We start from the raw sequence: 144179 nt of genomic DNA, 5'->3' as shown, positions 1-144179 counted from the left end.
TTATACAAAGGGCCCTTGAATAGAAATATTAATTGTTAAAGCCCTATAGAAAAATGTCTGATAATTTGAACTCTTTAAGAAAGCTATCCACATTGAATGTTGCCACAATTTGTCTTTATTTACTCAATAGGGAGATAGAGGTTGGGCAACGGGGGAGTAAAACACACTGTCTAGGTGAATTCTGCTTCAGGGAAATGAGATTTTCAAGACTCTAAATTCATAAAGTGGCTTATTTAAAATTAGAACCTGATTGATTGCATTTTAAACGAATTTTCAATTTGGACAAATACGCTTTATGTTTCTTTCAAATATCAGCTCTTTTGTTCATTTAAAATTACTAAATTGACATATTTTTCATAATACATCTTGATGTTTCCAGTTTGAAACGTGAAATGAATGATCTCTTTTTATCAGGGCTGGAGGCGGAGGATAAAGATACCCAAACGTTAGGCTTCTTCTGGCTGCTGTCCCACCCCATCATCTCTAACATCAGCTACTCCCTCTACCCTCAGGACCTTTTCTCCCCTCTTAAAAACCCACAAAGAAGTTAATGGCTGCAAAGTCTCGCAGAACTCACGAACGATACTCACAGTTAAGTGGTTGATTGGGGAAGTAGGTTACAACTCAGGATCCGGATCAACTTGGAAATAACAGGACAACTCAGGAGACAGGATACAGTTTCTCAGTCAGAACCACTTCCAACTAAGACAGCTCTCGGCTCATTGTCCCATGCCTGCAGCTAGGCCCTTGTCTCTGGCCTCCTGCCCCAGGTGACACTCTGGCCTACCACAACCAGGCTCTGATGTCTCTTGCCCCAGCTTCTGGCCGTCTCTGGCCTTTTTTGGTGTTACAGCTCCTTCTTCTCAGTTTCCATGTCTCTCTCTAAAAACGTCTATTGGTAAGCTGCTTATATAGCAAGCTCCTTATCAATTTCAATGTGAACCCCTGCCCAGCAAGGCCACAAACTAACCAATCCCCTCAATAAACCCAAAGTCACTCACTTTGTGTAATAATCGGCGAATCTCAGAAAGGGTCTTATGAACCTTATTTGCATAGGAAATTAACCAGTTCCTTGCAAGATTGTGGCCCAGCCAATTATTTTGGCACAATTATAAACCCAAGGCCAGACAAACCCATTGCATTGCAAACACGAAATTTTCTGAGCCCTGGTTTACTCCCTCACATGCTGTCCACAGGTTAAAGGCTAAGTAGAGCAAAAGGAGACACACACTGCAGGGCGCTTTCCAACTGAAATGTGACTTGTCCCATTTGGTGAAAGACGCACACTTCCTTTTCCTCTCCAGTCAGAATGATTTTTTCCACAACAAATTTCCTGCTGGGAGAGTATTAGTGCTTATCTGCAGGAGCAGAACCAACCCATTTAGGCCACTTAAACAATGTAATATGCTTGTCACACCCAAAGTCTGTGAACCAGCTAATGATTTGCAGTTTAGAAAGATATGCCTGTTTGGATACCCAAGTTCTCAACTTCATCGTTTATTTATTTCGTCCAAGGCTGCTGTTCTTATTAGGAACCCTCAGTCCAACAAACAGGTGTTCAAGGGTAAAACAAAGCGCAAATAAGATTTGGGACCCAAGGAATCAGCATTTGCCTGGGCTGTCACTTATTTGATCTCAGTCTTGTAATGTTTGTTGTTGTTAGTTTGTTGTTGGGTGCCATCGAGTCGGTTCTGACTCATAGCGACCCTATGCACAACAGAACGAAACACTGCCCAGTCCTGCGCCATCCTTACAATCATTGTTATGCTTGAGCCCATTGTTGCAGCCACTGTGTCAATCCACCTTGTTGGGGGTCTTCCTTTTTTCCGCTGACCCTGTACTTTGCCAAGCACGATGTCCTTCTCCAGGGACTGATCCCTCCCTGATCCCTCTTGAGAACATGTCCAAAGTATGTAAGACGCAGTCTCGCCATCCTTGCTTCTAAGGAGCATTCTGGTTCTACTTCTTCCAAGACAGATTTGTTCATTCTTCTGGCAGTCCATGGTATATTCAATATTCTTCACCAACACCACAATTCCAAGGCGTCAACTCTTCTTCCGTCTTCCTGAATCATTGTCCAGCTTTCTCATGCATATGATGCAATTGAAAATACCATGGCTTGGATCAGGCTCACCTTAGTCTTCAAGGTGGCATCTTTGCTCTTCAACACTTTGAAGAGATCCTTTGCAGCAGATTTGCCCAATGCAATGCGACTTTTGATGTCTTGACTTCTGCTTCCATGGCTGTTGACTGTGGATCCAAGTAGAATGAAATCCTTGACAACCTCAATCTTTTCTCCGTTTATCATGATGTTGCTCATTGGTCCAGTTGTAAGGATTTTTGTTTTCTTTATGTTGAGGTGCAATCCATACTGAAGGCTGTGGTCTTTGATCTTCATTAGTAAGTGCTTCAAGTCCATTTCACTTTCAGCAAGCAAGGTTGTGTCATCTGCATAATGCAGGTTGTTAATGAGTCTTCCTTCAATCCTGATGCCCCATTCTTCTTCATATAGTCCAGCTTCTCGGATTATTTGTTCAGCATACAGATTGAATAGGTATGGTGAAAGAATACAACCCTGATGTACACCTTTCCTGACTTTAAACCAATCAGTATCCCCTTGTTCTGTCCAAACAACTGCCTCTTGATCTATGTAAAGTTTCCTCATGAGCACAATTAAGTGTTCTGGAATTCCCATTCTTCACAATGTTATCCACAATTTGTTATGATCCACACAGTCAAATGCCTTTGCATAGTCAATAAAACACAGGGAAACATCTTTCTGGTATTCTCTGCTTTCAGCCAGGATCCATCTGACATCAGCAATGATATCCCTGGTTCCACATCCTCTTCTGAAACTGACCTGAATTTCTGGCAGTTCCGTGTAAATATACTGCTGCAGCTGTTTTTGAATGATCTTCAGCAAAATTTTCCTCGCGTGTGATATTAACAATATTGTTCTATAATTTCCACAGTCGGTTGGATTACCTTTCCTGGGAATAGCCATAAATATGGATCTCTTCCAGTCAGTTAGCCAGGAAGCTGTCTTCCACATTTCTTGGCATAGACGAGTGAGCACCTCCAGCACTTCATCCGTTTGTTGAAACATCTCAGTTGATATTCCATCAATTCCCGGAGCCTTGTTTTTCGCCAATGCCTTCAGAGTAGCTTGGACTTCTTCCTTCAGTACCATCGGTTCCTGATCATATGCCACCTCTTGACATCATTGAACATTGACTAATTCTTTTTGGTATAACGACTCTGTGTATTCCTTCCATCTTCTTTTGATGCTTCCTGCGTCATTTAATATTTTCCCCATAGAATCCTTCACTATGGCAACTCAAGGCTTGAGTTTTTTCTTCAGTTCTTTTCAGCTTGAGAAACACCGAGCTTGTTCTTCCCTTTTGGTTTTCCATTTCCAGCTCTTTGCACATGTCATTATAATACTTTACTTTGTCTTCTCTAGCCGCCCTTTGAAATTTTCTGTTCAGTTCTTTTACTTCATCAATTCTTCCTTTTGCTTTAGCTGCTCGATGCTCGAGAGCAAGTTTCAGAGTCTCCTCCGACATCCATCTTGGCCTTTTCTTTCTTTCCTGTCTTTTCAGTAACCTCTCGCTTTCTTCATGGATGATGTCCTTGATGTCATTCCACAACTTGTCTGGTCTTTGGTCACCAGTGTTCAACGCATCAAATCTATTCTTCAGATGGTCTCTAAATTCAGGTGGGATATACTCAAGGTCATATTTTGGCTCTCGTGGACTTGCTCTTATTTTCTTCAGTTTTAGCTTGAACTTGCGTGTGAGCAATTGATGGTCTGTTCCACAGTCGGCCCCTGGACTTGTTCTGAGAGATGATATTGAGCTTTTCCATTGTCTCTTTCCACAGATGTAGTCAATTTGATTTCTGTGTTCCATCTGGCAAGGTCCATGTGTATAGTCACCATTTATGTTGAAAGAAGGTATTTGCAATGAAGAAGTCACTGGTCTTGCAAAATTCTATCATTCGATCTCTGGCATTGTTTCTATCATTGAGGCCATATTTTCCAACTACTGATCCTTCTTCTTCCTTTCCAACTTTTGCATTAAAATCACCAGTAATTATCAATACATCTTGATTGTGTGTTCGATCAATTTCAGACTGCAGCAACTGATAAAAATCTTCTATTTCTTCATCTTTGACCCTAGTGGTTGGTGTGTATATTTGAATAATAGTCTTATTAACTAGTCTTCCTTGTAGGCGTATGGATATTATCCTATCACTGACAGCGTTGTACTTCAGGATAGATTTGAAACATTCTTTTTAACGATGAATCCTCTTCAAATTGTCATTCCCAGTATAGTAGATTATATGACTGTCTGATTCAAAATGGCCAATAACCAGTCCATTTCAGTTCACTAATGCCTAGGATATTGATGTTTATGCGTTCCATTTCATTTTTGATGATTTCTAATTTTCCTAGATTCATACTTCGTACATTCCAGGTTCTGATTGTTAATGGATGTTTGCAGCCGTTTCTTCTCATTTTGAGTCGTGGTGCATCAGCAAATGAAGGTTCCGAAAGCTTTACTCCATCCACGTCATTAAGGTTGACTCTACTTTGAGGAGGCAGCTCTTCCCCAGTCATCTTTTGAATCATCTTTTGAGTCATCTTCCAACCTGGGGGGCTCATCTTCCAGCACTATATCAGACAATGTTCTGCCACTACTTGTAAGGTTTTCACCAGCTAATACTTTTCAGAAGTAGACTGCCGGGTCCTTCTTCCTAGCCTGTCTTAGTCTGGAAGCTCAGCTGAAACCTGTCCTCCATGGGTGACCCTGCTGGTATCTGAATACTGGTGGCATAGCTTCCAGCATCACAGCAGCGTGCAAGCCCCCACAGTATGACAAACTGACAGACACGTGGGGGTTTTAATGTTTATGTGCTTTCAGTATTTGAAGAGTCCTTGCAGTACGGCCTTGACCATCAGTTCACTGCAGTGTGACACAAAGACCTGGAGTATTTAGCAAAGATACACTCTAACTGCTCAGTGCTTGTATTAGGTTCCGGGGCTGCATAACAAAGTATCACAAAGTGGGTGGCTTACAATGACAGAAATTATTTATCACACTATTCTGGGGGCTAGAAGTCCAAATTCAAGATGTTGGCAGGCCCATGTTCTCTCCAAAGGCTCTAGAGGGAAGATCCTTCCTTGTCTTCCCCAGCTTCTGTAGCCCCATGTTCCCTGGCTTGCAGCACCATCATCACACAGCCGCCTTCCCTCTGTGTGTGTGTGTGTCTTTCCTCCTTCTACAGGACACCAGTCATATTGTATTAGGGCCCATCCTACTCAATTAGCACCACATGTTGACTAATAGGAGCCCCGGTGGCTCAGTCATTAAGAGCTGGGCTGCTAACCAAAAGGTCAGCAGTTAGAATCCACCTGTGGCTCCTTGGAAACCCTGTGGGACAGTTCTACTCTCTCCTATAGGGTCGCTATGAGTCGGAATCTACTTGACAGCAGTAGGTTCTTGGCTTTTTGATTGACTAATTATATCTGCAAAGACCCTATTTCCAAATAAGGTCACATGCACAGGTGGGAGGATTAGGACTTCAACATATCTTGTTGGGGGACGCAACTCAAACCATCACATTGTTGACAGGCACTCATGGGTTCGTGGCTGTGGTCCCGAAGAGCCCCCCCACCCCAATTCAGTGCTCTGTTTCTGTGCCTGCGATGTGCTCTCTCGGGTGGGGTAGGGATCTGGAGACGGAGGTGAAAGTGGAAGAACTCATAGCAGATGAGTCGGCCTAAGGAATCTTGCCTGCTTTGTGTAGCAAAAAGAACATTCTGTCCTTCAGGAGGGGAGACATTGACATCTTAAACAAAGAAGAAGAACTGTGATGGCTTCGTAAGTCGTCATTTCAGGAATTTGAAGGTAAGTGACTGTACACATATTTCTAGATGCAAAATGAGTCTGAGTAGTTTTAGCAGTTTTGCGCCTATGTTGACTTTTTGAAGCTCCCACAGATTCAAAATGCAGTCATTTTCCCAGGCACCCGGTTAGTGTATTGATCTAGTTAGACAAAAGAGCAGAGCTATGAAAGATTACTCTGACAGGTATTCCTTTCATCTTTGAACAGTAAGCCACCTTCAAAATCTGATTAAAACCCTTGGAAGCACATAAAACAGCTGCTAGTTTACCAGGAGCGCTGGGTGCAGGACCCGAGAGCTCGTCAGGGGACGGATGGGTGCTGCGGAGATGCGACCCTGGATTTCCTGGGTGCTGCGGAGATGCGACCCTGGATTTCCTGGGTGCTGCGGAGATGCGACCCTGGATTTCCTGGGTGCTGCGGAGATGCGACCCTGGATTTCCTGGGTGCTGCGGAGATGCGACCCTGGATTTCCTGGGTGCTGCGGAGATGCGACCCTGGATTTCCTGGGTGCTGCGGAGATGCGACCCTGGATTTCCTGGGTGCTGCGGAGATGCGACCCTGGATTTCCTGGGTGCTGCGGAGATGCGACCCTGGATTTCCTGGGTGCTGCGGAGATGCGACACTGGATTTCCGAGCTCAGTTCTTGAGTGCCTTTCCCTCCCTTGCCTTTTTGTAACCATTGTTTTGAAATACACATTTTTTTTTTTTTCCCTAATATTGAATTGTCTCTTCTGTCTGTCGTTCTAGATCACAGGCTCCTTTGGGTCCAGCACAGGTGGACCCAGGGGTCCCTGCCTCTCTGCAACAGAATAACTAGGCTGGGATTGTGTGGGTGGCTTGGGAGAGCACGGGGCGGCGGGGGGGGGGGGTGCAGGGGGAGGGGAGAGGGGGAAGGCCAGGCAGAGAAAGCGTGGCTTGGCCTTTCGGTAAAGGAAACTGAAAGCTGATGCAAATGACAGACCCATTCCCGAGGCCCTCTCCGCCATCCAGGCAAATCAGCCTTGTCACCATGGTCCACCTTCCCCCCACGCCAGCCTGGTGCATGACTCCTCTCCCCTTTGAGGCCATCCCAGATGTCACTTTTGACCTGATGTCACCAATTTCGTTTGGTGTAGGGAGACTTTCTGTTCAGGGGGCGCACCCTGTGATTTGAGGTAGAGAAACAACCAGTAAGCCTGTCCGTACTTGGCAAGGCACAGTCAGCCTGGATATTCTACAAGTGCTCTATACACGAAACTGCCCTGGAAGCTTCCACAAAACGCAATCTGGCTTGTCTGCACAGCTTAAGTGACAAACAGCAAACTGCAAGTATTTTTTTTTTTAATTGTGCTTTAAGTGAAAGTTTACAAACCAAGTCAGTCTCTCAAACAAAAATTTATGTACACCTTGCTATATACTCCTAATTGTTCTCCCCCTGATGAGACAGCACATTGCTCCTCTCCACCCTGTATTTCCGTGACCATTCAGCCAGCTTCTGTCTCCCTTGGCCTTCACATCTCCCCTCCAGACAGGAGCTACACACATAGTCTCATGTGTCTACTTGACCCAAGAAGCCTACTCCTTGCCAGTATCATTTTCTATCCCGTTGTCCAGTCTAATCCCTGTCTGAAGAGTTGGCTTTGGGAATGAATGGTTCCTGTCTTGAGCTAACAGAAGGTCTGGGGACCATGACCTCTGGGGTCCTTCTAGTCTCAGTCAGACCATTATGTCTGGTCTTTTTACAAGAATTTGAGGTCTGCATCCCACTGCTCTCCTGCTCCATCAGGGATTCTCTGTTGTGTTCCCTGGCAGGGCAGCCATTGGTGGTAGCCCAGCACCATCTAGTTCTTCTGGTCTCAGGCTGATGTAGTCTCTGGTTTATGTGGTCCTTTCTGTCTCTTGGGCTCATAATTACTTTGTGTCTTTGGTGTTCTTCATTCTCCTTTGCTCTAGGTGGGTTGAGACCCATTGATGCATCTTAGATGGTTGCTTGCTAGCATTTAAGGCCCCACTCACCAAAGTGGGATGCAGAATGGTTTCTTAATAGATTTTATGATGCCAACTGACCTAGATGTCCCCTGAAACCATGGTCCCCAAATCCCCATCCCTGCTACTCTGGTCTTCGAAGCATTTGGTTTATTCAGGGAACTTCTTTGCTTTTGGTTTAGTCCAGTTGTCAAACTGCACGTATTTGACTGTACAGTTTGATGACAGTTGGCTCATGCATGTACTTGGAAACCATTACCACAATTAAAATAATGAACATACATCCATCACCCCCAAAGTTTCCTCCTGGCCCCTTGTTATCCCTCCTCCCAGCCCCTCCCCACCCTCAGCCTCACACAGTTTGATTTTTTAGAATTTTATTGTGGTCAAATATATATAACATACAATTTATACCATTTTTAAGTGTACAATTCAGTGACATTAATTACAATCACCATGTTATGCAGCTATGACCACTGTATTTCTAAAACTTTCTGATCGCCCCAAACAAAAACCCTTTACCCACTGAGCAACTCCCTACTCCTCCCCTCCCCCAAGCCCCTGGCAACTGCTAATCAACTTTGGTCTCTATGCATTTGCCTATTCTAGATGGCTCCTGTAAGTGGGATTGCACAATGTTTGTCCTTCTGTGTCTGACTGATTTCACTCAAAGTCATATTTTCAAGGTTCACCCATGTCCTGGTGGACATGAAGGGAGGTGGTTTGGTTCCTTCCACTCTAACCGCGGTTCTGGATGTGTGTGGGATAACGGGAAAAGTAGGCCTGCTGGAAGGCTGTGGGTAGAAGGCTGTGGAGCAGGGAGTAGGGAGCAGGGAACGGTTCCCTGGAGAAGGAGGCAGGTGTGTCAAAGTGGGAACGCTTTCATGCAGAGGCTCTCAAGCTTAGCTACCTGGTGGAGCTATCAGGAGTTTTGAAAACACTGATGCGATGCGGGTCCCAGCTCTGGAGATTCTTATGCACTTAGTGCAGCCTGGGAGTCAGGAACTGTCTAAGTGACTTAGGCGATTTTAATATATAGCTGTCTTAGTTTCCTAGTGCTGTGGTAACAGAAATACCATTGGTGGTTGGCTTTAAATAAAAGAAAGTTAGGTTTCTCACCATTCTGGAAGCTAAAGGTCCAAATGAAGGTCTTGGTTGTGTCGATTCCTTCCGAAGTCCTCTCTCCTTGTTTCTGGTGTCTGCCAACGACCCTTGGTGTTCTTTTTTCACACGTCGTCTGTTTTCCCCCATGTTTGTTCTGCTCTTCGTATAACTCAGAAGTGATTAGGTTTAGGACACACGCTACACTACTCTGACCTCATTAACAGAACAAACCCCTATTTCCAAACAGGGTCACATACACAGATACAAGGGCCAGGAATTTAACATGTATTTTGGGGGGACATGATTCAATCCATAACAAGAGCCAAAGCTGAGAGCCCCTGCCCCTGTCTGGAGGGGAGGGGTGAGTCAGAGACAGCATGCCACCTGTTGCCTGGATTGGCTTTTGTCTCTGCCCCCATTGGGCTCGTGTGTGAGCCTTGTGCGTAGGTGGGGACTGAACGGGGGAGGACTGTTAAGTAGCAACCATTCCACCAGAAAGTCTCAGAAACGTTAGGTCCAAACAGCATTATTTGGGAAGAATCCCAACGCTGATATCAGTCTGTGACTCCTCTGTTCTGGGCACTGGATTAGGTGCTGGAACACAACAGAGAGGAGGATGCAAGGTTTGCAGCATGGAAGACAGGCCATTACTGTCTCATCCTGACTGCAGGAAGCAGTGCATCTGGTCTGGTTTTTAGAGGTTTTGGGGACTTCAGCTGAGAGCCCTGCCTCAGCATGGGGGTCCCAGCACCTGGGAGACAATGACAGCAGAATCATTGAGGAAACCCTGGTGGGGGTTTAGAGCTACAGCTACTAACCAAAAGGTCAGCAGTTCAAGTCTACCAGGTGCTGCCTAGAAACCCTACGGGGCAGTTCTACTCTGTTCTTTAGGGTCACTACCAGCTGGAACTGACTCAACGGCCACCAGGTGCTGCTTGGAAACCCTACGGGGCAGTTCTACTCTGTTCTTTAGGGTTACTACCAGCTGCAACTGACTCAACGGCCATGAGTTTTGGTTTTACCATCAGTGATAATTTGTTTCTCAAAAAATTAACTTTTTTTCCATTAGATGTTAGGGTTTTGTACTTTTTTCCCCTCAGAAGTTGTTCACTGAAATATTTGTTCTTAGGAGTGTAGGTTGAACATTATAAATAATATTATTAATTTTCAATGGAATACATTGTATAGCTACTGAAATTTTTCTATAAAATGATTGTACCAGGTTTCTGAATCAATTTGACTTAATAGTGTCAATGTGTTTTCAATTGCCATGATGCAGTGACTGAAAAAAACATTTAAACAAGGTCAGGCCTCCCTGACAAATTAAGGCTTGCTCACACCTGAGGATCCCAACTGTGACACAAAAACAAACTTCAGACATCTGGGCCTCCACTAGGGAACTGGGTTCAGTTGGGGTGGGATGAGAAGGGAATAGGGCCAAGTCAGTTTTAGAAAAGGATTGCAAAGTGAAATATGTGGGTAAAACAAATAAGAGATGTGACCCCAAATATAAATTTGGTGAATATGGGTTATATACAGTCAGGTAGTGCCAGATTAAAAAAATATGTTTAGAAAAGTTGAACTGTAAGTTGGTTGTTTGGAGCTTAGAAAGCATGTTCCCAAAGGAAAGCTGTTACAAATGTTGGGCAGATTCCCAGTAGCCCTCCTAAGCCCATTGAACCCCACTATAGGAGTCCCTGCGCTGTGTAAAAGGTTAATGCGTTCAGCTACTAGCCATACAGTTAGTTGGAGGTTTGAGTCCACACAGAGGTACCTTGGAAGAAAAGTCTATCTACCTCTGAAAAATCAATCATTGGAACCCCTGTGAGCACAGTTCCACTGACACACGTGGGGTGGTCATGAGTTGGAAATGATTCTACAGCAACTGGGTTGGTTTTTGGTTAATCACAGATTGATAAATCTTCGGCAGTGAGTTCAGAGAGCGTTTATTCCAAGCCCCTCACTTCCCACATAAGGAAACTGAGGTCCAGAGAGGGGAAGTGATTTGCCTTCTGTGCAGATCTATCCCCAGCTGTCTGAGTACAGTACAGACTAGGGCCACACTGCCTGTAATGTAGTGGTGTCAGTCCTCGGCTGACTTTAGGGAGAATAATGAGAATCGCCATCAGGCCCGGCCCAAAGCTGATTCCCATGAGGTGGAGGTCAGACATATCTCCACCCTCCAACCTTTTCTTAGCAATCCTGACCCCAGCTGTCCCTCCCACAGCACTCTACTTCTCTGCTGGGTTCGATAATTCATTGCAATGGCCACACAGAACTCACAGACCATACTCACTATTATGGGGTTTATTAGGGAAGTAACAGTTTACAGTCCAGGTTCAGGATCAACTTTGAAGTAATAGGAACAACTCAGGGGACAGGATACAGTCTGTCAATCAGGATCGCTTCCAAATTCTCAGCTCCTTCTCGGCTGTGCCAGCAGGCAGGCAGCCTCGCTCTCAGCCTCTGTCCTGCTTGGGCAGGAGTTACAGTTCTTCAGCCCTGCCAGTAAGTACCCGGAGGCACCCCATTCCACCAGGAAGTCTGCTGCCCTAAGGCACTCAGCTCTCTCACTCCGTGGTTCAGCAAGCCCTCCGTGGCCACCTTGCTCTGTGGGCTGAGAAGCCCACTGCAGCTCTCATGCGCCACTCTCCTGGTTCTTGCCACTCGCGCCGTCTTGTACCATCTCATGCTGTCTCCTGGGTTTAGGAGGTTCTCAGCACAGGACCGTGGGTCCAAAGGACACACTCTGCTCCCAGTTCTTGTTGATGGTAGTGAGGTCCCTCTCAATGTTTGTAGGATTGGCTCTTTTAAGCCTAGTGGGATGGCAAAACTGACCAATCCCACAGGCACTTTATTTGCATAGTCCCTGTCCAATCCCTGCAGGAGTTTTACACACCTTATTTGCATAGTCCCAGCCAATCATTTTGTGGGAGCTAAGAGACCACGGCTAGAAAGGCCATATAAAAGCCATTTACTGCACTGCACTTCTCAAACTTGAACATGCCCATGGTTCCCTGTGGAGACTCTTCTTCAGGGGGTCACAGGTGGGACCTGAGATTCGGCATGTTTAGCCAACTCCCAGGTGATGCTGAGGTTGCTGGTCCTCCACTCACATTTTGAGAAGCAGGAGGCTGGTGGATGCTGCCAGCCAGGGTTAGCCAACATGGGGATTCGGAAGCTGAATGATGCAGGCCCCCTTTTCATAGACATAAATATTCTCAGTAAGTAGAGGACACTACCAAACTTGATTGGGAACTAATCAAGTGTCTGTGTGCAGATTAAAAACAGTAGGAGTTGAAAGAAAGATGTCCATGAGCTAATTGTCCTTAAACAGCAAGAACTTCAGAGCTGTGCTTAAGCTTTTGATGACAGCTACAATTTGCTCTTTGAATGAGGGTACCTTAGTTTATTACAGACATTATTGCCTGTGAGCAACAATAATGAGCTAAAACTTCACATGTAGGTGCTAACAACACGCATCTTTGCAATAGTGAGAACTACCTGGTGAATTAACACTTCCCACTCCTTTCTAGTCTGGATGTCTTCTCTTTTTGTCACTAGGCACCAGAATTTAGCCAGGGTTGAGTAGAAGTAGAGACAAATCTTGTGTTTAAACCTCCCCGCGCCCCCCCCCCCCGCCCCGTTTACCTAGAAGTCCTATTCCTCTACTGCGGAGTTCAGTTGGCCTCCAGGAAGGAATACAGTTGGCCCTTCCCTCTCCCTACAGCACCTTGTGTTTTTCAGTGCTTTGCCTTTCTCCAGCCCCATTAAAACTTTTCTGTTGAGTGCCAGGTGACCTTGGGGCCTTCTGACCCAAGTAGTTGGCTACTGAATCTCTGTGGGGTTAATGGCCAATGTTATGGACTGAATTCTGTCCCCCAGAAAGCTATGTTGAAGTCCAAACCCGTAGGGTCTTTGAAGATGTTATCAGTTCATTTAAACTGGGGTCATACTGGAGCAGGGTGGGCCCTAACACAGCATGACTGTTTTTACAGAAAAAAGAGAGACGCAGAGACACACACAGGAGAGAAGCCATTGAAGATGTGTCTCCAGGTGAAGGAATGCCAAGAAACACCCAGAGGCTGTCAGAAGCTGGAGGAGACCAGGAAGGAGAGAGAGCATGGTCTTGCTGATGCCCTGAATTCGGACTTTGGGCCTCCAAAACTGTGAGACAATAAGTTTTTGTTTTTGTAAGCCCCCCGCTTTTTGGTATTTTGTTACGGTAACTCTAGGAGACTAAGGCAGCCAACAACGAGTTAACAGGGACCTTTGCTGGCTCCTTGGTTTCTGAAGCACATTTCCATTTCAGCAGAGGCTGTAGCCAAACACAGCTGCAGGTTATCGTTGTTTTCCTGCCTGCCAGCTCTGTGATTTCTGCAATATGTACTCAGTACTTTTATTCAAAGAAAGGCCCTTTCCTAAGCAACTGAAATTAGACTCCACTATGTAGGATCTGAGAGTCCTGGTGGTGCCAAAGCACTCAGCTGCTAACCGAAAGGTCGGTGGTTTGAACCTACCAGCTGCCCCTTGGAAGAAAGACGTGGCAGTCTGCTTCGGTGAAGATTACAGGCTTGAACCCTATGGAGCAGTTTTACTCTGTTTTACCAGGGACCCTATGAGTTGGAATCGACTTGACTGCAATGAGTTTGGTTTGGTTTGTATTTAGGTAGGATCTGGAAAAATGATGGCAAAATGTTCTTTATTTTAAAAATGTTATTAACTTACCGATAATGACAGGTGGCCACTGAGAAATCTTGTTAAAATAATAGGTGTTTAGGTATTTACAGTGATACATGCAAATGCTTAAACAACAAAATGCTGCTGCTCATATCAGAGCCGTCGTAGCACAGTGGTTAGCTCGGTGTTAACCAAAAGGTTTGGCAGTTCCAACCCACTCCTTGAACTGCCGACCTCTTGGTTAGCAGCCATAGCACTTAACCACTGCACCACCAGGGTTTCCTTTCATCACTGGGCACCAGAATTTAGCCAGGGTTGAGTAGAAGTAGAGACAAATCTTATGTTTAACCCCTTTGTTTACTCTATCTATAGGGTTGCTATGAGTTGAAATTTACTCGATGGCAATGGGTTTGACTGCTCATATCTTGATAAACTCTGAAGTGTCCTTCTAATTAGCCTCTTTTAGTCTTGCTCCCCTTTTGTATATACTCACACTTTGCCTGGGGAGCTTTATTACTCCCCCCCCCGCCACGAAGCCAAATAATACGATACAGCCATGCTGGGCGCACAAGGAGAGGGCGTCTGTCTGTGAATGTGTGTGTGTAGCTGCGTGTGGGGCATTAAAGAACTGATTCTTCATCTTCTAAAATAGGAAGTTAGCGGAAAATGTCTAAAGCGGAAATGCCACGGAACAGCAGTACAAGGACATTTATTCAGAAATGTGGAGCTAAATAGCATAGGAAACAATTTTCAAAGCTGAAAGTGCTGTCTCTGGGAAGACAGAAGCAAGAGTGGGAAGGTTGGGCAGGAACCTTCTCAGCATATGTCTTACAGTAATGGACTGGGTTTAATACTTTTACACTGGGTGTACCCCTGTAACCCGGAGAGGGTTCTTGTCCTGTCCTATTAGCCCATCGAAATAAGACGGATTTCACACCACCGGTTGTGATGGAAACAGAAAGTGGGAATTTATTGTCTGCACTGACAAGGAGCAACGCAGGGTCTAGGGACCATAAGGCCACATGCTAGCTGTCTGAGGGGGTTGGAGAGCTTTTTATTTCCAGTGGCGTCTGGGAGTCGGGTTTAGTGCCCAGAACTCTCCGCCCTTAGCCCTCCCTTGTCCGCCTTTGGAGGTTCAGATGTTGAGTCGTGTCAGTGATATTCAGGTCCAAGGACAGTCTGAGGACACAGCTCTTCAAGTCCCGCACACGCTCCAAAATCTTGGTCTCACATGCGCAGGATTCTGGCACCAAATTCAAACTGCAGTTAGGGCCACAGCGTGGTGGGGCCAAACAGCAGTCAGAAGCTGTGGCTTGGCTGGCTGGGATGGGGGGCAGGTGGGGAGCCGCGGCCAAGTGGGGGGAAGTCTTGGCAGAGGCTTCGCTACCTTGAGAAACATTACAATTAAATTTAAAAAGAATATGTACTATCCCCGAAAAACATTCCTTTTTTTTTTAATGAACACACACACACACACACACTCACACACAGACACACACACACACACACACACCCTGGTATGTAGACTGAAAAATCAAAGAATCAACCAGAAAAAAAAACAAGTCCCTTAAAGTAGAACGTTAATGGGGTCTGGTTAAGCAAAGAGACCAGTAAACCAGTTGCCATCAAGTCAGCCCTAACTCATGGTGACCCCCATGTAGAACTGTGCTCCTCAGGGTTTTCAGTGTTTTTGTAGGGGGGGGGTAGATGGCCAGGCCTTTCTTCCGAGGTGGACTCAAACCTCCAGCCTTTTGATTAACAGCAGAGTGCTTAGCCATTTGCACCACCCGGGAAACCTGAATGAAAAGACATGCGCTGAAAACACAGTTCCCAATTTCCTTCCTGCTGAGAGTCATTTTGCAATCAGTGTGCTTGTGCCCTGGGTCCTCGAGCCCGGTCTCGGTCTCGACTGTGCTTGGATTAACACTGTCCGTCAGACCAGAGTACACCTGCTTCTGCAGTGCTCAGGAAGACACCAGGCAGGGTTTATTTCTGGGAAGAATGAACCAAAGTAATACAGCTTTGATTATTTTCAGAGGAAACAGGGGAAAACATGCAAAATGCAAATACAATATTGTTTATGATACATTCAAACATTATTTCCCTAGTGTGAGCCCCTTTAAATATACTGCTTCAGGCAATGAGGCTCATATGGTTTTAAGCCCATATTACAACTGAGAGCTGAACCGAGGTCTGATCTGATCGTTGCTCTGCTACTGGGGAAGTTTAATGATAGTTAGAAATGCTTAGTGGTTCATTCATTTTGTCAGAATTGCAATTCCCAAGGTGACAAATTCTGCAGTAGAGTAGCATACAGAACACGGCAGGTCACGTCGGATGACGAGGAATCACGAGAGCAGCTAACACTCCATTTAAAAGAGACCTTTTGTGCTAAGGTTTGTTTTCCGTGGCTTTGAGTTCAAGGACAATTTATAAACGTTACAGCTGAAAAGTGCTCTTGAAGGTCATTTAGTAACATTCCCTCACTTTGTAGTTGAAAATATGATCCCAAGGAGATTGAGAATTGCTCAAGGTCGGTCAGTTATGTACGCATCCAGAAATACTCTTCATTGTGCATCTACTATGGAACAGGGAGCCCTGGTGGCAGCGCAGTGGTTAAGAGCTATGGCTGCTAACCAAAATCGGCAGTTCAAATCCACCAGCTGCTCCTTGAAAACCCTATGGGGCAGTTCTACTTTGTCTTATAGGGTCACTATGAGCCAGAATCGACTCGAGGGTAATGGATACGGGTACTATGTAACAGACACTGCGTTCAGTGCTGAGAATCAGGGAGAGAAGTGACAATTCCAGCCCCCAAGGAGCCACTCCCTGGAGGAGATGGTAGACAGCCGTAGCAACTACAGCACAGTGTGGGGAGGCTCTGACAGGCACATGTGCAGTGTGCCTACCCTGTGAGCACCAAGGCTTGGGCTCAGGCTTAGGCTGCAGCATGCTAAGTTGGTCTAGGAAGGCTTCCTGGAGGAGGTAATGCTTGAGTCAAGTCTTGAAGGACCAGGAGGAGCTGGGCTAATAAAGAAGGGGCTGGGAAGGACGGATCGGCATTTCAGGCTGAGGGAACAGCTTGTGCAAAGAGGTCCATACGTTTGAAAAAGCATGATGCATTTAAGCAACTATGAGTAAGGCCCCTAGAAGTCACATGGGAGAGAGGTAGCAGGGTCCCATTCATGTAGGGCTTTGACGCCAGTGCTAAGGAGTTTGGGTTTTGTCCTCAAGGTAACATGGTTAACCAGTGGTGGCGTTTAGGTGTTAAGATCTTTGAGTCACAATTAGATAGAAAAATAGCTGCCGTCAAGTCAACTTCAACTCACGGTGACTTTCTGTACAACAGAATGAAACATTGCCTGGTCCTGTGTCATCTTCATGATGTTCGAGTCAGTCATTGCAACTGTTGTACCAGTCGATCTCCCTGAGGTCTCCCTTACCCTCACTGGCCCTCTGCTTCATCCTGTGATGTCCTCCTCCAGCGACTGATCCCTTCTGATGTGTCTAAAGCAAGTAAGTCAGACGGTGTTCTCCGGTGATCCGTTAGGTTTTCACTGGCTACGTTCCGGACTTAGATCACGAGGCCTTTCTTCCTCTCGTCTTAGTCTAAAAGCTCAGCCGAAACGTGTCCACCATGGGTGGCACAGCTTTCTGCATCACAGCAACATGCATGCCACCACAGCACGATAAATTGACGGTAGTGGAGTCACGATTAGTTGGGTATTTTTAGAAAGATTAATGTGGCAGCATTTTGGATAGATTGGGGTGGGAATGGGAGCTGAAAGACGAACCTGCGTTAACCAAGAGGAGGAAGAATGAGGACATGACGGTGAAAAGGAGAAGAATGGAAAGACACTAAGTGAGTTCCTGGATTGGTCAGTAAAGTCAGCAGAGAAGGGAGTGGCCTGTGGTCACCCTTGGTCTCTGTGCCAGCCTGGCGTCTGCCCCTCAGATCCACTCCCACCTTGCTTCTCCCTCTCTGTGCCCTGGAGGCTGTGTCCATGGGCTCCCCTTGCCCTCCAGCTACAGGCTAGGCTTGGCCAGTGGGAGGCCTCAGCAGGAGATCTGGAAGTTGGATACTGGTGCTCCTGGCCCATTCCTGCCAGGCCAGCACTGGCTGCATGTATCCCTCTGCTGAGGGCGCCGCTCTTGGAGGGCAGCCTTTTTCTACAACTGTCCTCTCCACATTCCAGCAGCCCATGGGGTCTAGGGACAGTAACAGCTCTGCCTGCACCAACCCTTGGTACTTTTCTTAGGCCCTGCCCACACCTCCATAGTCCCTTTATTAAACTCTCCTCCAATTAGCCAGTTTGCACATGATACCTGTTTCAGCCAGGACCCTGACTGCTACAGCCGCTGGCTGGGTGACTGGAAGGAGGTAAGCTTAGTATTAGAGTTACTTTCCACCCATACCACCCGCCCACCCGAAAACCGTCACATCTTGTAGTTCAATCTCCTAAACTTCCTTCTCGCTCCACCCCACAGTCACTGGTCTAATTGAGGACTGCATTTTTAGGTGTTTTCCTTGCTACGTCCTCTTTCCCAGCCTCTATGCTAGCTCCTCTTCCCATCCACATCCCCCTCCCCCCACCTTGCTACCTGATGTTACCGGGTAGAAACACCAGGTTCTAACTCGGCATGACTCGTATTGACCAATAAACAAGAGACTAAGGTGGGACAACAGAAAAGGCACCTTTATTTCTTTATACAAGGAAATGGAGTCAGTCAGAGTTACTGCTGCCAGGACTGCTCGCCAAGGGCAGGCAGGTTGCTTTTAAAGGGGTTTGCACATAGGGAGTTACACCAGCAGCATTCTTAATCACACTACGCAGGTGCAATGGGGTTTACAGATAACCACCAAGGAAAAAAAAAATTTTTTTTTTTTTTTTTTTTAAAAAGCAGGATTCAAATGCAAAGCTGGGGGGGAGAATGGCGGGCAGAGCCCAGCAAAGGAAAGGATTTTTCAATACAACACTGTAGGGGAGGAAGCCAGGTAAAGAATACAGCACTGTGGGGGTTCTGTCTCATCCAGTCATCCTGTTCACTTCCTGGTCAAAAATCCTGACAGGCTTGTCAGCAGGACTTCTCACAGAAAATACCACCCAGGAACCAGTCGCTGTCAAGCAGACCCTGACTTATGGTGACCCCATGCGTGTCGGGGTAGAGCTGTGCTCCACAGGGTTTTCAGTGGCTGATTTTTCAGAAGTAGATTGCCAGGCCTTTCTTCTGAGGGACATCTGGGTGGACGCGAACCTCCGAACTTTTGGTTAGCAGCGAGCTCTTTAACTGTGTGCGCCACTCCCAGTGACTCATAGTCTCCATCTTCAGGGTAAATAAACTTCAGAAAAAAAGAGCAGGAAGATAGGGAAGGAAGCAGAGAGAGGAGAGATGCGGGCTCATTTTCCTTTCATGATTAAAGCAAAAATCATACAAAGCCAATAATAGAAATCGAATGAAGTTTATTTAATATACAATTTGCAAATCAGGGTAACATTTGGCTAAAAAACCAACCAAACCTGTTGCCATTAAGTCTATTCCGACTCATAGCTACACTACAGAACAGAGAACTGCCCCTTAGGGTTTCCAAGGCTACGGTCTTTACAAAAGCAGGCTGCCACATCTTTCTCCCTCAGAGTGGGCTGCTGGGTTCAAACTGTGACCTTTCCATTAGCAGCCGAGCACTTTAACCACTGCTTCACCAGGGCTCCTTCAACATTTGACTAAAGAGTCAAAAATGTTCCAAAGATGAGAGAACCTAGAAACACCTTGTATCAGATCCTACCAGTGAAAACAGACTGATAAATCTGCGATCAGGAAGGATTTTCATACAACATTGTCTTGAATGAAAATATTTACCCTAATAATTTACCCTAAATGTGGCTCCCAGTCTGACCCTTGGAGTCTGTTTCCTGAAACTGTTTGAATTCTTCAAAACAGCGCCAAGCCCAAAGGCAAAACAGTCTGACTAGCTTATCTAGACCATTGTTTGACTCAAAGGCGACCCCCAGGAACCAGTTTCTTCCAGGCTCAAGGTTCAAAAGGGTACCCAAGGGCAAATGGCCTGGGTGGGTCAATCCAACTCCATGGATGCAGAAATCTGGATTCCAGGAGGATGAAAACAAGTTTCTCAGGATCAAGAGTTGCCTTCAGGCAGCTTAAGGAAAAAGCACCTTTCCTGAGCTGTCTTTTCCTCCATCCAAAAGGTGAGAGCTCTCTCCTTTGCTTCCTCAGCAGAATAGATCATATAGGCCTCTGCTGCTCGGTGGGTCCCTGCCAAAACTGGCAAGCATGGAGCTTTTTGGGAGCAGAAGTGCCGCACCACCACCTGGCTGGCCCAGGCACACACCTGGAAAAGGGGCTCGCTCCTGCACAGGGAAACTGATACCAAGCAGAAGGGGCACCTCAGCATTTGCTTTTCCACTTTCCTGGATGTTTGCAGGTTTATTTAGACGCACTGGTGTTCACGCAGGCGCACATTTATTTAAAGCCAGAGATCATTGTTGGTTAGGCTTGGGGGCAGGAGTGTCACGTGGTCCCTGCCCAGGAGGTTTCCAATCTAAGTAAAAGAGACAAAATTCAATGAAAGAAAAAAAATATATCCCAGTAAATGAGATGGTGCTTTAAACCTCAGTGGGGGTGAAGTTATTGGCTTTTCTCTTTTTATTCATTCTTTTTTGCCTTCAGGGTAAGCTTCCAACACTACCCTGCCAGGAAAAAAGCTTTAAGTGTGAAATGCTATGTTAATACAAGTTGATGGTGTCCATTTTAATGGAACAAAGCAATTTTAAGTAGAAAAGGCCGCCAAGTATTGAGGTTGCTTTTGACTCAACCGCAATGACGGAGGCTCAGTCTCCTCTCCCTGGGGGGGCGGGGGGGGCATTCCAGGGTAGAGATGGGGTACAGGCTTTGTGCAGCTGGTTCTAGGTGCCCCTGGCTTGTGCCACCACCCGCTTGATCCTTGCTGCCTATTGCTGTGGGGAGCTGCGATTCCTGCCCTTGGGGGCTCCCACACCCTATTCTTCACCTTTGGAATTTCCAGTCCTCCCTCTGTGTTGCCCCTTCCCAGCAATGTGTTGCAGCTACAGTGTCGGCATGATTATATTGGCTCTTCAGAACGCAAGACACACATTCAGTTTATCCACGTCAACGGCGGGTGATTGAAGGGTATGAATTGTGCGTTTTCCATCCGTGTATCTCCAGTGCCCAGCCCATAAACCAGATCTGTTGCTGTGGAGTGTATTCCTACTCATGGAGACCCTGTGTGCGTCAGAGCAGAGCTGTACTCCACAGGGTTTCAATGGCTGATTTTTTGGAAGCAAATCATTAGTCCTTTCTTCCGAGGTGCCCCTGGGTAGACTCAAACCTCCAACCTTTAGCAGCTGAGCACGTTAACTATCTGTGCTACCCAGGACTCCAACCTCATGTGCTTACATTAGGCCAATTCTCAGATGATAAAGCTACGGCACAGAAATGACTTCTGAGAAAAGACAGCCATGTGAAGATGGAGCAGACTGGAGCGATGCTACCACAAACCAAGGAATTCTCGGGGCTTCCAAGGCCTCCACCCAGCACGTTGGCCTTGTGGTTAGTTCCCATCCAAGGATGCGTTGAATGCAGGACCAAACCTCGGAGTAAATAGCACCACCTTGGAATGCTGCACAAGAGGGGTTGTTCGGAAGGCTCTGGCTGATGCAATAGAGTTATGATGACCTCAGTAGTTATTTATTAAGTATATTAACCTAAGTATTTTTGACGCTATTGAAACACAACAAAGAAGCCCTGAAGGTTTACTCTAGACCCTTCCAGGAAGGCAAATAGGCCAAGCTCCCTCTACAGCACTCAGTGATGCGGAATACAGAAGACATTCTGAGTCTTACAAGAGATTGTCCACAAGGAGGGGTCCATTCTTATTCCAAACGAATTATCATTTTTATCCCCACAAACTCCTGGAAGTCTAGCCATGCCCAGGAGTTTAATTTCAACTGGTGGTTATGCCAACTGCTCGGGGTCACGAGCTCTAGAGTCTGTCTCCCAGACCAGTTGGGTTGCAGGCATTCTTTTCTTAGGTTGACAGATGAGGTTGAATGAAGGACATGCTTTCATTTATCCTGTTCCCTGTAATGCTACATGGAAGGCAGAATGTGAGCAGGTACCGGCCTGGGAAGGGCACAGATGGCTAGTGTGGTCTTGTCCAGGCATTTGGCAGAAGGATGATACACTAGCGTTTATGTGTCAATTTATATTCTTAAAGTGTTTTTGGATATAAGGTCCTAATTACCCCTTGCAACAACCCTGCAGGTAAAAAGTATTTTTACCCCATTTACAGGCAAGAAAACGGAGGCATGTAGAAATTTAGCGACTTATTGTAGCACGGCTTAAAAGTGGTGGAACTGACAAAACGGATCGAGGACCTAAATGTGAAAACTAAAACCATAATTCTTAGGAGAAAATGTAGGGGTGAGATTGTGGGACTTACAATTTAATGATAGACTATCGGTTAAGGCAACAGAAGTTCAAGTAGCAAAAAATAAAATAGACAGACGGGGCCTCATAAAAACTGAATACTTTTGTACAGTGGAGGACTTTGTCAACAAAGTGAAAAGACAAACTATACGCTGGGAGAAATTTTGGGGAAGCATATATCAGACAGGGGCGTAACAGCCAACATATGTATGAAACTTCTACAACTTAACGACAGCCAAACAACCAATCAAAGAATAGGCAAAGGACTTGGACAGTTCACCAAGGAGGATACTCAAACGGCCAAGAAGCACATGAACAGATTCCCTTCATCATTAGCCGTTGTTGTTGTTTTGTGCTGTTGCGGCAATTCCAACTCAGAGTGACCCTATACGACAGAGTAAAACTGCGAAGAAGGGTTTCCTAGGCGATAATATTTATGGGAGCAGATGGCCAGGTTTTTTCTCCTGTGGACTTTCTGGTTAGATTCAAATGACTGACCTTTCTGTTAGCAGCCAAGTGCTTAACCATTGCATCACCCGGGCTCCTTACATTAGTCTTACATTAAAAAAAAAAAACTCAAACCCGTTGCCATCGAGCTGATTCTGATTCATAGCAACCCTATAGGACAGAGTAGAATTGCCCCATAGGGTTTCCAAGGAGCAGCTGGTAGATCCAAACTGCCAATGTTTTGGTTAGCAGCTGAGCTCTCAACCACTATGCCACCAAGTCCCCAGCCTTACATTCACACACACACCCCCAGTGCCGTCGAGTCGATTCCGACTCACAGAGACCCTATAGGACAGAGTAGAACAGCCCCATAGAGTTTCCAAGGAGCGCCTGGCAGACTTGAACCGTCAACCCTCTGGTTAGCAGCTGTAGCCCTTAACCACTAGGCCACCAGGGTTTCTAGCCTTATATTCAGGAGATGCAAATCAAAACCACAATGAGATAGCACCTCACCCCCGTTAGAATGACAATGATCACAAAAAAACAGAGAACAGCAAGCGTTAGCAATGTTGTGGAGAAACTGGAACCCTCATCCATTGCTGTAAAACGGTACAGCCACAGTGGAAAACAGTTTGATGTTTCCTCAAAAAGTTGAACATAGAATTTGTTATATGACTCAGCAATTCCAATCCTACATATATACCCAGAAAAAGTGAAAGCAGGAATGAAAACAGAAACCTGAACACCATGCTCATTACAGCACTCGTCACAATAGCAGAAAGGTGGAAACAAGTGAGATGTCCATCAGCAGAGGAATGGATGAACAAAATGTGGTCTATACAAAAATACATTCATACATGCAATGGAATATCATGCAGTTGTAAAAAGAAATGAAGTTCTGACGCATGCCACAATGTGGATAAACCTTGAAAACATTATGCTGAGAAAAATAAGTCAGTCGCAAAAGGACACATACTGTATGATCTCACTTATATGAAAAAAAATATATGAAATAGAAACCAAAAATTATTAATGGTTACCAGGGGTAGGAGGGGGAGGGAGGAACGGGAGAGTTTTTGTTGGGCGCGTTGCTGCTTGTGGTGGAATATTTCGGAAAAGGACACATTGCATTGATCAAATCTGCTGCAAAAGACCTCTTTAAAGTGTTGAAAAGCAAAGATGTCACCCTGAAGACTAAGGTGCTCCTGACCCAAGCCATGTGTTTTCAGTTGCATCATATGCATGTGAAAGCTGGACAATGAATAAGGAAGACCGAAGAAGAATTGATGCCTTTGAATTGCGGTGTTGGCGGAGAATATTGAATATACCGTGGACTGCCAAAAGAACGAATAAATCTGCCTTGGAAAAAGTACAACCAGAATGGTCCTGAGAAGTAAGGATGGAGAGACTACGTCTTACATACATTGGACGTGTTATCAGGAGAGATCAGTTCCTGGAGAAGGACGTGCTTGGTAAAGTACAGGGTCAGCAAAAAAGAGGAAGACCCTCAACGAGATGGACTGTCACAGTGGCTGCAACAATGGGCTCAACAACAATTGTGAGCATGGTGCAGGACCGGGCAGTGTTTCATTCTGTTGTACATAGTTCGCTACGAGTCAGCTGACTCGACAGCACCTAACCACAACAACATTGGTTGCAGTGCAGTGAATCACTTTTGCTTGGCTTTCTCGCCATGGTCTTGTAAATCTCACCTAAGTGATTGGGTGGGACTGTGTGATAGGGTAATTGCACTGAGAAGCTCCTGGAACCTGGAGACAGAGAGAGAGAGATGTAACACTGAAGGCAGCGAGAAGCAGTGGCAAAGACCCGGCAGCAGGAGACAGTTTGGTGGGCCACCAAGAAAGAAAGCTGAGTGCGTTTGGGCAGACGCCAAGGGCCAGAGAGAAGTATGCCTGTGAGCACGCTTGAGAAGAGGCTGTCCTGATGGAAGAACTGTATCCTGAGCCTGAATTGTAACTGTTATTTCCTGAATAAACCCTGTAATCGTAAGTATTGTCTGTGAGTTCTGTGTGGCCACTGCCATGAATTATTAAATGCAGCAGAGAAGTAGAGAGTGCCGTGGAAGGGACAGTTGGTGTCAGAATTGGTAATGATGGCAGAGAGAGGAGGCATGTTTGACCTCTAACTCATAGGAATCAGCCTTGGGTTGTTAGTCTTGATGTTCCTTCCCCTTGTGAAGTTAGAGGTCAGATGTCACCCCCACACCATTTTTACAGTGGTGGACCGTTGTGACCCATAGGGTTTTCACTGGCTGATTTTCCAGAAGCAGATCACCAGGTCTTGATTCCTAGTCTCTCTTAGTCTGGAAACTTTGATGAGGCCTGTTCAGCCTCATAGCAACACGCAAACCTCCACTGACAAATGAGTGATGGCTGCGTATGAGGTGTATTGGCTGGGTCTCTCACATGGAATTTTAGAATTCTACCACCGAACCACCATTGCTCCATTTTTGAAACCCAAGCCCATTGCCATCGAGTCAATAATGACTCATAGTGACCCTACGGGATAGAGTAGAACTGCCCCATAGGGTTTCCAAAGAGCAGCTGGTAGATTCGAACTGCCGATCTTTTGGTTAGCAGCCAAGATCTTAACCACTGTGCCACCAGGGCTCCTTTGAAAGTATAGAGATTATGAATTTATATCCACAAACTTGTATATATGAGAATGTCTTTATTTGATGTATATTTGTTGAGCCTTCGCTGCATACTAGTTACTGTTTTAGCCTCAGAAGGTGGCTGGTCCTAGTGTGTCTTTGCCAAGCAGGGTGCAGGAGCCCTGAGGTTCTTCATGCTTCAGAAGTGGCTTCCTTGGGAGTCCTGACACCCCTGAGGTATCCCGAGAGTCCCTGGGAGTCCTGACATCCTGAGCAGGGATATTAGATCTCAGGCCCCTTCCCAATCTTGGAATCAGTCTTTCAATATCTTTCTCTCTGTACCCCCCAAAGATTTACAGCCTCCTCCAACATCCCACGCACCCCACCAAATAATCTCCTTGCTGCCCCTAACCAAATGCCACAGGGTACCATACTACACTATTAACACTGTTCAGAACTTTTTTTTTAAAAAAACTTAAAACAATCAGTGTTGTTCGAGGCACAGGTGAAGTGGTCTAATAGCTTAGGGGCAGCCTACCATTTCTACCCAGCATGGTTGGATACAGCCAACTTCGCAAGCCTTCGGCCTGTACTGGTTGCCTCCAGAGCAGCACTGAGGCACAGCGCACACTGGTAACTCTCCTTAGAGGGTGGGAGTGGCGGGGGGGGTGGTTCATGGCTGCTCCTGATGGACACTGGGATAGCATCTACGCTTGTATAGGGTCTACCCAGGCTTTCCTGCTGCTCCTGGTCCGTCAACTTCCCTGAGGGGGCTGAGGCAGGGGGTGACAGACACCACCTAGTGGTGGACAGCACTGGCCCCTGCAGGCAGGAACAAGCGTCTCTCCGGAGAGGGGAGAGGGGCTCACAGTCTGCGTGAACAGATGGGCAAGGGTCCAGAGTGCCAAGTGCCACATCCAGGGTAGGCCCAACCCTCACACTCATTTTACTCAGGGGAATGGGCTCAGGGGAATTGCCCAGGTTCAACCACAGGTGAGCAGTGGAGTGAGATTCAAGCCCAGCTTCAGCGGTGTTCATTGTAAACACTGTTTTTTGTTTGTTTGCTTTATTTACTAACTTGCTCCGCAATTCTTTCCTCACTAAGACTCCCTTCATCTCTAACACTCTGTGATTTCCTACTGTCACAGAAAAAATAAACTGCTAAGCGCTTTTCTTCTCTTTTTCTGGTTTGTGCAATAGAAAAGCCCAGAGGAGAAATGAAGCTGCAAAGAGAAGGAAAAACCCCAACAAGCTGGAAGATTACCAAGAAGAGCACTGCCCCAAGGACTAAGCGGAAAACGTTTTTGCATGCCCTTGCTCCTGCCCAGGCTGCTTCTCTGAGCTCCTGCAGAGCGTCTTAACGAGCCTTTTCTTTCTGGAGTGAAATCAAACATGCCAAAGGCTGAGTCTTCAGGCTGGAATATAACTTCTAAAACACGAAAGTCCTTTCTCTACCTGAGCAGCTCTGCCCATGCCACTGGGCTTTACTGGGTAGACTCTACAGGTTCCTGATTTCAAGTCTGAAGGTCTCTGCCCTCAAGGTTAGTCAGTGAACTGGAACAAACAGGGAGAAACAAAAAGTTGCTAAAGATGCGTGAAGCAAGTAAAAAGTATTAGACCCTCCTCTCCGAGGAGAATGCTCCAGTGTCGCTGGTGAAAGAAATCTTTTTCTTAAGCTCCATCAGCTTCTCCAAATTATGCCACATTTTGGTTTTCTTCATATTTTTTGACCATGACTGTCACTCACAATGATTGGCTTTTCCCTATATTAAAAACGACCTTTAGGGAGCAGGGTGCCAGCCCTGCCTTCCCAGGGTCTGAACAACAACTCTTCATCCGGCAATGGAGCCCTTAGCTGTTTCTTTTAATTTTATGTCTTTATTTGTAAGTAGAAAACATATTTGGTTAAAGCAAAAAAAAAAAAAAAAAAAAGATCTCCCCCCCCCTTGTAAATGAATGATTTCTTTTATAAGGATCAGCACAAGGCTGGTTCCTATGAGGCAGATGTTAAAGATGTCCCAGTGTCCAACTTTTCCAAGCTGCTGACCCACTCCAACATCTCTAACGTCAACTACTCCTCCTCCCCTCACTACTCCCCCCTCATCTCTGGGTTCAGTAACTCGCTGCAACATCTCACAGAACTCACGAAATGTACTTACAATTAAGGTTAGGGAAGTAACGGGGTACAACTCGGGATTGGGATCAACTTGGAAGTAACACAAATAACTCAGGATACAGTTCCTCGATCAGGACAGCTTCTTCTTGCCCGCTGCCTCTGGCCCCTGCTGGGGGCCTTCTTGGGCAAGTGTTCCGACTCTTAGCTCTGTGGCAAGCCCCACAGCAGCTGGTTTCCTGGTTCCTCCTGCCTCACACCGCTGTCTCTCGCTGTCTTCCCTCTCACAGCTCCTGTCTCTGTCTCTCCGTGTCTCCCTTTAAGCCTAGCAGGATAGCAAAACTGACCAATCCCCTTGTTAGGGCTTCATATACCTTATTTGCATAGCCTCACCCCACAAGGGTGCTATGCACCTTATTTATATTATTAGCAAGCTATCCAATCCCCTTAGTGGGCCACAAGCACTTCATTTGCATAGCCCCACCCAATCATTTGGTGGGAATTACAAAGACGGTGGCTAGAAGGGCCATATTAAGTAATTCACTGCACCACACCTAGCCACTCAGCTTTTCTAACCAGAGGAGACCAATGTTATTAGTATTTTGGTATCTTTCTAAAGGTACTTTATTTTACCCAAAGGGTGCCATACTACACTATTAACACTGTTCAGAACCTTTTTTTTTTTTAAATTAAAAACGTATTTTGCAGAATGTCCAAATAAAATGGTACATAAAAAGACTTCCCTTCTTTTGCCATGACATAGTCGTCAATTACACCATTCTGTAACTGGGCTTCTACTGATGGCTAGATTGTGTCCCTCTTAGACTGTTACAAACAATGCTGCCATGAGTAACTTTATGCACAAGTCGTTCAGCACAGGTGCACCTATACCTGTAGGGGAAGTGGCTAGAAATGGAATCACTGGGTCAAACAGTGTGTGTACTTGTAAATTTCCTGCATGTGTGGCTATCACCAGCTTACCCTCTTGAGGGTTGTACCAACTTACACTCCTACCAGATGTATGCAGACTGACTTTGTCATCATAGGATACCAACACACTGTAGTGTCAACTGTAAAAAAAATTTTGCTAGGCTTTTTGTTCAAAACCTTTACACAGTGTTGGCAAAGTGAAAGCCATTATTATTATTTACAGTGAGCAAACAGTAAACAGTAACAACAGATTCTCAAAGGGGAAATGCTTACCCTACCCCAAATTACCCACGTCTATTGTAGTTTTTTTATTCTTTTATAGCTGGGCAGGCACACCGTGGTTCAGGTCCGGGGCTGTGTTCACATCACCCCTGCCTCCAACTACCACCATCCGTCTGGGCCCTTCTAGGCCTCTGCTGCTGGCTCCCACTACGCTGCCCGGGGTGGGGGGAGGCGTGTTGCCTGGGGCACACTAAGGCCTCTGCCCTACACGGGCAAGTGTTACAACTCTTCAGGAGCAGGCAAAGCTCCTGCATGGAGGTACACAGCTCTGCCTCCATGGGCCGGCAGCCCTACTGCGGCTGCTGTCTCTCTCCACGGGCCAACCAGCCCACCGTCTCTCTGGGTCTAGAAGATCCTCAGTGCAGGGACCCCCGGTCCAAAGGACGTGCTCTTCTCCTTGGTAGTGAGGTCCCCCCAAACCTCTGTGGGATTGACCCTTATATAAGCCTAGCAGGATGGCAAAATATACCAATCCCCTAGCTGGACAGTAAGGGACCCAATCCTATTGGATGGATTTTTCAAGCCACTATTTGCAAAGTAAATTGACCAATCCCTTAGAAGATTGTGGCCCAGCAAATCATTTTGTGGGAGTTACAACACAATGGCTAGAAAAGCCATATAAAAGCAGTTACTTGCACCGTATCATGTTACTCAATATACTGTTAAAAATAAAAGCAAACAATGGTATGTTATTATTTATTAAAATTGAGACACATTCTTTTATCCTTGGGAACATGATAGAGCTGAGGGGCCAAGTGAGGAAGCAGCAGGGCCACAAAGGTGACTGGCATGTTAGGGAGTGTTGTGGATTGAATTGTGTCCCCTGAAAGAGATGAAGTCCTAACCCCGGTACCGTTTGAGTGTGACCTTGTTTGGAAATGTTGTCCTTAGGTGCAATCAAGTCGGTTCCAGCTCATAGTGACCCTATGTATAACAGAATGAAACACTGGGTCTTTGGAGGTGTTATCAGTTAACATGAGGTCATACTGGAGTAGGGTGGGCTCTAATCCTATATGAGTGGTGTCCTCATAAAAGAGGAGAAGAGACAGAGACAGATACAGAGAAAGAAGGCCACCTGATGATGGAGGCAGAGATTGGAGTCCTGCTGTGGCTGCACGCCAAGGAATGCCTGGGGCTACCAGAGCTGGGAGAGGAGAAAGGATCTTCCCCTTTAGCTGCCTGAGAGCATGGCCCTGCCCACACCCTGAAATCTGAAAGGTAGCCTTCAGGGCTGTGGGACAATGAATTTCTGTTCTTCTAAGGCACCCGTGTGTGGGGCCTTGCTATGGCAGCCCTAGGAGATGAAGACAGTGACCATGTAAACATTTTTTGAGGAAAATGGGAGCCAGGTTTCTTGCTGTCAGGGAAGGGATTTACTAATATTGGAAAGTGTGAAGGCTGAAAAGAATCTTGAGGCACTAGACTGAAATTGGAAGTATTGGCGTCAACTCCTCGGTTTGTTAATATGTATACATAGATACAAAAATAGCTGTAGAGTAGTGTGTATGTGTGTGGGGCGAGTGTGTCTGTGGATATCAGCATATACATATATTTCGTAGTCTGTCTGCTGAGGGCACCTGGGAGCAGTAGCACCGCAGTAGCAATGAACTCGGTGAGCATCCCAAACTTGGTTTCCAAATACCATTTTCCACTAAAAAGCACCAAAGCTCCTTAGGAAAATGACTAATCCAGGACTAAGCAACGCTTATACGATGGTTCTGGAGCGTTGTTTGTACCAGAACATATGAAGTGTTCAAAGAGTGAAGAAGACAAGTCAAAGGACACCGGACCCATCTGGAAGGGGCTCCCAGTAGCCAAGTCAGAACAATCTGAGCATCAAAATAAGTAATGACAGAAAAGGATAATCATCCATTCAATAAAATAGGAATCCATGAGTCCACCACTAATAAATAAATGGGGAGAAAGGAAACTCTTCCTTCTAGCAGAATGACAGCAAATTAATGTAGAAAGAGTGGTGGGAATAGAACGTCACTGTCTGAGAACCACCACAGTGAATGCTATGGCAGGTGGGGGACTTTTGATGAGAACCAGGATATTGGGGCAGGTTCAGAGCGTCTCCCCACAAAACATTTATTAACTACTGTTTTTTACTTAGGCATGGAGCCTTGGTGGCACAGTGGTTAAGAGCTCAGCTGCTAACCAAAAGGTCGGCAGTTCAAATCCACAAGTTGCTCCTAGGAAACTCTGTCCTATAGGGTCACTGTGAGTCTGAATTGACTTGATGGCAATGGGTTTTTTTTTTGGTATTTAGACATAAACAGACACCTCGTGGGATTGGTTTTCTGAGTTTGAAGGATCAGGACCATAGTCTTATGGGACAACTTGGCCAATTGATATAATATAGTTCATAAATTTTATGTTCTACATCCTAGTCTGGTGAGTAGTGTCTAGGGTCTTAAAAGCTTGCAAGTTGCCATCCAAGATACAACTATTGTTCTCTATTCTATTCATCTGGAACAAAAGAGATAGAAGGAAACCTAAGACACACAGGACTGTCTATACAAACCATGGCCTCATCTACCCTGAGACTAGAAGAACTAGATGGTGCCCAGCTACCACTACCAATAGCTCTGATCAGAGCCTTCCTTCCTTCCTTCTTCCCTCCCTCACTCTCTACCTCCCTCTTTCCTTCCTTCCATCTCCTTTAACCCTCTTTTCTTTCTAACTCTTCCTGGTCATCTGTTTAGGAGCCAGGAGCTCAAAATCAAACAAGACTGAATGAGTTTAGTACCTCCCAGGAACCCACAGAAAATAGAGACTAGATGAATTTGGAAGAAATTATTCAGATTAAAAAAAAACAAAAGACATATCTTCCTCAATGTACCAAAGTAATTATCCTTCATTCTCCACCAAAATTCTAACCCCTTCAGCCTGCAGTGCCCATCCCCCAGCTCAGACCCAAAGTGTGGGCGCTGTAATGTGGATAGGAGCACAACAGTTTCCCAACTGGACCCAGAGCAGTGAACCCACATGGGGAAGAAGTGGTGTCACGGTGGAGGTGCAATGCTCTCCCAACCCCAGCACACTCGCACAAAGGTTTAAGCGGAGCAGCCCTGATACTTCCTTGCTTTATAATTGGGCTTTTTTCAGAAGAATTGTTTGAAAAGGGGTACCCTGCTGATTTTTTAAGATGTAAATAACCTATTAGTTCCTTTCATTTTACACAGTTCACAGAGTAGGGTGTGGAGGGGTGGGGGAGGAATGAGACTGATGGAGAAACCACAGGGGCAGGTAAGCTTTAGCCAGGGGAGAAGGTGGAGTCTGGACAGGGACCTGGGCAGAAGGCCTGCTGGGCAGGGCCAGGGCAGGGAGCAGGGCTGCCCGCCAGGCTCCGTGCCAAGCCTGGATTCCCGGAACCCCCAAGGAGGGTATTCTCCCCACCTACGTTAGCGGCGGGGAGAGCAAGGGCGTCTCGCCGGAGGAGGCTGGAGACACCCCTGGAGAAGACCGGACTGGAGGTGGGGACCGAGGGGCGGTGACCCGCCTGGCGGGAGCGGCTGCGCGCGTACCTGGCAGGCTCGGGGAAGCCGGGGACCAGGTGCGGCCCTCGGGGCGGGCGGGGAGCTGGTCTCCTAGGTGATGCAGCCGCCCGCGCTGGCAGGGGCCGGGCCTTGGCGTGCCATTTCTGTGCCCACGGCCCCTGCCTCCGCGAGCGCTGGTGACCGAGGCATGGGGCCCGCGCTGTTCCCAGTGGCGCTGCTGCCCCTGCTGCTGGGGCCGGCGCCGGCCGGAGGCGCCCGGGACCGCGAGGTGCTGTGCGGAGGTGAGTGCCCGGGGCGGCGGGGGTCCGCCAGTCCCCTCCTCCTCCACACCGGACCGCACTCTCCCGCCGAGACGGGCTCCCCGCCATGCCCCCTGCCTGACCCAGTCCCTGCCAGGCTTCTGTCGCCCCGCCCTGCCCCCATTCTTTACCCCCACGAGAAGCCCTGCCGGCTTCCCGGCTCGGCCTGTGGGCCCTGGAGACCGACCAATGCTCACTCTTAGCCCTCAAGAGGGGTGGCCTTGCGGGAAGCTCTGTGGGGGTCTGGCTGGCCAGGGGGTCCAGGACAGGCACTCTTCTCATATGGCTGTGGGGCACAGGGCACCATTTAGTTACCATTGATTTAAATGCACGCACTCAGGCTTTCTTGATGTAAATCTGCTTTTTGGACTAACAGAATTTGTAGATGGTTTGGTTGTTTAGAGGCAAAAGGCAAACGGTGTTCTTTCAGCCATACCAGTTATAATGGTCCTAGGGAGCTGTGGTGGCACAGTGGTTAAGTGCTCAGCTGCTAACTGAAAGGTCCATGGTTCAAACCCACCCAGTGGCTCCTTGGGAGAAAAGACGGTGATCTGCTCCAATAAAGATTACAGCCTGGAAGATCCTACTCAGTCCTATAGGGTGGCTGTTAGTTGGAATCCACTCATTGGCACACAACAACAACGGTTACTAAGAGGAGTCCCTGGGTGGTGTATACAGTTAACAGCTTGGCTGCTAACGAAAAGGATGGATGTTTGAGTCTACACAGAGGCACCTTGGACGAAAGGCCTGGTGGTCTACTTTGAAAACCCTGTGGAGCACAGTTCTACTCTGACACGTGCGGGGTCGCCACAAGTCAGAGTCAGCTTGACAGCAACTAGTTTTTATTTACTAAGAGCCTTAAAAGATTCAGGGAGATTAGGGTGAAATGGGATAAGAATGAAATAAAAAATGGGTTGTCCTTCAGACTGTCCATTAGATTGTGGTAGGGAACTGGGCACATGCAAAGAAGAGGCTAAAAACTCGGACAGCAGCACCTGGATGCTGTGAGCTCTGGGGTCACCATTGAGAGACCAGGTGGGCAACAAGCAGCCTTGATGGAACACTTACTGTTTGTGCCTCAACATTCTTTGGCCTTCCACCAAGTGGCCATTGGGTCCTTGATTTGGAGGCAGGAGAGATTGTGTGAGTCAGCTGTGCCTGTTGGGGCAGCTGCAGGGCCAATTCTCTGCCCAGTCTAGGACCAGGGATGGGACGGGTGGGCCTACAGGAATACTGTGTGGAGCAGAGGGTCTGGGGACTGAGGGGAAGGTGGGACTGGGGACCCATGGAGACAATCTGAACCAAGTATCCATCCAATGGAGATGGTAAACAAACAAACAAAAAAAACCCCAAGCCTGTTGGCATCGAGTTGATGCTGACTCATAGTGACCTTATAGGACAGAGTGGAGCTACCCCCAAATGGTTTCCAAGGAACAGCTGCTAGATTCAAACTGCCAGCCTTTAGGTTAGCAGCCGAACACTTGCAGAGAGGGGACTATTGAGCTGGTGATGAGGAATGAGAGCTGGACTGAGCCACGGAGGAGGCGGGAAGGGGTGGTGATGGAACAGTGCGTGGAATCAGACCCTCTTTGCAGGGGGCTGTTGTCTCACTTGGAGTTGTCGTTTGACTGAACTGAAGAGGGCCTGGCTAGGGGGTGGCCCCAGCCCACTCAAACACATAATCATCTGACCCCCTGATATGGGGTGATTTGAGACAAAGCAAAAATCCTCCTGACCTGAAAGACAGCGCCTGTGACTCTCTACCTATGAGCATTCTCTGACTCAGGAGAGATGTTTGGCCTGCTTGCTGTGTGTGGGCAAGGCTGGGCGTGCCAGGAGTCAATGCCCCCAAGAACAGCCCTCAACCAACCATGGACAAAAATATATTCTCCTTTTTCCAACCTGGAGCCCGACAGCCAGTTCTTCATTCTGAAACATCAACTCCACAAAGTTGAAATGAAACATGTAACCCAGACTGGGAAACCCTGTAGCTCCTCCCAGGAGAGACAAAGACTAGCCCCCAGGTTCTCTGGGGCACAGCACGGTGCTGTGGGAATGAGACATGGGAGAGCGAATTTTGACAAAAAGAAGGAAGATCTGGAAAGGTCTAGAGGTATGGTTCTCAAAAACCCTTTTTGGCAATAGAAGCCTCTCATCCAAGTGAAACCTTACAAAAGAAGCCCAACATGCAAAGCAGATGAAAAGCAGGGCTGCGCTGGTCTTGTTCCTCAGTCCCCAGTGAGCTGTGTGCTGCAGGCCTGCGCTGGAAGACCCCAGGGGTGTGGGCAGGAAGCGGAGGACTCCTGCTTATGTTTATGTTATCTGAAAAAGAGACATAGTGTATGACAGTGTTTTATAACAGGTGTAAAAAATTGAAATATATACATACATGAGAGTGTTCAAAATTTGCTATTACTGATGAGTTTTGATCAAAAAAGTTTGAAGGCTATTTCTCTAGAGCTGCGGGTACACCAAACGGGTGTAAAAGCAAGGAGCTCTGAGAAGTGGGATGGGAAGTCGGATGGTGGAGAGGTGGAGAGGGTGGGCTGAAAAGAGAACCTGAGACAGCAAGAAAAGAGCGTGAGGGTGGATCACTGAGGACCCCTCTGCAGCATCACTCTTTCCCCGGTCAGCCCTCCCTCTCCTGGGGAGATCCTTCTTGCTTGCGGATTTTTCTCTCTCTTTTTTTTTCATTCTGTATTGCTCTTTTTAAATCTCTCTAAATGTTTCCTTCCATTTGAAGCAAACCCATTTAGGAAAACCTAGAAGGGGATGTCTCCTTCTGTTTTGTTAAATCCCAGTCTCTCTGGCACAAACAGTTCTGAGTTCTGACAGCAGATAAAATTGCAAGTTGGACAGCAATGTCGCTGCTCTGTGTCCTGAAGCAGTTCTAATTCTGCCTCACAAACAGGTAGAATACAGAAAACTTTACCTACCTGGGGGGAAAAGTTAGCAACCTACCTGCCCTCATTCTAGGAGTAATATTAGAAACAAAATGCATGAGATCAGCATTCTTTATCATTTTCCCAGTAATGATTGATTTTTTCCCTGAGAGACAGCTATTTGCAAAGCAGACGGCTCTGGACTTGGCTTCCCTTTCTGCATTATTGAGGTTGGCGACGTTAAAGCTGAGACCTTTCTGCTGAGTTAGGCTATTCTTAGCAGGTCCTATGAGAAGAGGCTAGTCTGGTTGCTAACTGAAATACTATCTAACATTTATCTAGCACTTGCTGTGTGTTTAGGTGCTTTACTACTTTAACTCTGTGTGCTAGTGCAGCCAACCTGCTGGGGCCCCGCTGATATTCCGCAGCACACACCTGCTTCCTAGTGCAAGCACCTGTGACGCTCTACCTGTGAGCATTCTGGGGCCTCAGGAGAGAAAATGTTTGGCCTGCTTGCTGTGTGTGGGCAAGGCTGGGCACACCAGGAATTAATGCCCCCAAGAACAGCCCTCAACCAACCATGGACAAAAGTTGGTAGCTAGATACCCCAGCTTACTCCCCCTCCCCCTACCTTGGATGGGATGAGTCTGAAACATACACAGGGGTCAGCAAATTTTCTTCGTAAAGGGTTCGCTAGTAAATATCTTAGGTTTTGCAGGCCATACAGTCTCTATTGCAGCTACTGAGCTCTGTCGTTGTAGCACAAAAGCGCCATAGATGCAAACGATTGGCTGTGCTAAGTTAACTTTTTTTTTTTTTTAAGTTCCAATGAAACTTGATTTACCAAAACATGCGGTGGGCTGGATTTGGCCCACGGGTGATAGGCTGTCTACCGCTGCTCTACAGTCACTCAGCGGTTCCTTGTTTGTTGCCCACGTTCATTAATCCTATTTTCCCTTCTCACCAGTCCGTTCTCCTAGCTTATCCTTTTTCTACTTTTTTGGAGAAACTCAACTTAAGACAGTAGATAGAATTATTATCCTCATTTTACAGATGAAAAAATTGAAGCAAAAGTTTTTTTGCCCAAGGTCACGCATACAGCTGTGAGTGGCAGCGCCCAGGTTCTAATCCAGGCGGTCTCGCTCCACAGTCTACATTCTTCACCAAGATGCTGTGTTGCATCTGTAATGATTCAGTCTCTAATGATTCCGTCTCTAATGATTCAGTCAACCAACAAACATGTGTACCTTTGAGCACCTCTAGGTGCCATGGAGATAGAAAACTTTAAATGGTTGAGGAGGGAAGTCGCAGACAAAGACGAGGTACACGAACAACACATTGACAATTGTCAGATAAATGGAGGAAACAAAAATGCTTGACATCAGAAGAGGGGAAAATCTGCCTCACCCACCCCAATGACTTCCATGTTGCCAAATCCAGTGAGCATGCTCCTGTCCTTGTTATACTTGACCTCTCAGCTGTAGCTGGCAGAGCTGACCACTCCTGACTTCTGCAAACACTCTGTTGGCTTCTTGGGTACCATGCTCTCCTGGTTTCTTGTAACTCACTGACTGTTCCATTTCTAATTGCTTTTGCTCGTTCTTCTGCTTCTGTCCGCTTCTAAGTGTTGGAAGGCTCAGGGCTACACCATGGATGAGCCCCTTCTTTTCTCCATTGTCTAGGTACAAGATCCCTGGCATAATCCCTCTAATGGTGCCTGGGCCCCTATAAGCAAAAGCTACGTTGGAGACTTTACTTCTTTGTTTACCAGACAGTCCTCTAGAGTAGTTGGAGCCTGTAGGCCTTAGCTCTAAAATTGGCTGATGCAATTTTACTGTAATACAGCTATTTGAAACCTGGGTTGTTTTTTTTTTTAAGATTTAGTGATTAAGTTTTGGCTGAGGTTACCCAGCTGGTGAAGATCAGGCCATGGTTGATAAGCTTGGGCAGCCCAACCCGGAACATCTGGCCACTCTGGCTGTGATTAAGCCCTTGCCCCTCTTGCCTGACCACTCTGGATAAAGGTCCGACTATACACAACTGGCCCCTGTGGGTGGTGGGGCAGTGACTCTGATGGCCTTTCTCTGGAGCGGCCTGAAGAAACAGAACCCATGGTTGACCCATGCTGTGCTGATCCCTGTAAGAAAATACTGTCTCTCCTTCCATGAGAAGGAATTCGACTTCCTGAGCTATCAGTACAACAGTCTGGAGGAACAGAAGTCATCCTTAAAGGTTGCTTAAGTTTTCATCAGTTCTCCACAAGCCTGTGTCTATGGGTAAAGATCCGCTCATTTAGAGGAGAAAGACTCTGCTCTACTCTACCCTGGAACACTTGAAGTAAGTCTTTCATCTGATTAACCCATCTATTTATTTACCTTAGGTGATCTAAGCCTCTTACATGCCAAGATGTATATCTCCTGCACAGTCTTGTTCCTTGAGTTTAGAATCCTATGTATAATTGACCACTTGCTATTTCCTCCTAGGTGTCTAATATCATCTTAACTATTATATGTCCAAAATGGGACTGTCCACTATCCCCGCCTGCACAGTAAGCTTCCCCCCACAAGTCTTCCCCATCTCATTCAATGGCACTACCTTCTCAGTGGCAGAAGCAAAGAACTAGGCATCATCTTTGATTCTTTCCACTGCTTCCCCCCTCCCCCAAATTCACCCCATCACCAAGCCCTGATGAGAAGTTCTACCTCCAAGAAATATCTGAGGTCCATCCTCTTCTCTTTAACTCTGCGACCACAACTTAGTTGAAGCCACCTTTACCTCTTGCCAGGATATAAAAAATGGCATGTGACAGAGTCTGACCTCCTATAACTTTATAAGGGGAGGAGAATCAAGATCAACAGCCCAAGGCTGATTCCTATAAAGCGGAGGTCAGACATGCCTCCTTTCTCCACCATCTTTCCCAATTCTGACACCAAATGTCCTTCCTACTTCTCTGCTGGGTTCGATAATTCATTGCAATGGCCACACAGAACTCGTAGACAATACTGAGGATTATGGGGTTTATTTCAGAAGTAACAGTTACAATTCAGGCTCAGGAACTACTCAGGATACAGTTCTTTCATTGGGGCAGCCTCTTTTCAGCTGTGCTTGCAGGCACATCCCTCTCTGGCCCTAGGCCTCTCTGTCCTGCTCAGGCAAGTGTTACAAAGCTGTTTTAGCTCCTGTCAGTAAGTCCTCAGAGGCACCCCAGGCACTCAGCTTTCTTGCTCCATGGGCCAGGAAGCCCACTGTGTGGTCTCCTGCCATTGCTTCTCACAGTCTTTAGAGTTGCAGCTCTCTCTCTCTCTTAGTCTCCTGACTCCAGGAGAATCTCAGCACAGGGATCCTGGGTCCAAAGGATGCATTCTTTGCTCCTGGCCATTCTTCCTTGGTGGTGGTAGGATCCTCTCTCTGCTCTGGGATTGGCCCTCTTTTAAGGCAAAACTGACCAATCCCCTTGGTGGGCCACAATTACCCTATCACACAACCCCACCCCGTCACTTGGGTGGGAGTTACAAGACCATGGTGAGAAATGCCACACGGCACATGACTACTGCCTTAGTCCTTAATCAGTCTCCCACTTCCTTTCTTGCATCCTTCCAGTCCATTCTCCACACAACAGTCAGAGAGTGACTTTTTTTAAAACCTAAATCAAACCTTTTACTCTCATTCTTAAAAATCTGCATTGGCTTACTATTGCTCTTAGGATTAAAATCAACCCCTTACTATAGTCTGTAAGACCCTGTGTGATCTGGCTCTGGCTACTATTTTGACCTCATTTCCCACACCTTTTGCTCTAGCAGGCTCCTGCCTAGGCCCAAGGCAAGCACCCCTGAGCCCTTGCTCACTGGTCTCTAGATGAGTGGATCTCCTTTCAGTGCCCTGGATGATCTAGCACTTTTTTGCCACAGGGTCTCTGTTCTGCCCTTCTGCTAGAATGTTCTCCTCTCTCTTCCTATTCTCATCTTTCAGGTCTCAGCTCAAATATTACCTACTCAGAGAGACCTTTTGTGGGAGAGACTCTGATTGTCACTCTTCTCTTTTTCCTTTCGGTAAGTAAACCCTTACCTCTACCCAAATTTTCCAGGGTGCATGCCATCCAGCTAAAGGCTACGTTTTCCAGCCTCCTTTGCCATTGGCTTGCTCATGTGGTATGTGGGAAATGATACCCTAAGTTTTCAGTCACCTTCTTAAAAAGGAAGCTGCTTGCCTTCCAATTCCTCTTCCCCCTTTCTTCTGGCTGGAAACGGCACAACCAGTGCAGCCATGTTGAGTGGCGGAGCTGCCCCACCTGCCCTGGAGCACTCAAGTCTGAACTCTGACCCTCTGAAAGCTGTTTCCGTCTTATGTAAGCCTTTTCATCTCGAGTCTTTTTGTTACCACTGCCTAGCAGTACCTAAAGTAATATGAATATACCTTCCATGATTATCTTTTCCAAAGGTTTCCCTAATCATTATCTCCAAACCTTTTTAATCGCTTCAAAGCAATTACTGCGGTGTGCTATGATCTTCTTTATTTACTAGTTTACTAGCATCAGAGCTCCGTGTAAGTATAAGCAGGAACTTTGCCTTGGTCACCACCATGTTCTCAGTGCCTTTACATTGGAGTGTAGTACATGGTAGGCTCCAGAGAAATGGGTGTTGAATGCATGAATGAGCACAATGGCCAGAGGAGGCTTTGTGGGGGCAAGGAGATGGGAATGGGCCTTGGAGAGAGCACCTGAGGCTGTGGGGACCTCTGCCTCCTGGAGCAAGGGCCCTCACTGAACGGCCGCGAGGCCCTGAAGTGAGTTGGGCTGAAGCTGTCTTCAGGTGAGTCCAACAGGGACGGTCAGAAGGAACAAACTGCTCAGTTCAGGATTCCCCCAGCCAGTGCCCACCAACCAGTCTGTCGGCAGTGAGCTGAGATGTGCGATGACTGATTTGCCCACCATTGACAGGTCTCCTCTCACAGCGGACTCTCAGTGCCTAGCCCTGTGCCTGGCATGCAGTGAGCAGTACCATTGTGGAATATTGATCGAATAGCATTAGTAGTGCAGACTATAGAGCGTAAATGGAAATCTTGACATCAAAGCCAGAAGGAATTAAGCACCAGTGCTGTGAGTCTTTGATGAGAGTCCACCGGGGCTTGAGCTTCCTTTGGGAGGAAGCCGGCCCCAGGCAGGGGCTTTTCTCCCTGCTGCCACAGGCCCCTGAGGGTCCTGCTCTTTGTGGCCCCGTGTGCCTCCAGGGGCAGGTGTGGGCAGGTGCACCTTGGCCGAACCTGGTCCCCACAGAGGGCTCCTGCCAACACTGGCCTCCCGGCCCCACAGTCTCACTTTTAGACCCTGCTTCTGGCTGAGACTTCTTTCTGACTACTCTGCTTCTCTCTTGGATTCCAGATACATGTTTTTTTTTTTCTTTTTCTTCACAAAATCGCGCATGCTTGCTGTGGAAACACGTACCACTCCTCTCCGTCCTCTCCCCGCACCTGACTCCCCCACAGGAGGCAAACGTTTGATAGTCTCCTTGGGGCTGCGGCTGTGATGGCACAAGCACGTGTTTGTGCTACAGTCTGGTTTTGATTTGTTGTTTTGAATGCAAATTGTGCAACGAGCACAGAGCTCTTTAACTTGTTCTTTTACTGAAGGAGGCCTTGGAGGTATTCTCGGGGCAGTATTTGTGTACCTACCAAGCTTTGTACCCGTTTGCTTGTCTGCGGCTCCGTAGATGATTGTTGGCACACTTCTTAATCTACTCTGGGCATTATCAACTTTTTAATATTTGCCAACCTGAGAAGCAAAAATAGTAACTCATTTTTATTGGCATTTCATAAAATGTAAGAGTGAATATTTTTCCCCTGATTAACGACTACTGGTTATTTCTTATTCTAAGAATGGTCTGCCTTTGTTGGTTTTTCTATTAGGCTGTTTTCTTTATTTATAAAAGCTTCCTGTATAAAATTAAAATGGTGCTTCCCATATAACTGCAGATTTTCTTTGAGTTTCATTTATCTTTTGAGTTTGTCCATGGCGCTTTTTCTTTTCGATTTATTCTTGTTTTTAAAAAATTGTTTTATTGTAGTAAAATACCTGTAACAAAACATTTCCTGATTCAGCGTGTTTTGCATGTATAATTCAGTGACACTGGCTACATGCATCACGTTGTGTCACCATCACCCCTGTCTGTTAACAGTCACTCTACCACCATTGACAGAGACGCAGTGCTCCCTGGGTTGAGACCCCCCTTTCTCTCCCTCCCACCTCCAGCAAGCACTGACGGACTTTGGTCGCTACACATTCGCCTGTTTCATATAAGTGGGATATGTAATATTTGTCCTTTTGTCGCTGACTTATTTCCCTCAGCATGATGTTTTCAAGGTTTGTCCGTTACATACCAACCAACCAGCCCGTTGCCATTGAGTCGATTCCGACTCATAGCGACCCTATAGGACAGAGTAGAACTCCCCTATAGGGTTTCCAAGGAGCACCTGGTGGATTTGAACTGGACAGAGTAGAACTCCCCTATCGGGTTTCCAAGGAGCACCTGGTGGATTTGAACTGCCGACCTTTTTTGGTTAACAGCAGTAGCACTTCACCACTACGCCACCAGGGCTCCCATCCATGACATGACATAGCAAGTATTATTATGGCTGAGCGATCAGCCCATTGTAAGGATAGACCGCATTTTGTTTATCATTTGTCCCTTGATAGACTTCAGGCTGTTTTCGTCTTTTGGTTATTATGAATAGTGCTGCAGTGGACATTGGTGTATAATCTGCAAATTTTTTTTTAATAATTTTTATTGTGCTTTAAGTGAAAGTTTACAAATCAAGTTAGCCTCTCACACATAAACTTATATACACCTTACTCTGTACTCCCATTTACTCTCCCCCTAATGAGTCAGCCTGCTCCCTCCTTCCAGTCTCTCCTTTCGTGACCGTTTTGCCAGTTTCTAACCCGCTCTACCCTCCCATCCCCCCTCCAGACAGGAGATGCCAACACAGTCTCAAGTGTCCACCTGATACAAGTAGCTCACTCTTCATCAGCATCTCTCTCCAACCCATTGTCCAGTTCCTTCCATGTCTGATGAGTTGGCTTTGGGAATGGTTCCTGTCCTAGGCCAACAGAAGGTCTGGGGACCATGACCTCTGGGATTCTTCTAGTCTCAGTCAGACCATTAAGTCTGGTCTTTTTACGAGAATTTGGGGTCTGTTTTTTATCCCACTGTTCTCCTGCTCCCTCAGGGGCTCTCTGTTGTGCTCCCTGTCAGGGCAGTCATCAGTTGTGGCCGGGCACCATCTAGTTCTTCTGATCTCAGGATGATGTAAGTCTCTAGTTCATGTGGCCCTTTCTGGCTCTTGGGCTCATAGTTATCATGTGACCTTGGTGTTCTTCATTCTCCTTTGATCCAGGTGGGTTGAGACCAATTGATGCATCTTAGATGGCCACTTGTTAGCATTTAAGACCCCAGACGCCACACTTCAAAGTGGGATATAATCTGCAAATTTTTAATGCAATCAAATTTCAAATTTATTAATGTTTTTCTTTATGATTGTTTGGTTTCTTGCCATGCTTAGAAAGACCCCATTTGAAGATCATAAGAAATTTATATTGGATCCACCTGGAATTAATTTTGATGTAAAGCATTATGGTAGAAATCGAGGCAAAAATGTTCAATAAATGCTTGCTTATTATCATTATTACCGTTATTATTTTAAACTTTTCATCAATTTATGTATGTATTAGGGTTATTTCTGGGCTCTTTTCTGTTTTTTAAGGATATATTTCTCCACCAGTATTGTTGGTGCAAATGGCTAACGTGCTTAGCTGCTAACCAGAAGGCTGGAGACTCTTGCCCACCGAGGGGAGCCTACTTCTGAAAACTCAGCCATCGAAAACCCTGTGGAGCACAGTTCTGCTCTGACACACGTGGGGTTGCCACGAGTGGGAGGCGCTTCAACAGCAGCTAGTTTACCATACTATTTTACTTCTAGCTTTATATCTTACTATCCCTCATTATTCTTATATCTCGTATTCACGTTTGAATTATTTTATAAAATTCAAAAGAAAATTCTGTTACTCTTTTGATTGAGATCTCATTGAATATGTAGATCAATTTACAGAGAACTTACATCTTCACAATACTAAGTCTTCCTAGAACAAGATGCTCTATTCAAATCTGTTTAATACCTCCCAGTAGAGTTTAAAGTTTTTTGCATGTTTCTTAAGTTTCTTTCTAGCTAGTTTGTCTTTTTGTTATTGGTAGTGTTTATGAGACCTTTTTTCCCATCTGTGTTCTAATTGGTTATTATTTGCATATAGGAAAATTATTGTTTTGAATACATTTTGTAATCAGGCACTTTCCTGAACTCTGTAAATATTTCTGATAATTTTCCAGTTATCACCGAGGTGTCATCTGCAAATGATTACAAGTTTGCCCACTTACTTCTTTCCAATATTTATACCTTTTCTTATATCTTTTGTTCTGCTTCTCCAGCTGGACTGTTTTCCCTCTGGCTTGGATCCTAACTTTCACACCATCATCTAGCCATTTCTGCTGTGGCCCAGAGCTACTGGAGTTTCCAGGCTCACCCACAGACACCCTCCTGCCATGCCTGGCCCCACCCCTCACTGGCAGCTGTCCTCATTCTCTCTTTGAATAAACTGATGGCAGAGTAACTGGCCAGTGTGCCCCCACCAACCCGCCCGCATGCCCCATCAGAGCAGGGCAGCATCTGTGTGACTGCTAACATATCTTCAGGGACTCAGCATGCCTCTCTCAACTGGCATTGGATGGACACCGTTTGGGCCGTGGAGTGGTACCCATGGTGCCAGCCAGTGCGCCCGAATGCTGCTCATCTGCCCTCAGAATCCTCTTCCTGAGATGTCTCTCATAGTGAGCACGCTTCTACCCCAGACACAGCCCATAGTGTGTGTGTGTGCGTGTGTGAGAGAGAGAGAAATGGGTATTTATGGCTATGACCCCCTGGCCACAGCAGCATACAGAGTGGCATTGGTTCTTGTTGTCCCAGACCCACCTGTCTTTCCCTTAGTAACAGATCCCCTCTTAGGCTGGCAAAGGTGCTGCCTGGGACCCAGCCTGATCATTCCTGAAGCCTCTGCTTCGCAGCGGCTGTGCCAGCTGCTGCCTGAGGGAGGCCAGGTCATTGGCTACAGGGACCGCAGACCTTTGTGCCTGGTTTACATCAGCACTCACTTCCAGGGCCATCTTGGGCTATTTTTATTGCGCTATTTTTACCCCTTCTCTCACTGTCCTTGTCTGTTCGACTCCTTTGAAGAAGATGTAAAGATGGAAGAAGTAGTCAGAATTTTAGTAGGTGTGACCATGCAAACATGCTGAAAGGCTGCTCTTGTCCAAGGAGAAGGGTAACCGCGCTGGTGCTTCTCTTCAGGAAGCGTCTCTGGTGCCCTGCTGGTCTCGAGGATGCCGGTAACATTTAGACAGTCGCACCTTTTCTCTCTTTTCAATGCATTTCAGATTAGTAGACAGCACAGATTTTTATCTTCTTGTCCTGTCTCTGCCCTCCCCCCTTCTCTCCTCTCAACCCCAGTCACTGGTAGAGGGCATTTTTGTGGGCTCATTGTTAGCAGGCCTTCCAGTGCTGTGTCAGCCATCAGCACAATGGACCACATAGGCTATTGATTTAATGACAGCCATCACTGCTCGGAATTGATCTAATGTTTTCATTACACTAAAAATGCTTTAACAAGTTTATTCGGAATTAGCTGATGGTGAAGATCTGCTCAGGTCCCGATCATTTCCCTAAAGGAGGGTGGTTATGTGGTCCTTCCAGAATCAGAGGTACTCTCCCACATCGACTTGCGCAGCCTTATTCTGCATGGTGCCTTCCCTGAAGGAGACCAGAAGGGCTCAGAGTCTCAGCTCCAAGGCCCCTCCCCTTCATGGTCAGGCCTTTTGATGTAGAAGTACAAAGGAGTGCCCTTCACAGTATGGCTGTGGTGATAAGATAGGCTCCTTCTATTTCCAATTGTCCCTCTCCTCAGGGCCCTCCTTCTTTCTCCCCCTCCCCATTTCCCATGCAAAGTTACTGCTCCCTCAGCTGTCTCCTCCTGGTCTGCACTGGGAGCTCAGTCATTGCTGCCTAGTTTCCTGCCTCTTCCTGCCCTCAGCTTGTACCCTGACACTTCTGTGTCCCAGTGTCCTCACATGTAGTCTGGGCCATGCTGCTGGCTTCACAGGGGGCCGTGGGTTATTAAACGAGGTAAGGTGCGGACAGCCCTCACAGGGTGCCTGCTACGCTGAATGTGCTTAGGGAGACTCTCTCTCCCGGCTCAGCTCAGCCTTCCGATTGGGAGTTGTCACTGTCAGAGCGTCGTGGCCTGTTGGGCTGCCCTGGGCTTTGGGGCCCCAGCTATCACTTTGGTCTGACTGCCACCCTGCGTGTGAGAGCCAGGGTTCACCACCCCCGCTGCCCCGTTGGGCTCTGGGCCTTATTCTCCTGAGCCCTGGGTCCCACGGCCATCCAGTCCAGAGCACTGGGCTCCTGCTTTGATCCCTGCAGTGAACCATGTCAGTTGTTGGGGACTTAGTACCCCCATGAAAGGACTGGCTATAGAATTTGGGCAAAATGAAAACACAGGCCCTTGTTAAAAAATGAAGGGCCCTGGGTGGCACAATCAGTTTGTACTCAAAGGTTGGTGGTTTGAATCCGCCCAGTGGGCCATGAAAGAAGGCCCAGTGATCTGCTTCCATAAAGATTACAGCCAAGATAATCATATGGAACACTGTTCTCCTCTGTAACACATGAGGTCACCATGAGTCAGCATCGACTCCACGGCAAAGGACGTGGTTTGCTCAAAAAATTAGTGACAATTTCAAGACGATGATACCAGAGCATTAAACCAAGCCCAAGGTCCTTCACTGTGTGCCCGTGAGGCCTGGGCCTCTGCTTCTCCGCCTCGTCGGTCTGCACCCCAGGAACCGTAGTTCTGGGAGGAGATGGTCTGCATGACTGCACTTCTGACTGTCCCCTGCCTGGACTCACCAACGACATGCTACTTCTTGGGCCCCTTACACTTACCACTTGCCCAAGCCAGCTGTGGACCCGTGCCTTGCATGGGTCAACCTCCGCTGTGGTGGGTCCCTTCCACTGGGCGGGTCTAAAACCAAGCCTCAGCTGGTCCCTCTGCCAGCTCCATGGCATGGTGAACTGTGAGTTATGTTTTGTTGTTTTTGTTAAATTTTTATTCTTTCAGAATGGTGGTTCTCACTTTGTGAGTGTGTGTGTAACAGATAAAATTCACACGTGTCTCTGTTAGGATAGGCTGGACTATGCAGTAGAAACAAATAACTCCCCCAATCTTAGTGGGGTATAACAACAAATGTTTAGGCCCTACGCCTATTGAGGTGCGGTGCGGCCGTTCTAGTCTTTGTAACTCTCGCCAGATGACTGGGTGGGACTATGCAAATGAGGTGCTGTGGCCTATCGAGGGGATCAGATAACTTGCTAATAACGTAAATAAGGTGCATGGCACCCATGTAGGGGTGGGACCATGCAAATAAGGTGTATGGAACCCTGATGAGGGGAGTGGTCAGTTTTGCCATCCCAGAGGCAGGAAGAGAGGATCTCACTGCTACTAAGAAAAAAGGGCCAGAAGTGGAGTGTGTCCTCTAAACCCAGGATCCCTGTGCTCCTGGAATCAGGAGACTGAGAGAGAGAGCTGTAATACCCAAGACGATGGGAAGGGGCAGCAGAGAAACAGTAGCAGCAGAGGCACGAGCCCAGCAGGAGATGGCGCATTGGGCTTCCTGGCCCAAGGAGCAAGAAAGCTGAGCACCTCGGGCAGGAGGCTTGCTGGTAGAGTAGAATGCACCTAGGCACTTGATGGGGCTAGATTTGCCAGCCCACAGAGCTAGAGCTGAGTGCCTTTGGGCAGAGGCTCCTGGTGGAGTGGGGTGCCTCGGGGCACTTATCGGCAGAGCTAAAAGAGCTTTGTAACACTTGTCCGAGCAGGGCAGAGGCCAGACAGAGGGGCTACAGGCCAGAGAGAGACCTGCCTGCAGCACGGGTGATGGAAGAACGGTATCCTGAGCGTTCCCCAACCTGAACTGTAACCTGCTGCTTCCCCAATGAACCCCATAACTGTGAATATAGTCCATGAGTTCTGTGTGGCCATTGCAACGAATTATTGAACCCAGCGGAGAAGTAGAGGGTGGACAGTTGGTGCCAGAGCTGACAAAAAGGCTGCTGGGTAGAGGCATGTCTGACCTCTGCCTCGTAGGAATCAGCCTTGGGCTGCTGATGCTGATGATGGTTCTCCTTCCACCTTGTGAAGCTAGAGGTCGGAGGCCGCCGCCATGTCATTGTTCAACGTGGCTGGCTGCCACTCGGCTTCAAGCCTCCTCGCTCCGTGGCAGCCCTGATGGTCAGCAGGCAGGGGGAAGAGAGCTCTGGGGGAAACTGACGGGAAATCAAGTGCTGTAACCTGGGAATGATACACAGCACTTCTGCTCACTATGTACCAGCGGGACCAGGTGTTGGCCCCACCCAAGCACGGTGGCGCCTGACAGTGCCATCTCAGCGTGTGTCAGCAGAACGGAGGGTCGGGAGTACCTGTTGAGCAGCATTCATGACTTCCATAAGAGGGGCCACGTTTCTAAAGAAGTACCCAGGTCCAAGCACAGCGCCCAGCTGCCAGGTGTGATTAAAGGACATTCTTTTGGACATTGAGTTACACCCATCATTTATTTAAAGAAAATGAAATTATTTTGGCATCTTCCTGCATGTACATTTTCCCTGTGTTTTATATAGGCTCCTGGAGCTGAGAAAACAGCATCTAGCCTGAACCCCCAACCTCCAGGTTCTACGTTTTTCACTGATTTGGGCAGACATTACAAAAGGGAGACTTTCAAATGTGACCAGTGAAATGCCTGTGGGATTATGGGGCAGTTATGATATAATTGCATAAACCAATTCCCTTTTATGACCTTACTTTGCCATCTCTCATCCCCCATCCACACACTTTTTTTCATTTTTTTATCACTGTGTCAGTCAGCTGTTGCTGCCTAACAAACAACCACAATATCTCAATGCCATGTTTCTCACACATTTACCAGTTGACAGGGGATCTAGGCTGGGCTTACTAGGCAGCCCTGAGCTGCCACCTGCGTCCAGGTGGGCTCCATCTGTGCCTTATCCTCCTGTGACCAGGGGGCTATCTGGGGCATGACGTCTCATGGTGGCGGCAAAGGTGGAAGAGGGCAAGTGGAAATACATGATGCGAGAGGTTGGAAGTGCTGGTCCCTCCAGAGGCACCTTGGAAGAAAGACCTGGTGATCTGCTTCTAAAAATCGGCCACTGAAAGCTCCACGAAGCACCGTTCTTCTCTGGTGCACGTAGGGTCACCATAAGGCAAAGTTAACGGAAACCGGTTTGGGTTTTGTAAGGCCTAGGCTCAGAATTGGCAAGTTGTCCTTTCCACCTCTATTCCACTGGCATTTGGACTCGCGTGGCTGAGTGCAAAGTCCAGGGTGGTGGGAAGAACTGCAAGGTGCATGGCAAAGGGCACTGCCAGCGTAGTGAAAAACGGTGACAATTGGACAATAACCCAGTGTACTATACCATTCATTCTCTGTTTCTTTCAATTTCCTTCATATTTGGGGTTAGAATCTCCTCCCTGAGCCAAACTCAGCTGTCTTTCTCTGACAGCTGTACCAGGGTTCCCCAAGCATAACCAGGACGGCCTTTCCACCGCCTAGTGCTCAGGGGCCTTTTCCTCGGGTCCCAGGCTCATTCCCTCAGTGTTTACTCTCAGAGGAAGACGTATTTTACATATTTTTACCAAGGTTTGGCTTTGTGTTCTGAGAGTCTTGTACATCACTCGAGCAGTGAAGTTTACAGTGGTGATAAGAACTTGTAGGGTTTCCTGAGTCCTCTGCACTTGATTTTAAAATGTAAGCCATAAATGCCTGCTTCTCATGTATTTTTTCTCACCTTCTAATCTGTACTTAAATGCATAAAGATGGCATTTTAAAAACGGAGTTGCAATAATGGTTATTTATTCTGGTTAAAAAGCAAAAACTACCCAATTTTGGTGTTTTGGGTTTTTTTTTTTTTCAAGGATAGGTGGGCCCAGATTGTTGTTGGTGGTGGTTCCATACAGTTTTTTTTTTTTTTTTAAATGAAGAAAAAATTCTATTGTGGTTTAAAAAATTATATATCTATAACAACAAGCTTGCTATTTTAGTCATTTTTTAACTGTACAATTCAGTGACATTAATTACATCCAGCACTCTCCATTTGCAAAAGTTTCCTGTCACCCCAAACAGAAACCAGCCCACCTTCAGCAATAACTTCCATTCCCTTCTCCCCCGCCCCTGGGAACCACAGATAGATAAACTTCTGTCTCCATCCATCTGCCCCTCCTAGGTATTTTGTCTAAGGGGAAGCATACAATACCTGTCCTTTTGTGTCTGGTTTATTTCACTCAGCATACTGTTTCCAATGTCCATTCATGTCATTGCATGTGTCAGAACTTCATTCATCTTTATGGCTGAATAATATTCCGTAGCGTGGATAGGCCACCCTTTGTTTATCCATTCACGCATCGGTGGACACTTCGGTGGTTTCCACCTTTTGGCTGCTGTGGATAATGCTGCAATGAGCGCTGGTGTCCGTGAGGTCCTTGAAATAAGTGGTACGCACCATGCCAGGGCTGCTTTGGTTATTAAGCTGAGATGGTTGATCCAGTGGCCTGTATGGCTCTTTCATCTTTCACTGTTTGCCTTCTCCCTGTTCCTTCCCTCAGCCCTGCCTTAGTTTTTGACACCATTTGAGATAAGCCTGGGAATGTGTTGGGATTTGGCTCTGTTGTGACTTTTTGACCAGAAATGCCTCTTTTAGCCAGTCTCTGTGGCTGTGGCCGGGGAACTGTGAACACCTTCAGCGATGCTAATGCAAGAGCTGACAGGGAAATTGAGCGGTCTGCGGAAGAGTGAGGAAACCCAAGGCACGCAGGCCTGCGCAGGTGTGGCTGTGCCAGGACATATTAAAGTGTGCAGCACTCGTGAGGAAGCCAGCGTTCCACCAAACTGGTGAGCAGCCATCAGGGACTCGAGGGCTCTTCTCCCTTTATGGTGCTACAGGTGGGCCTCCTTCCACACAGGAAATCAAGAGAAGTTTATGTCACTGCTCTTGAAATGCTGGTTTCCTAACGCGCCAACAAGAGCGGTGTTCCCTCACACCTGAATGGGATTAGCTGATAAATGCTTACTCTTCCCCAGCTTCACCAGTGAGGAGCCAAAGGCCTTCCTGGAGGCAGCAGAGCCGTGATCTTAGTTGGAACAGACTCTGGCATCTTTTGACACTTTTTGGGAAATCATTTTCTCCCCAGAAAGAGAAAGTGTACGTGTCCACTAGAGTAGGTGAGATCCCTTCTGACGGGACAGAGGGGTCCCTGATAACTGCAGAGAGCACTGACTGCGGCAGCTGTGCTCACTGGCTGAGAGAGGAAGTCAGCTTGGGTTACTTCTTAATCTGTTTATTAGAACTCACGTAAGCTTTGCATTTAAGATTGTTTTCTATAATCTAAGCTTTTTCAATGGAAATGACTCAGGTGTTTGTGAGAGTTTGTACGAAACCTAGCATAAGATTAGTTTTGCTAATATGCTGTCACCGCTGGATACTTCGAGGAGTCCTTCGGTGGTACGGTTAACATGCTCAGCTGCTAACTGAAAGGTTGGAAGTTTGAGCTCACCCAGGTCACTACCTTTAATGACCTAATGGAAGTTTGAGTCCACCCAGAGGTGCCTGGGAAGAAAGGCCTGGTGATCTGCTTTCAAAAAAATCAGTCTTGAAAACCGTGTGGAGATCAGTTCTCCTCTGATACTCATGGGGTCGCCACGAGTCAGAGCTGATTCAACAGCAACCGACATTATACTGCAGAGATAGTCTTCAGGCCAACTACCCCATCCCTCAAAGGCTTACCTTAATACCCTCCTAGACAGAGGCATTTTGGTGAAATGAAGAAGTGCTCTTGAGACAGACCTGCTTTGGAATCTCGGCTTTGGAGTCCTGTATGACCTGAAGCAAGGCTTTTCTTTCTAAGCCTCAGTTTCCACATCCATAGAATGGGGGTTATAAAAATAGTGCTATCTGCATGTTAGAATTTAATAGGATGACACATAGGGGAGTGCTTAGCACAATACCTGGCAGGCAATCCCCCTGAAATAGAACCAAATCCCATTGTTGTTGCGTCGATTCTGACTCATAGTGAAACTCTAGGACAGAGTAGAATGGGCCCCATAGGGTGTCCAAGGAGCAGCTGGTGGATTCGAATTGCCAACCTTTTGGTTAACAGCCGAGCTCTTAATCACTATGCCACCAAGGCTCCAATGACCTTACAGGACAGAGTAAAACTGCCCTATAGGGTTTCCAAGGCTGTAAACTTTTTTTTTTAATTGTACTTTAGATGAAAGTTTACAGAGCAAATTAATTTCTCATTAAGCTATTAATACGCATATTGTTTTGTGACGTCGGTTGCCAACCCCATACATGTCAACACTCTCCCCCGTCTCGACCTTAGGTTCCCTGTTACCAGCTTTCCTGCCCCCTCCTGCCTTCTCATCCTTGGCCCTGAGCTGGTGTGCCCATTTAGGCTTGGTTTGTTTTATGGGCCTGTCTAATCTGGCTGAAGGGTGAGCCGCAGGAGTGACTTCAATACTGAGCTGAAAGAGTGTCCGGGGGCCATACCCAAGGCTGTAATCTTTATGGAGACAGGCTGGCACATCTTTCTCCATCAGAGCAACTGGTAGGTTCCGAGACCTGTAGGTGAGCAGCCGAGTGCTTAACCACTGAGCCACCAGGGCTCCATCTGGCAGGCAATAAGCACTACCAGGTGAAGGCTCTTGTTGCTGTGTGCGGCTCTCCATCTCCCCAGGAATGGGAGTAGGTTTGACTCTCCTTGATTATCTTTAATGACCTAATGGATAGTTTTAGCTGACAAGGACCCAAGGGGCAGGAGCCACACAAAATGGCGCTGCCCCATGCCTTGTAAAGAAATAGCTGTAAGTGATTAATAGCTTGTTTTGTGCTTTTTCCAGAATTTTCTTAAAGTTATCAAATTTTTATATAAGAGAAATTTAATATTCAAGGAATGAGGGGGAAAATTTTTTAAAAAGTACTCAAATGAGAATTGTGTGAATAAAAGAAAGAATAGAAGCAGGGTTTCAATGGTGTGCTGGTTGACTGGATTTCTGGTTACCTGAAGGCTGACCATGGCTAGTTTTTTGGTTATTAAAGTCTGCCTTTCAACCATGCTTTTGTCCACATTTCTCCCAGAGTAAATAGCGCTGGCTGATCATAATTATCTCTTCCCTTGGCGACCGAAGGCCATTAGTCTGAACATCAAAGATTACTGGATAAAACTGGAGGTAAATAAAATTATAGTATAACAAATATTCCCAGACAATCACCGCCATATCCTAATATTAGTTTGCTCTACTGCTTCCATTTCCTAAGACGATAGAAGGAAAATTCCTGCTGTGTGGGTTCTGAGTGGCCAGGGTTTGCTAATCATTTGTAAAATGTTATTTATGAGCTTTTTCTTTCCTGCCATCCATCCCTCATCCAGAGCACCTTAAAATTGTTACAGTGAGTTTTTGTTTTTACAGTGACTCTGATTTTAGACCTGGAAAAAATGTAATTTGGGTTAAAACTCAATGGGGAGTCCCTCACTGGGCTGGGTTGCCTTGGTGATGTGTTGGGGGGAGAATATGGCCTGATGGCACGGGTAAGAGCCTCTGGTTGTGTTTTGTCTCAGCACCAGCTGGTGGAACCTCCTCTTTCCAGCACTTCCCCACCCCACCTGCTGCCTCTCTGAATCACTGCCCAGCACTCTGAGTATCACAGAGTGAGGCGTTAACCTTTTATCTCTGGGCCAGGCATACCCTTGCTAACAGAACCCTGATTTTGTTCAGCTATACGGTGGCCAAGGGCTTCCTAGGACAGGTTGGACCTTTCCTAGCCCCAGAGGGAAATCATAATTGGTTTAAGCTAAACATAATAATTTTATTTCCAGTGATTGGGTTAGGCCAGGGCATGTGACATAGTTCTGGCCAACGAGAGTGAGAGGAAGCCAGTTGGGGCATCTGGGATTGTTTCCTCACAAATAGATGCTGACAGGGGAGGAAAGCCCTTTCATGACTCTGGGCGTCAGTGATTGAGGACCTGAAGCTGAGAACCATGAAGCCGTCTTGCAACCATGAGGGGAAAGCCAAGAGCACTGCAGGGAAGTAGAGGAGACTCAGGGTGTCACTGAGGTGCTGAATTAGCCAACAGAAGTTGCCAACCTGTGGACTTGTTGGTATGCGAAAATAAGCTTTGCCCCTTGTTGCTGAAGACAATAAGGACTTAAAAAGCAAGTAACAAAATCCTTAACTCAAAATGGCCTCAATAATAAGGAAAAAAAAATCATTATATCAAGTATTGTGTCAGGGAGTAAAGCAGCCCCATGCTGGTCTCAACAATGTCTTCAAAGACCCAGACTTGCCATTTTCTTCTCTGCCATTCCCTGTTTGTTGGCTTGAATCTTAGAAGAACTCCCTCGTGATTCCAGGATTGCCGCTGTATTTCCAGGTGTCAACTGCAGACAATAATGTCCAGAGGCAGGAATGAAGGACTGGAATGTTTCTGCATTGTCTCCATTTTGGAAAAGAGAGGAGAGCCTCCCGTCTAGGAGCCTGACAACAGGCTTCTCTTCGCGTCTCATTGGCCACAATAATGTGACATGCCCATACCAAACTAATCAGTTGTTAAGGGGAATGGAATTCATCTGATTGGATTAAACTGAGGAGGATCCCCGCCTGCTCTGACACACACGGCTGCCAAGAACTGAATTAATAAGCAGTGTTTTATTAATAAAGAAGAAAGTGAGGTGGGAATGGTGGTTGGGAGGCAACCAGTGGTGGTCACTACATTCTGCGTGTTTAATTCATTGCCAATCCTCCTAAATTTGTACCTTCTGAATAGCTCTTGGATTTGTCTACTTCTCTTCATCTCCTACTCCAAGCCACAGCCTCTCCTGCCTGGACTCTTGCAGTAGCCTATTGACCAGCTTACCTGCACACAGCTGGCTCCCTCTAATCTGTTCTTCTAATGGAGCCTAAGCGATCTTAAAAATGTAAATCTCCTCAAGTCTTACCTCATTTAAAATACTGCAGAGGCTTCCAGCTGACTTAAAATACTGACGCAATTTCTTGCCTCTGTCTACAAGGCTCTACTTGGTCCAAACCCTGTCCCCCTCTTCAGCCACATCACATACCACACTCCTCCCCTCCTTTTTCTCCAGTTATGCTGGCTATTTTTTAAAATTTTCTTTCAAACTCTTCTTGCATTTTTCTTTTTAAAATTGTGCTTTAGATGAAACTTTACAAATTAGTTTCTCATTCAACAATTTATACACAAATTGTTTTGTGACACTGGCTGCAATCCCTGCAATGTGTCCACACTCTCCCCTTCCACATTCCAATTCCCCGTTTCCATCCATCCAGTTTTCTGGTCCCTTCCTGCCTTCTCATCATTGCTTTTGGGCAGGTGTTGCCCTTTTGGTCTCACAGACATGATTGAACTAAAACACATTGCTCATGTGTGTTATTGTTTGTTTTATAGACCTGTCTAATCTTTGGCTAAAAAGTGGACTTCAGGTCTCCTTGCATTTTCCCACTACAGCGTCTTTACATACACTGTGCCGTCTCCCTAGATCCCTGTTCCCTCCCTTCTTCACCTGCTAACACCTACTCATCCTTCAGGTCTCACTTTCCTAGGGAAACCTTCCCTTCTTCTCTGACAGGGTCCAACCCACCTGTATCAGCTACCAACTGCTGTGTAGCCCACCCCCAAACTCTGTGGTTTAAAACACCAACTGATCAGTTCGTACCATTCTGTGGCCGATGTGTGGTTCTTCTGGAGGCCTCGCTGTGCTCGCCATGCAGCTATGGTCACGTAGCAGCCTGACGGAGCCAGGGCTCAAGGCTGGCCTCACTCATATGTCTGGGCCTTGATGCTGGCCTCGGCTTGCTCTCTTTCTCTGTGATCACCCATTGTTCAGGGGTCTGGTCTGGGTTTTCTACAGAGTGGGCAGAGCACTCCAAGAAGGAAATGGAGAAGCTGCAAGGCCTCATGGGACATGGCCTCTAGATCTTGCACATCACCTTCTACCTTGTTCTTTTGGTCAGAGCGAGTCAGAGGGCAGGCGAGACTCCGGGCTAGGGAAATGGGCTCCACCACGTAATGGGAAGAGAGACAAAATACCATGGTCCTTGTTTTGAATCTACATGCCATCCACACAGGTTCTCACAGCACTGTGAATTTCTCCTTTCCTCAAGTCATCACTGCTACGCTTTTATCTGTGTACTGCCTAAGTGACTGTTGCAAGGACTCTGAGCCCTGGTGGCCCAAGTGGTTAAGTGTTTGGCTGCCAATTAAAAGGTTATTGGTTCAAATCCACCCAGTGGCTCCATGGGAGAAAGACCTGGTAATCTGCTTCCTTGAAGATTACAGTCAGGAAAACTCTAAGGGGCAGTTCTAGTCTGTTACACAGGCTGCTATGAGCCTAAACTGACTCAATGGCACCTAACAACAACAATTGTATTTCCAGCGCCCTAATCCACTGCCCAGAGAATAATGTGTGTCAGAGTAGAACTGTGCTCCATAGGGGTTTTAATGGTTCATTTTCCAGAAGTAGATCACCAGGCCTTTTTTTTTGCAAAGCCATTCTGGGTAGACTCGAACCTCCAACCTTTAAGTAGCAGCTGAGCACGTTAACCACTTGCACTACCCAGGGACTCTGGCCAGAAAAAAGTAAGTGCTTAAATGTTTGTTGAATGATGGAACAAGTGAAATACAATTATGCCCTAGATGAACCTGAAAAGGCAGCTATATTGCAAGTGAAGATAGTTGATAAATTAAACATCTCTTGAACATTTTAAACAACGTGCAGGGACAGAAAAGTTAAAGAAATTGCCCTATAGCTACTTGAAGAATATCACATAACCATTTTTAAAAATTATGATGTTATGCAGCAACTTGGGAAAATACTTACAATATGCAATTGATTTAGAAAAAGAATACTTGATTTTATAACACTGTCTTCCCATTGCTCAAATACATCTTCTGTCTCCCCTCTTCCCGATGGCACATGCTGCTTTCTCCCCAGGACGGGTCTCTTGGTCTCAGCCTGGCTAACTCTTCTGTTCTCTGAGCTCCTGCTTAAACACCACTCCCTCAGGAAGGCTTTCTCTGAGGCCCAAATTACTGTACTCCTGTAACATTTTCTACTCCTGCTTTCCAGCACTCATCTCTCTTAGCTTGTTCGTGTTGTCTTCCCAGCTAGATTTTAAACTCCACGAGGGCAGGAGCTGTCTGTCTGCTCACTGTTGTGTCTCCAACATCTGGCACAGTGCCTGGCACAAAGTAAGGTGTGGAAGGCAGGGAGGGAGGAGGGAAAGAAGCTGTTCCATCTGGGGAGTGCTGAAGCTTGGATTCGATTCAAAGCCCAAGCTGCTTCCTGCCCTTGCTGGCAACAGACACTGGGGCTCAGCCCAGCTCTGCTGAGCATTGTGTGGTCATCATTGGCTCTCACATCTCTGTTAGAGGGTCCAGGTTGCTCCTGGGTCAACCTGGTCCTGAAGACGACCCCAGGGAATCTGCGCACAGCCAGGATCATGCACATTTCAAAACAAGTACAGTTTGTCTTTGGGTATCAGCCCATTTCTCACCCCTCCTAGCACCATTCAACGCTCTCACTGCACTTCTGCATGTCTCATGGCCAAAACGTTAAGAAAGACTTGGGCACTTCCACTGGCTTGAGGATGAGTGGGGTGGGCCAGTGGTGGTGACACCTCTCCCCAGGACATTTGCCTTGCTGGCTTCTCTCTATTGTGAGATTCAAGGCTTTTCTTCACTTAAAGGGATTCAGGCATGATCAAGCAGGAGACAGACATTTGTGTGTGGTGGGAATGGCATAGGGGCTCTGAATGCCATCACTGTAATACCTGGACCAGTGCCCAGCTCATCAAAATTGCTGAAAAATGGTTTCTTTTAGAAATGTTGAGAAAGAAGGTTTTCTTTGTTATGTTAATTAGATCATGCCCAGGCAGGGGTGGCTCTAAATCTAATCACTCCCGCCTTATAAAAAGAGCAGAGTGGACAGAGAGATACACATGTGGGGAAGAAGAGGCCACCTGAGGACTGTCTACAGGCCAAGGAACCAAGGAACGCTGGGGGCTACAGACAAGGGAGGAATCCACACAGCTGAGACTCTGATTTGGACTTCTAGCCTCCAGATCTGTGAGAAAATAAATTTTGGTTCTTTAAAGCAGCCCCCACTTGAGGCATCTGTGTCGCGGCAGCACCAGAACACTGAGACACCCCTTCTCTGTTGTCCAGCAGCACCTCGCCACAGAGGTGCAGGGAGATGGGAGAGCACTCAGGTCGGTCAAGGATGTGCATCTTATGAGCAGAGCAGTGGTTCTGTGTCATAAAGTCCTGTAGAGCCCTGGGTCCAGTCCAGACCCAACACAGAATCTCCACGACTATCACCCAGGCAGCTATATTTTCAGCAGCTCTCCAGGTGACTGTGATGGTCGCCTCAGCTTGTGGGCTAATGGACTTTAGCAGAAAGTCTGCATCATCTAAGGACCTGGGCGGCCGGGTTTCTCCAGCCACTACAGAAATCGAGAGCAATCTAGATGCCCAGCGAGTTGTCTTTAGTAGCTCTGTACTGCATTAGTTCCTTTTCATGAAAATGCCTTCTCTCATCTCTCCCAGTTAAATGCAAGCACCATTGACAGCATATACCATGACTTACACCTCTGTCATGTCCTTGTGCTTTTGTTCATAACCTTGAAAATAGAAAGGGCTCAAAATTAACCTCTAGTGAAATACAGCACCACGGGAGGCCTGTGCAGAAAGCAGTGGTGGACTGGTGAACGGCAGCACGCGGGACGGAGGCCGGGCGGGACGGAGGCCGGGCGGGACGGAGGCCGGGCGGGACGGAGGCCGGGCGGGACGGAGGCCGGGCGGGACGGAGGCCGGGCGGGACGGAGGCCGGGCGGGACGGAGGCCGGGCGGGACGGAGGCCGGGCGGGACGGAGGCCGGGCGGGAAGCCCTGATTTGTAACATTGGCTGATTTCTGTTGTGTAAACACGTCCACCTTGGCCCGGTTTCAGGCTGCCTGTGTGATATCTCAGGTAGCTGTGGTTCTGTGCTTGGCCAGTGCACCTCACGCACAGATACCACCTGTCTGTCATTGGAGGCACAGGTGTTGCTATGATGCTGACTAGGTTTCAGCAGGGCTTTTAGACCCAGATGGACTAAGAAGAAAGGCCTGGTGTTCTACTTCTGAAAATCAGGCAATGAAAACCGTATGGATCACAGTGGCCTGACCCACAGCCCGTCTTGGGGCGACACAGGACTGGGTTGTATTTTGTTCCATTGTACATGGGATCACGGACTTGATGGCAGCTAACAACAACATGTGGTGTCATGGGAGCCCCTGAGTGGTGCAAAGGGTTAATATGCTCAGCTGCTAACCGAAAGGTTGGAGGTTTGGGTCTACTCAGAGGTACCTCAAAAGAAAGATCTATCGATCTACTTCCAAAAAATCAGCCACTGAAAACCCTGTGGTGCAGAGTTCTACTCTGACGTACGTGGGTTGCTGTGAGTTTACTGGCTGTGTGATGTCACTAAACACCTGCACCGTCTCTTCTTGCAAGCCAGTTTGAGATGGCTTCAGCAGACGGCCTTTACTCCTACTGCCATCTTTTTGCCTTTCTAAATCTACCTCCAAGAGAGAGAGAAGGCGGGAGGAGGAAAGAGGGGTGGGCAGAGTGGAAAGGCTGGTGCAGGCCCAGCTGGGAGGAGGGCCTGCCCTCTGGCGGGGACGTGACCTGCCAATCTGCGCTGCAGCTCCACTCCTGCTGGCTGGTCTAATAAACTCTAAACTCCAGTGATTTAAGTGAAGGTTCCAGATTAACATTTAAATTAATGCTGGACTCGAAATCTGGAGACCCAGGTCGCTGATGTGACTCTGTTAACTTGCTCTGTGACCTGGGGCAGAAATGTGAAATTATCTTTTCTCGTAGAGCCACCCCTCCGTGGGGAAGTCAGGCAACGCAGGCCTGGAAGCCTTTGAACCCTGCGGTACTGGAGGCCCTCCCAGCATCTTGGGCCCCTGAGGAACCTGGCTTGACCATTCCAAGTGTGCGTCCTTCCCTGCCCTGGGGGGTGAGACTCCAGGCAGCTGATACCAGAGAGAAGGGCCAGGAACTTTCTTTGGAAGCCCCTGACCCCTCCTCAGCGCTGCAGCAGCTGAGGGTACCACGGGTGTCTCCGGGGGCCCCTGGGTGTTCTCTGCCTTCAGCCCTGTCACAGAATCAGACTGTGAGATGGAGTTTGGTGTGCAGTGTATTTATCAGGAAGCGTCCTTGCGGTCAGCCAACACCTGTGGAAGGGAGAGGAAGGAAGCAGGCTTGGGCACAGGGAGGACTCAACAGCCCCAGCTGACTCCACAAAGAAACTCTGGAGCTCAAATGGCCTGACAGAGCTGGCCCCACTAGGCCCCAACGGCCACCCTACACTAGACTAGCTCCCTCATTACCATGGCTGTCCGCAGGGCGTGGTCTCTGCAGCTGGGGGAGGTCTGACCACAGAGGGTCTTGGAAGTGGTGCTGGCAGCTGGGCAGTGTGCCCCTCAAAGGGCAATTGGGGCAGCACACAGCTGTGTCCACCACAGCCCTCCAGTTCATACTCCCTGCTTCTCTCTCCTGCTCCTTGCCATGCCCTTCTGTGGGTGCCATCTCCTTTCCCATACGATGGTGCCTGTGCTTGGGTCTTTCTGCCGCCACCCCTCCCACTTGCTCAGCACCTGCTGCAGGTCAGGGGGCTGGGGACTTCAGTGGATACAGCTACCAATGGGTCATTCAGGGGAGGCATCTTCGAGGAGCCCCCCCTTTGCCCTGCCTGTCTGGGTGCTCTGTAAGTGCTGGGACGGAGCTGAAAGGGACAGGACAGCAATACGTGAGACCACACAGCATCCAGGGGTGGAGAGCCCCCAGGGGCTCTGCAGCACACCCCAGAAGGGGTGCCACGCTGCCTTTGTCCAGTCTGGTGAGACGTAAGAGAGCCGGGAGTACCCAAACCATCTACCAGTCAAAGGGAGCAGTCGGGGACAGGTTCAGTCAGGCTGGCCTGGGACATGTGGATTTCAGGGTCTGGAGGAGAGTGGATGTAGATATCAGAAGATCCCAGGGGCCCTGGAGATTCAGGGTGTATTGCCAGGTCAAAGCCAGGTATTCCAAGAGTCCAGAGAGGGGAGAGAAGGAAGGAAAAAAGTGACTGAGGGCCTACCACATGCCGGGTATCTTACAGGCTTATTTGATCTTCACCCTGCTGGGAAGGGCACACATTCCCATGTTATGGAAGAGAAAGCTAAGTGTTAAGCCAGCTAAACAAAGCTAATAAAATGTAGAGGCAGGATTGGAAGCCAGGTCTCCACTCTACATTACACCCCACTGCCCTCTGTTCATGGCAGCGGGCGGGGGGCGGGGAGACATAACACTGTGAGTTTGTTGCTAGAGTGGAGAGTTACCAGCACCCCTGGCAACGCCCAGCTCACAGTTAATCTTCACACCCAGCCTGCTGTCACCTTACCAGCCAATACACTGTTCTTCTGAAACGGCCTTACAGCCCAGCAGCAGTGGGCCCTCCTCTGTGCTGACCAGTCACTCTTTGCTCCTGAGAGACTGTTTCCGTATGTCTTTCCTCTCAACACTAAAAAAAGTGGCCAGGGGTAAAAATGGCAAAATCCCATCCCTTCTTCCTGCCTCACCTGAGTCCGCGCTGGCTTGAATGCCTGCTCGGGGTTTTGGCTGTCCTCAGGATCCTAAATGGTCCCCATTCTCAGCATTACTACGGCCACCCTCGAAGTCTTCCCAAGGAGGGCTCCTCACCTGAGCCTGCTGGGCCATCTGACACGTGCCAAGTCCCCATAGGCTGTGCACTCTTGTATGCATGCTTCCCGTCAAGCCCCGGTCCCAAGGGGTGTGCTGGCCCCATCACGTCAGGATCTCCCCATTGAAGAGAATGAAATAGAACCTTCCTTCCAGATTCCTGTCCTGGAGACATAGGGTTACATTCATCCCTGAGTGCAGTAACTTAAAATAACAGTGCACGTCCACCACGCCTAGGCTGCCAGCAGTAGGATGCGGGGAGGGGAGAAGCAGGGGCAAAGGGCAGTGCCAGCTGTCTCTTGGGGAAGGTTCCCACAATACTTGGAGCTAGAACCACATTTCATGGCCATGCCAAGCTGCAAGGGAGCTGCAAACGCAGTGTTTGTTCTGGGTGGCCAAGAGCGTGCTGAAGTCATTTTATGATGGAAGAAGAGGAAGCTGGCTGTCGGAGGCAGCTTTACTGTCTCAGCCGCTACATTAAGTTCAGGTGCCTAAGTTCTGGGATGGGCAGGCCCAGAGACAAAGTCTTCAATGTCTCTGGCAACATGGCCAGCAAGCCTTCCATCTTCTACTGATGGAGGCCTCTGAGAGGCAGGCTCTTATGCGGAGACCTCGGGGATGCAGAAGGACTCAGCAGCACACACTGGGTTTATCATTTAATAATAACCAGTTGTGAGTCGGAATCAACTCGATGGCAGAGGGTTTTTTCTTTGCCATCACGTCGACCACAACTCACGACGACCCCATGTGTGTCAGAGTAGAACTGTGCTCTACAGGGTTTTTAATGGCTAATGTTTCAGAAGTGGACCGTCAGGCCTTTGTTCCGAAGCACCTCTGGGGGACTTGAACCACCAGCCTTTTGGTTAACAGCCGAGCACGTTAACCATTTGTACCGCTCAAGACTGCCATCACTTAGTAACAGTCATCAGCATAATAAATGACAGCACACATTTACTGAGAGCCACATTGCTAGTAAGGGGTAGTCAGGAAGAAGTCGGGTTTGTTTGGTTCTCAGGTCTGTATGCTGACCTGGTGGCTGACTTCTGCTTTCTCTGTGCACGTTGATGGGTGTGCGTCGCTTAACTCGTGAAACCTGGGGGAAGTGGCTTCCTCTCGCTAAGCCACACCTGTGAAGCGAGGCTAACGCTAGGCCTGCTGTCGCTGGGCTTAATGACATGTTATGATACGTAGACAGCACTTACTTCACCGCCTGGAAGGCAGCTCTGCAAGCATTCTACAAGGTTAGCTGTTATCATTACTGGGACTAACCTTTACTGTAAACGACACAGGCTATGACCTTGGCCATCACATTCGGATATGGAATCAGAAAAGAGCACTAAAAATGGTGTCAGATAGAGAGTTCTGAAATTCATATTCTGGACATTTAAAGATTACGCTGTTCCAAAAAAGAAACCCCAAAACACAGTGGCTAGAACAAGACAGACACTTTCCTGTGCCTCATCTAGTCCAATATGGGGGTGGGGCTTTGCTTCTTGGGGTCACTCAGGAAATCGGGTTCCTCCCATCTTGTTTCTCCAACACCCCTGAAGGCCTGTCATCATCTGCATGGTCGAAGTCAGGTCCCCAGCATCCTTACATTCTAGCCCACAGTCAGGGAAGGCCGGGGAGTCCAAAACTGGTTTTTCCTTTTAAGCAAATGAGACTGATGCTGGAAGCACCACTTCCATTTTTACTGTGAGAATTGTCACTGTGGCCACACCTCATCTAGTCTCCCCACCACGCCTGTCTGTCGCACTGTGGGGGCTTGCGTGTTCCCGTGATGCTACAAGCTATGCCACCGGTGTTTCAAATACCAGCAGGGTCACCTATGGTGGACAGTTTTCGGCGGAGCTTCCAGATAAGATGGACTAGGAAGAAAGGCCTGGCAATCTACTTCCTAAAATTAGCCTGTGGAAACCCCCTGGGTCACAACAGAACATTATCTGATAGAGTGCTAGAAGATGAACTATGTAGGTTGGAAGAGACTACACAACAGCAACAACAATGGGCTCAAAAATGCCAACAATCGTGAAGATGGGACAGGACTGGACAGTGTTTCGTTCAGTTGTATGTGGGGTCACTATGAGCTGGAGTCAACTTGACAGCAACTAACAACAACAACATGCTAATCTCCAGCTTGTTGCCTCCTGCCTGAGAAGAGACGAATGGATTTTAGGGGGTACAGTCAGCTTCACAGCCCGTAAGAAATGAATTTCAAAGGGTGCCCTTAAATTTTAAATTTAGCAAAAATGTATCTTTGGGTACAGGGCCCAGTTTTTGACAGATGTTTTCCATAATGCAGAGGCCACTTGGGTATAATTGTTGTTGTTAGTTGTCATCGAGTTGACTCCAGCTCACGGTGACCCCACGTACAACGAAACCTTGCCCAGTTCTGCACCGTCGCCATGGGCATGGGTATGCTTGGGTCCACTTTTGCGGCTACGGCGTGTTTTGAGTGCTTTCCGTTCTAGGGGACTCATCTTCCAGCTCCACATTGGACAACGCTGTGTCGTTATCGTTAGCTGATTTTTTGGAAGCAGATCACCAGGCCTTTCTTCCGTCTTAGTCTGGAAGTGTCCCTGAAACCTGTCCACCATGGGTGATCCTGCCCGTATTGTAATACTGGTGGCATGGCTTCCGGCATCACAGCAGCACGTAAGCCACCACAGGATGATGTAATCAACGCAGACAGACTCAGAACATAGCTCTTTTTTTTTTACCACATTTTTTTTTCTTGTGCTTTAAGTGAAAGTTTACAAATCAAGTCAGTCTCTCATACAAAAATTTATATACACCTTTTTTTTTTTTTTTTTTGCTATATACTCCTAATTGCTCTCCCTCTAATGAGACAGCCCACTCCTTCCCTCCTCTCTCTCTTTTCCTGTCCATTCCGCCAGCTTCTGACCCCCTCTGCCCTCTCACCTCCCCTCCAGTCAGGAGATGCCCACATAGTCTCATGTGCTACTTGATCCAAGAAGCCCATTCTTTACCAGTATCATTTTCTATCCCATTGTCCAGTCCATCTTTTTATCCTTTAAAAAAACATATTTTAAATGAGAATGTAAAACATGGTTGCGGGTTTAAAAAATATACAAAGTACAAAAAGTGTATAAGAAGAGACATACTATCAGTGTGGCTATCTTCGAGAACTCTGCACGCTGTTGCTGGTGACCCAGCAGCCAGAGGACAGGAGTTCCTTCCCGTTTGTGGAGAGCGTAGAAGTTGCTGATGGTCAAGGCTAGAGACGGGGCTGAAGGGAGCCAGTTCCTCTGGCCTCTGCTCGCCTCCCTTTCTCCCACCCTGATACCAGCATGTTTTGTGTCCTGTTTAGCATGCAGGGCCCTGATGGATGAGGTGGAGTATGACGTCACCAAGGCTCGGCAGAAGAAGACCAAGGTGGGCTCCTTCCGAATAAATCCTGATGGGACGCAGGAGAGGAGAAAGGTAGCGGAAAAGAAATTATGTGCCAGTGTATAATTGCGGATATGGGCAATTACCAACCATTTATCCAAACAGCAGTTGGTCCTAATCTTCTAACCTTTCTCTTGTTCAGGGTATCAGCTCTAAATTGCTTCTGAGTCCTGGGGGACCCAAAGTAATGTTTAAGCTTGAAATTGAAGTATCTCTCCTAGCACCTAAATTTTGTCTTGTCGAGTCGGAAGACATTTCAGCACTATGGTTCATCAGGATAAAAATAGCGCTTCCGTGGTTCTTGGGCAAGGCCAGCAGGGGACCCAGGGTGGCAGCGGAGGGGGAGCTTACTAGGATTACTCAAAGGTCGAGTACCTCTCCCACAGATACCCCCGCCGTCTTCTCCGTGGCCAAGAGCTGCAGCGATTCCTATGACAAATGCAGGAGGCACGCAGCAGGAGCCCCATGTCCCCTGGGAGGCTCTGACTCAGCTAAGGGGAAAGAAGAAATGTTCTCTCTCCACGAAGACCACCCAAAGAGGGGCTCACACCCTGAGGGTCTGTATGTGGGTGGGGGTGGTAGCTACCCACCGATGCTGCAGGGATGGACTCTGAGAAGCCAGGAGGGGTGGGGACCAAACCTGAATGCTGGCTTCTGCCTCCAGCATTTCAGGAATCACCTTTCCTTGGGCACTCAGGTGCTAAATGGTGCAAATAGTTAATGCTCTCGGCTGCTAACCAAGAGGTTGGAAGTTTGAGTCCATTCAAAGGCACTTTCGCAGAAAGGCCTGGCAACCTACTTTGGAAAAATCAGCCATTGAAACCCCTATGGAGCGCAGTTCTACTCCGACACACACGGGGCCACTGTGAGTTGGAGTCACCTTGACAACAGCTAGTTTTGGTTTAAGCAAAATGTAATTAGAAAGTTGTTTCACAGTATCATCTAACTCGCTCAAAGCTAACTAGAAATCAGTCTTGGGTTTCTTGATGTTTCTTGTCCTAGCATAAACAAACAAACCCATTGCCATCGAGTGGATTCCAACTCATAGCAACCCTATAGGTCAGGGTAGAACTGCCCCATAGTGTTTCCAAGGAATGGCTGGTGGGTTCGAACTGCTGACGTTTTGGTTAGCAGCCATAGCTCACTATAGCTGTTAACCACTGTGCCATGAGGGCTCCGTCCGAGCATACTATACTCTGTTTTAGAGCAAACTGGCTCTAAAATAGTCAGCTGTCTGTACTTTTTTCCACCTTTTTCTGAAATGGTGTTTCCAGCCGTAGAGGGTGGTGGTAGGGGCAAAGAAAGACCCGCAGAGTATGCTGCGATGTGTTAGATTGCATGAGTGAGGTATTCGCTTAGAGAAACCACCAGTGTGGTTTATCCGTAACTTGTCTAAGTTTTGAGGGACTTCCTGAATGAGGGAGGAAGTTTTCAGGCCAGTAGATTTCATCCACAAGTCAGTGCATCTCCCACAGAAGACAAGTAGGAACTCAGTGTCTTCCTTGGAGTCATTGCCTCTCAAGGGTAAATACAAGCACAGACTTGTAAAGGTGCATCTTCCAGATAACTGAACAGAATGATCACGATAACTGGAGAGCAGCTGTGTGGGGTCACTGGCGGCCCTGCCGCAGATCTGACCATGGATCCGGAGATCCTGTGCGGTCACTTGATGCATGACCTGTGTCCTCTCCTGGAGCCAAGGGTGCAGTGCTGCCCCGGACCCCAGCCCCACAGGGGGTGGTACTGTCAGGCAGGGCTGGCAAAGCTGTGCCAGAGTGTGCGTGTGTTTGTGTGTCTGTGTGCACACGTGCCTTTGCTTCAAAATCAAATGGAAAGTTAATATTTTAATAGCTTAAAATAGGGGTTATCTCCTTGCAAATTCTATGCTGAGTGAAATAAATCACACACAAAATGACAAACATTATATGACCCCACTTATAGGAAATACCTAGAACAGGCAAAACGGCAGAGCCAGAAATTGGGTGGGAGGTTACCGAGGGTGGCAGGGGGAGGGAGGAGCGGCAGCACCTGCTTCCTGGGCACAGGTTTCTAGTCGGGCGATGGAAACGGTTTTGGAAGCAGATCGCAGCGATGCTTGCACAACATGGTGAATGTAATTAACGCCACTGAGCTGTATGCTTAAAGATGGTTAAAATCCCAAATGTTTTGATATATATACTTTACCACACACACAGACAAAAGGTATGGGTTATCTGATGCATTGTTCGTGCCCATGGAGCAGGAGAAGGGAGTTCCATCCGGTGAGGGAGAGGGTTAAAAGCAGAGGACTAAGAAGTGAAGGGCAGCAAAGTCCGGAAAGGCGAGGCACAGGTGGCAGAGCTGGCGGGGCCAGGGCTGTCCAAGCCATGGCACCAGGAAACTAAGGAGTCCCTGCTGTGTGACAGCTTTTAAATGATTTCTGACCCTGACCACGACCCTGCGAAATAACTCCTCTTTCTGTTGTACTGATAAGAACATTCACAGCAGGTAAGGGAGGAGCCTAAGGCCCCCCTGTGAATTAACGGCTCCGCTGGGATCTGGGCGCTGGGATCTGGGTAGTGCTAACGTGGGCTTTCATACTGCATCCTTTGGGTGCACATGTAGGTGCCCAGAATGTTGCCAGTCGCATAATTCCAAAATAAACATACATTCACCTGGAGAAAACGGTCCACCACTCTCACCTGCCTTTGGGTGTCACTGAGGATATTCCACTTGGAGGGTGTAGGCTAATGCTATTCAGCTATATGCATCCCTTCCCTAGTGGAGTCAGCTTATCTCTTTCCCCGAAGCATGCTGGGGGTGAATGCGGGATGGACTCGGGCTAAGGCGCTAGGCCAGGAGTGGCATGACTGGGCCAGCAGCCAAGGCCAAAAAATGCCTTAGCAACAAGAAGGAAAACATCTGGGCCTGGACATGAAGTCCCTGGGAACACTGACTGCCCAAGGATGTGGGAGAGAAACGATGAGCCTTGGTCCCAGTTGGAATGGTATATAAGCTTGGGTCCCTTACTAGGTGGTTGCGGAAAATGCTCCAGCCGGCTGCCACTGGAGAGCAGCTGCTTGACCGTGTAAGTCTCCCTGAAGGCATGAATCTGGGAAGGGCTCTCTGCCAGGACGCACAGTGAGGGTCCTTCCTTGCTGGGGCTGTCCCCCGACAGAGGGGATCAAGGTGAAATAACTTTCTCAATTCCAGCACCCGCACTTGCTCTGTAAAGCAATGTGAAGGAGACACTTCTGCTACCTTCACCCGTGGTACCTGAGTAATCTCGGGGAACAGCCCCCGTGACCTGCTTCCGGCCTGGGGATCCTTCCACCCCAGCTGTGGCCCAGTCGGAAGGGGCCGAGGCCTCCCTGCGGGAGCCGGCTCTCCTCCCTCGACGCTGGGCGCGGGGTCCCCACCGTGTTCACTGCCTGTGCCCCCCGGAGAAGGCTCCTTGGCAAACCCCCACTTTGCGGACTGTTCGGACTGTGGGCGCGTGGCTTTCTGCCTCTGGCTCGCTCTCAGCCATGTGACCCCAAGGCCGCCTGCGCTGTAAGGAACCCTGTGCGCTCCCCCGGGCCGCCCGGATGGTCTAACTTTCCTCCCACCAAGAGCCCCCCCAGCCCCGCCCCGCCCCGCGTTGTGACTCAGCCCCCTGGGCCGTGGGGGTCTTACTGGGCCTACCCGACCATTGATCCTACTGGGCCGAGGCAGGAGGGCAGGGGCTGGCAGCGTGCGCCCTGCGCCGACGTGCGGGGGGAGGCCCAGAACCATAGGCAGCGGTCATAATGGGTGTTAGCATCTGGGTCTGTTTCTTGTTTTCTGTGGGGCCGAGGGCCGGAATGCGTGCATGTAGCTTGGTGCTCAGCGGAGAACAAAGGGGTGTTTAGCTGCATACCAAATACCAAGGGGCACTTTGGGCAAACGCAGCCTGGCCCGCAGGAGCTCAAGAGCCCTTTCCTGAGACCCGGCCCAAGGACACGCTGGCCAAAGGACGGCAGTATTTATTTCCCTGCACCCCTTTCTTTTCTCTTGAAATTCTGCGCTTCTCTGAGGATGGAATGAAATGTCCATCATCATGCTGTTTTCTCTGTGAGGGGATAGAAGTTGCTGGGGTTACTGTTCCTCACGGAGGGGCGAGCGTCCGTTCTGAGAACCCCTGTGCTGAAGGCGAGGGACCCTCATGGAATGGAGTCACCTCTTAAGCTCGCTGTGGACTCTAGACGGCCAGCGTGCCGGGTGCTGGGGGGCCCTGCTCGCTGGGTGACTCTGTGCCTGATGCCTCGTAAGTCCCAGGGAGGAGCCCAGGTGGACAGGAGCGCAGGGTGGGGTCAGGTTCTCCAGGCCTTCCTCCCTTGGCGAGAAGAAGGTTTAAATGGGGCTCATGTTACACAGCGCATCCCCAGAGGGCTCCCCGGGGGGAGACCTGTTCTGTGCAGTGGTGCCAGCCTCACTGTCTCACCTGCATCAACGTGGGTTCCGAGACAAACGAGATGGCAGGGCAGGTGCCTGTCACCTTCTCCTAAAAGTCTCCCCAGCATGGCCTAGGTTCCTGGTCTCCATGTGCTGAAGAAGCATGTAATACGTGTATGAATCCTTGCAGAGTCCCTGGGTGGGGCAAACAGGTATCACACTCGGCTGTTAACTGAAAGTCTGGAGGTTAGAGGCCCTCTGAGGCACCTTGGAAGAAATGCCTGGCAACCTACTTCTGAAAAATCAGCTATTGAAAACCCTATGGAGCACAGTTCACTCTGGCACATAGATGCACCATGAGTTGGAGCTGACACTACAACTAGTATGAATCCTTGCACACACCCCTGTCCCATGCATGTCCCTTCAAACCAGCCATGACAAAGGCAGCTCACATGCACCATTCTTGTCCTCCTCTTGCGCTCCTCTCCTGTCTGGCCCTTTCCCTTCTTTCAATGACTCTTTACCTGTCCATCCTAGTAACTAAGCCCCTCTCAGCCAATCAGCCCTGGGGAAGTCCCTCCTGGGTGCTCAGAGACCCCCAGGGGAAGTGCTGACATGGTGCCTACACTCAGGGCTGGAGGATCAGAGTCCCATAGCTTCTGCCTCTTAGGGTAGAAGGTTTTCAGGCCGTTCTCCTCCCACAAGTTCCCACCTACTTGGCTTTACCCCTGACCCCTCTCCTCCCACTCCCACATGTTCCCACCTACATGGCTTTACCCCCGGGGCCCTCTCCTCTTGCGTGTTCCCACCTACTTGGCCTTACCCCTGGGCCCCACTTTGGCTTGGCCATTCCATCTTGTCATCTCTACCTGGCTCTGAGCCGCCTTGCCTTGGGGTTGCTTTTCCAGTCTTTTCTTCCTTGTCGCATGCCCCAGAGACTCCCCAGCCCAAGGTGCAGGGATGAGCACAGCCACCTGCTGAGTGCTAGCACGCAAGGACCGTGGGCAGAACTGGCCTTCAGGGAGACTGGGTAGGACTCAGATGGGGGAGGGTAGGTGTACAGGATGGGGGGTGAATAACTGTGGCAGGTGCCCTGAGCTTATTGCCCTGGGGCATCAGCACACTCCCACTGGCTTCCAGCTGCCACGCCTTGCTCTCTTGACAACTTTCTCTAACTTCTCAGGGGAGGGAATAAACTCCCTTTGCGAGCAGACCTGGGGGTGGGGTTCATAAACATCCCTTGGGTGGGAATGTCTTGAAGTGTGCCATTCACTGGTTTCCAGGGTGCCATGGTGCCCACAGTGCACAGTGGCCACCGGCTTGACCACGCCCTTGACTGGCTGCCTTCCCATCTCTGGAGCATTTCCCCTCCCCCACAGTGTTTCCTCACTCTCACACATAAACCACCCTGGGAGAACCCAAACCAGGACAGTAGCTGCAAGGTCCCACTCTTCCCTCTGTGGGTCTGACATGGTTTCCAAGTCACTGGTGATACTCCTGCCTCCTCTGAGCTGTGACTTTAGAGGCACCCACTCAACCATACATTTTCCCAAGCTGGAGAGCCCACACGCTGGTATCAGCAGTCACAGACTGGGAGTGGGCTTAGCACTGGGGGAGGCTCCATACAGGCCAGTTTCCTCTGAGTCCTGAGGGGCAAGGCCCTCAAAGCCAAACCTAGCCTCTTTCTCCTCACCTGGGGCTGGCCCTGCCGAGTGGGCTACAGGGGAGCAAGGAAAAGGGCCCAGTGGTACTGGAAATTGTTAGGAAATAAGTCTCATTGATTTTAATTGACATCATCCTCAAGGTAGCTTAGAGTCTGCAATATTGTCCACTTTATGTGACAGCCCATAAAAGTAGAGATGATGGAAGTAGCAGCTAGTTAGTGACACACAATGTGTGTGAACCTCAAATTCCCAGAGATTTACCACCTGGGTTTGTTGTAAATATCCTCCTTAGCCAAGGTTTTTGGTGCCGTTCTCATTTTTTTTTTTAAGAAGAAATTAAATTCTCAGGCTGCAACCTTTCGCTCAATGTTGCTTTATGAAATGCAGAATTCTTGTCCTCCGCTTTCAAAGATGGCTCCGGCCAGCGGGCGGGAACAGGCGCTCTGCTGAGCGCGCTCATTGCAGTCGAGGGCTCAGAGCCAGCGCCACGTGGTGCCCGGGTCTTTGGTGACAGGTGAGAAGCCATTCCTGTGGGCTGCCTTCCACGTGAATGTCCCGCTTGACATTTCCCCTGCGTTGTTACAAAGACCTGTCTGTTCAGCAAAATACTGCCAGCATTTCAGCACCAAGTATACTTCTTTTTTAAAATTTTTTAACAAATTGGATTAATGGCAGTTTTAGTAAAACAGCAACACAGCACCACACTATTAGCAGCCAGTTATTTTGTTTACATTTCAAGCAAGTATTTATTCACCTGTCCTAAAAACGATGAAAGCCAGACCTCCAGGAATGAGGGTATAAACTAATGGCTGTTCTGAAGACAGGATCCCATCTGGAGCTGAAATTTGGGCTCGTGTTGGCTTTTGCATATCCAAACTCTGAAATCTATCCACTGGGTACAGGATGGCCAGTTAGATGTGCTCGGTACCTAGTGGGAGCCCAGTAAACATTTGCCAAGTGGGAAATTAAAACGCCCGTCATGAAATGGGTTCCTTGCCTTGGTTAAGTGTGCAAAATATGCCAAGTTCTCTATAAAACCATAAAAGTTCAAACAGAAAAAGGACCGCCAATCAGTAACGATTATAATACCAATATCTTGTTTAGATTAGCACGTGATGCCTTTTGTTAAATTCTCCTAATAACTTTGGAAGGGAAATAGGGCCGCTTTAATCAGCTTCATTTAGAACTGCAGAGGGTGAGTCTCAAGAGCTTTTTATGACTCACCTTATTATGACAACTTGGTATTAATTTAATTTGCCGATAAGTATGTTTAGACAAATTCCAAGTCATTTGGATTTTACAGGGCTACCCCATACTGTTCCTTGCTGCACAGCCCTGGGAGGCTCTAGTATCCTGGAGTTGTGCAGTGTGCAACCTGAGTAATTGTGTGTGGGGACTCTGCTAACGAAAGGCAGGTGTAATCGGCCAGCAAGGCGGTCACCCAGCCAGTCTGCAGGTGGCAATCCATTAGTGGGTCATAAAACTGATTTAGTGCCTTGCAACCAGCATTTAGAAATATATATATAATATCAGAGTGCATTTTACATAAAAATAAAATATCGTTCTGTGAAACTTTTGCATGTAATGGGTTGCAATGTAAAAAATGGGTCATGTTCTAAAACCTTGAAAGCCAGCATAGCAGATGGCTGTCCCCAGCATGGGACTGTAGCCTAAAGATGTTTCACTTGGAAAGATTGTCAATACCCAAACACTGCTGCGGTCATTCCTATCTGACGCCCTAGGAAGAAGCAACAGGAGCTGCGAGACTAGTTATTACGGCAGTAAGAGCTTAGGGTTTGGTGGTCTATACATTTTACAAACCAGGAAACTGAGCCCCTGAGAAGCTGAGGGCAGAGCTGACGGCCCCACACCCTGCAGGTGTTCTCAGCCACCTAGTCCCTCAGCTCACCGTTGCTGCAGCACTCAGGGCTCATGCCTTCCTAACTGTGTGCTCTGGCGCAGTGGCCTGAGGTGTCCTGTCCTCCCGAGTCCATCAGTGCACCAGGTATGCAGGTCCGCTCGTGCAAGGTGTGGTGTAGAGTTGAGAAGGAATTCTTACCCCGAAGGGCTTCACACTCTGACCACAGAGACCTCCACCGGACCTGGCGTGAGTGCCACGTGACAGAGTGTAATTGTCCAATTGAGTGGCATGGACTTTAAGTGCCAAGGAGGCCAGAGGGGAAAGAGTGGGGCTGAGGTCATGGGGTAAGTGGGTTGTATTAGCAATAATTACAGGTACTATTCATCCAGGACTTTCTATATGCAGAAAATAGTGCTAAGAACTTTTCAACATCCTCATTTGATTCTCACAACAATGTAAGTAAACAGTGTGACTCTCCCCCTATGTTATAAATGGAAAAGCCAAAGCTTAGAGTCTCAGCTTAAGGCCACCCAGTAGTTGGTGGCAAAGCTGGGATCCAGACTCCAGTCTGTCAGCTCAAATGCCTGTGTTATTAATCACTCTGATAGAAACCACCTGGAAGGATGCAGCACCCATAAGTGGGGAAAGAGAGAAGAGAAGCTTGGGGAGACAGTTCAAGTGGAGGCAGGAATAATGCTTTAAATATAAATACTGCTCATCGCACGCATGTTACAGGCGGAAGCTTTCAGCTTCGATGGAAAAAAATATAATCAAAAGCAGCTTAGGCAATCGGAGCATTGATTATTTTATACAATAAGAAGTCTGGGCATAGAGTAGTTCTTGTTGTTGTTGTCACAGAGCCAGCTCCAACTCATGGCGACCGTTTGTACAGCACGATGAACCCTTGCCCAGGCCTGTGTCATCTTCATGATCATTGGAGTGTTTGAATCCGTTACTGCAGGGATTGCGTCAATCCGTCTCACTGAGAGTTTCCCTTATTTTCGCTGACCTTCTGCTTTACCAAATATGATGTCTTTGATTACATGAGTCGTTCTAGATCTCGTTATTTCAGCGGCACGTTGACATCATGAATGACCTGATTTTTGTCTTTCTGTTGTTCTTGGTGTGGTTGTCTTGGGCTGGTTCTCCTCATGTACCCAAGGAGGCTGCACGTGAACCCACCTGCCATGGGCAAGCAACAATGTTCAAAGCAGAAAAAGGGACGTCTTTGCACTGTGCTCCTTTTTAACAAGTAGAAAATTTGTTCACAAGTGCAGGAAAGCCTCGCATGCCCAAGACTAAACCAATCACTTGGCAAAGGGAATGAGCCTACTGTGACAGGCTCAGATCAACCCAGACTCACTCCCTGAGCACAGAGGGCAGATGTATAGGACCCTAGTTCTCTTCGAATGGTTGTTTGGTAGATGCCCACCAGATCTGCCGTAGTTTAGCATCCCCACGTTGGTGAGCGTGGAGGGGTCAGGAGAGGGTGCGACAGAGTCCTGAGAGTGGGTGAATGGACTGGGAAGAATAAGGTTTGACAGGGACAGTCTGGAGTACTTTCTTACATTTTTTAAAAAAGAATTTTTATTGTGCTTTAAGTGAAAGTTTACAAATCAAGTCAGTCTGTCACATATAAGCTTATATACACCTTACTCCATACTCCCACTTACCCTCCCCCTAATGAGTCAGCTCGCTCCCTCCTTCCAGTCCCTCCTTTCGTGACCATTTTGCCAGTTTCTAACCCTCTCTACCCTCCCATCTCCCCTCCAGACAGGAGATGCCAACACAGTCTCAAGTGTCCACCTGATACAAGTAGCTCACTCTTCCTCAGCATCTCTCTCCAACCCATTGTCCAGTCCCTTCCATGTCTGATAAGTTGTCTTTGGGAATGGTTCCTGTCCTAGGCCAACAGAAGGTTTGGGGACCATGACCTCTGGGATTCTTCTAGTCTCAGTCAGACCATTAAGTCTGGTCTTTTTATGAAAATTTGGGGTCTGCATCCCACTGTTCTCCTGCTCCCTCAGGGGTTCTCTGTTGTGCTCCCTGACAGGGCAGTCATCGGTTGTGGCCGGGCACCATCTAGTTCTTCTGGTCTCAGGATGATGTAAGTCTCTAGTTCATGTGGCCCTTTCTGTCTCTTGGGCTCATAGTTATAGTGTGACCTTGGTGTTCTTCATTCTCCTTTGATCCAGGTGGGTTGAGACCAATAGATGCATCTTTGATGGCCACTTGTTAGCATTTAAGACCCCAGACGCCACACTTCAAAGTGGGATGCAGAATGTTTTTGTAATAGAATTTATTTTGCCAATTGACTTAGAAGTCCCCTTAAGCCATAGTCCCCAAACCCCTACCCTTGCTCTGCTGACCTTTGAAGCATTCAGTTTATCCCGGAAAGTTCTTTGCTTTTGGTCCAGTCCAGTTGAGCTGACCTTCCCTGTGTTGAGTATTGTCCTTCCCTTCACCTAAAGTAGTTCTTATCTACTAACTAATCAGTAAATAACCCTCTCCCACCCTCCCTCCCTCCCCCCTCTCGTAACCACAAAAGAATGTGTTCTTCTCAGTTTATACTATTTCTCAAGATCTTATAATAGTGGTCTTATACAATATTTGTCCTTTTGCATCTGACTAATTTCACTCAGCATAATGCCTTCCAGGTTCCTTCATGTTATGAAATGTTTCACAGATTCGTCACCATTCTTTATCGATGCGTAGTATTCCATTGTGTGAATATACCATAATTTATTTAACCATTCATCTGTTGATGGACACCTTGGTTGCTTCCAGCTTTTTGCTATGGTAAACAGTGCTGCAATAAACATGGGTGTGTATGTATCTGTTCGTGTAAAGGCTCTTATTTCTCTACGGTATGTTCCGAGGAGTGGGATTTCTGGGTTGTATGGTAGTTCTATTTCTAACTTTTTAAGAAAATGCCAGATAGATTTCCAAAGTGGTTGTACCATTTTACTTTCCCACCAGCAGTGTATAAGAGTTCCAATCTCTCTGCAGCCTCTCCAACATTTATTATTTTGTGTTTTTTGGATTAATGCCAGCCTTGTTGGAGTGAGATGGAATCTCATCGTAGTTTTAATTTGCATTTCTCTAATGGCTACTGATGGAGAGCATTTTCTCATGTATCTGTTAGCTGCCTGAATATCTTCTTTAGTGAAGTATGTGTTCATATCCTTTGCCCACTTCTTGATTGGGTTGTTTGTCTTTTTGTGGTTGAGTTTTAACAGAATCATATAGATTTTAGAGATCAGATGCTGGTCGGAGATGTCATAGCTGAAAATTCTTTCCCAGTCTGTAGGTGGTCTTTTTACTCTTTTGGTGAAGTCTTTAGATGAGCATAGGTGTTTGATTTTTAGGAGCTCCCAGTTATCCAGTTTCTCTTCGTCATTTTTAGTAATGTTTTGTATTCTATTTATGCCTTGTATTAGGGCTCCTAACATTGTCCCTATTTTTTCTTCCATGATCTTTTTTGTTTTCGTCTTTATGTTTAGGTCTTTGATCCACTTGGAGTTAGTTTTTGTGCATGGTTTGAGGTATGGGTCCTGTTTCATTTTTTTGCAAATGGATATCCAGTTATGCCAGCATCATTTGTTAAAAAGACTGTCTTTTCCCCAGTTAACTGACACTGGGCCTTTGTCAAATATCAGCTGCTCATATGTGGATGGATTTATATCTGGGTTCTCAATTCTGTTCCATTGGTCTATGTGCCTGTTGTTGTACCAGTACCAGGCTGTTTTGACTACTGTGGCTGTATAATATGTTCTAAAATCAGGTACAGTGAGGCCTCCCACTTTCTTCTTCTTTTTCAGTAATGCTTTACTTATCTGGGGCTTCTTTCCCTTCCATACGAAGTTGGTGATTTGTTTCTCCATCACATTAAAAAATGTCATTGGAATTTGGATCGAAAGTGCATTGTATGTATAGATGGCTTTTGGTAGAATAGACATTTTTACTATGTTAAGTCTTCCTATCCATTAGCAAGGTATGTTTTTCCACTTATGTAGGTCCCTTTTAGTTTCTTGCACTAGTACTTTGTAGTTTTCTTTGTATAGGTCTTTTACATCTTTGGTAAGATTTATTCCTAAGTATTTTATCTTCTTGGGGGCTACTGTGAATGGTATTGATTTGGTGATTTCCTCTTCGATGTTCTTTTTGTTGATGTAGAGGAATTCAAGTGATTTTTGTATGTTTATCTTATAACCTGAGACTCTGCTGAACTCTTCTATTAGTTTCAATAGTTTTCTGGAGGATTCCTTAGGGTGTTCTGTGTATAAGATCATGTCATCTGCAAATAGAGATAATTTTACTTCTTCCTTGCCAATCCGAATGCCCTTTATTTCTTTGTCTAGCCTAATTGCTCTGGCTAGGACCTCTAGCACAATGTTGAATAAGAGCGGTGATAAAGGGCATCCTTGTCTGGTTCCTGTTCTCAAGGGAAATGCTTTCAGGCTCTCTCCATTTAGAATGATGTTTGCTGTTGGCTTTGTATGGATGCCCTTTATTGTGTTGAGGAATTTTCCTTCAATTCCTATTTTGGTGAGAGTTTTTATCATAAATGGGTGTTGGACTTTGTCAAATGCCTTTTCTGCATCAATTGATAAGATCCTGTGGTTTTTGTCTTTTGTTTTATTTATATGGTGGATTACATTAATGGTTTTTCTAATATTAAACCAACCTTGCATACCTCGTATAAATCGCACTTGGTCGTGGTGGATTATTTTTTTGATATGTTGTTGAATTCTATTGCCTAGAATTTTGTTGAGGATTTTTGCATCTATGTTCATGAGGGATATAGGTCTGTAATTTTCTTTTTTTGTAGTGTCTTTACCTGGTTTTGGTATCAGGGATATGGTGGCTTCATAGAATGAGTTAGGTAGTATTCCATCGTTTTCTATGCTTTGAAATACCTTTAGTAGTAGTGGTGTTAACTCTTCTCTGAAAGTTTGGTAGAATTCTGCAGTGAAGCCATCCCGGCTGGGGCTTTTTTTTTGTTGGGAGTTTTTGGATTACCTTTTCAATCTCTTTTTTTGTTATGGGTCTATTTAGTTGTTCTACTTCTCATTGTGTTAGTTTAGGTAGGTAGTGTTTTTCTAGGAATTCATCCATTTCTTCTAGGTTTTCAAATTTGTTAGAGTACAATTTTTCATAATAATCGGATATGATTCTTTTAATTTCAGTTGGGTCTGTTGTGATATGGCGCATCTTGTCTCTTATTCAGGTTATTTGTTTCCTTTCCTGTATTTCTTTAGTCAGTCTGGCCAATGGTTTATCAATTTTATTAATTTTTTCAAAGAACCAGCTTTTGGCTTTGTTAATTCTTTCAATGGTTTTTCTGTTCTCTAATTCATTTAGTCCAGCTCTAATTTTTATTATTTGTTTTTTTCTGGTGCCTGATGGATTCTTTTGTTGCTCACTTTCTATTTGTTCAAGTTGTAGGGACAGTGCTCTGATTTTGGCTCTTTCTTCTTTTTGTATGTGTGCATATATCGATGTAAATTGACCTCTGAGCACTGCTTTTGCTATGTCCCAGAGGTTTTGATAGGCAGTGTTTTCATTCTCGTTGCATTCTGTGAATTTCTTTATTCCCTCCTTAATGTCTTCTATAACCCAGTCTTTTTTCAGCAGGGTATTGTTCATTTTCTAAGTATTTGATTTCTTTTCCCTGATTTTTCTGTTATTGATTTCCACTTTTATGGCCTTGTGGTCTGAGAAGATGCTTTGTAATATTTCGATGTTTTGGATTCTGCAAAGGTTTGTTTTATGACCTAATATGTGGTCTATTCTAGAGAGTGTTCCATGAGTACTAGAAAAAAAAGTATACTTTGCAGCAGTTGTGTGGAGTGTTCTGTATAAGTCTATGAGGTCAAGTTGTTTGATTGTATCAATTAGGTCTTCCGTGTCTCTGTTGAGCTTCTTACTGGAAGTCCTGTCCTTGTCCGAACGTGGTGTGTTGAAGTCTCCTACTATAATTGTGGAGATGTCTGTCTCACTTTTCAATTCTGTTAAAGTTTGTTTTATGTATCTTGCAGTCTTGTCATTGGGTGCATAAATATTTAATATGGTTATATCTTCCTGGTCAATTGTCCCTTTAATCATTATGTAGTGTCCTTTATCTTTTGTGGTGGATTTAACTTTAAAGTCTATTTTGTCAGAAATTAATATTGCTACTCATGCTCTTTTTTGCTTGTTGTTTGCTTGATTTTTTTTTCCATCCTTGGAGTTTTAGTTTGTGTCTCTAAGTCTAAGGTGTGTCTCTTGTAGGCAGCATATAGATGGATCACGTTTCTTTATCCAGTCTGAGACTCTCTGTCTCTTTATTGGTGCATTTAGTCCATTTACATTCAGCGTAATTATAGATAAGTATGAGTTTAGTGCTGTCATTTTGATGCCTTTTTGTGTGTGTTGACAATTTCATTTTTCCACTTACTTTTTTGTGCTGAGACGTTTTTCTTTGTAAATTGTGTGTTCCTCATTTTCATAGTAGTTGAATTTATGTTTGCTGAGTCGTTATGTGTTTCTTGGTTTTTATTTTGAGTTATGGAATTGTTAGACCTCTTTGTGGTTACCTTAATATTTACTCCTATTTTTCTAAGTAAAAACCTAACTTGTATTGTCCTATATCGCCTTGTTTTCCTCTTCATATGGCAGTTCTACGCCTCCTGTATTTAGTCCCTCTTTTTGATTATTGTGATCTTTTACATAATGACTTCAGTGATTCCCTGTTTTGAGCATTTTTTTCTTTTTAAAATTAATCTTAATTTGTTTTTGTGATTTCTCTATTTGAGTTGAAATCAGGATGTTCTGTTCTGTGATCTTGTATTGTGTTGGTATCTGATATTATTGATTTTCTGACCAAACCATTTCCTTTAGTATTTCTTGTAGCTTTGGTTTGGTTTTTGCAAATTCTCTAAGCTTGTGTTTATCTGTAAATGTTTTAATTTCACCTTCATATTTGAGAGAGAGTTTTGCTGGATATATGATCCTTGGCTGGCAGTTTTTCTCCTTCAGTGCTCTATATATGTTATCCCATTCCCTTCTTGACTGCATGGTTTCTGCTGAGTAGTCTGAACCTATTCTTATTGATTCTCCTTTGTAGGAGACCTTTCTTTTATCCCTGGCTGCTTTTAAAATTTTCTCTTTATCTTTGGTTTTGGCAAGTTTGATGATAATATGTCTTGGTGATTTTCTTTTTGGATCAATCTTAAATGGGGTTCGATGAGCATCTTGGATAGATATCCTTTTGTCTTTCATGATGTCAGGGAAGTTTTCTGCCAACAGATCTTCAACTATTCTCTCTGTATTTTCTGTTATCCCCCACCGCCCCGTTCTGGAACTCCAATCATACGCAAGTTATTCTTCTTGATAGAGTCCCACATGATTCTTAGGGTTTCTTCATTTATTTTAATTCTTTTATCTGATTTTTCTTCAGCTATGTTGGTGTCAATTGCCTCATCCTCCAGCTCTTGCCTTTTTTTTTTTTATAAGCCAGAGGAAGGATGGTATAAGGATGGTTGCAGTGCTGGTAACTAAACCTTGCAACCTGGAATTTCAGGGACTGACCCCAATTTTTTTTTTGTGGGGGTTGTTAGTCCCTGGAAGCCACCTGAATAAATAAATTGCTTTGTTAACCATTGTGAATAAAATTATGTTTACAGGAACCTGTATACATTGCCATGTGAAAAAAATCAGGAAAGTGTTTCCCAGTATCAAGTGTAAAAAAGAGGTGTTAAGCCGTATGTACAGATGACCCCTGAATGTATCTGTATGTGCTCATAAACTTGGCATAATATACACTGCACTGTTAATAGTGGTCGTCTCTGATATCACTACTGAGTTTCTTTTCTTTTTGCTTATCTTTTAATTTTTTTTTTAATGAACATATACTTATGTAATAAAAAAACATAATCACAGCAAGTTTTTTGAGAGCTCAAAGGAACTCCATTTTATTGCGAGCATTCCAGTTGTAATAAATACCATTGCTCTTACTTGTTGCTGTTAGTTGCCATCAGCTCCAATCGTGGCAACCCCACGTGTGTAGAGTAGAACTGCCCCATAGGGCTTTCAAGGCTGTGACCTTTCAGAGGCAGATGGCCACGCCTGTCTTCTGAGACACCTATGGGTGGGTTTGAACCACCCACCTTTCGGCTAGTATTCAAGAGGTTAACCATTTGTACCACCCAGGGACTCCTCACTCTTAGTAAGATGGAAAGCCATATATGGACGAGGAATTTTCTTTGTTCAAAATATTTGACAAAAAGCTGTGAAGTGGCTCCCTCTTAATTTGTTCAACTTCTATTGCTGGTGGTCATGCTGAGACTTATCATCATCGATAACTTGAGCAATATTCTATTTTTGCTAAAATGCTTTCGTCCTTTAGATTTTTTAAGATTCATGGGAAGCTGGGGGTGGAGGGGAGGTGGCTTTCATCTTTGTCTCTGAAACTACCCTGTCTTTTTTCCATAACTCTGCTTGGCGAAGGACCTACTCTTTTGAAACAAATTGATCTCATCTCTCTTAACAGTCTACAAGAAAATGAACAGATATTAGTCTGTTCAATAGTAAATAATCCTGATTCCCTTACTTACAGTCTTCTTTCCTCTCAAAGAAGAAAAATAAGAATGAATGAATAGTTCTGGTCCTCAAGACCATAAAACTTGGAGTCCTATACATTTTTATTTAATATGTTTAGCGACTTTTATTGTATGTCATCTTCTAGGCTATCTTTCCTTCTTATTAGAAAAGAGAAACATTATCAGACAAGCTTTTATTTAAAATGGTAGTATAATTCTTTACTAATCGCATTTATCAGAGTAGGTAATTGCTATAATGATCCGATAACTTCAGTGGCTTCCCCCAGTGAAAGATCATTTTTTTGCTCATCTCATAGTCCGCTGTGTGTTGGCGGGGTGTCTATTCTACTTAGTCATTCAGGGACCCAGTCTCCTTCCATCTTGTGGCTCCACCTCCACCAGGTCCTCAGAGCCCTCTTCATTCAGCAAGCGGGTGGGGAAGACAGAGCATGGAGGGGTCTTTGGGAAGTTTTCATGGGCAGACCTAAAAGTGGGATACCCTACAGCTGTCCGCATTCCATTGCTGGCTCTCAGTCACATGTCCTCACCTAACTGCAAGTGTGACTGGGAACAGTCCAGCTGTGTGTGAGCCTAAGAAGAGAAAGAAACGGGGTGTGATGAACATACAGCAATTTCTGCCTCCCTGGTCACTGGGGAGAAGCTTGGTGACAGGAGACAAAGGAAGGTAACCTCGGTGTGTCATTTCATACATTTGGTGACCTGAGCGAAGTATCCTCAAACCTCTTACTCTGGATACCAAGTACGGAACAGTCCATGAGCTTCTTATCCTCCCAGTGCAGCAGAAATAGCCAGGCCAGCCCACAGTCCTTGTCTATTGCAGTTCGTCCTCCAAAGCCTTCCTTCCACAGATACCTCCTTCCAGGTGGCTGCAGATGATCCCTTAAGCCACTTTTTGCCATTGCATGCCACGGATTAGCAGTGTCCCATTTTAAATGGTAACCCGATCCTCACTGCCTCTAAACACCTCCAAGTATGAATAACTTCACCCAAATTCTCATCTTTGGGGCTTACTGCCTACAGCCAATTCTTTACCAAATAACCTATCAGTCAGGGTCCAATTGCAAATATAAGAATCATTCCAGCTGTTTTCAACAGAAAGGCATTTAATACAGGGACTCAGATGCTTCACCCCAGCACAGCTGGGCTGCCAAGGGAGCAGCTACCTCTGCCACCAACAGCAAAGAGGCAAATCAGGAGGCCACAGCCGGCACTGTTCACCACCACTCGGCATTTGCTGTGATTGGGGGGCAGGACATGCTGTTGTTGCAGCTTTGGCTGTAGAGCTGCCCATGTGCCAGCTGGAGCTGCACTAGCAAGAACCTGGAAGTCCTGTGCCCTGCTTTCCCATACTCACAAGTACCCTCTTCACACCCACAACCCACAACTGGGGACTGGGGGCTGCTCCAGAAAAGCCCAGCGACTCCAGACAGGGTTACCAGAAGAAAATGGCAGAAGCAGAACAAAGATGGCCTCGGCCTTCCTCTGCCTTTCTAATCACATATGAATGCATCTAACTGGCAAGACCTAAATTCCATATAGAGCCCCTTGTGCAAATGAGTCTTGAAAATGTAGGATTTTGTGTTCCAATCTTTGCAGCACACAGTGGATGGCAGGGAATGGATGTTGAATGTCCATCCTCCATTTCACCCATCTTCTAAAACTGGGCCTGTTTGCAAGGAGGGAAGTAAAAATCCGTTGCCTTCGAGTCAATTCAGACTCACAGAGACCCTATAGAACAGAGGAGAACCGCCTCATAGGGTTTCCAAGGAACATCTGGTGAATTCAAACCGCTGACCTTTTGGCTAGCAGGCGGAGCTCTTAACCACGCACCACCAGGGTTTCCGAGGAAGGAAGAGGGAATAGATACTGGGTACGCAACTCATTGCTGCTATTTTTTGGGCTCTGTTTATTCGTCTTTTTTATTGTCTCTTGGTCAAGTTTTTTTTTTTTTTTGGTCTTATTCCTGTGGATTCTGTAAATTTCTTTCTGTTTTTTTTTTGGCTTTAACAAATAGAAATTTATTCTCTCACAGTTTAGGAGGTTAGAAATCTGAATTCTGGGCACCAACACCAGGGGAAGACCTTTTCTCTCTGTTGGCTGTGGGAGAAGATTCTTGTCACCAATCTTCCCTTGGGTCTAGGAGCTTCTCAGCTCAGGGACCCCTGGTCCAAAGGATGCACTCTTCTCCTGGCTCTTCTTTCTTGGTAGTATGAGATCCCTCTCCTTTCTGCTCACTTTTTTCATATCTCAAAAGAGATAATCCTAATAATCCTAACCCTGTAAATTGTGTCCTGCCTCATTAACATAACTGCCTCTAATCCTGCCTCATTAACATCATAAAGGTTAGGATTTACAATACAGCCTATCACAAATTGGAGGACAATCACACAATACTGGGAATCATAGCCTAGCCAAGTTGACACACATATTTTGGGGACAGAATGCAATCCATAACACATGTAACATCTTCCCTAGATTGCGTACAAAAAGACTATTTGCTTGATCCTTCCGGTTACTTTTCCATCACTCTTCTATTCTCTGTGAAACCTCTGTTTTCTACCCACCCATTTCCCTTTCGCTCATATAAATGTGATTCTGTCCCCATCCTTCTACTAGAGCTTTTTCTCTTATCAAATCCAGTGGGCTGTTCTCAAGATTCCTTGTACTATATTTGATGTTGTTGATAACACGAACTTCCTGGGATTTACTTACACATTTTTTTTAAAACAGTGGATTATAAAACCTCTTACCACAAAATCCCAGTTCTTCAATGGCTCCCTAGTGCCTGTGACTCAGAGCCAGTAAAGGACCTGGGATTTTATAAAAAGGAATTTTATAATACACTATTTTTAATGAATTGTGTAATTAAATTCCAGGAAGTCTGTGCTACCACGCACAAGTAAAATTATGCCGAAGATCATTCAAAAGCCGTAGCAGCAGTGCATGGACAGGGAACCGCCACGGCAACGAGTGAAGTTGTCAAGGATTTCATTTTACTTGGATCCACAAGCAACATCCATCGAAGCAGCAGTCAAGAAATCGAACAGCGTGTTGCATTGAGCAATTCTACTGCCAAAGACCGCTTTAAAGTGTTAAAAAGCAAAGATGTGGTTTTGAGGACTAAGGTGCAGCTGACCCAAGCCGTAGTATTTTCTCTAGCCTTGTGTGCATGTGAAAGCTGAATAATGAATTAGGAAGACTGAAGAAGAATTGACACCTTTGAATTATGGTGTTGGTGAAGAATATTGAATACATCATGGACTGCCAGAAGAACACACAAATCTGTCTCTGAAGAAGTACAGCCAGAATGCTCCTTAGATGCAAGGATGATGATACTTCATCTCACGTGCTTTGGACATATTATCAGGAGGAACCAGCCCCTGGAGAAGGACATCATGCTTGGTAAAGCAGAGGGTCAGCAAAAAAAGAGGAAGACCCTCAACAATATGGACTGATACAATGGCTGCAACATTGGGCTCAAGCAAAACAACAATTGTGAGGATGGCACTGGACTGGGCAGTGTTTTGTTGTGTTGCATGTAGGGTCACTGTGAATCTGAACTTACTCGACGGCACCGGACAACAACAACTGTGCCTGTAATATCAAGCCCAGAATCCATGGCCTGAAGTTGAGAGCCCATCAGGCTTTGTCACTGAAGAACAATTTGATCAGTTGATGGGAGGAGGAGAGTGGGCTCAGAACTGTAATGCAGCTAGCTTTTGTCCTCTTGGTTACCTAATCCAGAAAGTAACCACACAACAGCAATACCTCCTATTTATTTGTTTCCAGCTCAGAAGCCTGACACATGACTTCTGGGGCAGAATGATTTTTTCCTTGGTTAGTGGAATTGGAAATAGCAGGTGTTTGTCCTGAGACACAGGGTACCAAAATTCAATGGCGACGGCTGTAGCAATCTGTTTTACTTTCCCTGTTAAGAGAGGATTGTTCCCTTGGCCTCTTTGTTTACCTTTCCTTTCTCTGATATCAAATATACTGAAACCAGCGTTTTGAGAGGCGTTAGTGATGTCACCCATGCTTCTCACAGACTTCCACAGTCATGGTCATTTTGAGTCTGTCCATCCCTGGACCTTAACGCTATGGGTAGAAGTTGGAACGAGAAAGCAAAGTGCATACACTAATCCCATTTAGGCAAAAATTGGCTCCCGCTAAATTTTAAAAAGAGTAGAAAATGAAAACAAAGTGTCGAATAGCTTATGGTACTGAGGAAGATTTCACAGGGCAGGCCTCTGGAATGGACAGTCCATCGGGACAACGTTAGGGAATCTAAGGAGCAGGAACTAACGGTCAGTCTTTTCCAAGGCACCGCCATCAAAAAAAAAAAAAAAGTCCCTGGATCCCTTGTGCCTGTGCCCAGGCAAAGGCACTGTTTCTCCCCTAAGTTTCCAGCTTGGGGGAGCTGGCAGGTAGTTTCTTCCTGTTTGTTAATTTGTTCCCTCTCCAAGGCTGGGAGAATGGCTCAGGGCCAATGGTGTGTCCTGCTTCCGGCCCAGGGAACAGGACAGTCTCTAACCTGCTCAGACTCCGTGCAGAGCCGGAAGGGGCAGGTAAATGCCAGAGAGGTTTTTCCTAAAAGGGTGTTTTTTGATCTGTGCGATAGGTTAGATGCAGGTACTTACCTTTTGCTGATTGAGTGCTGCTTTTCCCTGATTTTGGAGGCATGAGCGTCTCATGATGTGGATAATGTGTCCCGGACGCCATCGCTTGTCTCACTGTGCTCACGCCAGTGGATCTGGCCTGCCGGGTGCCGGTTCCCACTGGGTCACGTCTGGCAACCCCTTGCAGCTTCTGAACCATCTCTCCCTTCTCCTCCCACTAAGTCCAATTCCTCAGCTTTGCCTTTGATGTTCAGGGCTCCTAGATTGTCATATATAATCGATTCACTTTTTTGCGGGGGGGGGTCTTTGTTGTAAGAAGCACCACCGGAAGCATCTGACTACTCTGCTGTCTTGGCTCCACCTCTCTCAAGATTCTGGAAATTTCTTAAGTTCATCTTTACACATGGTATGTTTTTGGTTGCTGTTGTGATTGAATTTTTTGACTTCTCCCATCTTTGGATAGTTGTTGGATAATTGTTGATAATTTTTGGGCTTTTTAACTCTGCCCCATCTTTGGATAATTGTTCCTCTTTTGTCAAAAGTGCCTTCCTTTTTCCTCTCCCAAAGGGTTAGGCTCTGACAAACAGGAGCCAGGAGAGAAAGAGGTCTTGCCTGAAACTTCTGCTGTTGACCTAGAAGCAGGAAGAGAGATCGAAAGGGCCTGGCCACTTGCAATGGACAGCAGTGGAGGAAACACAGGAAAAGAAAGTGCGATTGTGTCTCAGTCAGTAGTTTATCCTGTCATAAATGTTGGTCTTTCCCAGAATCTGTGCGTGGTGCAGGAACCCTTTAAACATTGAGTTTGGCTGTAGGGGAGCGTGGGCTGTAGGGAGATCTTTTCCACTTGATCCGTTTTTAGTTTTTGAGCAGGAGGCGTCTCCCTGAGACCTTTCACATATGTGCTGTCTATGCAACCACAATTTCTGTTTAAAAACAGCCCCAATCTTACGCACAGTAGCCAGTGTTACCCCAGCTATCTGGGTCCCTTCACCAGGCTGTTGCTATCTGTCCATCCGACCCAAAAAAATATGTCATCCTCTTTGAGTGATAACATGCTCAGTTACACCCTCCTTGAACACATAAAGGTGACAGAATCCAGCTTCCCTGGCCTCCTGACATTTGGACAAAGGCTGAAGGTTCCGATTCCTTAGCATGGTCTGTATGGCTTAAGTTACTGACCCACCCTGACAAGCTGGGCATTTTTGTTGTATGGGGTTCCCATGACCTGTGTGACCTGTGACCTGTGGGGCCCTGTGGCTTTCTTCTTTACCTGAGGTGGGAGCCCCACCCCCTTTTCCACTTCCCCCCAGTCCTGCTAGAGGGAGCATCCCCTCTGACTTGCCCAGGACTGGCCGCCAGCACTGTGTCAGGTATAGGTGCAATTGGCAGCTACCCACATGATCTGATTTGAGCAGGTCTGAAACACTCCCCCTGCAGCCAAATCCCTTACCTGCCTGGCCCACCCAGTTGTTGTCAGTCGACCTGGACTCATGGCGACCCAGTGTATGTCAGAGTGGAACTGCTCCACAGGGGTTTCAACGGCTGATTTTTTTGTAAGATCACCAGGCCTTTCTGCCGAGGTGCCCTGGGTGGACTTAACCCTCCAACCTTTTGGTTTGCAGCTAAGTGTGTTAACTGTTTGCCTCACCCAGGGGTTCCATCTACCTGGCACATCTCCAGAAAGACCAGGGAAGGAAGCAGCTCAGGGGGACAGGGGAAGGGCTTTGCCACATATATGTGTCTGCGCACACTTACTGGCTCACAGTCGCAGAGCAGGGAGAGACCGTGACACACAGGCCAACAAAGTTTGACACAGAGCTACCTGGTGCAGCCAGGAGGCTGACTGCTTGAGAGCCACGGGTGCTGGAGAAAGGGAAACTGAGAGGCACTTTCTCCCGCTTAGCAGGCTTGCCCCTGACCTGCTGCGGGCCCGTGCACCGATGGGGGGGACATCCCCTGCTGGAGCCGGGACGACTCGGTGCTCTTCAAGGCCCGGCCAGCAGGGGGCCCCTTTCCCCAGGGCTTTCCCTTCTCCCGGCCCTCTGCCTCCACAAGGGGTTAACAACCTGCCTGGACTGGGATTCCAGCCCACCCCCTTCCCCAAACCACAAACCAAGAAGAGGATTAAAAATTCATGCTGTCCCCAGAGGATGTGGGGAGGAGGGGTGAAAGAAAATTAAAAGGAAGAGAGATTATTTTAATCTTCTTGGTGGCTGTTGAAACAATGACGGAGGGCAAAGATGCTAAAAGTTTGCTCCATTAGATTGAGGCGTGAATGACAGACGTTGCCACCGGGAGCAGGTAATTGTAAACTCTCTGTTTTTCTCGTCTGAATAAGAAAATCGCCTTAATCCCAGAGATACTGCTTCTCAGGTCAAAGGTGCTCGGGTTTCGTAGCACTTGGCTCAGAACAGGGTGGGGTGCAAACGCTGTCAGTTTTGGCCTTTGGGACCCGAGGGCTGTGAGCCTCCGGTTCCTCAAGGGCCTCGGCAGAGTGGTGGTCCTAAAAGGTCTCTTCATGCGCTGGAGCGGACCCTCACGCTTTGGGGACCTCTCTGCTTTGTTGTTACTGCTTGATTCTGCCGTCCCTCTCATCCCCTCGCCTGGGCATATACTTAAAAATAACGTGAACAAACATTGACTCTGGTCTGAGAATCTTTTTGAAAATGGCTCAAACGCCCTTGTTTTCCCCCTTTCCTTTAGAGTGAGGGGCACATTCCAAGTCAAACATCAGAGCAGTCTCAGAGCCAACGAAAACCGCCAGGTTCGGAACTGCTGAGAGTTCAGCCCTCCGCCTCCTACCACTTTCTCTCTTAGAGGTGTGGAGGGAAGCTGGGAAAGAGAAGCCCAGAAGTTCTGTCTGGGATTTAACATGTTTTCAGGTCCTCAAACTGAGGATGACTGCAGTGAGGCAAAGCCATTCGAAAAGCCTTGTTTCCAAAGCTGCCTGTACGTGGGCGTGGGAGCTTATTCAAGACACCACACAGGCTTTCTCGGTAGGGTTTGTTCTTAGGTACGCTAACTGAAATTGGAGGCTCCCTGGAGATGTCCTATCTTTCATCTGTAAGTAGGCAGGCTTGAGCGTCTATCAACCAGAAAAAATTTTTTTGTTGTTTTGGTTGTTATTGAGTGATAAAAGAGATATTAGTTTATTTTGTTTTCTGACTATAGACTGAGGCAGGAGGTATTTGAATAATTTTTTGATACTTTAAAAAAAATTGTGTTGCAATATATTTAACAAAAAATTTGCTGTTTCCACCAGTCTTAAGCATACAATTCAGTGGCATTGACCACGTTGACCATGCTGTTGTTAGCTCCCAGTACCTTAAGCAGTGGCTCCCTGTTGGTCCATGCTCCCAGCCTTCGGTGACGACTGATAAACTTTGTCTCTGCATTTCCTGTTCTAGATACTGTACGTAAGTGGAGTCACACAGTACTGGTCCGTTTGTGACTGAATTATTTTAAGTGGAATCACACAGTACTGGTTCATTTGTGACTGAATTATTTTACTTCGAAGTTCATCCATGTGGGTGGATGTGTCAGAACTTCTTTCTTTTTATGGCTGAATAATATTCCATTGTGTGTATGTATCACATTTTGCTTACCCATTCGTCTGTTGATGGACACTTGAGTTGTTTTCACCTTTTGGCTATTGTAAATAGCGCTGCAAAGAACACTGATGTACAGGTATCTGTTTGAGTCCCTCCTTTCAGTTCTTTGGGTATACACCTCAGAGTGGAATTGCTGGCATATATGTTAATTCTATGTTTAACTTTTTGAGGAACTGCCAAAATGTTCTCCACACAGTGTGTACCATTTTATATTCCAACCAGCAACGCATGAGGGTTCCAATTTTTTCATATCCTCACCAACACTTGTTGTTTTCCATTTTGCTAATCTAACCACCCTATTGGGTGTGAAGTATTATCTCATTGTGGTTTTGATTTGCATTTCGGAGGGAAAGAATTCTCATATCTGATTTGCAAATTGAATTTTATTTACAATGTTTCCCGAGGACTCTAAACACCCAGAGCCAGGAGAAGATAAAGGAACTGCTTGTCACCAGACTGAAAGATACCCCAGGAGCAATGACTATTTGCCCATTTTTATGATACAGGAGGGATCATTTTTATAGAGGCATTGGGAGATTTTTAAATTCAAATTCTTTTCAGTTGGATTTGATTGAAAAAAAATTCTGGCAACATTTTAAGGTGTTAGGTGGTAAAATTTATGATACAGGAGGGATCATTTTTATAGAGGCATTGGGAGATTTTTAAATTCAAATTCTTTTCAGTTGGATTTGATTGAAAAAAAATTCTGGCAACATTTTAAGGTGTTAGGTGGTAGGTATCATAAAATAAAACAAGGGGTAATAAGGTGTTCAGATTCCAAAAAGATGGAGAACCATGATCAAAGGACAGTTGAAAAAGACAATGGCAGAGAAAGAAACCCAGCCTGGCAGGACCACACATAGCGACAGCTCTCTTCTGTAGCACAACAGATGGAACTTTCTGCATTATGGATCAGCTATTACAAAAAAATTGGAGCAGAATTTTTGGAATTATTTGTGTGTGTGGCTTTTCCCTCTCTCTAAGTTTTAATATCATTTTTAGTTATGGAGTATCCTTGATCTCAGTGAAATCACATTTATGATTTTGAACAGATGTTTACACATGGTCTGTTTTGTTTGCTTATGCTGTCAGCTTGGAGTCAGAGTTGATTGGATCCTTACACTTCAAGCCCAAAATGCGCAGCGTACAGAGGTGACTCATTCTCTCTGAGGTTCTTTCTAAAGTTTCGAGACATTCCAGGTGGATAGTGGTCAGGAGCTCCAGGCTCAGGCCTTACGGAACTGATAAAACAAGATGCGTCAGGGTGTTTCCCTGGAAATTTGCCCTAGCAGCTTTCTTTTCCCGACTGTTCCCCACTTGGCCTGACATTCTTCCTGGGACTTCCTCTTCACTGCCTGCTGGCTTTGAGCATGTGAAGGGGAAAGCAGTGAGAAACCCCAAAGGGTCAGCTGAGCAGCTCTTAGGAAGCGGAAATACAAATGAGGAATTACCCCATCCCTTTTTTTGGATGCGGTCTCATTCAGCACACCTCTGCCTGACAACCAGAACGCCCACATCCTGCACTGCCGAGGGAGCAGAGAGAAAGACAGGATTTAAGCAGCTTGATAACAATTGGGGCCAGCCACTTAAAGGTCTGCCAGTGCCCCAGCGTATGACCGTATACAGATCCTCTGTCTAAGATCTGAGGGCCTCTCAGACTGTGTGAACACTTTTTAAACTTCTGAACGCTATCTAAGCCTCCCAAATTTAAATGTCCTGGCTGGTCCAATTATCTATATGTTAAATTCACACAGCTTTAGGGAGAAGGAATCCTTTAATTTAGCTGAGTATCACGCACCAGGGGTTAGCACCAAATATCGACCCTAGTTTTGGAACTTCAGTTATAAAAAATAAACATTTAGCACAGAAGGCGGAGAAGAGAAATTGTCAAGTTGTGAAGATTTTGGGCATAGCATGAATCCAATTTTTCCTTAAAAAAAAAAATCTAACTAGAACTAAAAGCCTGTGAACAAGTAGTGTGAAGAGTAAACAGCCTCAGAGTTTGCAGTACAGAGACCAGCAGAGGCCAGCAACTCAGGGTGGCAGAACACGGGGCGTGTGTGCCTGATGAGGCCAGGGAGGCTGGGCCTGGGGGTGGTCAGATGTGTTCTGTGCTAGGTTTGTAACCCATGGACGCCACAACATACCGATCAGAGGATTTGATGGAGAAAGCCATGTAGAGTGGAGGCCAGCAGCTTGGTGCCCAGAGAGCCTTCCGCCCTATTAGAGTAACTGAGTAGAGGTTTATGCCTCTGGAATCAGTTCTACGGAAGGTGCTTCTCAACTGGGGACAACTTTGCCCCCCAGGCAACATTTGCAGTGTCTGGAGACATTTTAAATTGTCACAACTTGGAAGCTGCATCTAGTGGGTAGAGACCAGGGACACTGCAAAACATCCTACAATTTACAGAACAGTCCCCCGCAACAAAGAATTATTCAACCCAAATGTCGGTAGTGCTGTGGCTGAGAAAGCCTGTTTTGTGAAAATCAGAGTACTTTGTAGACTCAGCCCTGGAACTGAGTGTTTGGAAGTCGTGGCTGTAACTGTACAGAGAATGACACTGCTGCGGTTGGTTTCTCTTACACTGGAAACCCTGTGCTGCCAGTTCTGAATCTCTGGCTGCAGTCAGATCCAGCGTGGTGAGCTTTAGCTAAATCTGGTCTGGATGCTGCCAGGAGCCTTCCAGAGGAAGACTGCAAGAGAGTCAAGCAACAGCAGAAGACTAGAAGCTCAAGGGCCAAATCCAGCCCACGCAATGTAAGAAAACACGAGCCACCAGTTATATATCAAAAGACTTCACTGAAAGGGTTGTATTTCCGGTTTCTCTTAAAAAGCCAGGCCACCCGGCCATCCTGGGCCTCTCCTATCCTTCTGGTGACACTTGAGTGTTGCCTTGTCCTTTAGACCCAGTGCTTTCTTTGCGGTACTCCACGGTTTACAGCCCTCCCTATAATCTCCAGGTTCCCAGGCCCAGTCTTCTTTGCTTGTACACAGATTCCCCCCTGCCCTGCCATGGGTGGAGAATCTTTCTCTATAACCAGCACTCTAACAAAGGAGAGTAAATTGAAAAAGGCCAAGATGGCTGCCTGTTTCCAGAAAAATGGGTAAGTGCATGGTTCTTTGTACAATAAAGACAACCTCAGGACCTTGAGAGTTTGACTCTAGATGAAGAGTTGCCTTAGTCTACACTGCCTGGTGTGGAGGTAGGAGGGAGCCAATTCACTTTTCATGTCTGCCCTCTCTCCCTTCTCTTAGTAGAAAGTAACTGAAAAGAGTTACAACTCAGCCTCTGCTTTGGTTACCGCAGCCACCCAGAGTTTTCTCCTTTGCCCAGCCCTCCCCCTATAGTTTATTGTACCATGGCGAAGGAAAAGTGACTTGTGACTGAGAGAGTTGTGTAAACCCAACCGTTCAAGAACTTAGTCTGAGGCTCAGGGACCTGGCACCTCAGCAATCCTGCAAGGCCCAGTCATATGAATTTTAAACCGATTAAAGGAAGTGTTTGTATGGACAAAGCTCCAATTGAGAGATTTTAGAATTTATATTATAAGGGGTCTTATTCTCCTGACCATTGTTTAAGTCAAGTTGAAAAATAATTAGGCTCTTTGGGCTCTTCTCGTGCCCTTTTTTCTAAACTTTCTGAAGACACAGAGGGAAAAAGGACTGTCTGGCCACATTGGAATTATCCAAGTTTTGTCAGTCTGGGAGTTCTACTCTCCCTTCTAAAAGAAAATGTAGAATTAAGGGGTCTTCTCTAATGTTTCAGAGGGTTTCTGGTTCCACTAATAAGGTTGTCTATTTAGCAAGACAGGTCTCAAACTGTCCTGATGTTTCCGGAAGGAGCCAGAGTTCTTGACAGAGGTGGTGGTGGCAGGGCCGAGAGGCTGCTCACCGTGGGCTTCTGGGTAATTCCAAGTCAGTGTCTAACAATGGTGGGCGGGGACCCTTGATTAATACTGAGGGATTTCCAGGTAGTACACAGCTGGGCTAGTGGAATACTCCTGTTTCTAATGAGCCTACTTTGGGTTTTCAAAATTTTCTTCATTAAAAATTTTAAATTACAAAAGTAGTACATAACATTTAAACTAGCGATACATAGAGGAAAAGTTAGTAATCCACCCTCCCCTACCCTGCTCCATTCCTACCCCATTCTCATAATCAGTGTTAAAGCACATTTTTCCTACCTTTCTCCTTGTTCATTCAAACTCATATAAACATATTTTTAATTTTTTTTTTGGTTTTGTCTTTTTGTCATTTTTAAAGAATAATAAAACCATGGACAGAGATACAACTTATTTTTTTAATGGTTAATTCTGCCATTCTCCTATAGACGGACATTCAGGTAGTTTCCAGGCTTAAACCACTACAGAGCAATGCTGCAACAAACCCCTTTGATTATATGTCCTTACGTATTGTTCACTTGCTTTCTGTAGGACAAAAAAAAAAAAAAGGACAGGTGCCTCCAGATGCATGGGTCAAAGGATATGTGCATTTTAGTGAATTCCTATTGCCAGATTACTTTCCTCAAAGGTTGCGGCACTTCATTTCCCACCGGCTGTGTAGGAGAGAGCCTGCTTTCTCACATTCTTGCCAGCACTGGATAATAGCACACTTCCAATTTTTGTTAATCTGTTAAATGGAAAGTGGTGTTTCATTGTTGTTTTAATTTCCCTTTCATTGACTACTGGTGTGATTAAAGCATATTTTCACAAGCTTATTGTTCATTTAAATTTCCTCTGTTTATCCTTTACCCATTTTTCTATTGGGCTGCTTATCTTTTATATTGTTACTTTTTTGAAAATCAATTGTAAGGTTAGTAACCCTCTGTCTGGCATGTGCTCTGCAAATGTATTTTCCTGGGCTATTATATTTTTTATTATATGTCTTTGGCTTTGTTTCTTTTGCCACATAGATGTCCCTTTGTCCCTTTTCCATTATGGTTTTGAGTGTCCTATCTGGTTTAAGGTCTCCCCCACCCTTTGTTATACAAATTGTCTTCTGAATTTTCTTCCAGTAGTTTTATGTTTAAGTATTTAATCTATATAGAATGTGTTTTTACAATATGGTATGAGATACGGGTTCAGATTTTTTCCCCTCCAGATGAAGAGTTAAGTCACACGTACTAGACCATTTATTAAAGAAACCATCCTGCACCCCTCCACTGAATTGGAATGACACTTTGTCAGCTGTTTTAAAAGATGAGTTTGTACATCCAAAAGAATAAAATAAATTTAACCAGGGAGGCAAAATCCATGTACCCTGAAAACTATAAAACACTGGAAAAGTACTAAAGAATACCTAAATAATGGAAAGGCATGCTGTATTCATGAATTGGAGGGCATACTGTTAAGGTGTCAATATTACCCCAAATGATCTACAGAGTCAATGCAATACCTACCAAAATTCCAACAGGTTTTTTGTTGTTGTTGTTGTTGTTGCAGAAATGGAAAAGCCAGTCCTCAAATTCATATGACACTGCGTAAGGGCCCTGAATAGGCAAAAAATCTTGAAAAGAAGAACAAAGAAGGAGGACTCATACTTCCCAATTTCAAAGCATACTATAAAGCTACAGGTGATCAAAACAGACTGGTGCTGGTATAAGCATAGACATATAGACCAATGAAATAGAATTCAGAGTCCAGAAATAAACCTATGCATTTATGGTCAATTGATTTTTGTCGAGGGTGCCAAGTCTATTCAATGGGGAATGAATAGGTTCTTTAACAAATTGTGCTGGGACAACTGGATTTACATGCAAAAGAATGGAGTTGGATCCTTACCTCACACCGTATGAAAATTAACTCAAAATTGATCAATGACTTAAATATAGGAATTAAAACCACAAAACTCTTAGAAGAAACCATGGGGGTAAATCTTCAGGACCTTGTTTTGGACAGTGGATTCTTAGATAGGGCACCAAAAGCATGAGCAACAAAAGAAAAAATAGATAAAATACACTTCATAAAAATTAAAAACTTTAGTGCATCAAAGAACTTTATCAAACAAAATGAAGCAACAGGCTACAGAGTGGGAGAAAACATTTGGAAACCAGATATCTGATAAGTGTCTAGTATCCAGAATATATGGAAAATGAATTTATGGGGAAACAGAATATCAGACATTCCCTCACAGATCCTGAACATCAAAAGTATTTTTGTGTCTTTTAAAGGTTATTTGTTAATGTCTACATTTTATTCTTCTTATTTGTAGGCCGTAATACACCTGTATCCTGAATTGTGCTTTTTATCTTGTACCCCCACCCCCTGCAACACGTAGCACAGCATTTTGCCCATAGTATGATCGGCAGTTCTGTGAAATGAAAGAATAAATGTTTGATTTATAGCTGTGCCACTTCTTCTCTATTGGTTCTGTGAGGTGTTTTGGGAGCTACTTCCACTATTTCTTAAGGCTATAAGAAACTGATACAGAATGTTAAGAAAAAAAGAAGAATTAGTCACTTGTTTCTCTACTGGATATTTAATAACGTTATAAGTGTCTGTAGTGCAATGGTGTTCAGTTGTAGAATTCTCGCCTTCTATGCTGGAGACCCTGGTACAATACCTGACCAATGCAGGTACAGCCACCACCCGTCTGTCAGTGGAGACTTCCGTGTTGCTATCATGCTGAGCAGGTTTCAGTGGAGCTTCTAGATTTTTTTTTTTTAAGACTAGGAAGAAAGGCCTGCTGATCTACTTCTGAAAATCAGACAACGAAAACCACTATGGTCCAACCCACAACCAAACATGGGTATGGTGCAGGACCAGGCAGTGGTTTGGGGCCAACTCGATGGCAGCTAACAACAACAACAGAAGTGTCTGTGATGTCAGGTTTTAGCTGATTAAGTCTAGTTTGATATAAAAGACCTATCTGAGATCAGGCTTGGAGTTTCATAGACAAGAAACAGTGTCTTAAACCCTTTATCTGGAATGTTTATCTGCAATGTGGGCCTGTGCTAGGCCCTGGTGCTCACCAGCATCACCTTCTATCTGCTGCCACATGTACCCTGGTGGGCCTACTGTACTGGCTGGGAAGAACTTGAAGAGCGATAATAATGTATGTAATAGAGGTGGAGGCACAGTGTTCTGATTAATCAAATATTCCAGTTAAGATGAACAGGAAGATTAAATGCTATACTGTCCTCAGGGAGATGAAATCAAACAGGTGATTTAATACTCTTGGACAGATAGAAATAATAATTATCAGAGGGTGTAAAGTGATGGTGATCTACTTCCAAAAACGTCCATGAGACCTTTCTCCTTCTGACTGGTTCGGACCATTTGGCAGGAATAATTTCCCAAGCCTGGTGTGAGATGCTGCACTAGAGTCCAAATACAAAATGCGTCTGCCCTCGGATTTGGTAATTCTGTTACACTCAAAACAAGCTGTCAAAACTGTCTGGCATGACTTATCCTTAATAAATCCCTAGTCCTGTTAATTACTCCTTATTCCACTGAATAAGATTGTTTAAATTCCACAAATCGGGTAAAGAATGGCTGGATAATGTGGATGCATTTAAAGGATTGCCACTGTTTCTCCCCCAGAACAAAAGGAATGGTAAGACTGACAATAGGCATGAGGCGAGCTGCTCCTGAGAGGGCAGTTAGATTGCATGCGCTATGGCGCTACATGGGGCTGCTTCCAAATGGCTCTTCCCATAGAACCTTAGGGAGGAAAGTGGCTCATTGGTTGTCTTTGAGAAGGGTCACTGAGTTCCATGACTGTAACTACTGCACAAACAACGACCGTGGTGGCATTTCATCCTGTGGAGAAGAGTGGCACATGCCTGGTGCTGGGTGTGACTGGTGTGCCACAAAGAGGAGCCCAGAGAGGTGCACAGGGGTGCAGACACCTGGAGAGAGCCCCTATCTCTCATGGAGGCTGCAAAGAGGCCAGAGCACATCCACCAAGCCTGGGAGGGTGTTTATTCCCTCAGGCACCCTGACACCTGCAGAAGAGCTAGAGTAATAACCAGTGGCTGTCGCGTGAGCCCTGACATGGCGACCCCGTGTGTGTCAGAGTAGAGCTGTGCTCCATAGGGTTTTCAGTGACTGATTTTTTTCAGTAGTAGGTCGCCAGGCCTCTTCTGAGGCACCACTGGGTGGACTCAAACTCCAGCCTTTTCATGAGCAGCTGAGAGTGTTACACCCTAAATGTTCAAAAGCCAAGGACTATAAGATGCAGTATAAATTCTTACGGACAATTCTGCTACCACTAAATATCAACTAGGAGACTATGTAATGCAAGCAAAACGTCTGTAATTTAGTGCTAACATGTGGACAGGAAGATATAAAATTGGAGTTACATGTGAATGAGGACTGGAGAAGGACACAGACAGGAAGCTTGGTTTGTCAGGATGCTAAGGTTATGAGTCGATTTTTTCCCCTTCATTTTTGAGTTCCATTGCTTGAGTGAAAAAAAAAAGAATTTTGTTGAATGCTTAGCTTGTGAACATGTTTGCTTATGAAAATTCATGGTCACTCTGGCCCTAAATCAGGTAAACAAAGTAAAACAAAAATCTTTTATTTAACAAGAACAAAGTTGGTAATTTATTAAGAGTCTGTTTTTCTCTGTTACTGACATAGGTTGTATTTAGTCTTAATAGAGGTCCCTGGGTGGTGCAAACATGTTATGCTTGACTGCTAACCTAAAGGTTGGCAGTTCAAACCCACCCAGTGGTACTGCAGAAGAATGGCTTGGAGATCTCCATCCATAAAGAGCACAGCTAAGAAAACCCTTTGGAGCAGTTTTACTCTCTAACACATGGGGCCGCCGTGAGTCAGAATCAATCTGACGGCAACAGATTTGGTTTTTTTGTTGTTGTTTTGGTCTTAGTTATTTTTGCAGCTTACCCTTTTGAGGCTAAAAGAGAATATATAGAAGTGGAATCCAAGAAGTCATTAGGAAAGAAAAGAAGACACAATGACCCTTTCCTTCTGTTGCATGAGATACGAGAATGTCCTTGAACACTTCAAGAACTTGCTAATGACCTATCCCTTTTCCACTTGAAATTGTAACATGTTTGCTCAACACACCATGATTCAGTGAGTTTAGGTTCAATCTGATCAAAAGTTGGTGTATCTGAGACAAAGAAACTTCTAAGGCAGGAGATACAACATCTTAAATAGCAGTTGCAAATCCACTATCAAAATGGTTCTAGAATGACTGGGATTTGATGAATCAGAGAAAATACTACCCCTTTCTATTCATATCCTTCTAATTTTCCAATGCCCCAGGCATATAGGGACTGGTGTAGGAGTGTGTACAGACATGGAGTCTCAAAGCTCAGAGTAGCCCCTCCAGCTGCTGAGGAATGGAATACAGTCCTAGCATAATTGAACTTTGGTCACAACTCACTCTCTGGTGTGGGTTCTGGAGGACAGAGGGGAGATCAGAAATGTGTGAGAGAAAAATAAGGGCTTGGAGAATGAGCTGGACAATGTTTAAAAATGTAATGCAATGAAAGGCCTTATTCTTAAGACAGATGCCGAGGAACTATGCGGAGATAACCATTTATCGTTTTATTTCGCTTCTCTGTTTTCTTTAAGCATCAATGGCAGAACTCTAGTCTTGAACTTTGTTTTCTAATTAGCAATATGGGGTCTCTTTAAACTCAGCATTCATCAAGATATTGGGGGTGTTTAGTTCTCCCAAAGGTTTGTTTGTGCCACTTGGGTCTGAGAACTGAGGCATCTTTCTAGCTCATTCCAACATGGTGTTTCTAAGGATAAGCCTTTGAAGCAGTACCACTCTGTACTAAGTGGCCTTTCTTCCTGTCTCTAATGGTGTGCTCTTTCTAGATAGAGTGCAAAAACAAACAAACAAACAAAAGTCAACTCAGGTAGCTATTCACACACAGCATCATCATCTAGATTCTAAGCCAGCACTGCTCAGACGTTACTGTGCGTACAAATCACCTGGGATCTTGTTAAAATGCAGATTTGGATTCCATAGATCTGGTGGGGCTACATTCTGCATTACTACCAAGCTCCAAATCAGTTGTGACCAGTTGATTCTGATTCGTAGTGACCCTATAGGACAGAGTAGAACTGCCCCAAAGGGTTTCCAAGGCTATAAATCTTTATGGAAGCAGATGGCCACATCCTTCTCCCACAGAGCAGCTGGTGGGTTCGAACCACCAACCTTTTGGTTAGCAGCCGAGCACTTAACCACTGTGCCACCAGGGCCCCTAACAAGCTCCTACGGGAAGCTGATGCTGCTGGGTCCCAAGACCACACTTTGAGTACCGAACATGTAGAGACCCATCCTAGCAGCTCTCAGATTGGGAGAAGATGAGAAGGGGAACAGGGGACCACAGCAAGAGATTCATAGACAGACTTTTCAAAGCACAGTAAGTGGTGGTTTCCTGTTTGTCTTACTTCTCAGTTATAGAAATGAAGTTGTCTCCCCTCCCTCTCACCCATCAATGTGGAGACTACAAATACCGGCCTATCCCTGTTAAATTTATTTCACCTTAGAAGTGCTTAAAACCTAAAACTCCCACGCATCTGTCAGTTTGTTGTACTGTGGGGGCTTGTGTGTTGCTGCAATGCTGGAAGCTATGCCACTGGTATTCAAATACCAGCAGGGTCACCCATCATTGGCAGGTTTCAGCTGAGCTTCCAGACTAAGACAGGTTAGGAAGAAGGACCCGGCAGTCTACTTCTGAAAAAAAATTAGCCAGTGAAAACCTTATGAATAGCAGCAGAACATTGTCTGATATAGTGCTGAAAGAAGAGTCCCCCAGGTTGGAAGGCACAAAAATGATTGGGGAAGAGCTGCTTCCTGAAAGCAGAGTCAGCCTTAGTGACATGGATGGAGTCAAGTTTTTGGGACCTTCATTTGCTGATGTGGCACGACTCAAAATGAGAAGAAATAGCTGCAAACATCCATTGATAATCAGAACATGGAATGTACGGAATATGAATCTAGGAAAATTGGAAGTTGTCAAAAACATAATGGAACACTTGAGGAGTGAGCCGGAAATGGATTGGTATTGGACATTTTGAATAGAACAATTATATGGTCTACTATGCCGGGAATGACAAATTTGAAGAGGACTTGCATTGCATTCATCGTCAAAAAGAACATTTCAAGATCTATCCTGAAGTACAACGCTGTCAGTGATAGGATGATAGCCATACGCCTACAAGGAAGACCAACCAGTAAGGCCAAAGATGAAGAAACTGAAGATTTTTACCAACTTCTGCAGTCTGAAATTGGTCGAACATGCAATCAGGATGCATTGATAATGACTGGTGATTGGAATGCGAAAGTTGATAACAAAGAAGAAGAATCAGTTGTTGGAAAATACAGCCTTGGCGATAGAAATGTTGCTGGAGGTTGAATGATAGAATTTTTCAAGACCAATGACTTCATTGCAAATACCTTTTTCAACAACATAAACAACACAAGGTTGGACTCTCCGAATGGAATACACAGGAATCAAATCGACTACATCTGTGGAAAGAGATGATGGAGAAGCTCAATATCTTCAGTCAGAACAAGACCAGGGGTTGACTGCAAAACAGACCATCAATTGCTCATATACAAGTTCAAATTGAAGCTAAAGAAAATTAGAACAAGTCCACGAGAGCCAAAGCATGACTGTGACTATATCCCACCTGAATTTAGAGACCATCTCAAGAACAGATATGATGCACTGAACACTAATGACCTAATACCAGACAAGTTGTGGAAGGACTCCACACATGAAGAAAGCAAGAGGCCATTAAAAAGACAGGAAAGAAAGAAAAGGCCAAAGTGGATGTCAAAAGAGACTCTGAAACTTGCTATTGAACATCAAGTACCTAAAGCGAAAGGAAGAAATGATGAAGTAAAAGAGCTGAACAGAAGACTTCAAAGGGTAGCTTGAGAAGACAAAATAAAGTATTATAATGACATGTACAAAGATCTGGAGTTAGAAAACCAAAAGGGAAGAAAGTGCTCTGCATTTCTCAAGCAGAAAGAACTGAAGAAAAAATTCAAGCCTCAAATTGCAATAGTGAAGGATTCTGTGGGCAAAATACTGAACTTTGGAGGAAGCATCAAAAGAAAATGGAAGGAATACACAGAGTCTCTGTACCAAAAAGAATTGGTCAATGTCCAATCATTTCAGAAGGTAGCATGTGATCAGAAACCAATGGTACTGAAGGAAGAAGTCCAAGCTTCACTAAAGACATTAGTGAAAAACAAAACTCCAGGTATTGATGGAATGCCAATTGAGATGTTTCAACAAACAGGTGCAGTGCTGGAAGTGCTCACTTGCCTATGCCAAAAAATTCGGAAGTCTGATACCTGGTCAACTGACTAGAAGAGAACCATATTTATGCCTATCCCAAAGAAAGATGATCCAACCAAATGCAGAAATTATCAAACAATATCATTCATATCATACACAAGCAAAATTTTGCTGAAGATCATTCAAAAGCAGTTGCAGCAGTACATTGACAGGGTACTACCAGAAATTCAAGCAGGATTCAGAAGAGAACATGGAATGAGGGATTTCATTGCTGATGTCAGGTAGATCCTGGCTGGAAGCAAAGGATACCAGAAGGGTGTTTACCTGTGTTTTAGTGACTATAAAAAGGCATTCAAGTGTGTAGATCATAGCAAATTATGGATAACATTGCGAAGGATGGGAATTCCAGAACACTTAATTGTGCTCATGAGGAATCTGGACCTGGACCTGGACCAAGAGGCAGTCATTCGAACAGAACAAGGGGATATCGCATGGGTTAAAGGCAGGAAATGTGTGTGTCAGGGTTGTATTCTTTCATCATACTTATTCAATCTGTATGCTGAGCAAATAATCCCAGAAGCTGGACTACATGAAGAAGAATGAGGTGTCTGGATTGGAGGAAGACTCATTAACAACCTGTGTTATGCAGATGACACAACCTTCCTTGCTGAAAGTGAAGAGGAGTTGAAGCGCTTACTGATGAAGATCAAAGACCATAGCCTTCAGTATGGATTACACCTCAACATAAAGAAAACAAAAATCCTCACAACTGGATCAATAAGCATATCATGATAAACAGAGAAAAGGCCGAGGTTGTCAAGGATTACATTTTACTTGGACCCACAATCAACACTCATGGAAGCAGGAACCAAGAAATCAAACAACACGTTGCATTGGGAAAATCTGCCTGAAAAGACCTCTTTGAAGTGTTAAAAAGCGAAGATGTCACTTTAAGGACTAAGGTGCACCTGACCCAAGCCATGGTGTTTTCAATTGCCTCGTATGGATGTGAAAGCTCGATGTTGAATAAGGAAGACTGAAGAAGAATTGACACCCTATTATGGTGTCGGCGGAGAATATTGAATGTACTATGGACTGCCAAAAGAACAAACAAATCTGTCTTTGAAGAAGTATAGCCAGAATGCTCCTTAGAAGCAAGGATGGCAAGATTTCGTCTCACATACTTTGGACATGTTATCAGGAGGGATCAGTCCCTGGAGAAGGACATCATGCTTGGTAGAGGGTCAGTGAAAAAGAGGAAGATCCTTAATGAAGAGGACTGACACAGTGGCTGCAACAATGAACTTGTCATGGATTGAATTATGTCCCCCCCCAAAATGTGTGTATCAGTTGGGCTGGGCCATGATTCCTGGTATTGTGTGATTTTCCTAAATGTTGTAAATCCTGCCTGTTTGATGTTAGTGAGGGAGGACAGGCGGCAGTTGTGTTAGTGAGGCAGGACTCAAAATTAGGTTGTGTCTTGAGGCAATCTCTTGAGATATAACAGAAAGAAGCGAGCAGAGAGACAGGGGGACCTCGTACCACCAAGAAAGCAGCACCAGGAGCAGAGTGCATCCTTTGGACATGGGGTCCCTATGCCTGATAAGCTCCTCCACCAGGGGAAGATTGAGGACAAGGAAATTCCTCCAGAGCCAACAGAGAGAGAAAGCCTTCCCCTGGAGCTGACACCCTGAATTTGGACTTGTAACCTACTATACTGTGAGTAAATAAATTTCTCTTTGTTAAAGCCATCCACTTGTGGTATTTCTGTTATGGCAGCACTAGATGACCAAGACAGAGCTCAGGCATAACAATGATTTTGAGGATGACACAGGACCAGGCAGTGTTTTGTTCTGTTGTACGTGGGACCACGATGAGTTAGAACTGACTCAATGGCACGTAACAACAAAAACAACAAAACCCAAAACAATTAACACCCATCAGAGAGAAAGTAAGAACAATGCTTTACATGTATTTATCCTGTATTTTCTGTGTATTGATTAGATCACATTTGTAACGTCACTGGAATTGGGGTTATTCTTGCCCCAGTTTTACAGAACAGGACGTGGAGAGGCTGAGAAGACTGTCTTTGTCCACAGTCAGTGGGGAAGTGAAGTGAGAACGAGAATGCAGGTCTCTGCATAGACCCTGAGCCCAGTGCTGTCACTACTCAACCATGTTGCCATGAAAATGTAGATGAGCAGATCATTGTACAAGTCAGTGCATTGGTTCAGATCAGTATCTTTGTACTGTTCAGGGGTTTGGGATCTGCCTTGCCAGCCACCTAATTTTTAAACTCACCCCCTTTGTGATGCTTGGACCTTCTGTTGTTGTTGTTGTTGTTAGGTGCTGTCAAGTTGATTTTGACTCACAGCAGCCCCATGTGAGAGAGCAGGACTGCTCCATAGGATCTCTTAGGTGAAAATCAACTCAAAACAATAGGTTTAATCTCTATAGGGAGCACTGACGGTGCAATGGTTAAGAGCTTGGCTGCTAACCAAAAGCTTGGCATTCAAATCTACCGGCCACTCCTTGGACACCCTCTAGGGCCATTCTACTCTGTCCTATGGGGTCGCTATAAGTCGGAATCGACTCGATAGCAATGAGTTGGGTTTTTTAATCCCTTTGGGAGATCCCTGGTGGTACAGTAGTTAAGTGCTGTGGCTGCTAACCAAAAGGCTGGCAGTTGGAATCTACCAGTCACTCAGATTGACAGGCCTTTCTCGTGTGTGGCTGCCGTGTAGAACCACCAGTCTTGGTTAGCAGCCAAGCCTGTTGTGCCACCAGGGCTCCTTTTGGGCTTTAGCAGCCTACAATCATCTCTTTGTGAATATTCAGTCTAATGGGCTTGGGTTGTAACAGCAAAACTTGAGGGTGTAGGACTTTGTGCTCTGTGGCCCTGCCTAGTTATTTGATTGAAGATATGTCAGGCAGCAGCTGCTGCCGAAGCTGGTCAGGAAAAAGTGTCTCAGGGAGTCAAGGTTACGTCTCACACCTAAAGGCAAGAGTGACAGGTCCTCCTGTGCATGGTGGAGGCCTCGGACACTCTGGTCTCACAGAGGGTTTCAGCCCATCTTCAAACTTGGCCACAGATGTGATGCCTGCTGACACCCCATCCCTAAGGACCTCCATGGAGGCTGTTGGTGTTCTAAGAGAGCAAGCAGAGCTGCTAATGAGGACCAAGATAATGATCACACCATCATACTGTGACCAGGACGTACCTGGATATGGCACATTTGGTTTGAGCACTCTGACTTGAGGAAGGGGCCCTGCCTGGTTGTCACATCATCCAGGTTGATAAAGCATTCCAGAGCCCCAGGGTCAGCCACAGGCTGGAGCCAGGTACCCACCATGCTGGGTTTCAACTTCTCCTCGTCTGAAAATGAGGGCATTTTACTATGGGTTCTCCAGTGTTCTTTCTAGCTCTTAGTGTCTGTGTTGCTATGTCCTCATGTACTGGCATGGAGGAGAATGCAGGGAGAGATCACAAGGTAGCATAAGGTAGCACATGAAGGGAGAATCTCAAGGTGCCTAGGTGACAACCTCCTATCTTTTATAACGTGCTACCCATCATGGGCAGGTCGTTTAACATCCCAGGCTCCTCATCTGTGAAGTGGGGACTAAAAATGCTGGCCCTACCTTAGTGAAAAATAATGTTTGGGGATAGAAGATAAGGTTTATCCAAACCAAAAACCAAACCAAACCCAGTGCCGTCGAGTCGATTCCGACTCATAGTGACCCTAAGCCTTTGGAAAAATGTTACTAAAACAACAATATTAAATTTTCATAAATATTCTAGAGATATTCTGCCATCACTCAAAACATTTGGGCAAATATTGTATGAGACTACCATTATAAAGAAACAAGAAAATGTTTACACACAGAAAAAAAAGTTCTTTGATGGTTACCAGGGATGGGAGGGAGAGGAAGAGAAAATTACGAAATAGAGAGATGACACATGCCAATATTGGTGAAGGGAAACAATACACAACATGGAGGAAGTCAGCAAAACATGACTAAGGCATGTGAGGACATTAAGAAGAATGTAAAAACAAAGCGCAACAACAGTAATTACTATAGCATAGACAATCCTACAATAGTACTGTTGTTGTTAGGTGCCATTGAGTTGATTCCAAATCATACTGACCCTATGTACAACAGAACAAAACACTGCCCTGGCCTGCGCCATGCTCACAATTGTTGTTATGCTTGAGCCCATTATTGCAGTTGCTGTGCCAATCTATCTCATTGAGGGTCTTCCTCTCTTTCATTTACCCTGTACTTTGCCAAGCATGATGTCCTTCTCCAGGGACTGGTCCCTCCTGATAACATGTCCAAAGTATGTGAGACGAAGTCTCGCCATCCTTGCTTCTAAGAAACATTCTGACTGTATTTCTTCAAAGACAGATTTGTTCATTCTTTGTCAGTCCATGGTATATTCAATATTCTTTGCCAACAATAGTATTAACAAACACTAATTTACAAATGGATACATAGGTAGATAGGTAGGCCAAGAGGTGTGGCAGGGTGTAAGGGAACACACCAAAGGCAGATACAGGTTTGGTGGTGGATATGTCTACATACATAACTGTAGATGCTGCTTATATATTAATATAGACAATAGAGAACACAAGGGCCACAGTCAGGGCAACTTCTTAGACATAGCCAAACACCTTGTGTGATGAAGTTCCTAGGCTAGAAGGCAAAGATTTGGGGGACATCTATGTCAATTGGCACAACATATTTCATAAAGACAAAGTTTTGCATCTTACTTTGGTGAGTAGCATCTGGGATCTTAAAAGCTTACGAGAGGCCATCTAAAATACATCTATTGGTCTCTTACCATCTGAAGCAATGGAGAGTGAAGAAAACCAAAGACTCAAGGGAGCAATTAGTCCAAAGGACTAATGGACCACATGAACCACAGCCTACACGACCCTGAGACCAAAACAACTAGATGGTGCCTGGCTACCACTACTAACCACTCTGACTGGGATCACAACAGAGGGTCCTGGACAGAACAGGAGAAAAATTGTAGAACAAAAAGTCAAATTCATGACAAAGACCAGACTTACTGGTATGACAGAGGCTGGAGGAACCCCCAAGACTATGGCCCAAGAGACTGTTCTGAACTGGAACTGAAGTCATTCCTGGAGATCGCCTTTCATCCAAACCATAGACAGGGCCATAAAATGAACAATAACAGTAACACAGGATCAAAAGGGCAACATTTGCCCAAAAGCAAAGATGAGAATACAAGAAGAGATAGAAAATCAGGAGGAAAGGAAATAGGAAACCTGGGATGGAAATGGGGAGAGTGCTGACACATTGTGGAGAATTCTCAACAAAATTCTAGCAATAGAATTCAGCATTGTATTAAAAAAAAATAATACATCACAACCAAGCAGGATTCATACCAGCTACACAGGATGGTCCAACATGAGAAAATCAATCAATGTAATCCACCACATAAATAGAACAAAAGAAAAAATCACATGATCATCTCAATTGATGTAGAAAAGGCATGTGATAAAGTACAACACCCATTCCTGATAAAAACTCTCAATAAAATAGGAATAGAAGGGAAATTTCTCAACATAATAAAGGGCATCTATACAAAACCAACAACCAACATCATTCGCAATGGAGAGACTAAAAGCATTCCCCCTGAGAACAGGAACAAGACAAGGATGCTCTTTATCACCACTCCTATTTAACATTGTGCTTTAAGTCCTAGCTAGAGCAATAAGGCAAGAAAAAGAAATAAGTGACATCCAAATTAGTAAGAAATAAAACTATCTCTAATCACAGATGATATGACCCTATACATAGAGAACCCCAAAGATTCCACAACAAAACTACTGGAACTAATAGAAAGATTCAGTGGAGTAGCAGGATACAACATGAACATACATAAATCATTTGGATTCCTATATAACAACAAAAAGAAATTCAAAAAGGAAACCAGGAAAACAATACCATTTATAATACCAAAACTAAAAACTTGTTATGTTGGAATGATTCGGACTCATAGTGACCCTATAGAACAAAGTAGAACTGCCCCATAGAGTTTCCAAGAAGCCACTGGTGGAAAACCGTTGACTTTTTGGTTAGCAGGCTAATGTTTAACCACTGCACCACCAGGGCTCTGCACTCATTTATGTTGTTGTTGTTAGGTGCCGTCAAGCTGGCTCTGACTCATAGCGACCCTATGCACAACAGGAAGAAACACTGCCTGGTCCTGCACCATCCTTATAATCGTTGTTATGCTTGTGCTCATTGTTGCAGCCACTGTGTCACTTGTTGAGGGTCTTCCTCTTCTCCTCTGACCCTGTACTTTGCCAAGCATGATGTCCTTCTCCAGGGACTGATCCCTCCTGACAACATGTCCAAAGTATGTAAGATGCAGTCTCACCATTCTTGCTTCTAAGGAGCATTCTGGATGTACTTCTTCCAAGACAGATTTGTTCGTTCTTTTGGCAGTCCATGGTATATTCACTATTCTTCACCAACACCACAATTCAAAGGCATCAGTTCTTCTTCAGTCTTCCTTATTCATTGTTCAGCTTTCACATGCATATGATGCGATTGAAAATGCCATGGCTTGGGTCAGGTGCACCTTAGTCTTCAAGGTGACATCTTTGCTCTTCAACACTTTCAAGAGGTCCTTTGCAGCAGATTTACCCAATGTAATGTGTCTTTTGATTTCTTGACTGCTGCTTCCATGGCTGTTGATTGTGGATCCAAGTAAAATGAAATCCTTGACAACTTCAATCTTTTCTCCATTTATCATGATGTTGCTCATTGGTCCAGTTGTGAGGATTTTGTTTTCTTTATGTTTAGGTGCAATCCTTACTGAAGGCTGTGGTCTTTGATCTTCATTAGCAAGTGCTTCAAGTCCTCTTCACTTTCAGCAAGCAAGGTTGTGCCATCTCCATAAAGCAGGTTGTTAATGAATCTTCTTCCAATCCTGATGCCTCGTTCTCCTTCATATAGTCCTGCTTCTGGGATTATTTGCTCAGCATATAGATTGAATAGGTATGGTGAAAGGACACAACCTTGACACACACCTTTCCTGAGTTTAAACCAATCAGTATCTCCTTGTTCTGTCTGAATAGCTGCCTCTTGATCTATGTAAAGTTTCCTCATGAGCACAATTAAGTGCTTTGGAATTCCCATTCTTTGAAATGTTATCCATAATTTGTTATGATCCACATAGTCAAATGCCTTTGAATAGTCATTAAAACACAGGTAAACATCCTTCTGGCATTCTCTGCTTTCAGCCAGGATCCATCTGACATAAGCAATGCTATCCCTGGTTCCACGTCCACTTCAGAAACCAGCCTGAATTTCTTGCAGTACCCTGTCGATATACTGCTGCAGCCGTTTTTGAATAATCTGCAGCAAAATTTTGCTTGCGTGTGATATTAATGACAGTGTTCTATAATTTCCACATTCGGTTGGATCACCGTTCTTGGGAATAGCCATAAATATGGATCTCTTCCAGTCAGTTGGCCAGGAAGCTGTCTTCCACATTTCTTGGCATAGACGAGTGAGCACCTCCAGTGATGCATCCGTTTGTTAAAACATCTCAATTGATATTCCGTCAATTCCTGAAGCCTTGTTTTCTGCGAATGACTCCAGAGCAGGCTGGACTTCTTCCTTCAGTACCATCGGTTCCTGATCATATGCTACCTCTTGAAATAGTTGAACATCGACCAATTCTTTTTGGTATAATGACTCTGTGTATTCCTTCCATCTTCTTTTGATGCTTCCTGCATCGTTTAATATTTTCCCCATAGGATCCTTCACTATTGTAACTCGAGGCTTGAGTTTTTTATAATAGCCTCTAAAAAGATGAAATACTTAGGAATAAATCTAACCAGGGACATAAAAAAAAAAAAAAAACCACTGCTGTCGAGTCGATTCTGACTCATCCCTATACAAAGAAAACTACAAAGCACTATTGCAAGAAACCAAAATAGACCTACATAAATGGAAAAAAAAGCCACACTTATGGATAGGAAGATTCAACATTGGGAAAATGTCACTTTTTTAGTTTTTTACTCAGATTATCTACAGACATAATGCAATCCCTATCCAAATACCAACGGCATTCTTTAACGAGATGGAAAAACTAATCATGAACGTTATATGGAAAGGAAAGGCCCTGGATAAGCAAAGCATTATTGAAGAAAAAGAACAAAATACAAGACCTCACACTACCCAATCTCAGAACCTACTATACAGCCACGGTAGTTAAAATACCCTGGTACTGGTACAACAATAGACACATAGACCAATGGAACAGAATTGAGAACTCAGACTTAAATCCATCTACTTATGGTCAGCTGATCTTTGGCAGAGAACCAAATTCCATTAAATGGGGGAAAGATAGTATTTAACAAATGGTGCTGGCAAAACTGGATGTCCATCTGTGAGGACCCATACCTCACACCATACACAAAAGCTATCTCAAAATGGATCAAAGACCTAAATATAAAGCGATCAAGATTAAAACTAAGATTATGGAAGGAAAAATAGGGACAACATTAGGGGCCCTAATACATGGCATAAAGAGAATATAAACCATACCTAACAATGCACAGACACCAGAAGATAAAATAAATAACTGGGCGCTTCTAAAAATTAAACTTGTATCTTCGTCAAAAGACTTCACCAAAAGAGTAAAAAGATAGCCTACAGGCTGGGGAAACTTTTTAGCTATGACATATCTGACAAGGGTCTAAACTGTATAGAATACTTCAGCATCTCAACAACGAAAAGACAAATAAGCCACTTAAAAAAATGGTCAAAGGATATGAACAGACACTTCACCAAAGAAGATATTCAGGCAGCTAACAGACACATGAGGAAATGCTCTTGATCATTAGTCATTAGAGAAATACAAATCAAGACTACAATGAGATACAATCTCACCCCAACATCATTGGTATTAATAAAAAAAAAACAGAAAATAACAAACGTTAGAGCAGTTTCGGGGAGATTGGAACCCTTATGCATTGCTGGCGGGAATGTAAAATGGTACAACTGCAATGGAAAAATGATATGGCACTTCCTTAAAAAACTAGAAATGGAAATACCATACAATCAGCAAATCCACTCCTGGGAACATATCCTAGAGAAATAAGAGCTGTCATATGAATAGACATGTGCACATCCATGTTCACTGCAGCATTATTCCTAATAGCAAAAAGATGGAAACAACCTAAGAGCCCATCAACGGATGATTAAAACCAAAACCAATCTCATTGCCATAGAGTTGATTCCAACTCATAGCAGCCCTATAGGACAGAGTAGAACTGCCCCATAGTGTTTCCAAGGAGCAGCTGGTAGATTCTGACTGCCATCCTTTTGGTCAGCAGCCTAACACTTAACCACTGTGCCACCAGGACCCCAACAGAAGAATGGGTAAACAAATTATGGTACATACACACAACGGAGTACTGCTCAATGATAAACAACAATGATGAACCCATGAAACATCTCACAACATGGATGAATCTGGAGAGCATTATGTTGAGTGAAGTAAATCAATCACAAAAGGGCAAATATACGAAACCAGTATTATAAAAACCCAAGAAAAGGTTTACACACAGAAAAAAAAAAATCTTTGATGGTTACAAGGGAGAAGAAGGGTGGCAATGGGAAACCACTAACTAGATAGTAGAGAATTGTTAACTTTGGTATTTGAAGGGAAAGATAACACACCATGTAAGAGAAGTCAGCCCAACTTGACCAAGGCAAAGCCATAGGAGCTTCCTAGACATATCCAAACACCTTTAGGGACTGAGTTACTGGGGCTGAGGGCTGGGGACCATGGTCTTGGTGGCAGGGTGGGGGGTGGGGTAGTGGGAACATCTAGATCAACTGGCATAATGTAGTTCATAAAGAAAATGTTCTAATCCTACTTTAGCGAAGAATGGCATCTGGGGTCTTAAAATCTCCTGATCAACCATCTAAAATACATCTCTTGGTCTCATTACGTTTGGAGCAAAGGAGAATGAAGAAAACTAAAGACACAAGGAAAATAGTAGTCCAAAGGACTAATAGACCACATGAATCAGAGCCTCCAGAAGCCTGAGCCCAGAAGAACTAGATAGTGCCCAGCTACCACCACTGACCAATCTGACAGGGATTGCAATAGAAGGTCCCAGGGAGAGCAGGAAAAAAATGTAAGACAAAATTCAAACTCACAAAAAAAGACCAGACTTACTGGTCTGTCAGAGGCTAGAGGAACCCCCAGGACTATGTTCCCTGGACACCCTTCTAACTTAGAGCTGAAGCCATTCCCAAAGCCTACCTTTCAACCAAAGATTAGACAAGCCTGTAAAACACACAATAACAAATGTGAGAAATGTGCTTCTTGATGTAATCAAGTATACAAGTCCAAATGGCTAACACCTGCTCACAAGCGAAGGCAAGAAGCCAGGAAAGGACAGGAAAACTGGATGCATGTACATGAAGAACCCAGGGTAGAAAGGAAAAGGGGGAGAGGTGGGAGTGCTAACACATTGCGGGGACTGTAACCAATGTCCCAAAACAATTTGTGTATATATGTATTTTTCCTTTTTTTAATTGTACTTTAGATGAAGGTTTACAGAACAAAACAGTTTCTCATTAAACAATTAGCATACATATTATTTTGTGACATTGGTTACCAACCCCACGGCATGTCAACACTCTCCCTTCTCGACCTTGGGTTCACTATTAACAGCTTTCCTGCCCCCTCCTGCCTTCTAGTCCTTGCACCTGGTTTGTTGCATCCCTTTAGTCTTGTTTTGTTTTATGGGCCTGTCTAATCTTTGGCTGAAGCGTGAACCTCAGGAATGACTTCATTACTGAGCTAAAAGAGCATCCTGGGGCCGTACTCTCGGGGTTTCTCCAGTCTTCATCAGGCCGGTAAGTCTGGTCTTTTTTTGTGAATTAGAATTTTGTTCTACATTTTTCTCCAGTTCTGTTCGGGACCCTCTGTTGCGATCCCTGTCAGAGCAGTCAGGGGTAGCTGGGCACCATCTGGTTACGCTGGCCTCAGTGGCTGTAGCAGCTGTGGTGTGTATGAATTTTTGAATGAGAAACTTATTTGTGCTGTAAACTTTCACCTAAAAAAAACACAATAAAATTTTTAAAAAATTCCTCACAATCACCTTCACTTGCTGCATGTGCAGTTTTTAAATCACTGAAAAGTCTTCGAGTCTTTTCTTGCACTAAAGAAGGTAAAATAAAACGGTATGTGCCTGTTCCAACTTACCTACAAATTCAACTTAAAGACACAGTTAAGAATGGATCTCGGAGTATGGAGTAAGGTGTATATAAGCTTATATGTGTTAGACTGACTTGATTTGTAAACGTTCACTTAAAGCTCAATAAAAATTATTAAAACAAACAAACAAAAAAAAGAATGGATCTCTTTCATAACCATGGGACTGCCTGTATTTCCTTTCTTCTGGTAGGTTTAGGCTTAGTTTGCTCTTCTCTTTCTAGTTCCTGGAGTTGTCAAGTTAGGCTGTTAACTTGAGATCTTCTTTCTTTATATAGGTATTTATTGCTATAAGTTTTCCTCTGAGTACTGCCTTTACTGCATCCCATAAGTTTTGGTATGTTGTGCTTTCATTTGATTCGTTCATTTCATTTTCATTTGCCTCTAAGACATTTGTAGTTTCTCTTTTGATTTCTTCCTTGGCCCACTGGTAGTTTAATAGTGTGTTGTTTAATTTCCATATGTTTGTGCATTTTCCAGGTTTCTTCTGTTATTGATTTCTAGCTTTACTCTTTTGTGGTCAGAAAAAAATGCTTTGTTTGATTTCATCCTTTTGAAGTTTATCAAGACTTGCTTTTGTGACTTAATATGTGGTTTATCCTGGAGAATGATCCATGTGCACTGGAGTAGAATGTATACTGTGCTCATTTCAGGTGGACTGTTCTGTATATGGAAACCCTGATGATGTAGGGGTTAAGTGTTACAGCTGCTAATCAAAAGGTCAGCAGTTCAAATTCTCCAGGTGCTCCTTGGAAACTCCAAGGGGCAGTTCTACCCTGCCCTATAGGGTTGCTATGAATTGGAATTGACTTGACGGCAGTGGGTTTAGGGTTTGGTTCTGTGTATGCCTGTTAAGTCTAGTTGATTTATAGTGTCATTCAGATTCTCTGTTCCCTCATTGATCTTCTTTCTGGATTTTCTGTCTAGTAGTGAAAGTGGTTATCTTAGTCGTCTAGTGCTGCCAGAACAGAAATACCAAAGAAAAATTTATTTACTCACAATAAAGTAGGCTAAAAGTCCAAATTCAAAGTGTCAGCTCCAGGGGAAGGTTTTCTCTCTTTGTTGGCTCTGGAAGAAGGTCCTTGTCCTCAATCTTCCCATGGTGGAGGAGCTTCTCAGGCGCAGGGACCCTGGGTCCAAAGGACATGCTCTGCTTCTGGTGCTGCTTTCTTGGTGGTAGGAAGTCCCCATATCTCTCTGCTTGCTTCTCTCTTTTCTATCTCAAGAGAGAGCCTCAAGACACAATCCAATCCTGTAGGTTGAGTCCTGCCTCGCTAACACAACTGCTGCCCATCCTTCCTCATTAACATCATAGGGGCAGGATTTACAACATATAGGAAAATCACACAATGTGGGGAATCATGGCCTAGCCCAATTTATACACACAGTTTTTGGGGAACATAATTCAATCATAACAGTGGTGTATTGAAGTTTCCAACTATTATCGTAGTACTATTTCACCCTTCAATTCTATCAATGTTTGCTTTATATATTTAGGTGCCAGGATGTTGGATGCATATGTATTTATGATTGTTAAATCTTCCTGATTAATTGACCCTTTTATCACTATGTAATGTCCATCTTTATCTCTTCTGACAGATTTTGTCTTAAAGTCTACTTTGTCTGATATTAAGATTGCCACCCTAGCTCTCCTTTGGTTACTATTTGTATGGAATATTTTTTTCCATCCTTTCACTTCCGCACTATTTGTGTCCTTGGGTTTAAGGCGTGTTTCTTATAAACAGCCCATGGTTGGATCATGTTTCTTTATCCATTCTGCCACTCTCCATCTTTGGAGCATTTAGTCCATTTACAGTCACTGTAATTACAGATAAGAAGTTACTTACTTGTCATTTTGTTGTTTTTTGTGTGTCTTAAGCCTTCTTTGTCTTTGTCTTTTAGTACTGGTTGCTTTTGTGTTGTGTTGTTTTTTTATAGTGAGCCCTTTTGGTTCCCTTTTCCTTTCCTTTTGTGTGTTTTTTAATGTATTTTATTAGTGGTTACCATGAATATTACATTTAAGAGCTTGTATTTATAGCATTCTAGGATAAATTGCTACCAACTTAACTTCAGTAACATACAAGGAATTCTATATACCATTCCTCTTCCCCCGTTTTGTTGTTGTTATCACTAATTACATCTTTATATTTTATATGCCTGTAACATAATTTTATCCTTTCCTTTTATGTTTGTCACTTAAAGACATGAAGGAGAAAACATTTACAATTATCAAGCATGCATGCTTTATTCCTAGTCCTTATACTTATTCATTCTTTTCCCTTTTTTTAGGGATCTCTCTGTTTATGTATACCTTTGAATTACTTTCTAGTGTCCTTTCTCTTCCATCTACAGAACTTCCATTAATATTTTTAGTAGGGCTAGTCTGGTAGATATGAACTTAGTCTGGTAGATATGAACTCTCTAGGCTTCTGTTTGTCTGAGAATGTTTTAATTTCACCCTCATTCTTGAAGGATAGTTTTGCTGGGTATAGTATTCTTGGTTAAAAGTTTTTTTTTTTCTTTCAGCACTTTAAATATATTATTCCATCAACTTCTGGCCTCCAATGTTTCTGAGGAAAAATCAGTACTTAATTTTATTGGGAATCTTTTGTATATAACTCTTTGCTTCTCTCTCACTGCTTTCAGGGTTCTTCATCTTTAATTTTTGAAAGCCTAACCATGATGTGTCTTGGGTAGATCTCTTTGCGTTTATCCTACTTGGGGTTCTTTGAGCTTCTTGGAATTGTAGATTCATGGGTTTTTTTTTTTTTTTTTTTTTGATCCTTCATTAGATTGGAGAAATTTTCTGTCATTGTTTCTTCAAATATTCTTTCTGTCCTTTTCTCTCTCTCATCTCCTTCTGGAATTCCCATGATGCCTATATTAGGTCTCTTGTAGTACTATAATTCCATTAAACTGTGCTCAGCCTTCTTGAGCTTCTGTTCTTGTTGCTCTTCAGCGTCTGTAATTTTAACTATTGTATCCTCTGATTCTTTTTCCTGATTAAATCTGTTGGTAAGTGCTTCTATTGTGTTCCTCATTTCATTTATTATCCCTTTCAGTAGCAATATTTTTTTTAGATCCTCATTTTGTTCTTGCATTGCATTTCTTATTTCTTTTAACTCTTTGTTTATGTTTTCCCTTAGTTCTTTAATTATATTTAATGTTGTATTATATTCTTTCTTTTTTTTTCATTATTTGGTCATCCCTAGGTGCACTTTCACTCCCTTTGTCATGTTCATTTGGATGGGTATAGTTTCTATGTTCTTTGTGCATCTTGTGATTTTTTGTTGGGGCATTGGAAGTTTCAGAGGTGTTAGCTTTCTTAAGTTTTCCCCAGTATTTAGTGTTTTTGCCTGTATTACTTTCTGCAAGAAACTATTTGGTGGGCAGAGCCCTTGGCCTTTGCTTACTGTCTCATCTCTCTCTCTTTGTGATAGTTCCTTCTCCTTCCCTGGTTTAATTGGGATTCAAAAGTTCCAGATCTTGTATTTCAACTTTCAGTATCTCCCAGTCACACCAGCTGTGGTCAGTGTGTCTACCGGTGGGCATCACCACTCAGGCAAGATAAAAAAAAAAAAAAATTAATCTACTTTTTTTTTTTTTTTTTTACCAGGGGGCACAGTCCCCTCTCTCTGGTTATTACTCTCTTCTCTGCTTTGGCAGTCACGTTTTTAGTTGGAAAACCCATATCCAACAAGTGCCTTTTGGGGCTGGGTGTTTCCCTCTGGTTTTGCCTGAGGTTTCTTTGCCTGCTCTGTAGGGTCTGCTTATATCTGAGCTGGCTTTCCGAAGAAGCATAAGCAGGCTTTCCTCCATTTTAGGAAGAGGAGGGGTTGGCACTCCCCAGAAGCACCTCTGAGATAGTTTTCTTCCTGGTTTCAGAGCCCCAGTGGCCCTGTGGTAGTTGGGGCAGCAGTCTCCACTTAGGTAACCCACCTCCTGACTCCACTATAGGGAACCTTCTGTAGGAGTTCATTTCAGCCCAGCAGCTGACAGTGACTGGCTGGGGGAGGGTAGTCACACTCTAAATGGATCCCCAGGGAGGTCTGCCTTGTTGTTATCAGAGCCTGCCACATAGTATGTTGACTATGAGTGTAGCCTCCACTAAAGATGCCTGCTTCTTAGCACACAGCAGCTTCAGTCAGCAGTCCTCAGCACTGACCAAAAGGAGGAGCAGGCATACCTGAATTGACTTCCTGTGAGGTCTGATCTGTTGGTTTCAGAGGCTTGAGCTATGGGGTGTGCAGGGGACAGGTAGAGTGTTGACTCTGAGAACAGAGACTCCACTGCATGGGCCTTCTGTAGCAATTCACAGTAGGCTTGCAACCAGCAGTGTCTGGGTGAGGGAAGTGCCGACACACTCCAAATGGGCCCCAGGGAGGTCTGCCTTGTTGAAATGAGGGCAGAAGCTTGGGGTCCTGTATGTTTGTACAGGCAGGGGCTGTGGTGATTAGGGAAGCAGGCTCTTTTTCTGTGGCCACTACCCCAGTTCACAGCAGCCAGAGGCTCATGTAGCTGGGGGAGGGGCAGGGATGGTGGGAGAAGTGATTTTCTTGCCTGTTTGCAGTTCCCCGCTGCTTTCCTCTGCTCCCTGATTCAGAATCCCTCAAAGCTGAGCACTATTTCCTTGTTGTATTTGTGGGGGAGGGTGGGAACAATGTTTGTTTACACCACCATATTTCCAGAATTCCTGATTTTTTAAAAAATCAAGTGAAAATATTACTTTTTCCATAAAAAAAAATATGTTATAGAAGGAAAGAACTTTCTTTATAATCAGTAGGAACCAGGAAATGGGAAACATTTCTTGGGATAGAGGCTATACCCCTCACCACTGTAGAAAATGTCTCTCTTCAACAGAGTCACGATCTCTTCTCTTTTTTCCTAGCATTATTAGTTATGATACAAACTTTCCTGGAAAGACTATATGTTGAAGAAATCGTGGAATCTCCTCCTTTCTTCAACTGACTCCTTAAGCCTTTTGGTCCCCATCCCCATCCCCCTCAGGTCCCTGGCCTGTTCAGGGAAGCCGCCCTGTGATGTGACATCAGGGACTGAAGTCAGGTGTCTGAAACGTACAAAGGCAAAATCCTAGGGAAGTCCGAGGCTACCTGGGGGAGTTTGTGCTCATGGCAGCAGTGTCACCTTGAGCTGGGAAGATGAAAGGTGTCGTTTTGAGTGAGTGGGGCAATGACTTGGTCGACATCACACAGATGTGGTGTCAGAATGCCTCATACCAACTCTCCAGGGGAGTCTTCAGGCCGTGCCTCTGTGATCTGGGAGGTGGGGGGACTACCTCTCCTTCAAGTCACCTAGTATCAGTACCACTTGCCATCAAGTTGGCTCAGACTCATGGCAACCCCATGTGTGTCAGAGTAGAACTGTGCTCCACAGGACTTTCAATGGCTGGTTTTTTTGGAAGGGGATCACCAGGCCTTTCTTCTGAGGCACCTCTGTGTGAACTCAAACCTCCAACCTTTCATTTAGCAGCCAAACACTTAGTCATTAGCAGGGACTCCCCAAGTCACCTAAACCTGCTCTTAATGATGTGAAAGGATCGGTGGACCCTGGGGTTAGAGACAAGGGCAAGGTGATGGGAGACTGGGGAGAGATGGGACATGACAACTACACCTCACCTGAGCTCAGGTGGAGATCAGACTGTAAGGAGGTGGGATCCAGAGCTACTGCATCTGGAATTACTTCTCACGAACAAACAATGCATAAGGTTGAGAGAATGTCAGGGAACCTTTCAGTCCCTCTGCTTTCAACTTGTGTCTGTCCTTACCCAGAAGCCATGCAAAGTTTTCTGGTTTGCTCCTCAGCTATGTGGCCAACTGGTCCCTTCTGCATAATCCTTGTGTGTGTGTGTCCACATCTGTCAAAAAGAAGCACCAAAAGTTTTTTAACTTACCGTCCAATTCATTTGTTCCTTTTCCTCTTAGTCCTCTAATGTTTTATCAGGAAATCTTACCCTTTGCCCACGAGCATACAGATGGTGAAGTTGGAATAACAGATTCTAAAACTGTGACCATTCAGTTTTTTCTGTTTGGGAAAGTGTTTTGCAGAGGTGGTTATAACCAGGTAACAACTAGTCTACCATTATGTTTTAGGTAACAACATGGCGAAAGATACAGATCTGTGTTGGGCTGCCAATTGTAAAATAAGAAAACATTGTATTTATGTAATTTTTAGCTCAATTGATAGACAAAAGGCCATATTATCATCAATAATATTTACCGAACCTCTACTGGGCACATGGTCTTTTTCAAGAATTTCATTTAATTTTTATTCAGAATCATGTAAGAGTTTTTATCTTTTTTTTTTAAAGTCTGAATTAAAGAAGTGTATTCATCTGGCATGAAGATGGAGTTCAATGAATATTTGTTGAATGAATAAACAAATTCACGTCATACTGTATTAATGTTGCAATAGTGCTGCCTTTGCTCTTTGAGACACTCACTTTTTCTATTGTTTTTTGTTGTTATTTGTTTGTTTAGAGGTTTTTTTTTTTTTTTTGACCCAACAAAACCTTTGTGAGATATACAGGCCAGAGGGTGAAAAGGATTCTCAAAGTCCTTGCTTATAGTGATTTTTAACAGAGGTTGAAAAAAATGTAACAAAATTCATGTGGATAGTTGTTTTTATTTTTACCTAAAATTTTTGAAAAAAAAAATTTAAGACAAACAGAATACTTTTTAAAATGAGAAACGAAATGGCAGTGCCAGTTTTATATTTAGTAATGAAAGAAAAATGTGTGTTTTTTAACTTCAGAAGAAAAAATTGAGTTAGGTGACCCCATTCTGAGACCATTAATGGTGATCCATTATGCTGTTTTCTCTAAGTTTGATTTGCCACTGTTAAGTTGAAAATAGGCTCTGAACTAAAAATTGTGATTGAGATTTTAATAGTGTTAAATAAATCCTGGGAAAATTTTTGCCAAATTCACATGGTTCTTATTTTATTATTGCTATTTTTTTGTTTACAGCCAGAGCATGTACCTCATGTTATAGGTATATATATCCCTGAATAATAAGAACAGAAAACTATATTGCAAAGTACTTTATTTTAAATAATGACTTATTTCCATTATTCAAATTAACAGAGGAAAAACTTAGTTTTTACGTTTATGAATTTACTGTGTTATTTATATTGAATTAAACTGAAACCTTTATACTTTTGTCCCCAGGGTTTTATTGATAGCACAAATTCATCTGTTTTAACATAGAGTTTATGGTAATTAGAAGCAATAATACTAACTCTGTGATATGTGGTCTGGTTTTTAATCTTTAAACAAAGGCTGCCTAAAATCTCTCTTATTGATGAAGTCCAGATAGAATTCTTTTTTTTTTTTTTCTGATATATAGAACACTGGAAATTTATCAGCCTTTAGTATTCCTCACTGAAATGAGTTTCTTTAGATTTCTAATTATATTGTCTATTAAAACTAAACAATCAGTGCTATTTGCATATTATACGAAGAAGTGTCATGCAACAAACTCATAGTCAATTAGCATAAAAGCTAATTATATATTTCATCAACTTATAAGAGTGTCTGAATTCACGTTTCCTCTGAGTAGCCTAGAGCAAGGGGGGTTTGAATTTTCACGTCTAAATATTGACTTTTAACTAACATTTTTATGAGTGAAAAGTTAATGATTAAACTAGATGTAATATTTGCTATAATGCAATTAAAATTCTACAGTAACCAAACCTCTAGAAAGAAAATCTTCGCAACAATGTCAAATTAATTATAGGTCACAAAACAGGTTGAGTACTGGTTTCATATCTGAAGCACACTAGAATAACTCTAAAAATGAGTTAAAATGGATTTGAGATTGTCAGCACTGGTACGGAGAAGACGGATACACGGCACTGGCAGTCTCGAGGTCCAGTTGTACGCTCTAACATAATTGTATTCCCGCCTGATGGTGACAGCTATCAAGCAAGAAATTTACGACGAGATTAACAGAGACACAGTAATGAACAAACACGGGAAGCGTCCTGTAATTGACTTTTATTAAAGTGTCGTCGTAGCGGTCTGGGATAAATTCTCCAGCTCCCGTTTTCTGGAGAAACCAAAGACAAAACTTCCAACTACTTTTAAAATTGGCGTCTGGCGCGCTCTGCGCCCTCCCCTGCCCGCACCCCGCCGGCCGCTCACAGAACAAACCCGGTTAGAGGCCAGCCCAAGGGAGCTCCCGGGGAGGAGGAGAGCCTACGCCTACTCACAGTGCTTCACCGTGGTAGGCGGATGTCAAAAGTGGGAAAAGTTGGGACCCACTCTGAGTGCGAGACTTCAAGACAGCAATGAAATGCTAACGGAGCCTGTTTGTAGGTGTAACTTGTCCCCCAATGAGTCCCCGTACAGAAGCAATGGCAGATAAGAAAATGGTGGCCTAGTGCACTGGCTTTCTCCCGATACAATGATGGCGGCCCGCGCATTCATATTTTAATGAGGTTAGTATCTCTGAGACCGTCCTCCCAGGGCGAGGCGAGGCTCCCGGAAGGTTACAATAGGAGTTGCTTTCTTGACACGTACTATTCAAAACCTTCACCGGGTAGAAAGGCTTCGTTTTAGTCCACTTGTCCCCGTAAGTTCGGCACCGTTGTTATCAAAACAGTTTGAGGGGGGGAAGAGAGAGTGGTCATCGGGAGGGGGAAAGGCTCAGTTATTCTATGGACGGCACTTTGATTTCCTGAGGGTCGTTCAGCTGAATGAAATAATCATAAACTCTAATCACGTAAGTTTTAATAAGTGTCGAGAGAACTGCAGTGCATAATCATATTTTTTATTGTTTGCAAAAATTCGGTGCTTTCATTGGGTTTTTAAGATCAAAATACTACTTTATGCTGTGTAAAATGAACTGTTAGTCTCAGGTTTTGTTTGTTTGTTTTGCTTTTTCCATTCCTGTTTTTAGTCAACATTATAATGTAACCTCTTCTGAGGTACCTACCAGCAAATATTCTCTACTTTCAAAGAAACGTTTACCAAAAAAAGGCCAACTACTTACATCAGAAAGCCGGTTAGCCTTCACAGGCTTACAAAATAATCAAAATTCGCAGGTCGATCCCTTCCTATGACATAACCGTGTTGAAACAGGCACAATACTACCATATGTGGCCCGGAAAATGACACTGCCCAAGCGGGAAAAGCAACCCACTCCCAGGTGGAATCTTTTCATGTGGGGGCCAGTTTTTAAAAAGTGCAACTCGGTAAATAAATAAAATAGCTCTCAAAAGTAACTCATGAACCGCCTTTCACACATTAATATTATGGTCAGTATTTGCACACAGGCCAGTTTAAAACCTGGCTTCGGGAGTGCTCTACCCAACGTGGGACCCTTCCGTGTATTGGTAAGGAGGTCAGCGTCCTAGTACCTGGGTCTCAGTGTCCAAAGGCACTCTCCAGGCTCAGGTCCCTGCCCCCTGTGCTGCCATCCCGCCCCCAAGTATGCAAATATGTTTACTTTTCTGTTTGGGGAAAGACAAGGGAAGCAGGAAGGGAGGGAGAGAATGAATTTCTTAATTACAGTTACATATTTTAAATGAAAGACTACTCTTCACTTTAAAGTAAAAGGCTGCCTTGCCGGCACTGAGCAAGTGCTGTGAATATACTTTACGTGTCTCAGAGGGGGAAATAACACTTAAGGAGCATCTGTCACAGAAAAAAACGCAGTCACTCTGTTCATCTGCCTTCATGAGTTGTAATTTAAGAATTTTTCTCTGCATTTCCTAACTTTTTTCAGTGACTAATACGTACTTCATTCTTTGTTTCTATAAATTAATAAAACATTTTCAATTTTGCTTGTTAACCTATGTATTGCTTGTTTGTTTTTTTTTTTTAAAAGACAACTTGCGGTGATTGAAAGGCATTAAGACATAAGTAGAATGAAATTATGGTGGAAAAGTATGCTTTAAACGACTTTTTACTGTAGAGTTTTTTTGAAAATTAAGTTTTGAGTTTTTAAAAACTTGATATTTTAGTGATTTGACAAATATTGTGGTACATCCTAGCTTCATAAACTAACCGCAAAATGAATGCATTTTAAAATCAAACGAAGTCAAATCAAGTTTTGGGGGGGGGTAAGGGGAGAAATATCACATGTGCACGTCATGGGGCACAGTTGGTAATTAATTAGTGCTGTTTCATTTACTCTTTTCCTATGTTTCTTAAAAAAATTTTTAAAGTTGATTCTTATTGAAACGGGGGGTAGGGGCGGTTGTGGTGATTGTGGTGGTCCATAATGGCACCTAGATTTAAGCAGGAAGAAAAAAAAACATGCACACACAACAAAACTGAGCTTTAATTTTAATTCTCCAGCTCTTATTTATCTGGTTTGTGGCCAGATGGCGGCGAAGCAAGGAAACCCTTTGTGTCAATGAGGCCCACAGGCGAACGCGCTTCTGTAATGTCCTCGTGGGGACCGGAAGGGTTCATACTGCGTCTGAAAAGGGACAATAGAGACTGGATATATCAACATTGCAGAAATCGAGTTCATTTGTGATTCAGCCCCTTTCACTATGGTTGTCATGAAAACTTCCTACTTTGATCAGCAGAGGGTGGAGAGGAAAAAAACCTTCTAAAGGCCGAGGGACGCCGCGCTGCTGTGCGCGCTGCACTTGGCTGGGGTTCACGCCCCCTTCCGGAAGGAGCGCCGGGGACGCCGCATCCTGCACCTTGACCTGTCTAGACTGCACAGGGCCTTTTTGTCTCGGTTACCAAGGGCGAGGGGTGCTCTTTGACCCTTGGCGCTTGGGCGATGACACCCTCTCTCGGGGCGGAGGTGGTGTCTAAACGGTCCTGCCGAAGCTGCTGAATTCTGAAGGGAGAGGGCCACACAAAGACGTGGGCCAGCTGTTCCAAAATGCAGCCCGAATGGGAGCTGGGCGACGTGAACTTCCGTGAGCCACCCTTCCTCCTCTTCCCCACCTTTCCCGTGGGCATCACACGGCTGCAGCGGAGCTGACGAGAAGCTCCGAGGAGAAGGCACCTTGCAAAACTTGGGCCCTCCCTGAGTTCTCGGGGAGTCAGCGTCTCCTCTGGAGGGCTCCGAAGCGCGCGGACGGGTAACAGCCATTCCCTGCGCTCAGTGGTTCGTTATGCATGTGGAATGGCTTTTAAAAATTATTACATGTGTATGTGTGATTTGTGGTTTGAATGTAAAGTTTTTTTCTGTCAACTCTCAAGATGTGCACTTTCTCTTACTATAATTTAAGCTAACCTCTGAAATTATGTTAATAATTATATAAATAGCTATTATTAGGAAATTAATACATGGTTGCATTAATGGGAGGTTGTGTATGTTTCCATCAGTATTCATTTGAATATCTTTAAATAAGGCTAAAATTAAGACAACTTTCCTCTCATTTGTTTCTTAATAGATTCCCTTAGCTCAGTCCGAGGCATTCTTAACAGACCTTCTGGATAAAGTGTGTGAGCGAATGAATGACTACAAACTTGAAGAAGACCCTGTAACTAAGGAGAGAACTTTCAAGAGATTTGCTCCAAGGAAAGGAGACAAAATATACAAAGAATTTAAAAAATTCTATTTTTATTCTGATGCCTACAGACCTTTGAAGTTCGCGGTAAGCTCTCATCTTGGCGGATGAATCATATGACCCATGAAAATCTTTCTGCTGCTTTTATGTGTGTTGGTTTTGGTTGCTGTAGGGTTTCAAGAAACTGCATATTAAAATACACATTCAAATGTTTAGAAATTTACTGTCGTCCTGTTGCTTTTAAAATGTTAAATCATGCATTTAGCAACTTGCCTTTTGAGCCCCTAAGGGGCTGTGATATTTCATGATGGAGACATTTAAGTGGTATTTTACAGAAAGTGCTGTTGGCAAATTCCAGGGACTTTAAGACACAGTTTGCACCTTGCTTTGCTCAAATCGTTTTGTTCGGGTGGCCGTTTGGGGAATGGTTTCAGGGAACTCAGTCACCAAGGCAGGTCCCTCTCAGATTTCCACTTAAGGAATCAGGGGCTGCAGTTGCCAGGCTAAAACCCAAATTAGAACTAATGTTTTCAAATACCTATAGCCAAATTACAGGAGGGAAGTGAGGTACATCATGGTTCCTCCAAAGGCTTCAGGAATAGAAAGAAATTTCTTCCTGAGTCAATTCAAGTCTTCTAGCACAAACTAAGTTAAGCAAAGGCTTAGGTATGGTAGTTGGCTTAATGCCACATTTCCTTCCCATCATAGCCTTTATTTTCTGTGAATGCTGGTCTCTGTCTTGCTTGAATGTGTCTGGCAAAATATATTGCTATTTATTTCACTTTACTTAACACTGTTGAATCAAAGTGATCGGGGAAGTCTGTTTAAAAAATGCTGAAACTCCGAAAGCACTTTAGCTGACATGTGAAGATTTCATTTTCATTAAAGAGCAAAGCACTGTGGAATAGGAATGGCAGTGAGTAACCGTATGCTTGGATTTCTTAGGTTTTCCATAAACACATAAGAGTGGAATTTAAATATTTTTAAATGTCATTTAAATATTTTAGAGTCCTACTTAATGAACTCAGAAGATGACTTACAAGTCTCTGGTGAATGTCCTTGAGCAACTTCTCATTTCCTGAAAGTGTCCACTGTAGTCCTTTCATGTACTCCGCTTAGCATGTAAGCTTTTCAAATGCAGGGGCAAGTTCGCGCGCTCCCGCTTCTCTGATATGCTGGCTTGTTTTGTAACGTGAAATTCTGGATAGATCTCTACATGTTATGAAGAGAAACTTCGCTAAGTAACTGTGAAGCATGTTACCCACAGTGAAATTTAAGTGCATTTGTTCTGATTGCTAAGAAGGCTTAATTGTTTTCCTACTTCAGATTGTTTTAAAACCATAAAGTAGATTATTATGTTAAATATGAAGGAACCTGATTTAACCATTTCAAGGAGTTGTCTCCTTTAAAAGAGTTTTTTTTTTTTTAATTAAGACTTTGGAGCTCTGTGAGTAGTTGACCCTTTTCTTACTATCACTTCAGCATTCCAATTTCAGGAAAAGAAACAAATGCAAAGAGCCCCTCTTCCTTCCTCATCCTCAGTCCACATCTTTCAACGTGGCTAATCATTTAGTTAAGTCCCAGGAAAATGATGCAATTAACACTCTGGGAAGAGGGTTAATCCCATACAATGATGTATTAAACTGAAAGGGCTAAGAAAAATGGACCACCTTGATAACACGATTTTATATTTTTAGCTAATAAAATTTTGATTAAGTCCCTCCTAACAATGTACCCGGTGAGTGTATATATATCCACATATGTTGTTATTATATTTCTACAGTGTGAAACGATAATAGAAGAGTATGAAGATGAAATATTCTCCCTTATCGCCCAGGAGGCAGACGATCTAGCTGACAAGCTGTGCAGTGAGAAATCAGGTAGTGTGTGTTGTAACATGTGCTCACTCCCTCCTTCTCCCCCTCTGCTCCCACTCGGCACTTCAGCCCCCCTTTTTAAAATGGAGCCTCACTGCCTGGCTGCACCAGACATCCTGAGAGGTTCTCCTCCGAGTCAGAAAGGACGCCATGCGAGAGCAGACCAGCAGACCAGACCACGGGGCTAGTGTTTGACTCTTGTCCTTACCTTCCTTCTCCATTTTAATGAGTTCAAAAGCACCTGAATTCTGAATGTTAGAGACCACAGTCATCAGGATTAGTGAGTCCAGAGCAAGTTTTTGTTTTATTTTGTTCTTAACTTTTGGAGATTGGATTCTCCATCCTGAACTGTGAAAGAAAAGTCTCTGTAACTTTACTTTGCTACACCTGCAGAAGGTAGGGTCTTTATTTAAGGAAAAATTCTCCAATTTTTTTTTGTGTGTGTGCGTGTGTGTGTGTTTGGGGGTGGGTTGCTTGATTCCCCCCACCCCAGGTTTTTTCCCCAGAATATCTACTTCTTACGTAAAATATATATATATATATATTTTTTTTGGTGGAGAGGATGAAAAGTAATGCTTGACTCATATTCTTAAATACCCTCAGAAGCTAGGAAAAATGACCAGAACTTTATTTACTACACGCAAAGTTGAAACACTACCACTGGCCCTCCAGTCTGGTTGACTGAACATACATCTCTAGTCACGTATCATTTTGGTCCATGCTTAATGCATTTACAAGAAGGTAGTACAAGTTGTGTTTTCTTTTCGGGTATCTTCTGAAAAAAAAAAAAAGAATGAATATTTATGATTTATGAAGACAATGATTTTTAATGCCAGCAGAGTACTTTTCTGCAACATGGGGGCTTGAAATATTTAGTGCTTGGGAGTTGTTTATAATAAAGTACAGTACACCTGTGTGCACTACGATACACTTTGGTACTTAAAATTTAGTACCAAAATCCTTAATGTAATAGTTACTGAATATTTTTAAATAAATATTTATGTCATCAAAAGTTATTCAATGAGAAGTTTATAAATCTCTATTAACAAGACAAAGTGTTCTTACTCTAAGTACCTAATTGGGTTGTTTTCCGTTTAAGATCTAGTTTGTGTTGGAGCTTGCAGAAGAGTGCAGTGAAATTACATAGTCAGGATTGTTAAGGAGTTTGAGAATTTTTTGTCATTGATTTTGGATAGTGTGATCTGTGAAATTCACAGAAATAAGTTCATAGCTGCAACTTCCCAAAGAAAGTATTTTTGAAATTTTTCAAATAATTCAGAGATACATGTGTGCATTAAAATATAAGCAAAATCATGATGAACAATATTTGAAATATTGGTTCTCCTATTTTTTGTGGGTAAAGGGTTTGTAGTTATAACTGTCTGCGACCCATTTAAACACTTAGCTATATGAAGACTTGTTCAGATATTGCAGAACGACTTGAGAAAGTTTTACCACCTGTTTCCCACCACTGTCTCCACCAAGTAAGATTCTGGGCTAAGAGTCTACTCCGAGGTTGAGCAATTTGATTTAATTTCAGTGATATTAACCATCACCTTTTCATTTCTTTTAGATATTTATAATTGGAAATAAAAATTAAGCGTTAAACTTGAGAAAATGCAAGCTTGAAGGATAAGGATGTGCAATATTACTGAAATAAAATGAAACATGCTTAGATAATTATTAATAAAATTTGACTAAAAAATAGATTGATTTACCACTATAAACATAAATATGAGCGCCTCAGAGCTATTGAGAGTAAAAGGTAATCTCTCAAAAGAGTCAGCTTACATGTGGCTGCTTACATGGAGAAGTTGTGTGATTTTTTTTCCAGGTTATGTTTTTCTATGAAACATTTTTATGGATATCCTAAAATATTCATAAATTAAGAACCGAGAATAACATAAATCTAAAAAGAGATTAAATACCCCCTCCCAAAAGAATTCCCCACACCGTATTATTGAGATAAGTTAGCACCACAGTGGTGAGGCAGAGACTTTTCAGACTTAAACATTAATGCCAGAAGAAGCTCAAACAAAACATTAATAAGAAAAATTCTAATTAATGAGTGTAGCAACAAAGAAGTAGTACGTTTCAACATAGCGAGATAGTTTCAGACAACTGTGTAAAACGTGAGACTCTCATGTCGTAGAACTCCAGAAGCTGTCAAATATGATCTAAAATACAAGTGCAGTGAGCATCCCACCATAGCATGACCTTCATACTCATTTGTGCAAGCACTACTTGAGCTTGTTCTATTACGCGACAGCGTTGCTAAGACGTGATCTCCGTGATCTAAGCAATATGATTGTGTGTGTGTGTGTGTGTGTACTGGAGGTTATGAAACTATACATAAACCCAAAACTATTTACTGAGCATATACTATGTACAGGACACTGAACTGAGAACTGTTAAAAATGTCTACATGTCACTTTTAGACAGATAAATAATTACTTAAAAACAGATATTTCTATAGCTAGAGATTTGATTGAAAGGTTAGTCAGTCTCTGTACTTTATATACACAGTACATATATATGAATTTTATTTTTTCTACTTCAGGTAGATCATTTCACTTTATTTTTGATAATTCCACATGAGCAGACGATGGTACATTCATAGACTCTTAAAATATTAAGGTTCTTAGGCTCACTCCCATAAAAATAAATGGAGAATAAGAGAGAAACTATATCTTATGTCAGATTTAATCTGACTGTGTTTGGATTAACATCAGTGAGATTTTCATAAATATTACGTGCCATCTTTCGGATGTGTGAAAAAGTCTCCATGAAAAATCTCAGTGCGGATGGGTCCATGGATGCCAGTACACTTTCATTCACTGATAGAATTAAAGTTATCAAATAAACCCATTCTCTGAGTGTGAGACAGAGCAGTACGGAGTTTATTCCTCACATTTTTCTGGTTTTTTTCCTAAGAAAAAATAAAAGTAAGTTTATGAAATTTTCCTGGTGGGATATTTTGTGGCATATAACCTAGGCTTCTCCAGATTGTTATTTTGATGTCTGGAGGTTAAAATGACCTTTTCAAATCTTAAAAATCTTGAAAAAAAAAAATGAATGAGTATATAAATATGACGGCAATAATATGGCTTAGGGACATGATTAAAAGTACAGGAATGTTCCACTTAAAGGTAGGGAGCATATTGCTGCAGATGAGGGATGAACGGATATGCTTATGTCCACGGAGGTACTTGTGGCAGAGTGTGTGGGGGTGTAGATGTAAATATACAGATATCTCCTGTATACATATCACTCTGCTTTGACACAGATCTCATTTAAAACCATCATGACGGATAAATTTGTCATGTAAGGATTTTGAATGCAGCATATCGAGCGAGGCATCAAGTATCTAGGAATGTTTAGCCTACACTCACGGTAAAAGCACTTTTCGCTTTCTGTGTAGACTTCCCAATTCTAATAGAGGTGTTAATTTCTCATACACAAAGTCATTACTTTCAGAGACTAGCATATTGCCTATTTCAAATAAAACAATCCATAGCCTTTCTCAATAGAGTTGCATTAATTGCTTCCAGCTGGAACAGTAGTATATATCAAAGTATCTAGTTGCCTCTCTGCTCCTTGGCTTAAGTGCCCAGTGTACTGTACCCTTTAGTAAGCTGGGAAATGGTTCAGCGTGGATCATTTCTAAATGCTTCCGTGTCTGTGGGTAAATGATCCAAACCTTGGATTTGTTTTAAGATACTCCAGCCAAAGAAGAGCAGAAGATAAAACAGGAACAACACAATGTTGATCGTTGTTGAGCCGGGGTGCAGGGTGCATGGGCACAGGTTATGCCTTTCTTTCTCCTTTTGTGTCTACTTGAAATTTTCTATAATTAAAAGTTTAGAAAATGTCCTTCCGCAGGAACGTACTTTATGGGAATGACTTAACCGGCCAGTATTTAATGTGATCGTGATGTCCTCTAACTTTTTTCCCCAGGTCTGTGTGAACCTCCTTCCACGAATCACACTGAACTCTAGGAGTGACTGTGCTACTAGTAATAAAGAGGAGTAAAGCCAGCTCCCCACAAGGTCAATGCCCACACGCTCTGTTCGCGTGCTGCCTTTTGTGATAAGAAATTGTATGTTTCTTGTGTATACTGTTTGTCTAATGTTTGTTTTTTATTGAAAATCTGTTGTTTGGCATCATGACAAACGCTTACTTTTTCTGTAGGTAAAGTTGAGGAGTCCAAAAAACTTTTAAATTACTTTCGCAGGTTTTGATATAAACAGACTTGGCAATAAAACATTCAATTCAGTAATAGGGAAAAAAAGTGAAGACATTTTATAAAGAAGCAGGGATTTAATAATGTATACTATATATCCTGTAACAAATATCTATACATGTGTAAAGTCTTCTACTTGACAAGGACTTGATTTGATTTCTTAAATACTTGAGTGGTCACAGAGTTAAGGAGATATTGCAACAAATTCTGAATTAGGTCTTTGGGCTTATAAATGGTTATTGGCGAAACAAACCACTTTTTGTCAGAAATGAGATTTAAATCCTTAGAAGTCATATATTTAGAAGTTTTAAATCTCTAAAATTTGGTTGAATGCACAAAAAATAACAGATACTTTTTATAGTGAACAATAATTATATTGGCCTTTATGAAAAATACATTCTGGAGTCAAAGGATTTTGGAAGTCGATTTTTTTTTATTACATCACATGTTCTTAAAAGATGATATCAGTGGTGATGTTCTGTTTTACTGAAAATTCTCCTATTTTTTAAAAAAGATTTTTCAGCTGACATTTAGTGTGTGGATTTGGTTACAACCATTCTTCTACCTGAGTGTGTTTTGGAGGCATGGAGGTGGAAGAGGAGATGGGGACCTGGTGAGAAACTACCTTTGGCCACACTTAATGCTGGAGCGTGGTCCCATTATCACTCATGGATATTCCATTGTTTTAGTTGCTTTGGCATTCAGCGGAATCTGACCTTAATTATTTAAAACGTCAGGGCATATTCTATACTGGTTTAAAAAAGGAAACTCATTGTTGTCGGTGAGAATTTAGTGGCAAGATAATGCGCAGCCTGCCCCCAAAGAGCTGAGACAAAACTTTTTGCCATGTTATTATCTAATTGCTTAGAAAGCACACTATTTAAACCATTCTTAAATTCAGGAAAATTTACCAAAATTAAGAGGACGAGACTGCCGTTTTCTTCTCCTTACCCCAGCTCTTATTAAGAGTGAGATTTCTAAGTTAATGTCTTTTATTTATTTGGGAAAACATCATGTGTGCTTTTTTTGGGGGGGTCTATAGTCGGTTGAAAACCCTGGTGGCGTAGTGGTTAAGTGCTACAGCTGCTAACCAAAGGGTCTGCAGTTCGAATCCGCCAGGTGCTCCTTGGAAACTCTATGGGGCAGTTCTACTCTGTCCTATAGGGTCACTATGAGTCGGAATCGACTGGATGGCACTGGGTTTGGTTTTGGGTTTTATAGCCAGTTAAGTAGTATGGGTACTACAGTGTGACTCAATGAACCTGCACTATAGTTGATATAAAATGGAAATAGGATTAAAGAGTAATTGACACTATTCTCAAGGAGCCCCGGTGGTGCAGTGGTTAAACAGCTTGACTGGTAAAGAAAGGCCGTAGGTTCGAACCCGCTAGCCGCTCCGGAGGAGGAAGATGCGGCAGTCTGCTTCTATAAAGACTACAGCCTTGGAAGCCATATGGGGCAGTTCTACTCTGTCCTATAAGGTCACTATGAGTTGCAATCAACTCCACAGGAATGTATTTGGTTGGTTTTTGGTAACACCATTTTCTAGTAGGATAGTAAAATTGTTACTTAAAACATGATCCCTGTATCTTTTTAGAAACTTGTCTGTTTAAAATTAATGTAGCATTTAAAGTAGAAAGTCATCAACATTTTCCTAAATTAGTCTTTCTTAGTAAATGCACTAAACAGGAATATTATTTCTTAAAACCTAAGTGTCTTTCACGAGGAGAGGGTGGAGACCGCGGTAGTAAATAAACTTCCACTGAAAATGTAGCGTCTGTAAGTTGTACAAGTGTTACGGCAGTTGTTTTCTCACCCTAATGCGTAATTATTAAAAAGTCTGAAATAGAATCAATTCTAATGCTAAACACAGAATTTAAGAAAATTTAGGCTCTTGTCTGTAGCCTAAATGAACAGGGAGAGTTACGCCTTGTTCGCATGAATGGATGGATGTTTTTCATTGGTGTGGATGATTTTTACTTTGAAAGGGGAGGACCACAGATGTTGACTCTTATACCTAATATGTTAAGTTTTGCTAAATATAACTTTTCAGTTTATTTTTGGGTGTCCCAGTAAAGGTGGCTTTGTATCTTACAAGATTTTTGATATTGCATGACTCGCATATTTTTTTCTCTTCAGAAAAATTTTCCAGATTAAACTTGTTAAACTCATGTAAATATGTGTAGCTACCAAATTAGTGATTAAAATTACAGTTAAGTGACAATACACAAAGCACTGTGTTTCTTGTGGCTACAGTGACTCTTAAGTTTCCATCTGGGTCATTGTGAGGCTGCTCTGCTTTTGCTCATGAACGATAATGGGACAAGTAGCCACTCTCGTTAGCATCCTTCCTAACCACTTTTCTGCCTTTTTAATGACATGTATTGACCAAAAACAAAGGAAAGCAAAAAAAAAAAAACCCGATAAAACAAAAACACTTGGGGTATGAAAGAAAACCTGAGCAGAGTAAAGTGAAAGGTGACTTAATTCTAAGTCAAAAAAATTCCTGGAGTAACATTGAAGGAGCGGGGCCAGAATGTAATGCGTATTAAAATAATGCAGAGAAACCATGTTTGGAGTGGATGGGTTCAAATTACACTTTTATGAGATGGTTTATTTGGGTCTCCATGGAAGACTTGCATGAACCGGTTCTCATAAAGAAAAGACCAAATTAGCTGCGATGAGCAGTTTATTTTTGTTATGTGAATTACTATTTTCTAAGAATAAGCCAAGACCAATGAATCCATTTCACTGAGGAGCGGAGAGTGGAATTGAGTCAGTCCCAAATGGGAAAGATCAATACTTTATTTACTAAGACAAGCCCTAACCAAAAGAAAAGTCAATAGCTGGTCATAATTTTTATGCCTGTTTCTCTGCCTAGGTTGATATTTATTTATATATGTAATAGCTTTATCTAAATAAAAAGTTTTAAACTGTCACCTTACAATTCAGATTATAATGGAATATGAGAAAAAGACATTCTTTGATGTGGTTTTAAATTTGATACAAATTTGTGAACTAATCTTAAATGCCTCGAAGCAAATTCTATAGCATATTCTGTAGTTTCATAACAAAATGCAATTAACAATGATATTCAATGAGAACAATAAAAATATACCTGCTAGATACAGAGCATTTTTACTGTGGTTCTTTATCATTTAATTCCTCTTTAAAAGTATCTGAAATTCCTCAGATTATTTGCTTTTAGAACAAGAAATTAAATAGAAAAAATATCGAATACAGAAAATGAAAATGCAATGTAGAAGTTGTAAAAACTCATTGTCTTTAAACCACGTGGTGATTGCTGCTGCTCTCTTGAAAAGTTACTTGTTGTCTGTCCCCCTAAAAGTATATTTACTGCAAAGGAAGGACCCACTCTTACACTCAGTTCCTCAGGCTCTGCCCTGAGTGAAGGAAATAGCGATTCTATTTAATGTAATATTAGTTCATTTGCCTGCAGGGGCAATTACCAGAAAAATGAAGCTCCGCTTCAGAAAGACAGTTTGTGGAAGTGGGGTCTGCAAAGTCAGATACAGCCCTCCAGACTTTCTGGGTTCTCTGGGGAAGCCAGGAGATGGACGGATGGATAAATGATAGATAGATAGATACGTACATACATACATACAAGCATATGTGCGTAGCTGTAAGTAAAATCGGGATGTAAAGAAGTCAGCTGAAGCTTTGCTCAAGGGTGGAGATTTCAGGAGAGAGTATCTGGAAGTAAGTTCATTCCTCAGAGAAAAAAAAATCGTTCATATAATCTCAAGATTTTCAAGAAATGAAAAAATACTTTAAATTACAACACACATGGAAAAAATTTACCCCACAATAGCAAGATATTCACAAAACATTTAATCTGTTAAAAAGTTACTGGAAAACAGAAATGGTATGTGGTTACGTCAGACATGTATTAGAATCTTATCATACTATGGCTTATTATTCTGGAATGTAGATTTCAAGAAACCGCAGGTCAAACCGTGTCCCCTAAAACATAACAGCACCATATACAAGCTCAGCAGAGCAAGGCTAGGTATCAAGTAGATAGAATCTTGTCTCCCAAACCCAACTCCTGAATTGCAACCTTGGTTGACCTATAATGCTACTCAGAGGTGTAGTTAACCTTACCTTAGAGCTGACAAAGACTCTAGTAACTTCCTTTTCCTTTTGAGAATATTAATAAACCAATGTCTAAGGAATGCAAGTTCTATAATGGAACATTGGATGCCCGATGTCAGCTAATTAAACATGGCTGAAACTCAGAGATCCTGTAAGTGATAAGTTAAAATATTAATACCAATTTTGAACTTTATGAATAGCTGGGTTGGCACCTGAAGAGTTGGAATGCACTCCTGACATTTCATGTTAAGGGTTTGCCTTACAGCAGCTTTCTGAACAGCTGGGACTTTTCCTGCAGCATATTCTCTGATATCAGCCTACAAAGGATGATGGTAATCCTTGAGATGACACCATTGTCAACAGAGGGAGAGAAGATTTCAATCAGGTGGTTTTCATTGTCTGATAGAAATAAATCTTTGTGGCTTTGTTGTTCTTCATCAAAGAGCACTGATTAAGCACCTTCATGCCCTGTGATTTGTAGAAGAAAGCAGAGAACCAAAAAATAGACTATTTGGTCCCCATTAAAATGGTCCCTATTTAAAGCAACGTGGTATTAAAATAGAGCAAAATCTAATACAAATGCAGGCTCAATAAATGTTATTAAATTATTAGACCTTTAGGTGAAAATATACTCTTGAATTGCCTTCATATGCAATCAAATCCATGATTAAATATTAACACCTTAAGATTAAAGGGTCACTTGAATGTGTGTGTGTGTGTGTGTTTTAAAAGCAATACCCCTAAGTATTGAACAGGAGATGTTGCCGGTTAGCTACACTTTGTTTGCTTTGTGGATGCTAAAACCTCAACCAATTTTGAGAGTGAAAGCCCCATTGAAAACCCTGCTTGATGCCAAGGATCTGAATAACTGTGCCTGGGCTCAGACCACCTATGCCTGTAGGTGGGTGTGATTCCCTCTTGCTAAACCACAAAACGCTCAACGGTCATTGTGATCACCACTAATGCTGTATAAAGAGCCTTCTGCAGAGAGGTTCACACAACAGCATCAGAAGAAAGGGCTAGGTAATTCTGAGCCACACTGGTGTCAAAATAAAACACTTACAATAAAGTCAAGTGAAAGATGCTGGTTTTCCGTACTAATGGGTATGATATACTTGAGGCTTAAGAAAGAAAATAACATGTTCTGTTGTGTGTGCGTGTGTGTATATGAAATGCTTCTTCTACCTGATGGCTCAGCCTCAAATCCTGCAAATCTTAGTTTCTCTGTTCGTGTGCTTCCCTTCTAGTTTCTGGTGACTTATTCTCGAGCAATGGAGGTTTGCCCTCGCACTGACACACTGTTGAGCACCGGTAGTCATGCCCCCTCACTCGGGGCAGAAAGCAGTGGGATGAGGTCACTCACCACTCTAGGGTGCCCCTTCCTTTGGGAAGAGCAGTCACATGGCCCCACCCCACGCTCTGCTGGCATGGGCAGAGCCCCAGGGCAGCCGGCACTCCCACTAGAGCTGGCATGTCAGGTGAGAGCACCGCCCAGGTTGGCAGTCTCTTTGTTCATTTCTTTGGTGTTTGGATCCCTGCGCTGCTCGAGTCCCTGCTTCGATCAGCCCCTGCCCTTGAGCACAGGCCGCCCTTCCACTTATCTTGGTGAATATGGATCCCAAAGGAGCAAACACCTCACTGGCCAGTGAGGCTCAGACGAAGCATTATCTAAGGGAGGAGGGGATGGGCTGACTGCCTTCCCTTTTCATTTGTTTTAAAATTGATTTGTACCTCAGAAAGCTTTGCTCAGGGCTCTTCTCTTGGGTAGGCTGGTTGAATCTGAGCTTCATATTCAGATCTCAGTTATCAATGTGCCCAACTGGAAAAACGTGTCCCCCTCCAAGTTATCTTAATAGAACCAGTCTTGCCGAATCATGAGAAAAGGCTGGTAGAAAGCTCAAGGTGGTCTCAGCCGGCAGCCTCGCCACCAGTCTTTAGATGACAACAGAGCATCTGGGATCTCGCATGGCTGTGTTTGGTAGCAGCTGATGGTTTTACAGTAACCGTGGCCCCCTTTTTACATTTTCTTCCTTTTTAAATCCTTCCCACACAGAACCCCCTGACCCCTCACAAATGCCCAGCTGCCTAAGAGAGCTGAAGTGCACACTTTTGTTAAAACACGTGGATTTGCCACCAACCTGCAGTTATTCTGTTTGGTTATGTGCTCAGGGTACAAATCAGACTCATTAAACACCTCTTTATTGTGAAGCCCTGTGGTGGGTGCTGAGGGGTATGAGGAATGGGAGCGGGAACACGAGGTGGGGATTGTGGGGCAGAGGAACCTTCCAGTTCAGAGTGGATGCGACACATCTGTCAAACGAAATCTGCAGTGGGAGGGGAGAGAGCCTTGGAGAGAGAAGGACACGGCAAGGGTTTTTAAGGTAAAAGATGGTGCTCTCCTTATGTTTGTTAGACGTGCCAACTCTTCCTGTGTGTAACGCCTCCCTTTGAAACCAGTTTTCAGTGCTGAGAATAGCAGAGATAAGACACATGCTGTTGGTAATAAAGAAATGCTACACAAAACACGGCCGAGAAGAGATTTTTAATTTGTAGAATTTGTTCTCTGGTCAGTGATCTTTGGTTGGAATGAAGGAAGGAACACACGCTGAGAAATCTAATGCTATAAGAAAAATAAAGAAAACTCTCGGCACCTCTCATTCTCGGAACTAAGAAGTGGAGATCATGGAGTGGTGAGATCAGAAAGACACTGCACCTGCTGGGAGTGCTGGGTCTTGACCGAGGTGGGATCCTCCCTCCAAGCCACTTACTTAAGATCCTGAATGCCTCTGTGAAATGCTCCTCCCCAGTTCCGCTTTGTCCTGGGCCAAAAGTTACTATGTGTTTTCTTGTGCCTCTGACAGAAGAATTTTCCTGATCTCAGACTGGCAAGACTGTTGGGAGCCCCCAGCCCTCCTTGGGCCTTCCACTGTCTGCACTCTGAGGGGCCACTCTCGGAGCTGGATGGCGACTAAACAGATCTGGGCACGCCAGAGGAAACGCTGTTTGGGCCGTAGTAAAACTGCCCGCAATGCTTGGAGAGTGGGGATTCACTGAATTTCAAGCTAAACATAAACCCTCACTGTAAACTTTTTAAATCTATTTTTGCTAATTTTCGGCAGAGAGGAAATCGCTTCATTTGAATCTGCTGACTTAGATTCTTACCCTGCTGCAGGCGAACAGGGTATAACAAATCTCCTTGACCAGTTTAGGAATTTTTCTGTATTTAGATATGTGTGTGTATCAGATTAAATGGTCGTGGCCAGGTTGCACTTCTGTCATTTTGTTTTTCAACATTGAACTGATCATCAATGTCCTTGGTCAGCTGGATTTTATTGTATCAAGATTTCACTGCATGGAGCTTGTCATCTTGGCCTGTGGGTGTATAAGTTGGCTGGGTTTGTAAGCCTCGTGTCCACTGTGTGGGCATTTCTGATTCTTCTTCCCCGTTCACACCAGAAGACCCACGTTCAGGATCATCTGAGAATCTCCCTACTCCAGTGGCTGGAGATGTAAGCTGCTAGGACATTCTCCGTGGTTCTTTCCTCACCCCTTGTCCCCCACTCTTCCTGTATATAGCAGGGTGATGTTGGGCCCATGGCGGGACGTTGCCGGAAACTCTCGGTCCTCCATCCACTTCATTCCAGAGAAAGCCCAGGCTGAGAGGGCCGTGGTGACCCTTAGCCCCTTCAGTCTGTCCCCACCCAGGAAACGGGCGATGCAGCCTCTATAGCTGGGATTTTTTTTTAACTACATTTTTCTTAAAAATAAAAAGAAAGATGTATATTTAGAAAATCCGGATTTAAAAATAAAATAAAAATTTTCCCGAATCCCTTCACCCAGAGATATTTACATATTTTTAATAAAAATTAGACTATACTTCCCTGCTGTATATGAGTTGCCCTTTTACTTAACGTATCGTGAGTTTGTTTTCATGCCATTCAGTATTTTTCTACAACACAGATTTTCACGGCTGCAACGTCTTTCTTTCATGTATTACGTCCAATTTACTTAACACCGTATATTAGGTCATTTAGATTATTTCTAATTTTTTTATTATTGTAGACAATACTGTGATGAGTTTCTATAGTGGGATCTTGTATGTGATATCAGCGTTGGGAACGTATTGTGAACTTGGCAGCGTGTTACGGTTTCAGCTCCCACCCTTCTCAGCTGGGTTCTCAGAAGGTCTCAGGCCAAAGTAGATCATTATTAGCAACAGTGTCAGAGTCTGCAATGGTGCCCGCCATTCTGACATCTGTCAGTTGTAGGGTGATTGGATACCCCTTATAAGTGAGGACTCCAGAAAAGTCCTGTCCCATTCGGAGAATTTCCTTGTCTTCAGTCCAAGTACCAACTTCAGTCCATGGAAACTCCGCTAGTCCAGAGCCGTGGCCTGTAGCAGATGCAGAGGTACGGGCAGCGGTCCGAAGTCCCTCAGGCAGGGCTCCCTCTGCCGAGGAGGACCGTGCTGTGTCTGCTGCCAGTGGGAGCCTGGGCCTCTGTGTGTGTGTGTGAGCACAGTGATGATGGTGAGCTTTAGTTTACAAGCCCTGTCAACAGGCATCATTTTACTTAATCTTCCTGACAACTTTGTACAGAAATACAACTATATCTCCATCTTCTAGATGAAGAAACCAGGGTTTGGAGAAAAATCCGTGACCAAGATCAGGGGCCCGGTCTCCAGACTCCACACCACCAAAACGCCACAGGAGACACCCTCCAAAGGCTGCCAGAAGTTAAGGAAAAGCCCCTGTGCCTGAGAGGAAGGAGGCTTGGATTCCTGTCCTCCTTGCCAGTAGGGACTGGGAGCAAATCCCTGAACTTCTCTAAAGCCACAAGTGTGTCAGGGTTGAATTGTGCTCTGTCGGGTTTTCATCGGCTGATGTTTTGGAAGTAGATTTCCAGGTCTTTCTTCTGTGTAGCCTCAGAGTAGACCATGCAGCCAAGCATGTTCACTGTTTACACCACCCAGGGGCTGCTAAACCAAAACCAAACCTGTTGTCATGGAGTCAATTCCGACTCATAGTGACCTATAGGACAGAGTAGAACTGGCCCATAGGGTTTCTGAGGAGCACCTGGTGGATTTGAACCGCCAACCTTTTGATTAGCAGCTGTAGCACTTAACCACTACATCACCAGGGTTTCCCTGCTAGCCCTCTGTACATGAACTAGTTGAACAGGGTGGTCCCCACGGCCCATCTGTTCTCACCCAGGAGTAGCATGTCACAAGCACCGGGCCGTTAGGCTCCACGTCCTTAGTGCTATAAAGACTGCCTTCTCAGGCCGTGAAGCGTTTCCTTCACACGCCCTCGGTGAACTTCACGAGACACAGGCCTTTCAAGGCAGCCCTGGTGCTTTTCATTAAAATAGGTCCTACACGGACTTGTCCACGAGGTGACATCTCTCTTAAAGATCACAAAATGAAAATGTATGTGCACGACAGGCAGCAAGACACAGCAACAAGAACCAGGAGCCTAAGTGTGTTTAGGGGTGAGGATCGGGAAGGGGCTGCACAAAAGCTGACTTCCTGTGACCTTGTGGAACGGGCTGAGGCATTCAGAGTCACTGAGCAGGGGACCGACAGGACATCCAGGTCGCCAGCAAAGGCAAAAAAACAGTTGCAGTTGAGCCGACTATGACTCATGGTGACCGGATGTGTGTCAGAGGAGAACTGTGCTCCACAGGGTTTTCAAGGCTGTGATCTTTCAGAAGTAGATGCCAGGCCTTTCTTCAGAGGCAGTTCTGGGTGGATGCAAACCTCCAACCTTTTGGTTAGTAGCCCAGGACTTAACTGTTTGTGCCACTCAGGGACTCCAGCAGAGCCAGCGGGGGACTTATTTACAGCTGGTGCACCGCTGCTTTGAATATACATAATTTTAGGGTTTCACCACAAGATCAAGCCCTTTAAGCTCCCCATAGCTACTTTGTCAGTCGTTCCCCATCGTGGTCATAACGCTGCTCCTTGAGCTCACCTTTCTGCTTTTCTTGTCCTCAAGGCCCCACAGTCTTTTGTAAATGTTCACTTAACCTTACAGCGTTCCTCGAAGGGAGACCCTCCCTTAACCATTTTTTTAAAAAACACCGTGGATCCCTTTGGCAGCCTTGTTTCTGAAGCCTATGGGTCCTTTCTTAGGCTAATATACTTAAATGCATAAAGTAAAATACACCAGATTACAAGGAAACCAATTATATTAAAATAGAGTTATAAGATGTATTTTAACTTGATACGTATTGCTTTACTACTATGTGAAATAACAAGCTCTAACAGCAGGTCTGATAACTAATTTCGAAGCTGTGATGAACAAATAATGATGTGTTGAAATATCTGCAACAACTACAATGTGATTAGAAAATGTCTGGCTTTTGTTGAGCACTATCGCAAATGCTGCTCTGGTTTGAAACCTACATCAAAGTTAAAAGAGTTGCTATTTCAGTTGTTGTTGTTGTTGGGTGCCATCGAGTCAGATCCGACTCATAGCGACCCGTGGTACAACAGAACAGACACTGCCCAGTTCTGCACCATCCTCATGATCGTCGTAGTCACTGTGTCAATCCATCTCGTTGAGGGTCTTTCTATTTATCACCGACCCCCTACTTTACTAACCATTGTGTCCTTCTCCAGGTACTGATTCCTCCTGATAACATGTCCGAAATATGTAAGACGAAGTCTCACCATTCTTGCTTCTAAGGAACATTCTGGCTGTAGCTCTGTCAAGACAGATTTGTTCATTCTGTTGGCAGTCCAAGGTATCTTCAATATTCTTCTCCAACACCACAATTCAAAGGTGTCAATTCTTCTTCAGTCTTCCTTATTCATCATCCAGCTTTCCCACGCACATGAGGCGATTAAAAACACATGGGTCGGGTCAGGCACACCTTCGTCCTCAAAGTGACCTCTTTATGTTGAGGTGTAATCCATAATGAAGGCTGTGGTCTTTGATCTTCATCAGTAAGTGCTTCAAGTCTTCCCTTTCGGCAAGCAAAGTTGAGTCATTGCAGGTTGTCAATGAGTTTTCCTTCAATCTTGATGCTACATTCTTCTCATAGTCCAGCTTCTCAGATTATTTGCTCAGCATACAGACTGATTATTCTGATTGATTATTCTGGTGAAAGGATACAACCCTGATGCACACCTTTCCTGACTTTAAAACACTCAGCATCCCCTTGTTCTGTCTGAAAGACCGCCTCTTGGTCTTATGTACAGGTTCCTCATGAGCACAATGGAATTCCCATTCTCCTCAATATTATCTGTAATTCGTTATGATCCACTCAGTTGAATGTTTTTACATAGTTAGTTAAACACAGGTAAACATATCTCTAGTGCTCTTTGCTTTCAGCCAAGATGCATCTGGCATTAGCAATGATATCCCTAGTTGCACGTCCTCTTCTGAATTCACCTTGAATTTCTGGCAATTCTCTGTCAATGCGCTGCTGCAACCATTTTTGAATTATCTTCAGTAAAATTTTACTTGCATGTGATATGAATGATATTGTTTGATAATTTCTGCATTCTGTTAGATCAACTTTCCTTGGAATGGGCACAAATATGGATCCAGTCAGTTGGCCAGGTAGCTGTCTTCCAAAATTCTTGGCATAGATGAGTGAGGGCTTCGAGTGTTGCATCCATTTGTTGAAACGTATCAGTTTGTATTCTGTCAATTCCCGGAGCCTTGTTTCTTGCCAGTGTCTTCAGTGCAGTTTGGACTTCGTCTTTCAGTACCGTCAGTTCTTGATCATATACTACTTCTTGAAATGGTTGAACATAAACCACTGCTTTTTGGTACAGTGACTCTGTGCATTCCTTTCAGCTGCTTTTGATGCTTCCTGTGTCGTTCAATATTTTCCCCATAGAATCCTTCAATATTGCAACTCGAGGCTTGAATGTTTTCTTCAGTTCTTTCAGCTTGAGAAATGCTGAGCATGTTCTTCCCTTTTGCTTTTCTAATTCCAGGTCTTTGCACATTTAATTATAATACTTTACATTGTCCTCTTGAGCTACCCTTTGAAATCTTTTTTGTTCAGCTCTTTTACCTCATCATTTCTTCCATTCACTTTAGCTACTCTAAGTTCCAGAGCAAGTTTCAGAGTCTCTTCTGACATTCATTTTGGTCTTTTCTTTCTTTCCTGTCTTTTTTATGATTTTTTGCTTTCTTCATGTTTATTTTTATTTTCATGTATGATGCCCTTGATATCATCCCACAGCTCATCTGGTCTTTGGTCACTAGTGTTCAACTTGTCAAATCTATTCTTAAGATGATCTCTAAATTCAGGTGGAATATACTCAAGGTCGTATATTGGCTCCTGTGGACTTGTTTTAGTTTTCTTCAGCTTCAATTTGAACTTGCATATGAGCAATTGATGGTCTGTTCTGCAGTCAGCCCATAGCCTTGTTCTGGCTGAAGATCTCCTTCCACAGATGTAGTCTATTTGATTCCCATGTACTCCATCTGGTGAGGTCCACATGTATAGCTGCCATTTATGTTGTTGAAAAAAGGTATTTTCCAATGAATAGGTTGTCGGTCTTGCAAAATTCTGTCATGATCTCTGGTGTTGTTTTTATCATCAAGGCCGTATTTTCCAACTACCAATCCTTCTTTGTTTCCAACTTTTGCATTCCAATCACCAGTAATTATCAATGCATCTTGATTTCACGTTTGATCAATTTCAGACTGCAGAAGTTGGTAAAATCTTTAATTTCTTCATCTTTCGCATTAGTAGTTTGTGTGTAAATTTGAATAGTAGTCATATTAACTGGCCTTCCTTGTAGGTGTATGGATATTATCCTACCACCGATAGTGTTGTACTTCAGGATAGATCTTGAAATGTTCTTTTAGACAATAATGTGACACCATTTCTCTTCAATTTTTCGGTCTTAGCGTAGTAGACCACCTGATTGTCCAATTGAAAATGTCCAATACTAGTCCATTTCATCTCACTAATGCCTAGGATATCTATCTTCAAGCATTCCATTACATTTTTGACAACTTCCAATTTCCCTAGATTCACACTTCGTATATTCCATGTTCCGATTATTAATGGATCTTTGCAGCTGTTTCTTCTCATTTTGAGTAGTGCCATATCAGTAAATGAAGGTCCTGAAATCTTACTCCATCCATGTCATTAAGGTCAACTCTACTTTGAGGAGGTGGCTCTTCCCTGGTTGTATTTTGAGTGCCTTCCAACCTGAGGGGTTTATCTCCCGGCACTGTATCAGACAGTGTTCCACTGCTTTTCATAAGGTTTTCACTGGCCAATTTTTTAAGAAGTAAATTGCAAGGTCCTTCTTTCTAGTCTGTCTTAGTCTGAAAGCTCTGCTGAAATCTCTCCACCAAGGGTGACCTTGCTGGTCTTTGAAATACCAGTGGTAAACTTCCAGCAACACAGCAACATTCAAGCCAGCACAGTACAACAAACTGACAGATGAGTGGTGGATTTGCACAGCAAACGTAGTCAACTAGTTGTTTTGGAAGACTTTTAGGATGAAATCTTTGGATTAGTATTCATTTTAAGACTGAAGGCTAACAAGGAAGAGATATCACAGACTGGTTAATGTATTAAACAACAGGTCATTTTGGAGTCAAACTTGCTGTGTTGCCTTGGACC

The 144179-nt window shown here is 44.5% G+C and overlaps 1 protein-coding gene across 1 annotated transcript; it reads left to right on the top strand.

The window, feature by feature from the left end:
* The first annotated feature begins 64508 nt into the window (after window positions 1-64508).
* CNPY1 (canopy FGF signaling regulator 1) lies at window positions 64509-126405 on the top strand. Its single transcript, XM_023542041.2, has 3 exons — window positions 64509-64607; window positions 124224-124427; window positions 126124-126405. The coding sequence occupies exons 1-3, from the start codon at window positions 64509-64511 to the stop codon at window positions 126403-126405; spliced, it is 585 nt and encodes a 194-aa protein (XP_023397809.2).
* The last annotated feature ends 17774 nt before the right edge of the window (window positions 126406-144179 follow it).

Source organism: Loxodonta africana, chromosome 22 (genome assembly GCF_030014295.1).
Source record: "Loxodonta africana isolate mLoxAfr1 chromosome 22, mLoxAfr1.hap2, whole genome shotgun sequence".
NCBI classification, from domain to species: Eukaryota; Metazoa; Chordata; class Mammalia; order Proboscidea; family Elephantidae; genus Loxodonta; species Loxodonta africana.
The sequence above is the reverse complement of the archived record's forward strand: the minus strand, read 5'-3'. Positions and strand labels throughout refer to the sequence as shown.

What these genes read in the sequence shown, in the direction of transcription:
- CNPY1 (XM_023542041.2), top strand. Translation starts at nt 64,509, where the DNA reads ATGGATGAGGTGGAGTATGACGTCACCAAGGCTCGGCAGAAGAAGACC. An exon ending in GGACGCAGGAGAGGAGAAAG is followed by an intron (nt 64,608 to 124,223) that starts GTAGCGGAAAAG and finishes GTTTCTTAATAG; the next exon opens with ATTCCCTTAGCTCAGTCCGA. An exon ending in ACAGACCTTTGAAGTTCGCG is followed by an intron (nt 124,428 to 126,123) that starts GTAAGCTCTCAT and finishes ATATTTCTACAG; the next exon opens with TGTGAAACGATAATAGAAGA.